This window comes from Drosophila hydei, unplaced genomic scaffold (genome assembly GCF_003285905.1).
Source record: "Drosophila hydei strain 15085-1641.00,03,60 unplaced genomic scaffold, DhydRS2 tig00008134-arrow-pilon, whole genome shotgun sequence".
NCBI lineage: Eukaryota > Metazoa > Arthropoda > Insecta > Diptera > Drosophilidae > Drosophila > Drosophila hydei.
In genome coordinates, this window is record NW_022045843.1 from 1 (window position 1) to 115,176 (window position 115,176).

At 39.4% G+C, this 115,176-nt stretch overlaps 16 protein-coding genes and 3 pseudogenes across 34 annotated transcripts; 8 read left to right on the forward strand and 11 right to left on the reverse strand.

Annotated features, from left to right (window-relative positions):
• Nucleotides 1-4: 4 nt before the first annotated feature.
• LOC115483454 lies at nt 5-1,359 on the forward strand (annotated as a pseudogene).
• Nucleotides 1,360-2,232: 873 nt separating this feature from the next.
• LOC115483451 lies at nt 2,233-9,021 on the reverse strand (annotated as a pseudogene).
• Nucleotides 9,022-9,028: 7 nt separating this feature from the next.
• LOC115483452 lies at nt 9,029-10,290 on the reverse strand. Its single transcript, XM_030225461.1, has 4 exons — nt 10,131-10,290; nt 9,897-10,075; nt 9,652-9,844; nt 9,029-9,579 (listed from the first exon to the last, which is right to left on the reverse strand). Exons 1-4 carry the CDS (start codon nt 10,236-10,238, stop codon nt 9,571-9,573), a joined length of 489 nt encoding a protein of 162 aa, XP_030081321.1. The 5' UTR covers nt 10,239-10,290; the 3' UTR covers nt 9,029-9,570.
• Nucleotides 10,291-10,728: 438 nt separating this feature from the next.
• On the reverse strand, nt 10,729-12,145 carry LOC115483463. Of its 2 annotated transcripts, none has more exons than XM_030225545.1 (3): nt 11,971-12,145; nt 11,583-11,918; nt 10,729-11,517 (listed from the first exon to the last, which is right to left on the reverse strand). In XM_030225545.1, the coding sequence occupies exons 1-3, from the start codon at nt 12,063-12,065 to the stop codon at nt 10,926-10,928; spliced, it is 1,023 nt and encodes a 340-aa protein (XP_030081405.1). In that variant the 5' UTR covers nt 12,066-12,145; the 3' UTR covers nt 10,729-10,925. The 2 variants fall into 2 exon arrangements, with proteins under 2 accessions (XP_030081405.1, XP_030081406.1); XM_030225546.1 differs by having other exon boundaries at nt 10,731-11,517; nt 11,583-11,915; nt 11,971-12,144.
• A 2,763-nt stretch (nt 12,146-14,908) lies between these two features.
• LOC115483466 lies at nt 14,909-22,518 on the reverse strand (annotated as a pseudogene).
• Nucleotides 22,519-23,964: 1,446 nt separating this feature from the next.
• On the forward strand, nt 23,965-25,043 carry LOC115483465 (mRNA turnover protein 4 homolog). The gene is made up of 3 exons (XM_030225548.1): nt 23,965-24,175; nt 24,243-24,490; nt 24,552-25,043. The coding sequence occupies exons 1-3, from the start codon at nt 24,148-24,150 to the stop codon at nt 25,026-25,028; spliced, it is 753 nt and encodes a 250-aa protein (XP_030081408.1). The 5' UTR covers nt 23,965-24,147; the 3' UTR covers nt 25,029-25,043.
• LOC115483464 (SAGA-associated factor 29) lies at nt 24,493-26,279 on the reverse strand. The gene is made up of 5 exons (XM_030225547.1): nt 26,138-26,279; nt 25,844-26,071; nt 25,396-25,783; nt 25,115-25,329; nt 24,493-24,509 (listed from the first exon to the last, which is right to left on the reverse strand). Exons 1-4 carry the CDS (start codon nt 26,174-26,176, stop codon nt 25,115-25,117), a joined length of 870 nt encoding a protein of 289 aa, XP_030081407.1. The 5' UTR covers nt 26,177-26,279; the 3' UTR covers nt 24,493-24,509.
• Nucleotides 26,280-26,433: 154 nt separating this feature from the next.
• LOC115483462 (diphosphomevalonate decarboxylase-like) lies at nt 26,434-27,831 on the forward strand. Its single transcript, XM_030225544.1, has one exon. The coding sequence runs from the start codon at nt 26,546-26,548 to the stop codon at nt 27,716-27,718; it is 1,173 nt and encodes a 390-aa protein (XP_030081404.1). The 5' UTR covers nt 26,434-26,545; the 3' UTR covers nt 27,719-27,831.
• Nucleotides 27,832-29,103: 1,272 nt separating this feature from the next.
• On the reverse strand, nt 29,104-30,382 carry LOC115483446 (transcription factor AP-1-like). 2 transcript variants are annotated; one of them, XM_030225430.1, is made up of 3 exons: nt 30,221-30,382; nt 29,485-30,035; nt 29,104-29,419 (listed from the first exon to the last, which is right to left on the reverse strand). In XM_030225430.1, exons 2-3 carry the CDS (start codon nt 30,026-30,028, stop codon nt 29,106-29,108), a joined length of 858 nt encoding a protein of 285 aa, XP_030081290.1. In that variant the 5' UTR covers nt 30,029-30,035; nt 30,221-30,382; the 3' UTR covers nt 29,104-29,105. The 2 variants fall into 2 exon arrangements, with proteins under 2 accessions (XP_030081290.1, XP_030081289.1); XM_030225429.1 differs by having other exon boundaries at nt 29,485-30,054; nt 30,221-30,381.
• A 287-nt stretch (nt 30,383-30,669) lies between these two features.
• On the forward strand, nt 30,670-31,088 carry LOC115483447 (60S ribosomal protein L29). The gene is made up of 2 exons (XM_030225431.1): nt 30,670-30,818; nt 30,883-31,088. The coding sequence occupies exons 1-2, from the start codon at nt 30,717-30,719 to the stop codon at nt 31,009-31,011; spliced, it is 231 nt and encodes a 76-aa protein (XP_030081291.1). The 5' UTR covers nt 30,670-30,716; the 3' UTR covers nt 31,012-31,088.
• Nucleotides 31,089-31,590: 502 nt separating this feature from the next.
• LOC111593723 (kinase D-interacting substrate of 220 kDa) lies at nt 31,591-53,706 on the forward strand. 6 transcript variants are annotated; one of them, XM_023306694.2, is made up of 12 exons: nt 31,591-32,238; nt 46,752-46,886; nt 46,943-47,140; nt 47,193-48,753; nt 48,820-50,032; nt 50,102-50,280; nt 50,343-50,575; nt 50,638-50,808; nt 50,883-51,089; nt 51,328-51,658; nt 52,947-53,243; nt 53,307-53,706. In XM_023306694.2, exons 2-12 carry the CDS (start codon nt 46,776-46,778, stop codon nt 53,495-53,497), a joined length of 4,692 nt encoding a protein of 1,563 aa, XP_023162462.2. In that variant the 5' UTR covers nt 31,591-32,238; nt 46,752-46,775; the 3' UTR covers nt 53,498-53,706. The 6 variants fall into 6 exon arrangements, with proteins under 6 accessions (XP_023162462.2, XP_030081418.1, XP_030081420.1 ...); XM_030225558.1 differs by lacking the exon at nt 31,591-32,238 and adding an exon at nt 37,358-37,880; XM_030225560.1 differs by lacking the exon at nt 31,591-32,238 and adding an exon at nt 39,379-39,599.
• A 129-nt stretch (nt 53,707-53,835) lies between these two features.
• Nucleotides 53,836-62,900, reverse strand: LOC111593736. Its single transcript, XM_023306729.2, has 3 exons — nt 62,562-62,900; nt 62,146-62,498; nt 53,836-54,065 (listed from the first exon to the last, which is right to left on the reverse strand). The coding sequence occupies exons 1-2, from the start codon at nt 62,658-62,660 to the stop codon at nt 62,253-62,255; spliced, it is 345 nt and encodes a 114-aa protein (XP_023162497.2). The 5' UTR covers nt 62,661-62,900; the 3' UTR covers nt 53,836-54,065; nt 62,146-62,252.
• Nucleotides 54,088-62,152, forward strand: LOC111593735 (glycogen debranching enzyme). 7 transcript variants are annotated; one of them, XM_023306728.2, is made up of 8 exons: nt 54,088-54,162; nt 56,976-57,316; nt 57,375-57,732; nt 57,795-59,198; nt 59,264-60,119; nt 60,186-60,363; nt 60,480-60,649; nt 60,703-62,152. In XM_023306728.2, exons 2-8 carry the CDS (start codon nt 56,985-56,987, stop codon nt 62,019-62,021), a joined length of 4,617 nt encoding a protein of 1,538 aa, XP_023162496.2. In that variant the 5' UTR covers nt 54,088-54,162; nt 56,976-56,984; the 3' UTR covers nt 62,022-62,152. The 7 variants fall into 7 exon arrangements, with proteins under 7 accessions (XP_023162496.2, XP_023162494.2, XP_023162493.2 ...); XM_023306726.2 differs by lacking the exon at nt 54,088-54,162 and adding an exon at nt 54,427-54,510; XM_023306725.2 differs by lacking the exon at nt 54,088-54,162 and adding an exon at nt 54,496-54,568.
• Nucleotides 62,901-63,146: 246 nt separating the features above from the next.
• On the reverse strand, nt 63,147-66,670 carry LOC111596625 (putative sodium-coupled neutral amino acid transporter 10). Its single transcript, XM_023310911.2, has 5 exons — nt 66,383-66,670; nt 65,582-66,290; nt 65,373-65,521; nt 65,177-65,313; nt 63,147-65,110 (listed from the first exon to the last, which is right to left on the reverse strand). The coding sequence occupies exons 2-5, from the start codon at nt 66,193-66,195 to the stop codon at nt 63,305-63,307; spliced, it is 2,706 nt and encodes a 901-aa protein (XP_023166679.2). The 5' UTR covers nt 66,196-66,290; nt 66,383-66,670; the 3' UTR covers nt 63,147-63,304.
• A 276-nt stretch (nt 66,671-66,946) lies between these two features.
• Nucleotides 66,947-67,897, forward strand: LOC111596629 (40S ribosomal protein S15). The gene is made up of 4 exons (XM_023310917.2): nt 66,947-67,021; nt 67,224-67,312; nt 67,388-67,610; nt 67,671-67,897. The coding sequence occupies exons 1-4, from the start codon at nt 67,013-67,015 to the stop codon at nt 67,794-67,796; spliced, it is 447 nt and encodes a 148-aa protein (XP_023166685.1). The 5' UTR covers nt 66,947-67,012; the 3' UTR covers nt 67,797-67,897.
• Nucleotides 67,898-67,955: 58 nt separating this feature from the next.
• On the reverse strand, nt 67,956-73,776 carry LOC111596628 (serine/threonine-protein kinase meng-po). Of its 6 annotated transcripts, XM_030225496.1 has the most exons (9): nt 73,164-73,776; nt 72,622-72,805; nt 70,207-70,468; nt 70,043-70,142; nt 69,744-69,926; nt 69,507-69,678; nt 69,128-69,445; nt 68,723-69,071; nt 67,956-68,218 (listed from the first exon to the last, which is right to left on the reverse strand). In XM_030225496.1, the coding sequence occupies exons 2-9, from the start codon at nt 72,676-72,678 to the stop codon at nt 68,031-68,033; spliced, it is 1,629 nt and encodes a 542-aa protein (XP_030081356.1). In that variant the 5' UTR covers nt 72,679-72,805; nt 73,164-73,776; the 3' UTR covers nt 67,956-68,030. The 6 variants fall into 6 exon arrangements, with proteins under 6 accessions (XP_030081356.1, XP_023166684.2, XP_030081354.1 ...); XM_023310916.2 differs by having other exon boundaries at nt 67,956-69,071; nt 73,594-73,775; XM_030225494.1 differs by having other exon boundaries at nt 67,956-69,071; nt 73,344-73,775.
• A 960-nt stretch (nt 73,777-74,736) lies between these two features.
• Nucleotides 74,737-83,288, forward strand: LOC111596626 (sodium-dependent dopamine transporter). Its single transcript, XM_023310912.2, has 8 exons — nt 74,737-74,882; nt 76,498-76,767; nt 81,168-81,302; nt 81,366-81,520; nt 81,580-81,749; nt 81,834-82,211; nt 82,271-82,508; nt 82,568-83,288. Exons 2-8 carry the CDS (start codon nt 76,587-76,589, stop codon nt 83,189-83,191), a joined length of 1,881 nt encoding a protein of 626 aa, XP_023166680.1. The 5' UTR covers nt 74,737-74,882; nt 76,498-76,586; the 3' UTR covers nt 83,192-83,288.
• A 4,293-nt stretch (nt 83,289-87,581) lies between these two features.
• Nucleotides 87,582-95,193, reverse strand: LOC111596624 (gamma-1-syntrophin). Its single transcript, XM_023310910.2, has 10 exons — nt 94,265-95,193; nt 92,156-92,237; nt 91,910-92,059; nt 91,446-91,731; nt 91,198-91,362; nt 90,936-91,120; nt 90,718-90,876; nt 89,533-89,757; nt 88,170-88,373; nt 87,582-88,053 (listed from the first exon to the last, which is right to left on the reverse strand). Exons 2-10 carry the CDS (start codon nt 92,213-92,215, stop codon nt 87,943-87,945), a joined length of 1,545 nt encoding a protein of 514 aa, XP_023166678.1. The 5' UTR covers nt 92,216-92,237; nt 94,265-95,193; the 3' UTR covers nt 87,582-87,942.
• Nucleotides 95,194-110,130: 14,937 nt separating this feature from the next.
• On the reverse strand, nt 110,131-112,012 carry LOC111596622 (cytosol aminopeptidase). Its single transcript, XM_023310909.2, has one exon. The coding sequence runs from the start codon at nt 111,876-111,878 to the stop codon at nt 110,307-110,309; it is 1,572 nt and encodes a 523-aa protein (XP_023166677.1). The 5' UTR covers nt 111,879-112,012; the 3' UTR covers nt 110,131-110,306.
• Between the last annotated feature and the right edge of the window lie 3,164 nt (nt 112,013-115,176).

The window sequence follows — 115,176 nt, forward strand, 5'->3', positions numbered from 1 at the left end:
AATAGTAATCAATGCAACTGGCCCTTTGAGTGATTCGATAATTCGGCTCGTCGAAGATGCCAATGCGTCGCAGCAGTGCACTCCCACGTGGGCCTCGCACATTGTGCTTCCGCCCTTCTACTGCCCCGAAGAGGTGGGTCTTTTCGATCTTATACAGATAACGGTTCGACAATATTCTTTTTACCCTGGCTGGGGCATACGATAATGGGCACCTCGGCGAAGCACATGAGGTGGTCGAGGGACCACATCCAACAGAACGGGAAGTTCAGTATCTTTTAAATAGTATCAGAAGCTATATTAATCCGAATTTTGATGTGCGCCGGTGCGACGTGCTGGCAGCTTGGGGTGGCTATAAGCCGCTGCCCACTCGGTCAACTGAGTTGGCTCATTCGACCCTGAGGAACCATGTCATTTCTCTCTGGGCCAGGTAACATGGTGTCTATAGTGGGCGGCACATGGACTTCTTTTCGGCTGATTGCCGAGAAGGCAATAGACGCCGCCATTAAGAATGGCGGCCTACAGCCGTTACGAGGCCATTCGATTACAGCGACCTCTTGCAAGCTGGACGGCGCCATTGGTTGGACACCTAACATGTTTATACGTCTAGTGCAGGACTTCGGCTTGGAGCGTGATGTGGCGAAACATTTGTCTGATACGTACGGATCGAATGCGTTCAAGGTGGCCGTTGGTGCCAACTCCAGTGGCGGCCTGTGGCCCATCATAGGTAAACGTCTGCACTCCGACTTTCCCTACATTGAGGCTGAGGTACGGCAGGGTGTTTAAGGACTATGCCTGCACGCTGGTAGACATGGTGGCACGTCGACTACGTGTTGCCTTTCTCAATGTCCAGGCGGCCGAGGATATATTGCCCCGCGTGGCCGCCGAAATGGCGCGCGAACTGAAGTGGAGTAGATCGCGGAAATTGAGGGAAATCAAAGAAGCGCGGCAGTTTTTAAACACTCAGATGGGTCTCTCGCCCGAATTTGACCCACTTCATATGAGCATACCGATTAAGTTGTCAGTGTGTCAGGTGCAAAAGTATGCCGAGTATTTTAGAAACCTGGATGAAACCAACACCGTTTTGTGTCGATTAACAAATGCTGCGCAGCTATGAAGTCGTTCGGCGTCAAGGAGGTACCGGTTGACCTAATGCACGACGTGCTGCGGGACATTGACTGTCACGCTCAGGTAAAGTGAATCTCTACGAATTTCTCTATGCTTATGTCAGCCATCGTGCACGGTGACACGGCATATTTACGTTATGCCAAAATGCATTTGGACCAAACAGTCTCGACAATAAACCGCAAACGGCGCCTGAAAAGTGATAGTCACGTCGAGCGAGCTGGAGGTGGCTTGTGAAGATAAACCGCCCTGTGCAAACTCTGTGTATATTCATGAAACTGTATTCTCTTATACTTTTTTTTTATTACAGCAATGCTACCATATCGTCGTAATCTAAATTTAGCAGTGCTGCCACACTTCATTCCGACAGATCGTTGGCGTTCAAAATTAGAACGCATAGCAACTATAAATCATAAAAATGAAAAAATGAGTTTGATTTTTATTTCAGTTGGATATCGACGCATTTTGCGCTATTTTCTTTAGACTTTGTAATCATTTAACAATTGTTTTCTATATTCTTTTAGCAAAACTCGTTTATGCCCTATGGAGCTTGTATATATAGTTATGTATTTGTAACATTTGAATATAAATATATAAGTATATATATATTTTTTTGCAACAATGACGACAGCATACTAACAGGGTGTTTCAATACAATTAATTTTGTGTGTGCAATATTGCCAGGTAAAACATCTAAGGGCTCTTTTAGTTTTTGTAATTTATGTATTTATGTGCTATAAATATATTCAAAGCGTGAACAAAATCGAAGTATAAACTATAATAAATAATCAATAAGTGAACGAGTGAATAAGGAAAATTGTTTAAAGTAGTTATGACAAAATTATAAATAATCATTGTGGCGGTATAGTTTATACATTTATATATTAAATATATATATCCTGAAATATATGTATAATGTGCATTGTATACATTAGAAATACACTTAGTTGACATGGATTTTTTGAAGTGCACACTTTAACTCTGGGGTAAGGTTGGCTAAATACCAGTAAATATTAGCAGCTAAACTTTGACCTGAGCTGAGAGACATGTTTTTAGTATAAATATGTCGAAAACGTCTATATATAAGTGAAAGAAATCGAAATACAAACTTCGCAACGTTTACGTTTGTTGCAACTGTCAGAGTAGAAGTTTAAATAAGCAATGATGTTTCCTATGTGCACTGGGCATGATAAGTTTTTGTTGTATCGTTCTTTGTTATCTAAGCAACAGCATCTGTGGCGCATTCCTCGTCGACGGTAATGTACATGCCCTCCTCTTCGTAAGCAGAGTCGTGCTTAGCCAGGATTCTCAACAGTGGACGCAGGCGTAGCCACCACTGCTTCTTCGGGATGCGTTGACTGTGAGAAATGGGAAGATATTTAAATCAGATCGAATCGAATTTATAGTGGCATTATTTTCGTGGCACTCACTCAAAGTTGGTGTCGCCAATGAGATCGACCAAGGGCGTGAATCGATACTGTCGGGATACAATGCCCAGCAGGGTTGCTGTGTCGGTCGATTTGCAGTTAACGACACCGTTGCTATCCATGTTTTCCTTGATTTGCTTTGCCAGCCAGTCGACGCACTTGGCGGCCATTTTGGTGCCCATGTTGCGATCGAATGGACTGGGTGAGCCGCCCTGTTGCATGTGACCCAAAATGTTCATGCGGCAAGTGAACAGACCCTTGCCCTCCTCCGAGTACAGTCGATAGATGAAGTCAGTGGTATAGTTCTCACTGGCCTTCTCGTTGCGCAAGATCAGGCCGCGAGAGACACCCTCTGCCATTTTGGATGCCATGTGATAGACGTCCTGCTGCAGTCCTTGATGGAGAACTTCTCCTCAAATATATATGCGGCATCGGCGCCACCGGCCAGGCCAGCCAACGTGGCCAAATAGCCGCTATAGCCACCCATTGTCTCGATGACAAACACTCGACGCTTGGTGCCCTGGGCCGATTGACGAATGCGGTCGCATATTTCGGTGATCTCGTTCAAGCCGGTGTCGCAGCCGAGCGAGAATTCAGTGCCGGGCACATTGTTCGAAATGGTCGCAGGCACAACCACAATGGGTATGCAAAACTCTGGATAATTTTCACGCTGATCGGAGATTTGCCCAGCGGCGTGATAACTCTCAAATCCCCCAATGATCAGCAGACCCTGAATCTTGAACTCCTTAAGACGAGCAGCGATCTCCTTGAACTTGCCCTCGGGCAGAGTGCGCTTGGTGCCTAGATAAGCACCACCTTGACCCACCCAGCCAGATACATCAGACCTGTGGCAAAGTCGAGTGTGTTAGATGTGCAGCTCCAAATGATCATAACCATATCGTATCACACTCACCAGCCCAGCTCGCGCACATTGCCAGCAATGAGACCCTCAACGCCGTCGTTGATGCCGTAGACAAACATCGCCGCGATAAATGGCGTTACGCACAAAGCTGCGCACAGCCGCATTCATGCCGCAAGCCGGCGCTCCAATGTGCATCACGGCCAGCCTATAGCCCTCGATGCCCTTGCCCTGCTCATCGAAGTTCTCCTTTGGTGGCTTCAAGCGAGTCAACATCTTGTAGGTCTCCAGATTGCGTTCAAAGGAACGACCGCGCAGCTTGACAGCATCGGCCCAGCGATGCTCCTTCATGGCCTTGGCCACGGCTTGGGTGCGCTCTCCACGCACTCCATAAGTGGCACGCGAACCGTTTGGTTGCCATCCAACGAGATGACCACTGGCACTGAGTCCGGCGTGGCCTCCATTAAAGCCAAAGTGGCCTCGGCACCCATTCGGCAGGCCTGTTAAATCATGAGAGAAATGATCGATAATCGATAATCGTATATCGGTTATATGTAGCAATATGATTTATCTTCTCTTACCAGGACACGATCGAAGGCGCTGGGGTTACCGCCACGCTGCACGTGGCCCAGCACAGTGATGCGAGCATCGTGCTTGAGACGCGCATCGATCACCTTGCGCACATCTTCAGCGGAAATGGGATTGCCCTCGCGATCGCATGCGCCCTCGGCCACAATCACAATGTTCAGGCGCTGACCAGCGGAACGCTCCTGTTTGACAATGAAAGCGATAACCGTTAGACGGACCACCTCTCTACGCGAGTCTCAAACAACGATTTGGTTAGTAACTTGTGTGGATACATAGAAGCAATAAATAACTTCAAAATATACAAAGTGCTACAAAATTAATTATAGAAGATATTTACTGAGTGATGATGATATATATGTATATATATATATATATATATATATATAAAATATATATATATGTAAATATGTCTTATGTGTAAATAGGTAAAAAAGACGACAAATATGAGGTTATCAACCAGATGTAACTATGAATAAATACAGGTGAGAAAGACAGAGAGTATGTATGGATGTGTGTGTGTGTGTGTGTTTTTCTTTGTATAGCTTAAACGATGAGTGTGAGAAGAAAACAGCAACTGAATATAAGAAGAATACAAAATAAGCAAATTATATAGATATTTACTAATTAAGCTAAGGTACAACAAAATAAACTAAAAACGAAGACGTAATAAAAGCCAATTAAATTGCCCAGCAAAAAGTAGTTGTGTGTGTGTGTGTGAGTGTGTGTGTGTGGCTGCACACTTAACCCAATAAAAACCAATTCAATAGCCAATCAGTTAGTATTTTCTAGAACCAGTTTTGGACAAAAAGCTGCTGCTCTTTGCACATCTTTTAGAAATGTTAAAAAGAGTTTGAAATTAAAGTTTTCTTTTTTTAAATATCTATATTTACAATTTGAATAATTTAGTAGTAAACGCAAAAAACCCATCGCACAGTATTAAAGAATGGAATGAAAAGGGAAAACCTTTATAGAGTTCGCTGACCTGAGCTAGCTTTGTGCACAGAGCATCCTGCCAGTTAACTGGTACGGGCTCTTCGGGTATGAACATAAAATCAGCTTCTGTGGCAATAGCGGCTGAAATTGCCAAATAGCTAAAAACGAGAGTAAATCAAACACGCCGAGGAGAAGACACGTTGTACAGGTGAGTGAATTGTTAATTGATATTTGATTAATTACAATATGCTTAAGATAAGACGTAAGGTAGGTGGTAGCTAGGGCTTATCATACATCCAGTTTTGGCAATCGTCGTCGAATATAAAATAATTGAAACTCATTTCAGATAAGCAAAAATATATACAAAACTCAAAACTCAAAACTGATGCATGATATGTTTTTCTATATGTATATATATATCTGACTAATGCCTGCTAGCAATGTGTGTGTGTCTGTGTCTGTGTGTGTGTTGGTTGGTGGGTGTTTGGGTTGTCGCGTGTGTGTAAAATGCAATGTTTTGCTGCTGTTGTGTCTTGCAACACGAAAAGCAGATGATTCGCGAGATAAAGAGATAGAGAGAGAGAGAGAGAGCAAACACACTGTGAAAAATATTGCGTTTGTCTTTTGTTTTTTGTTTTTTTTTTTGTTTTTGTTTTTGTTTTTAATAAAATATATATAGGTTCACTTCTTGCCTGGGCCAATAGATCGCAAAGCCTATCTGGCCAATCGACTTTCGGCGGCATTTCTGGTATAAATATGAAATCGGCCTCGCAGGCCAGGCCACCAACGAGCGCTAAGTAACTGTAAAAATATATGTGTTGTATTATTTGGTTATACATAAATACATACATATATACAATATATACTATATACTACACTATATAGCATATACAAATGGGAAAAAGGTCAACAAAAGGTGAAGGGGCGCGATCTGAGAGCACATAAGGAAATGTCAAAGAGCTAAAGATATTCCTTGCTGAGATATCAGACTTGACAACATCTCTTTCGACTACTACAACTATATGTAGACCTACTGTAATATCAACTTATATATATAAATGAATTCATCAGTTGCCTGTGTCTTGATTTGTTGTTTTCACATTTACATTTATGGTGCGTAAACATTGAATGCTTGAACACAGATCGATTTGGGTCAGAGAGGGAGATATATATAGGGATATATGTGGAGACATTCAACGATCGCGAGCTGATTGCTTGCCTGGTCCAGCTTGAGGGTCAGTCTGTCGGGCCAATCTTGTGGGGGCGGGTACTCGGGGAGAAAGACATAGTCTGCCTCGGATATAACTCCAGCTACAACTGGCAAATAACTATAAGTATTGAAGGCATTTAGCATTTGATGTCAAATATTTGGCGGAGCTAACAATTTGTATGTCAGTAGTTACGCATCACAGGCAGCCTAGCTATGACAATAACGGTAAACCGATAACAAATAGCTTACCCACAATGACGACCCATGACCTCCATGATGAAGGTGCGCTGATGTGAGTAGGCAGTGCTGGCAATGGCATCGATTGCCTCAATGATGCGATGCAACGCCGTGTCCGTGCCAATGGTCATGTCCGTGCCACAGAAGTCGTTATCAATCGAGCCCACCTGGCCAGGTAAAGAGGGCGTGAGTGGAGAGAGTGCTAGGCAGCTAGATGATTGAGTTCCTGTGACTTACCAATCCAACAATGTGCAGAACGTTGTACTTGTTCTTCTGCTCGCTGGTTATGGTGTTATTCTTCTCCAGCTCATCCAGCAGGCTGGACCACTCCTGACGGAACAAATTGGCGCCAGTGAGCGAGCCATCACCGCCAATCACCACCAGGTTGGTAATGCCACGTTGCACCAAGTTATTGGCAGCCTTCAGGCGTCCAGCACGCTCACGGAAATCCTGGCAACGGGCTGAGCCAATAATGGTGCCGCCACGGTGTATGATCGACGATACCGATGCCCAAGTCGCTTCCTGAATGCAATCGCCGCCATCCACCATGCCCTGATAGCCTTCACGAATGAAGTACGCCTAACGCCAAGGATTATTGAAATACAAAGAACAACAATAAATTAATATACCTAATAAATATATAATACTTCTGAAACAAAATATCAATAACGACATTTCAAGTTTCATGTGACTTTGTTCGGTCAAAACTGTTTCAAAATTGTAATTTTTCTTGCATAATTCTGCCTGAAACTGGATAGTGGAGTTTTCAGCATACATTAAAATTATGTTAAAATCGAATATTGTATACTCTTAATATATTTATAAATATTTATAAAACATAAATATTTGTAAATTTTAATGTAATTTAACCTTTATATATTTTAAATTAAGAAAATATTTATATATCACAAAAAAATAATTATAGTATACAAATTAAATACACAAATTATAAATTAAAATACATATTTAAAACAAATTTAAATTTTAAATCGAAAAGAATAATAAAATCTATATATCTTTTTTTATTAATAATTTAATTAAATATATAATACACAATATATTTGTATATTTAAAATAATCTTAAGTTTTTTTTTATTAATTTATAATTGATATATTTTAAAGGTCTAAAATAATGTTAAGTGTTTAATATTTTTTATAGCTTTTTTTTAATAAATTAAATTAAAAATTATATATTTTTAATATATTTTCGTAATGAAATAAGGAAAACCTAGTCATTTTTAAATTTTTTTTTATCAACATCCGTTTTATTAATCAAAAGAGTTAAACTAAGCATGGCATCTTTTCCAAATACATAAAATAGTTTCATATTGTATGCACTTTAGAACTTATCAGGATTAATACATGATAAAGCTGTTTAAAATAGGTGAATGATTTAATCGAGATTAGTGAAGAATATGATGCCATCATGTGAACAAAGAATAAGAGATTATCTACTATCGATTCAATTTGCTTCAGCTTTTAATTAAAAGAAAATTGCTGCTTGACTTGGGTTTTATATAATGTACCTAGATATAGTCATAATTTCTAAGCACCTCAAGCCAAATAATCGCGCATAAAAATCAAAAGTGAATAAATGAAAATGAAAGTGACTTTGAACGAAACACAAAAAAAAGAAACATCAGCCTTGCGACATTTTATTCATTGCAAAAATCATCATCATCATCACTATCATCATCGTTGAATTTCGAATAATTTATTTCAATTGCAATTATTTGAAATTTCAACTCTTTTGCCCTCACAGAGTGTGATCACAATTTGCCATATTCGCCCCAATCAGCAAATTCACACAGTCGATCAATAAAACCAATAAGCAAATAGTAATTCACTTTTCAAACAATAACCGAATTTTCTCAGATATATCTGCGTGATCGTCTGTAAGTTGCCCGAAAATAAACTCAATGTCAAACGCACACAAACACGATTTTGCCTGTGTGTTGGTGTGTTGGTATCGTCTATGTATTGGTGCTATGAATGTAGTGTGAGGCGCTTTTATTTGAATATGCTTTTGTTTTCCCCCTTGGGTTATCTAACGGCAATTGACACCACCTGCAGAACAAGCTAATTTGTTTTATTTCTATCATCTTTATGATTTAATTGCAAGTTCAGCTAAATATACATCAATTTGCTACATATATATACATATATATGCATAGCAGACTCTCTAGACCATAAGTTCAATGGCTGAACTTGTTCCGGTAACCGATAAGAACATTTTTGTGAACAATATATGTGTGTGTGTGTGGTGTGTGTGTGTGCGTCTGTTTCCAAATTATATATACCAATGCAAAAGCACTTGGCAGAGGTCAAAACTCACCTTGCATCCCACGTAGATGGCCATACGCACACAAGCCCTTACAGCCGCATTCATGCCCTGGAGTCGCCACCGCTGGTGAAGACGGCCAAGCCCTTGTCGCGCTGAGAGCCGCGTGCCAGGAAACGTTGATTAGTCTCACTATTCATATTTGGCTAAGCACTTCTTTTATTCAAAAGTTAAAACAAGTTAATCGATTCAAAAAACAACGGCAACGCACACACACACACACGCAGGGTGAGAGAGTGAGAGTGAGAGTGATACTGACACGGACGCACGTATCGAAGTTTAAGTTGGATGCACCCAACGGCGAATATTTGTGAATGATTCACAGCGAAACTGGAGGAGCTTTGAGGAAGCCGAGTTGTCCAATTGAACTGCGCAAATCTTATGCTGCCCGCAGATGCCGTGGCTATGTGCCTGCGAGACGATTTTCACAAACTGGGCGCGAGAGCGGCGGTCGAGCGCAGAAGTTTCGGTTTTGACGTTTCAAGGTGACCTTTAAACGCAGCAAACGCTTTGCGTTAAGCGCAACTACACGGCAGACTGATGCAATGAACTGGTTGTCTGGCGTTTTTATAGCGCTACAGCGTAATGTATTTTGATTATCTACACTCTGCGCGATTTTTGATAGTATGTTTCATTAATGCAACAAACAGTAACGGTAATGCGGCCAAGATTCTGCTATCAATTTGTCACTATTGTGGGCGAAAATGGGCGATTACCCTATTGGACTTATTTTGTTTACCCCACACATACACAGCGAGTGTCATGTTGACAGCTGAGCAACAGCTGTGCGTACATGGTCAGACAAAAGCTCTATCACACCAGCGAGCTTCTGTATGGCGAATTCAGTAGCTTTTCACCACACCTACGTGAGGTGTAGAGCCGTTAGCTATTTAAACGTTACGCGTTTGCATTTAATTAAGATTCTATTACTCACATATTTACGCTTAAATTTTGGATAGTTAGCAAGCTTTACACCTGCTGGTTTACCATAACCTCTTTCGTCAAACAGTACAGATTCATTATCATCGTAGCCCATAAAACGCACACCGCCTTTTTTTACTGCTGGGTGTTTTAGCTTGGGTCCACCCAGTTGTTGATTCCTCCACACATAAGCTTCCACCATAAGACTTGAAACGGATTAAATGCAGCTGACCACCTGTATCTTGCAATCGGACTTACTTATTAAAAAATATTGAATTCAGTATGAAGCCTCGAGTCAATATTTCATTCATATTCTGTTTTACGTAGAAATACAACTTTTTCGATGGATCTTCACAGTGTTCCATTTGCATTACCAATTTAAAACATGCTAATTTATCAGAACAGACAGCTTGACCACGACACAGATGCTTTTTATGCTGCAAAGCACTTATTAGGAAAATATTTATATTGGAAATTCCACATTGAACTCACTTCAACAACTTGAGCACTCTTTAATTGTAATTCGGAGTGGAACGGCTCGGAAATGTGCAATTTGCTGGGACAGTGTTGGCTCGTAGGCAATACCTGCTCTGTTTCCATTAGGCTATGGGCGATTGCTTACAATTTTGACCATTATGCATTAGCTCGTACATACCGGTTGATAATTTTGAAAATACTCGAAATTTTAATGCATGCATATCAGTTACTAAAGGTAGAAATACATAAAATACATACTCAATTTTGACTACGTTTGAGACAAATAATAATTTAAATTATACGACAACTGTCGAATCAATTTAAAGACTAGCTTACTCGGTTACACTTACAAGGATTAATTTCAACTGATATTTTAAAACTATATGAAATTCTGATTTAATGATATATATGTTATTTGTTTTAATTTGATTTATTTGATTAATTTGAAAATTCAACAAGCGGCTAATTCCTAACCACATAATTTAGATTTTAGGAAAAAATAATATAAAGCAGCTCGTTGAAATCAGAGCCGATTAAGACCGAGTTGGTCTATCGACTTCAATTAGCTTAAAAAAAAATTACAAATTAAAATATTTTCTTTAACAAAGCGATTCTCCTTTCGCTAGAAAGATAATCCAGACGCGATATTTCCAGCATTCCCGTTGGGTGTTTGTCTGTCGTACCTACATATATACTTATCGTATGTTGAAGGTGTCGCATCACAGCATTTGCCCACAGAGGAGTGGATGGCATGAAAATCGCAGAGAAAGGCGAAATCCTTAATTTAGATTTGTAATTGCGATGAGGCGTTCAGTTGGCATCGGATGACGTCGCCTTGTGCTTCAGTTTCTTCAGATAAAGTACATATTTTATCAGTGGCGCTTTGAATTTAGCTCTCTTTATCATCTTCATGTTCAGCAGCAACGGCTTCTTATTCGTCTCTACATTCGTCTCCCCAATCGTCACCATCTCCTTAATTATTTCCTTCACCTGATCCGTCTCCTTCTCCTTAATCCTTTCCTTCACCCGACCCGTCTCCTTCTTCACTTCCGACACCCAATTAATGTCCTTGTCCGTCTTCCCATCCCTCTCCAGAGCCACCTCCTTCTCCTTTTTTCTTTCCCACATTCGATCCATCTCCTTGTCGTTCCTCACCCTCACCCTCACCCGATCCGCCTCCTTCATTTCAAATAGCTGATCCGTCTTTTTCTTCATTTCCCGATCCGTCTCCTTGTCCTTCTTCCCTTTCTTTTTCTGAGTTGTTTCCTTCACCTTTAAAGCGAATCCAATGTCTGTTCGAAAATTTCTCTTTTTTTCGGCATCCATATATTGTCGTATATCATTTGCAGTACGATCGAAACCCAAACTTCTAGTGATGTGCATAAGTCTCTGTATATTTGGGCTTTAGCCATACAAAATTAGGAATCAATATCTATAAATGGATATATGAAAGATAATATTGCTTACGTTTTGATAGAAACTAAGCTCATATCACAGAAATCATCACGCACGCTATCGGCTGCATACATAATAGTCAACACCTCAGCTGTATTGTCGCACAGGTAGCGATAATACAAATTGATATTGTCCTTCATTAGGATCTTTAGGTAATCATACTTCATACCCAGATTTACACAGTTGCCCATTTTGTTTTTGAAGCCTTGCAATTTGTCAATATCGGTGCGACGACTGAAAAGGATCCACTTGAGCTCCGGGGAACTATCGGCAGCTATTCTGCCTCTGCTGGAAAATCGACATGCGGGTAGAAAATTCACCAAGGGAATCCCATTGTCAATGTGCCTGCTGACGACATGTGAGATATTTTTTTCGTTGGAAATATAATTGCTGCACTTACCAAGCTATGCGATTTGTCAATACTTGAAATTTACATTTATGCATTCCTAAAAAAGTCACAAGAATTTTCGTTACAGGTCTGAAAATATAAGGCATACTTTTTTAGGAATCAATAAAAATTTCGTTTTCATTTCATGATCCGAAAGTTGTGCTGGCATGAATAGATTGTCTAAGTGAACCAGTCTATAAAACTAATTGAATGCAGATAATGCATAGATTGCTAAAACTTATCTTATCATACTTACAAACAAGTTTACAAACCAGTTAGAGTACAAATTTCCATTTTCATTTAAACTCGCAACTCAAAATTTTAGCTTCAAAAATCATTTGGCTTGAGAAATAGTTATTTTAATCTTTCTTATGATCAATTTGAATCTGAAACTAGAATGGCTCTGTTATGTTAGATAGCATTAATATAGCTAGCTCTTTTTGCTTAATATTTCTTTCTCTTTCTGTTCTTTAATACCATTTCACATGGTCCAGGCTAAGCATCTTGTATGCTAACTGTCCACCGTTACTGCAAATAGTACTTCTAGCCTACCAAAGAAAGCTTTATCTTAATATGTTCAATATCTTTTCAATGTAAAAACAGTCAGTTATCAATACCTTAATACCCCTCAAAAATTCTTTTACACAATGACTTGTTTTTTTTGTATTTTTATTTTTTTGTTTTTTTTTTTTTTGGTAATTAAGAAACTGTAATTTCAATAAACTTAAATTTTCACATCAATCTTTGCCTCCACACACACATACAATTAATGTGTGCTCAATGTTGTTGTTGTTCAACACATTTTGTATGTTTGTTTTTTGTTCTGTTTTTCTTTTAATGTATGTGTATTATGTATTTGCAGTTTCCATTTTGGTTATTCGACTCGATTTTATTATGTATATTGTAAGCGTAAATTCAATTGCGAAAATATACAGTTATACAGTTTTTATACACATCTGCATAGATAATTTTAATTTCCTGGCGACTGGCGTTTGTTCTTGTTGCTGTTGTTGTCGCCATCTTGGATTAAAATTGCATCTACTCAGCTTTTAAAATAAGTATTTTCTGTTTTATTTGTATTTTGTATTTTGATTAGTTATCAATTTCCTGTTGTTTTGCAATTAAATGCCCTGATAAACCAAACTTAATATCAACAATAAAGCAGAATGTTGAATTAGTTGAGTTTAGCAACAATTGGCATCGTTCGAAAAATAAAATTAGCTTTCAATTTCGATTTAGTTTTTCTTTTGTTATATACTTGCTTCACACACCTGTTTTTTTTTTTAATTTTTCTCATTTTGTTCTTGGACTGGGGGTTTACATTTAAACACATAGATGATAATAAAAATATAAAAAGTAAACACTGAGACATTTAGTTATAACAATTGCACATTGATAATGTTATTGCTGTTGCTTTTGCTTTGCATAATTGCATATAGTAAGTATATATGTATATGTGAGTACGTTATAAATAGTTATCGCATCGATCGTACGATTAATTTTGATTACTTGTTCCAGGATGGCGAATCACTGGTTCATTTAATCTTCAAATCCGATTAACCGATTGATTTACATACGAGGAGAAAGAAAAAAAAGAATTCTTCAAACAGGCACAATAGAACTCATGCCTTCTAAGCTATCCGCGCAACGGAACAAGTTATTTGCACTGATTTAGAGTGAATATCTATATCTGTGTATGTTAATCACAACTTTCTTGACTGCACAACTAAATAACCATTTATTTAATTTGACAACAATTTAGCACACAGTTTACTCTTCTTTTGTTTTATTGATAGCTGCATTATAAATGCAACACTGTGTGTGTGTGTGTGGGAGACAGAGAACGTAAAGAACAAAATCCAAGAGAACATAAATTGGTTGAAAATAAAAGTTTAGGTTTATGTTTTATTTGTTGTATTTTAGAAAAAAAAGATAATTACAAATTAATACATAATTTGTTTCTTTTGGTTCGCATGGGCTTCTTCTTTGACGACGAAAAATAATGGCATTATTGTAATTACATTATTTATATTGTATAACCAATTAGCCTTTCTTTATTATTGTTTTTTTTTATTAAGGAAAGCGGCGCAGCGCATTAACCAAAAATAAAAGACAATAAATTTGTTGTTGACTGTGTCTTGTGTACTGTTTGTTTGTTGTTTGCTGTTTGTATGTTAATATAAAACAGTATGGTAATTATTTATTAAAACATAATTAAAATAAATAATATTACTTTTAGGCATATGTATAGTGTACGCAGTTGGCCAAAACAGCGGAATAGTAATTAACTACACAAAACAAAATTCACATCTTTGCCATACAATACACTGTTCCTGTTTCCTGGTCTTGTTCTTGTTCTGGATAGCTGATAGTTGTTTCATTTTTATATATTTATATATATATATTTATATTTTGTATTTATAAGTTTTGACTCAGATAGTTCCATTTGTGAATATTTGCAAGAGCATTTTACTAACAAAGACAACTTTGAACGGCATGTGAAGCAAATTAAGACATTTGGTTTCATATTACATTTCTTCTCATAGACTTTTCAATCGACTTTACATTTATTGATTTGATTCGTCGAACATCACTTGTTCGCCTGTATACAATATATAAACTGTCTATAAACCAGATTCAATTTCTTTTTCTTCAATCAGTTGCATGACAATAGTCTTCTCACCTAAACTCATCTCAGCCTCTAAACTATCATCACACAGCCACAAGCTGAATCATTATTCTGCTGAATTGTTAATGTTGTAGTGTTTTGTTGTTTTGTATTTTTTTGTGGTGTGTTGTCTGTTGTTTGTTTGTTTGTTTGGATTTGTGTCGATGCTGATGTTGATTTTGATGTTGCTTTTATTATTACATTACTGCTCTGCTGCTTTCGACTTCAAAGATTTGTTTTTATATTTCTTTTGTTTTGTTTGTTTTTGTTTGTTTGGATTACTGAATAATATTTGCATAGTCAAAAAGGAAACATTTTAGTTGTTTGGTTAGTTGTCACCGCCCTCCTGTGGCTCATCGCCATCACCCTGGGTATCGGAGGTCCAAAGAGTCAGGTTATCCCTCAACAATTGCATGATGAGTGTTGAGTCTTTGTATGAGTCCTCGTTGAGTGTTGTCCAGCTCGGCTATCGCGTCATCGAACGCCTATATTGTGTGTACATAAAATATATTTAGTATTTGATACAATAGAATTACAACAATAACAAAGCAAACTGCCGGCAAGGTAAATATGCAAGTACAACTTCTGATTCAGGTGCAAAACGAAAGCATTTCAGTTCAATCAAAACAACTGTTTTAGTATTTGAATATATACCGTTTTGTGATTTTGTTTTTGTTTCATTCAGCAAGTAAGCATAATAATCAAAATTATAAATTTATCTAGCAAAAAATAAGAAACTATTAACTAATATACGATATTGAACTCTGTGACCTAACGGTTAATGCACTTCTCTAACAACCATTAATAATTTCACCAGCAAGATATGGACTGCATTATAAAGGGTTAAAAGCCGCACTTAACAGAGTACATAAGCCAGGCTTTCAATTAATCAATTAAGCAAATTTTCAATTTACGTAACATGCGATGACCGTAGGCGTATGCTTATATCGTACGTTCTTCGGACTTTTGTGGGCGTGTGTGAGGGTTGTTTGTGTCTGTGTATTAGTTAGTTAGCCACATAACAATATTTAAATAATTAATATAAAAACAAATAAAACAATATTTGTGTAGAAAGAGATTGAACCTGTTTAGCTAAATGACAAGGCCCTCGCTGGTGAATTAATAATTTCGTAATAGAAGACGGAAAAGTTGAGTGCAAGACCTAATCTGATTGGATGTGTTGGCTGCATTTTAGTTTTGGCAATATCGAATGCCTCTTGATAAGCTTTTTTCGAGGTCCTCAACGACGGCTTAAATTATTGTACGTTAATATGGGGTACCAAAATAAATGAAAAAAAAAAAGAAAAAAGAACCAAAGTTCACAATTAGTTTTCAATATGATATAGATACTGAATGGAACAATCAACTTAAATATATATATAAAAAAAAGAACAATGTTGTGATTAGATTTGAAATGAGTTTCGTTGCACTATTTGCTTGTTGCTTTTTGTTCGCTTGCCCGACATTTGTTTATTTGTTTGTTTGTTTTTTTTCGTTATTAACCTGTTTAGCCAATTGGCAAGCCTTATCTGGAGAATTCAAAATCTCATAATAGAAGACTGAGAAGTTAAGTGCAAGACCCAAGCGGATGGATGTGTTTGGCTGCATTTTGCCCTTGCTAATGTCAAATGCATCCTGGTAAGCGGTTTGGGAATCGTCAACAACGGCTGCCATCATTGTGAAACACACAAAGAGATAGAGGAGTTTACGTTTACGTTTAGGTTTATGTTTTCGTTTGTAAATTTTATAATCCAATATTAAAAGAGCTTATAGCTCATAGCTTAGAGATTGTAGATACTTACTGTTGCGTGCGCCTCCTGTGGCGACCTCAGCTAAATTACCTGTAATAATCTCCCTTCATCTTCAAATAGAAAACCTTGCTTTCTGGATTGCTGGCTTTTGAATAAGGTATTTGTCCAGAAGTCCCCTGTTGATTAAAAGAACAAGATGATGCCAAAATGTAAATAAGAGAGATCAAACTTGTGTGCATATAAATAAACATTCCTAATTGCTACGCGCACAATAAGCTGTTATTAAGCCAATATTATGCGAGCGAAAGCTGCGCAGCTAATATATTACGCGACTCAACCTGAAATAGCTACAAGCGTATGTATGTCTCTGTGCATGTATGTATGCCAATTTTACAGTCGACTGAGGCACTTCAAAGTATTATCGATTTTCTGTCACCAAAGAAAGAAAAGCTAACAGCCCGTCGCCCAGTCACCCAGCACGTCGCCCAGTCACCCAGCCCCACAATCCCAACCCCCCAATCAGCGAGAACTGTTTATATATATAAATATATATACATATTGGCTTACACATGTAGGTTGTACCGTTTGATTTATTTTTAAGCCCAGTGCCTCTGATGTCTAAAGGTAGTTTACTTAATAGGTCAACGGTTGTGTCAAATGAGTACACGCTTTTAAAATAAGTAGCTCTGACACTGCATCGAAAACTCTAATTAAATTGACATTTATCAAGCCAAGTTCGGCCATTATTGGTTACTGTTGCTATCTAATCTGTATGTTTATTTATATATATATATAGAAAAGTATGTACATTATATAGTGCATGTATGTGTGTGAGTTGTTTGCTGTGTGCAGTTGTAGCAGCAGCATGTCTGGAAAATTTATTATTTTTTAAAAATAGATTATTGATTGTAATACAATTTGCTGCACACACACACGCGCACGCACACACCCATACAAAAGCCTGTACAGTGGGCCCTCCGCTAAGGCGATTGTAATTCAAACTAACGCAGCAATTGGTTTATATAGAGCTGTCTTAGAGTTGTATTTTTACACAAAACTCTGATGCCCAGCCACAGAGATACAGCTACCACCGCCCACTGGCATTTGGGAGCAGGGACTTGCGCAGTGAACAGAAGAAACACATCATAATTTGCTTACTCTATGGTGGGTTTTGAGAGGGGGCTGGAGGCTAACAATATTCATGGTCATGGGCAGGAGAGTACAGTGGAATGGAATGGAATGGAGTGGAGTGGAGCAGAAGTAAAGCAGCTGTACATACCAGAACTTCATAGCAAATTTCTCTAAGCTCCTTCTCCACACGCTCTCTGTACTCGCGGGCGAGCTGTTGTTTTCTGGCGGATGCTTCGGTTTTTTGCTCAATGGAGGAAATAACACGCCACGATGACCTGTTGTTGTATAAATGTATTCAAATATATATATATATAAGTAGGTGTAGAAAGTCTATTTTGCAAGTTGCAATTTACCTGCGCGCTCCAACCACATTTTTGTAGGCAACAGAGAGCAGATTTCTTTCCTCATTTGACAGCTCGACGCCCGTCTCTGTGACTGATTTCATGGCCTGGGCCATGTCATCGTAGCTACATGAAAGTAAATAAAAAAAACAGTTTAAGTTAATTATGGCTCTTTGATCTGTTCATAACTGTGTGCACTCACCGTTCTGATTGCTCGGCCAATTTGCCTTCTGGACCAGTTCTTCCTTATCGACTGTCGACATGTTTGTGGTTTTTTGTTTTAGTTACTTGACCAAACTAATAATATGAATAATTTGTATATGTGTGTTCGTGTGTGTATTGGCCCACGCGCGAACTCTGTTGCAATTGATAGACAGCAGAAAAATTAATTAAGTAGGAGGAATCCACAGCTCAAAGCGTCGCTCACAGTGTGTGAATGGTTATCTTCAATAGAAAGAAAGAAAGAAAGAAGAAATAAATATATATTCATTGATTGCTGCTAAATTTCAATTGAATTTCCCACGCGGCGCATTCCCTTTATTAATTGGCAACCTGTTCAAACGGCCAACAAACAACAGCGTGTATATATATACAATTTCTTATATTGCGAGCCACCACCCACTTCTAATTGAAAGCTACAATTAATTCATTTATTTCTCTCGCCAACTTTCAACACGAATATCCTTTAACACACACACACACATACAGTTCCAAGCACGAATAATTATCTGTCGCTGCCACTGGCGCTGTTGCTGTTGCTGTGTTGCTCTTTCGACCAGGCCCGAAACTCGACTAAACGAGAACTTGTCTCTGTCTCTGACTAAAAACGTTGAGCTGAGGTGCGAAGGAGCAAGGATTGCCGCCGGTGGCAGAACTCGTCGCATGCGAATAGCAGCTGCGCGTTGCAAACTTCTGATGATATTGAAATATGTTGGCGGTGTCAATGGGCGGGCAAAAGGATATCAAAGGATATATATCGCGCTCATCAATATGTATACATGAGACATTAAAAACTGGCTTTGCAACACTTACACGCTCTGAGGCACACGGATGTAATACACATATGTGTGTTGCTGTATTAAAAGATTTCAATTTGCAATTAGCAGCAAATGAGTCAAATTTTAACATCTTTGCTTCATATGCTGCAATTAGCATTAATACAAAACTGAATCATCAAGACCTTGCAATATCAGTATTATATTTCATTTCATTTCATCGACTTTAAATATAAAGTACAGGGTCGAAAAGTTACTTAAACCCACGACGATGATAACTAATAATAATAATAAATACTCGTTTTAATGTCAATCAATTGCGTTTTATGTTAAACAGCTGTGAGTCAGACCTCACGCTAACACTTAGCTTATATATGTACATACATTTGTATGTTCACAACAAAGCATATTGTGATGCTAAAGGGTAACCTGTTGCCTTTAGCTAACGGCTGAATGCTTCCCTCCACAACATGACTGTATTTGCAGGTATTACATAAATATTGATTGATTATTATTTATAAATAAACGCAAGGTGAGGTTGATTGATACATTTTCCATTATCCTTGGGGACAAACATAGAAACATAATAACGACAAAATTATTATCCCCCAAGGCAGCTTTGGTTAGTCCGCTGCTCATAAGGACCTATGGCCCATAATGTGCTTTTGACAGGTAAAAAAGGTGTGGGTGGGCGGGTGGTTGATTTTAGTTGTGTGGGCGTGCTCCAAATTCTGTTTGCACATTGTTAATACAAATTTGTGCTAGTGATTTAAGCTGTTTGCCAATGCTATAAGACATGACATTCGACTTCGTAAGGTACCCCAACTTCCAGATGCACATTGGATACGTACAAAATGGACATGGGAATGGAAATGGGAATGGTAAAAAAGCAATAAGCAGCAGAAGCAACCGACACGACAACCAAATGGAATGAAAGAAAGAAAAAGAAACAGCAACAACAATAATAAAATAAACCAACATACATGCACAGAGAAAAGTTATAAATAAACTATGAATAAAATTGAAAATGAAATAAAAGAGAGAAATCTGTGGCTTGATGGGTGTGTGAGTGTGAGTGTGAATGTGTATGTATCTATATGTGTTTGCGGTACGTGAGTAAGCATATATATATAAATATGTACGAACATATTAGTTGTGTGTATTCAGATGTCAAATATAAATGCACAATAACCCCAATGCACGAATCTTAAAATGGTAGCAAAACTTAAGCAAATATGGTAAACATGTTCAATAAAGGTGATCTTAAATAATACAATATATGTATATGTATATGAATGCACGTGCAAATATGCATATGCAAACACAGTGGCAACCAGCCATCCACCCACTTGTTATCTTCTATTCTAAACGATCGCATCCGACCGTCAAATTGCAAAAACATTGAACCTTAGGCTATATACAAGTGTAGGTAAATCCACATGTACACAATAGATACTAGTATGTATGTATGTATGTATTTTAAGAACAGCAACTTTTGTGCTTTGCTCTTTTTTAGGTCAATTGCCATGTTTTCGTATAGTTATTGACAAATATAAATAAAAGAGATGAGACAAAAACGAAACAGAGCGCAACGGCGGAGTATTGACTATGATTTTAATTTCTAAATTCCGACAAATGTATGTATGCATAGATATATGGGTGCGCATTTATAGCTATACACCCAATCAGCCACTCCCTCCCGTTTCAATAGTGGAGCCAGCAAAATCAGCTCTTAGCAATGAAGTGAATTGTATGCGTCATGGACTGCGTCATTTTTTGGGCATGCCTCACAATGAGGAAATAGTGCGACTGCAAGAGTCAGCCACACACTATTTTTCTTTATATAGAAGTGTGTGTGTGCCCACATACATACATGCATGCGTTCTTTTTTGTGTAATTGTGTGTGTTATAAAAAGAAAAACCCGCTAATAGTAAGCGAAATGTCAGTGCGACAACGACGGCGGCATTGGCTTCGGTCACTGGTACAGATTGAAGATAACGGCAAATAAAATTTGAAACCGTTTGTTGAATTCTGCGATGACGGCAACTTTGACTGCTGCAAACGGCGCTAGCCTATGCGAATACCAGTGTGTGAGTATGTGCGTGTAAGTATGCGAGTGTTGAAAATACACCACACCGAGCGGCAAAGTGTAAATTCACCACACCGGCCCCATGAGGTCGCGACGACAGAGATTCGGCTACACGGCGTTACGGCTACATGCGCAGTACAGACGGAAAAAAATATATAGAGAAATGCAGATAAGCAGAAAATTCCAATACACAACGTTTTCAAAACCAGACACAAGTAATGGGAGCCTTCAACAGTTTTATTGCACCCCTGCCCTGTTTACATTTGGTGGATTTGATGTTAAATTCAACATCTATGTTTTGAGCTTAAAAAGCAACAAATCAAATTACATATGTACACATTATCCAATGTATTTACGCATATGAACGTACATCAGCTAACAAGAAACAAGTGTGTCTGCCTCATAGTGAGGGAGAGGGTTGTGAAGAGCAACGCAACAAAAAGTATAAAAATAATCCCACCGGAGAGCGAGAGAGCACCACAAAGAGAACACACACTTCCAAAGGCAGCAGCGATTGCGAGAGCAGTGCGGTATAAAAGAACACGTAACCGCGTGTGTCGTCCACTTACATACATACATACACATATGTATGTACACTCATATGTATATATCTTCATATATATATATATATTTGTATATATATAAAAGTAATATATATTATTATATCTAAAAAAACAAATTTATATGTAGTAAATTGTAAAAGTAAATCCAATAAAAACCAAGTTAACAATGTACGTGCATAAATGCCCATACATAAGTCTGTGAAAAATAATCCAAATGGATTAGCTTTTTTAAATATACAATGCATAAGATAGAAATTTCATTTTTTACAAAGCAAATATCGCCGCAGCACACTTTTAAATGTGCATATGCGTAATACATTCGGACTGGCGTACATATTTACATACACAGTCACACACACACAGTCATTCGCTCGGACGTTCGTATGCAAGTATTTTAGCTATTGACGACTAAAACGCCTAGCGACCAGAACACACTTAAGCACCACAATTCGCCTTCGCATTAGCCAAGTCAGTTGTTGCCACGGCCGCCAACAATCAACCAAAAGCACTGAAAATATACGAAGCTACAAACGAATCTCACGTCTACATATATATATGTAGAAGTATACATATATATATATTCACACGGACACACACTAATACAAAATATACCAATACTAGCGCACAGCGGGCATTTGTACATATACATGTACAAATGTATGTATTTTTGCACAAATTCACAGTTCTGAACATTTTCGTCTTTTTGCGTAGTATTTTTATCGATCGTTCCATGGAAGCATGTAGAAAATTTTTTCATACATGCGGCGTTTGCACATGTTCTCGGCGAATTGAAAAATGTATTAAAATTGCATAAACTACCGAAATGCACATGTTTATTGCATCGCCTTAAGGCTTAAGGTTTTATAATAAATATATTCATATGTGGGTACATATACATATTTCGCCCCATATTACTAATGCAAATTGGTTACCTTACATTCGATTCACTCGAAACGACAACGACGACTACCAACGAACGGCGAACGACTAAAAGTGACGGCAAATGTTGCACACAGTAAGTGCTGTATCTGTGTGTACGCCTATTTGGTATGTATGCATGTGTTGGTGGATTTCACACATTCATAAATACACACATAAGCGGTAGCGCATGCCGCTACAGCAGATGAGAGAGCGAAAAAGTGTGTGTGAGAGAGAGAGAACAAAGAGAGCAATAGGTAAAAATTAGTGTTGCCAACCTGGCTACAAAAACTAAGTTGCCAGGTGTAACACAAGTGAACTGGATTCGTTGAGTTTCGAATGACCTGTTGTTGTCATGCCTAATCCATCAATTCGAAAAGCAGCTTGTTGATTAAGTTATGTTACTACAGCTGAGCAAATTTGTTAATAATTATACATATGACGTATTGCAGATTTTTACGTTAAGTGCCGTAAGCACATACTAATTTGTTGTTGGCCAATGCAAGCTGCAGTTTTGTACATTGTATGACGCATGCCACAATAATGTTGGGGAGGAGCTTGGCAGCAGCTGCTGCTGCTGTTGCTGTCGTCAATTGTGCGCAATTGTCGTTTAATTGAGTAATTTGAATGAGACGAACGTCCGTATGTTAAATTTTTAAATTCGAATGTTACGCGAGTTGTATTTGTGGCCTTGTACGTGTCTGTTTGTGCGTTGTAAAATTGACCAACAATTACTAATAATTCTAAAAATCTTAATTAAAATGAAAATCCAAAATACATTACGCCTTTCGCTAAGCCCTTGAATTGCGCTCAACGCACAGACGAATTTGTACCTGTTAAAACCTTCTAGCTCTTATCTCTGGCACGCTGATTAAATTTATTTTTTCAACTTCACGGGCTGTGACGGCGCCTTATCAGCAATTATGTGCTTTTGATAAGCTCCAGTAAATTATTGCCTTAATTCTAATGTTGATTTTCATTGAATTGCGCTAAGTATATCCGAGTCGAGGCAGACATTGTGCGACAAACCAACGCTTTTTGAAATTTAACTGATTAAAAAATTTCTTATCGTTGGCAATGCTGCCTCGTTTGACTCGTCTATTCACAAAATTACGTCATCAGCGTCCTACTTGAAACAGTAAATTTTGTTCAGACGCATTTACAAATATATTTTCCTTGATGTTACACCTCATATATCTGATACGCGGTTTCTTGCATTTGTTTCAATATTTAGAATTGGAAATCAATTCAGTTAGCGTTTTAAATCGATACATGTGGAAAATGCGGTCTCTCAATCTCTGGCCGACAACATGGCGCACCAAGTAACACAATTGCGTAGAGTCGAAATATATTACTCACTGCGACTTAACAACAAAAACACAATTTTAGAATGTTGATAGATGACACAGATACACAAGTAGACAGGTTAATATAGTACTTAAGCTTAATTATATTTTCTAAGAATTTTTCTTATAAAATTACTACGTAAACACACCTTTCGTCGGCTATTGCTGCAGTGTGACCGGGTTAAATAAACGTTATAAATCACAATGTGCAATTGGTGTGGCTGCATGGCATACATTAAACGCGTTGGCAGTCCATTAATAATCGATATGATGAAAATCGGTATAGTGTGCATCGATACAGCAATCATCGTAGCGGTCGCACGTGTTTACTTCGGTGTTTAAACTTGAGAAAGAATCAAGCTCGGAATATACCTACATAAGTCAAAATGCCGCGCTCTAAACGTGATAAGAAAGGCAAGGAATAGATCAAATATTCTTTACAGAATGAAATATATTACTTTTATATTGACCTTACTCGCAGTTTCCTTAACTAAGACTGATCGCAAGGGTCTCGCATGGAAGCAACGCATCATCGACGACATTCGATTTTGTGTGGAGAAGTATCCAAATATATTTGTGTTCCAGGTGCAGAATATGCGTAATAATCTGCTTAAGGATCTCCGACAAGAATGGAAACGCAACTCTCGTTTTATTTTTGGCAAAAATCGTATAATGCAAATCGGCTTGGGCCGCACAGAGGCTGAAGAAGTGGAAACTGGAATACATAAGGTACCATTGGAAAGAAATTCTGTAAATTGAAGAAAACAGCTTAAACAAGTATCTCTTGCAGCTATCGAAACGTCTTAATGGTCAGGTGGGTCTGCTATTCACAGAGAAGACCAAGGAAGAAGTACTAAAATGGGCAGAAAACTATTGGGCCGTGGAATATGCGCGTAGCGGGTTTACAGCAACAGAAACGGTTACCTTGCCAGCCGGACCCCTAGAGGAGTTTGCACACTCAATGGAACCGCATTTGCGTTCACTGGGTCTGCCAACCAAACTGGAGAAGGGCATTGTAACCATATACAGCGATTATACAGTTTGTGAAGAGGGCAAAGTGCTGACACCAGAGCAAGCGAGAATTCTTAAATTGTTGGGCAAGCCAATGGCCAAATTTCGCTTGACCATGAAGTGCTCGTGGACCAAGGCTGATGGATTCCAACTGCATGTTGAAGATGATGTGGAGGAGGACGAGAATAAGGCAACAGATAGCCCAATGGAAGAGGAGGAAGGTGACGATGCAGATGAAGATATTGATGAAGAGTAATTAGCTAAGATTTCATTAGAAATTAAGTTTTATGTATATGTATATAATAATTATATATATAGCTATTACAATCCACTGTTGCTTACTTAGGCGGATGAGAGATTTCCACTGCCACTGCCAGCGCTCTTCTTGGTGGTTCGATATGCAATCACATAGCGCTGTGCCACCGGCAACGGCTCTGCGTAGCCATTCAAATAGGATGAATCTTCGAAGAGCACTTCATACTCTTCCGTTGCAGTTTGTGGCAGGCGATGGACAATAGCCTTATAGAAACATGTTGTTTGAGGATACAAAGCCATTACTAGATATTGAAAAAGATAGTTTGGAATAAGGTGAAGTAATTTGAAGGGAATCATAAACTACGCACCGACTGTATCCTTGGGAAAGAGTGCATGCCCGTCTGTTTCTGGATTGGCGCGCATTAAGGGCAAGGGAATAACTTTGCGTTTGCTCAGCACATGTCGATCCTTCTGCTCCTCGTCTATGTCAATGACATCGTATTTGTTTTGCCGATGTAGAAACTGCACAACCTCAGCCAGTATCCAGTTCTCCTCCTCATCTATGCCTTTGGCCAACGCAGCCACATTGTCGCCTACCTTGGCCACATAGCTGCTCTCGGCAGGTATTGCTCCGCATAAAGCTGGCGCACGCTCGCCCGGCTTGCCAACAAAGAGAGGCAATGTCTGAGCCGAGAGCTGCACCATTTTCATGAGGGCACCACGACGGATGGCTTCCTTGTTGCCAGCATTACGAGCCTGTGAATATATAAATATATAAGCATTGAGTACCTTAGCGTTTTAAACTTATTCCCTTACCTGAATACGTCGTTCGTTACGTATGTTTCGTATTTCGTGTATTTTAGCGAGGGCTGCTCTAATTGTTGCTTCTTCCTGTGTTGCCTCGAGAATCTTCGACTGCAGCAGCGTCTTTAGTTTCGGATTTGGATTTTGTTGGGCACGCACAAGACTAGCAATCGAATTTTCAGCGCGACGTCTCTCATTATCCACTTTGTGAATATGTTGTTGAATGTCCTTCAAACGATCCTGTTTTAAATCAAATTTTATAATGAAATGTTTCAGGATGTTAATGTTAATGTAGTTATTACACACCTGAATTTGTTGTGCAGCACTTTCTGCAGTAAGTGGCATTGTATTTTTTTATATCTTTTATTATTTGTTTATATTTTTCTGTACTAAACAAAAAGATGCACTTTTTGTATTGTACGAATATAATGGAATGACAGCTCAGTCATTTTGCTGGTATTTTTAAGTAAACAGAATGCACTAAATTAGGCAGACGGTATTAGTACTACGCGCTCAAATGTAAAAAAGACGGTGTAATTTTATTAGCAAAAAATACTCTTTTTATACCGAAAACGAGTATTTGTCAAGCATCGGACTGTTCGATAACTTAATAAAAACATCTATCGGTTAACTGCCGCACTTCACAGTGAAAGCTGGGGAAAGTCGTTTTTAAACTTAATGTTAGAATATTATTTATTTTAGTGTTAAATCATAATGTTTTCGGCAACGTGCGTCGCGCCTGTTAATATGGCCCTAGTTAAATACTGGGGCAAACGAAACGAGGAACTAATACTGCCGATCAATGATTCCGTAAGCATGACACTAGATGCTAATGAGATGTGCGCAAAGACCACAATAAGCGCATCGGAGAGCTTCAAACAGAATCGAATGTGGCTGAATGGCGATGTTGTGCCCTTCGAGGAGAATGCACGACTGATGCGTTGCCTGGAAGGCGTACACCGTCTGGCCCTGGCCAATGGTGCCCACAAATTTCCATTGTCGTGGAAGGTGCACATAGCATCGTACAACAATTTCCCCACTGCCGCTGGGCTGGCATCGAGTGCAGCTGGATATGCGTGCCTCGTCTATACGCTGGCACGCCTCTACGATTTACCTTTGAACGAGGAACTAACTACAATCGCCCGTCAGGGCAGCGGCTCAGCGTGCCGTAGCTTATACGGCGGCTTTGTGCATTGGCAACGTGGCTCAGCCTCTGACGGCAGCGACTCCATTGCCGTGCAGTTGGCACCCGCTGAACATTGGCCCAATATGCATATGCTTATACTAGTCGTGAACGATGCACGCAAAAAGACCGGCTCGACCAAGGGCATGCAACTGGGCGTTAAGACATCCTCATTGATACAGCATCGAGCTAAAGAGCTTGTGCCGCAGCGCGTTAAGGATCTGATGGCGGCAATTGATGCACGTGACTTTGACACTTTCGCGGAGATCACCATGAAGGAGTCTAATCAATTGCACGCCATCTGCCTGGACACATACCCGCCGTGTGTCTACATGAACGATGTCTCGCATGCAATTGCGAATTTCGTGCACGATTACAACGAGACAATGGGCGCCTTGCAAGCTGCCTACACTTTTGATGCCGGCCCAAATGCCTGCCTCTATGTGCTGGCCGAGAATGTGCCACGTCTTTTGGCTGCCATTCAATTGGCGTTTCCCAATGATTCCTCACAAAGTGTTGAATATCTCAAGGGTATTCCCGTGCCACCGGTTGAGGTCAAGAACGGTCTTAGGGACGCGGCTACAGGACATGTGAATGCCAAGAATATGCTCAAATATATAATCCATACGAAAATAGGAGCAGGTCCTCAGCAGCTAAGTGAAGAGAAGAGCCTGCTAATCGATGGCTATCCACTGACCAAATAGCTTAGTCTCCATAAACTCATACTCTCTATATTCCGGGCTGAACTTAGCTTAATTATTGGTGTTAATTACTAGAACATTTCTAGCTAGGTCTTGGGGAACTTTTCATACAACTCTTAAGGTATACATCACTTATTTATCTTTCTACTTTTTTATTGTTGTTTAGTCATATATAAATATATAATATATATAAATATATATATATATATATATATTATATTATACATTATTTATTGTTTCTTTTACAAATAAATATGATCTTTTCTTTATTTGTTCTCAGTTTTTGTTTAAAGATCCATAACTTAGATACATATATTTACATATTTAACGTGAAACTGCTTTGTTTTGTGATTTTTCTTTGGAATTTTTTTAACATAAATAAACATTGCTTCAGTGTGCATGCAAATTAGAGATGGGAGCGTGATTAGCTCCGCTATGTGCCTTAAAACAGTATCGGATTGAAGCGTGACAAAGAAGGAAAACAAAAACAATAACAAATGGCAAAAGGTGACAATAAACGTCTTCTGACGACATCTATAAACATTTCGAATTTTAAGCAATAAAAAAAAACAAACCATGAAGCAGATGTAAAATTTTGTATTCTAGGCAAAATATAATCAAATTAGAGTTACCATAAGCCCTTCATAGTGTTTTATAAAAAATATATTTATATGTATATGTGAACAAATTAAAATAAATGTTTTTTTTTACGAAAAGCTGATCTTTGTTATTATATGGGTAAAGCAGCTGAGTTTTGACTTCCAAAATAAATTTGTCAATAAATCCCCGAACTTTATAAGCAATAAAAACGTTCCGTGGATTTCAGTAAATTTATATAATATATATATATATATTCTTACAATCAACATATATAGAATACTTCTTCATCTTATAAATAAACATAGGGGTAACCGTATGTATGTAAGTATATGTACATCTATAACTAAATAAAAAGTACTTTTCAAAAGCAATAAAAAAGAATTGCAGCAAATAAGGCATTGCACGTTAGTGTTATTAAAGTTTAGACAGAATTAAATGATTCTATATATATATAAATAGGCACTCCAAGTTAAATGGTTTCCATTAATCAGCCGGTAGACTCACTGCAGTCCGTCAAATGGTCAATTGTTTCGATTACGACATGATTACTTGGTAGTGTGTCTAAATCGAAGGTATTCGATGATGCGTTAAGTAAAAGTTCTAAAGATATCTCCTGCTCCAAGGCCACTGTCGACAGCAGAACAACACCACTCTCCGCATCTACGGCCGTTTCGATGGTGTCCTCCATTTCCTGATCTTCCACCTCCTCTGTCTCTGCTTCTGTATCATTGTCGTCTGATATTAAACTCGACATATACTGCTGGACAGTCTCCTCGGTGTTATCCCTATGTTATTTGCCCGCTAGCAAGCCGGTGCAGCCCGCATCCACATGTTCCATAACCTGTTGCTTCAGCTGCGCTACGTGATCTTTCAGAGTTTTTACAATGCCCGCCAAATCAGTGTTCTCGCCCTTAAGGATTTTGACGCGATCCTCCAGCTTTGATATGCGTTCTAGTTTACGTTTGCGACACTTTGAAGCCGCGACGCGATTCCGTTGACGTTTACGCTCCAGCTTAATCTTTTCTTGATCAGCCATATCAATGGGACTAACTGTCGGGGAAGCCACTGCATTTTGTGGCTCATCCTTAATGACGGGAAAACCATCTATAAATAGGAAATGCCGATTAGACACTGCTAGATTCTGTATTATCAAAGTAAATGGTACTCACCCACGCTGGTGTAGGTGAACCCCCCACTGATACCATTATTCACGGCTGTCATGGTGGCTGGGACAACAGCAGCTGGATTGCTGGCAGCCGTTGGAGCGTTGGTATTGCTGCCCAGAAACGCCTGAGTGTTTTTACTTGTGTGAAGGCTCTGGAGAGCCTCTTCAAAGCCTTTGCCGAAGGCTTCCTGTTCCGAGGTAATGGGACCCACTTTAGTGGGGAATACTGTGCCAGGTTGCGGCGTTTGCAACATGCCACCTGAGAGTAAAATTTTTTCAAGGTCCGGCGTGTTGAGTGTCTTTATAGGTACATCAGGTGAGTCTATAAGCAAAGGTGCCATTGTGCGCTTGTTTTTCTTATTAAGGTCCAGGAAAGCAGGACGTTTGCTGACGTTGGGAGTTGAAGTGCTGTTAGGGGTCTGAAATTCCATTGACTCCTCGGTACCAATTGGATCTGGTTCCGTTTTAGGTACTATCGATGCGGCGGTTGCGTTACTACTGTTTGTATTGCTGGCGAGCGCAGCAGCGGAAGCGGCAGAAATTTTCATTTTTTTCCTTTGAATATGACGTCAGACTGATTACAAAAAGCGAAAACGAAAAAACAAAGCAAATAGTAGTGGGTCGCTGATAACTTGTTTTAGATGATGACTCATCGCTGCCTCTTACCCGCCCGCCCGCATTCTATACAATCACAAATACAAATGTCGTGTGTGACGTATAAGTGTTTTGACCTTACTTACCTATTTCTAACACAATGCAATTTTACCGGCTACTTTATTTAATCTTCTCAATTAATATATGTTTAAGCTTGTATTTCTTAAAAAGAGTTTAAATTTAATTAGAATTTAAACGTAAAGGCAATTGCGTTGTATTTTGTTGGTTTTGCTATTCACAGTGGAGCACTTTTGATATTGCCACATTTATTTAAAATCGGTAACAGCTGTTTTCACCAAATATCGATGACGTTTAAGATATAACTGCAAGTATCGATAGTGGCGCTTCTTCTTCCTCTTCTTTTCCGCTGAGCTGTCAAAAACGTAGGTCGCAAATAAACCAAATAACTATTTTAATTCTACTCAAAAGTGTATTCTTCAATGCCATCGGCAATTGTTTTGTTGATTAATGAAGAAAAGCAGCTATAAATTGTGTACTATAATGGATATTTTTTGTTTTCATGTTATGCCATTAACTGGCTGGTCGCCGACTTCTGCCGTTAAAACAGTTTGATAATTCGCAATGGCCAAGTCCAAGAATCATACAAATCACAACCAGAACAAGAAGGCACATCGCAATGGCATCAAGCGCCCAATGCGCAAACGCCACGAGTCCACCCTGGGCGTAAGTAGAGATCATCAATATGATAGGATCTTAAAAATCTCATATATTTCTTATTGTCCCACAGATGGATGTCAAGTTCTTGATCAACCAGCGATATGCACGCAAGGGTAACCTTTCCCGCGAGGAGGCAGTCAAGCGCTACAAGGAGCGCATTGCTGCTCAGCAGGGCAAGCCCAAGCCCGTTAAATTGTAAATTCCAGGCCGCATTCAATATTGGTTTGAGTGCAAATCGTGTCTTAGAATAAAGGAAAAAAACATTTAACGAACGTACGCAAATTTTATTTATGATTTGTTGCTCATTTCGGTTAGTGACGGGAAGTCCCATTGGCTTATGCAGGTTTGCTAGTGTTTCGGAAAGCAAATAAAGCATGATAATTGTGTTATGGAAGCCATTCAACTTAAATTCAATATACTTGATATTTGGATGTGTTTTAAAATAGAATCAGCGCAGACTTCTTTAATATAAGAAAGGGAATCCACTTCCAACATAGAAACGATTCATGTAAGATTCAACATTTTTACAAAAAAGGTTGAAATTCGTGTCAATGGTTAAAAATTTATAAATTGTTAAAATTGCAGAAATTGGTGCTACAAATGTATTTATTCGTATATCGATAATTGCTACGCGCTTTAGTAATTGCGTTTGGCCATATTGTGCACGTTTTGGCATTTGTCAATCTGGCAACATTTGTTTCGTATCAGACATAGCCAAGCAAACAATTCGGCGACTGGCCAATTGTATGAAAATTCGTAAACGCGTTGCCCATTGTTTGTTGGGTAGCAAACGGCAGCGAACGTAGAACTGTTGTTCGGTCGCCATATATGTAACTTAATTTAATAATAGTACAATTTATAATAGAGTGTGAAGATATTGTTTCATAATTGTATTTAATATACAAATTGATAATTATGTAAACTGTGAATATCTGCTGCTTAAATTCAAATGCAAATAGTGAAAGAATCATTTTTCGCGCAGTGTGCTGCTGCGAATGCTTGGTGCTCGTCTATATGTACGTGAATATGTACATATATAATTTTTATTGTGTGTTCGTGACAGTTTATTTAGATTATTTATAACCGACATATTCAATTTTAACTGTTAAAGTGCTGATGTTATAGAAAATAGTGTAAGAGCCATTGCGGGCGTAATTACAATCAGTTTTTATCGACGTTTCATTGTCGCACATACAAGCTCGCATACAGCGACACACGTGCGTGTATACATACAGACATAGCTACATTCATACATAAGTACATACACACATACACACACAGCAGCGCTCAGCTGTGCTCAGCTGTCGTTTGTTGTCAATGTGTCTGATCCTGCCGGAGTGTTGTTTTTGCGCGGCAAATTTGTATAACGGCATATCGTGCCTACAATAACAACAACAACAACAACAACAATTGTTTGACTTAACCGGTGAGTGACATGATCTGTATATGTAGAAATAGGTAGATATATATAAATCAACTTGTGTTCTTACAGTATCGATGAAAAAATCCAAATTTTAAACAATTTCAAATTCCCTATGCGATTTGATTAAGTAATGCTTAGTAAGACATCAAATCCAAGTAAATATCCGTAGCAAATATTCCTCAGGCACGAATTGTCTGTTTTGTAGAATTTTTGCGCCGTCATAAGTTCGCATTGACTAAAGAGGTGCTAATTTATTTAATAATATTGTCATTTGTGTGAGCAATCAATTTAATGATTTTCTGTAGACTCCAGTTAACAGAATTTCCAAATATATTTATTTTTAAGTATCATGTACAGTAGTGCATAGTCAACAAGCAAAAAGTACGAATATATGTAGGATTGTGAAAATATATTTAAGTTACTTTTATTATTTTTTTTCTAGTCTAAACAAAAGAAAACGGACTTTATTTGTTTGCTTTCGGTTATTTTAAGTTTTACATAATTTCGTTTAGCCTTGTTTTATTTTTGTCATAAGAATTTCGCTTTCTACGTAGCTTATTCAGCAGTCATTCATGGCTAACAAGTATTTAATAGACGGAATTGAAAATGAATTACTTCCGATTGGTGCGTGGGGCACTTCATTACGTCCTCAGAGTATACCTTTGACGCCATTCGTCATAATTGAAATGAATCTATCTTAATGCCAGCGCACTCGAAACTAAGCGCACTTTATCTTTGTTTCTGTGCCAGTTTGTATTTACCCACTGTGCTTATCTATATACAAATGGGACGATAAGAAAGCTAGCTGTGTAGATATGTACAGACAGGCGAGTATATATAGCTTATGTGTACATATATGACACTCTGCTACTATCAATCTGGCGGCGTCTCGTCTTGTCAATGCATTGTTAAGATTGCAAATTCTTTATGATTGATTTGCCTTTGTCAATATTTGGCGTACATATATTAGCTAATATGTATACAAATAATAAATATAAGGTAGCTTGATTTAAAATTAAAGCATAATATATAAGCATGAGATAGCATTTCCACTAAAGGGTGACTTATAGTAATTATTTAGTAATTTTAAAAATATGAAGATAAATATATAAATATTTTTAATATAAGTAAGAACTATGTATATCTTTATATTCAGCAACTTTTCAAACTACCCTTGCGTGACTTCTTATACAAACTGATATGAAAATAGTTCTATGGAGTGCCAAGAAATTTACTTATAAAACAGTTGTAAATAAAGCTTGAAAGGGTTTTCGACTTTATTTGTTATTATGAGAATCGCCTAGAAGAGCTGTGCTTGGCAGTATTTTATTTGTTTATTTGTAATAAAACATTTGTTTGGTTTCGCAAAACTCAAATATTTACAAATATAATCACAAAAATGAGTTGAAATGTTAGTTACATTGTTTCTTACATGTGATGCTGCAAAGAGAATTATGAAAGTTATTGATTAAGTCGAATAAGTTCAACTCTGTTAACCAGATCAGGTTGTGGCAGTATGGAATCAATCTATAGAGTATACTTGATACTCTCTAATACGTGTCTATTTAATATCCTATCAGATTAATACGATCAATACCGTCACAAATTGATGCTAATTTGTTAAAATTAATAAATCAAATCAACTTTTGATAAGCATTGAGCGAAAGCTCTGTCAGTTGCGTTCGACACTCTGAAAGTGGCAGAGATACATTAGATGTACGCGGTCCACTCCCGATATTGACATAGATTTCTAGTGATTTATCAAAATTTATAATGATTGACAATCTGTCAGTTTATTCCATATCACATTTTATGGAATCCCAAGCACTAAGCGAAACGGGCGTCACATTTACCACGCAAGTAAGTTTTCCTCCATGTTATACGAATGACTCAACAGCTGCTCAAAAAACCCATTTATACTTGATACTTAAAACTCGTATATATATCTGTATACATGCGCTTATATATGCATATTATGTGATATGTTGTATAAGCTGCTGATACTGCAACAAACTTTTGTGAACTAGAAACCTCGGCAGAGATCCACTTTTCTAGCCATTGGGACTTTCGGAGTAATAGATGATAGGTGGCAGATGGTAGATAGATGACAGATGATAGATAGATGATAGATGATAGATGATAGATGATAGATGATAGATGATAGATGATAGATGATAGATGATAGATGATAGATGATAGATGATAGATGATAGATGATAGATGATAGATGATAGATGATAGATGATAGATGATAGATGATAGATGATAGATGATAGATGATAGATGATAGATGATAGATGATAGATGATAGATGATAGATGATAGATGATAGATGATAGATGATAGATGATAGATGATAGATGATAGATGATAGATGATAGATAATAGATGATAGATGATAGATGATAGATAATAGATGATAGATGATAGATGATAGATGATAGATGATAGATGATAGATGATAGATGATAGATGATAGATGATAGATGATAGATGATAGATGATAGATGATAGATGATAGATGATAGATGATAGATGATAGATGATAGATGATAGATGATAGATGATAGATGATAGATGATAGATGATAGATGATAGATGATAGATGATAGATGATAGATGATAGATGATAGATGATAGATGATAGATGATAGATGATAGATGATAGATGATAGATGATAGATGATAGATGATAGATGATAGATGATAGATGATAGATGATAGATGATAGATGATAGATGATAGATGATAGATGATAGATGATAGATGATAGATGATATATGATAGATGATAGATGATAGAAGGATATCAGATAGAAAATTGATGATAGATGATATAACATCATTTGTAACTATGTCTGTGCTTCCCTGACGACTAGCTTTCAATAGCGATAAACGGAACTGCTAGAAACAATGACTGTTTCGATTCACCTGTCAACGTTTTCAACTTGCTGTAAGCAATAATAATCTGAAGTTTAATGAACTAAGTTTAATTGTAGTCTGTGATACTACATCATTGTTTCGACTTTGTTCGCTGCTGTTGCTTTTGTTTTTGTCTCTGCTTTGGCTATTCTGGGAATTGTTGATAGACCGATGCCAGACAGGCACAAATTTCACTCACAAATTGCTTGGCAAGTTGTATAAAAATAATTATATATTTGGACACTTACAAATACACATATATCACATATATATCTGCTTTTTTTTGTATTTTCTCTACGCTCTACGCTCGTGTATTTATTTTTATTATAAGTATTGTTGCTCTTACTTAGAATTTCTTCGATTTACATTATGGCATCTTTTTTAATGCAGCAATAAACTTGATGAAGCTGTTAATATAAAATAATTATAGCTGCTGTTTGAAAATTGGCAGAACATCAAGGAAATTGAACATGAACTTTGTAAGATACAATAACTTATATTAATAAAGGTGTGCTGCGTTGATATGGAAACTATTGAAAATAGATTACGTTTTCTTCTAAAATTAAGTTTTAGTAGTTATTAATGAATGGGTATGACTATATATGAAGTTCAATGTGTTTTGCCCCATTCTAGTTCAAAGGAAATCCCACTTTGGTTGCTTACTGTCTCTCATAATATATTTTAAATTAAAGCGCCTCAAAGTATGCACCACTTTTTCATTTGAGTTTGAAGTAAAAAAATGCCGTTAAGAAAGTAGTTTATATGAACAGTTTGTTCAGATAGCTATCTTTGTTAGACTTAACGTGAAGAGCTATCGCCATGATTGATATAATTTCTTTGCTGCTCCAGCTTGACTCCTACTTCATTTAAACATAGTTAATATAAACTATGTTTGCAGTATTAAATTATATTTTACGCTTTATATATTTGTATGTACTATACTTCCATTATAGTATTATCTGCTACATTTTAGATATTTGCTGGTTGAGTGATTTCATGTTGATTGTTATTTAGTATTTGTGTAAAGCACCCATTGAATTGCTCGTTCCCTTGGCAACTATAATAATGATAATAATAGGGCTATGCCCAACTCCAAGTTACTTACATATGCAGATTGATTCAGAAATGGGATGCAGGTAGACGAAGCAATGGTCAGGTAACTTAAATCAGCATTTATAAATAGGATTTTTCATATACCATTTACTTAAATTGACTCTATACATATATAGTTAAGAGTATGTTAACAGCATTTTATCTTACCTAAAATAATACGTGTGAATGTGCAGTCAAATTCTCTTCAATTTCTCTCATACGTTCAAACATAATTGTGTACATATTTAATGTACACTGTGTCAACATAGAATGCTTTCTGCTTTTCTGTGTGCTTTGGGTTGGGAGTAGACAGTCAACTGGGCGCGTTATCAGTCAACGAGATCTGCCTTACTGAACGAATACTATATGCCAGACGACAAGTGAACAAGGGAGAGAGAGCGAGAGAGAGAGAGAGACAGCGAGTCTGAGTATTCACTCACTGTTTGCTGTCTGCGAGAGCTGCTGTGCGTAATTTGGACGTTCCTTTCCGTCGTTCCACTAACAGACAACAGTTATTACGATAGCCAAATACAAGTACAAAAGTATTTAGTAGCCGTTGTGATTGCTCATTTTGGGCGCCAGTAATTGGTCTGTGTGTAAGGGTGTGTGTGTATGTTTTGGTACATTTGTAGTAGTACGAAAGCGCCGTTAATGTTTTTGCTAAATTCTTGTATTTTTATCAAAATGAATAGGTAAGGATGAGCGAAGAGGGAGTGCGCGACTAACAGATTACCTGCAAATGTTAATAATGTTGAAAGTTAATAAATATTTTAGTTTAAATAAAATAATATGCTAAAGAGAAAATCTACAAGACTTATATTTTTACACCCTAACTATCTTTGTTTGTTGCACATGTTTCAATAGATTTGTAATACTGGTTAAAATACATTGAGGAATTACAGGGTATTAAAGGGAGAAGAATGGCATAGAATCAAATACTTTGCCTGTTTCGACAAGTTACAAGAAGTTGTCATACCCAATTATGTCACCTGTTTCCCTTACAGGGTATGCGAAGTGAAGAGAATGCTAGGCGCACATGTGAGCTGCATTATTTGCTGTCGCTGCCTGTCCAGAGCCCCGGGCATTGCCTGCGGTTAGTTTTCCAGCAGTGCGCGCTGCGTGTGCTCGCTCGACAGCTCGAATACAGCGCGACGAGCTTTAAATAAAAATAAAATAAAATAATAAAACGGAATTAGAAATAATATTTAAATCCGTTGAATCTGTGTGCTTACAAAACTGAAAACCTTAATTAGTATCAAAAAGGTTATCAGCGGTAAACATTTGATCGGCGCATGCAAATAATTGCCTCGAACCGACTAAGCTGCGCTAAACGGAAACCATTTCCCATTCAATGTTTCGCAATTTAACTGTTTGTTGTGTATTAAATGTACGCTTAAGTGAATAAACAAAAGAATTAAAAAAAAAAAACAGTGCAAAATGGTTCGTACCCCCAAGTTGCAGCAAGTGGGGCGCGCCTACTCGGAAATGTCGCCCCTAAATCCGCCAACGTCGCCGAACTCCGGCCCCACGACGAGTTCCGGCCGCGAGCGCCACGATTCTGGCGGCTATGGTAGCATATTTCCGTTTGGCTTCTTTCGCAGCTCCTTTGGCCGCAGCAACAACTCCGTTCAGGTGGGTGTTTTCGATACTCTAGCGTCGTCTCGACCATATGTTTTGACTGGCTTAGATAAGCAAAGAGACTTGAGTAAACTAAACCAGCCAGACTGGCAGCAGTCAAATTAAACATATGTTCTAATACACACATATATATACAGCCATATACAATCGTATATATAAGCACAATCGTATGCTGATTAGAATTCTACAAACTGTAAGTCGATAGCGACAGACCTCCGCCATTGACATTTGTATTTAATTTTTTTTGCGCATATATAATTAGGTCTGTAAAACTGTTTCTGTGTGCAAATTTCTTATTTTTTTTAGCTAAAATCTGTTTGTAGTGAATTTTAAATTGCAATGCTATTCAACTGTAGACAGTTATAAATATTATGCTTGCCAGCCCTGTTTGCTGGGTTTTTCTGTGCAGCCAGAAAGTATGCAACAGTTTTAGAGCGAGTGCTAAATTCCGCAAGAGGTCTAATCCCTGCCAGACCCCTAAGGCGACTTAAACGGCAAGGCTTTGCCAGAACGATGGGAATGCTGTAAACTGTCTCCTTTTAATTCCTCATATTGTGACTGTGGATCGGCTCTAATTCCATATATATATACATGTGTTGTTAAGGTACTAAATTTGATTGTACAGGTTCTACACTTCTAATAATAAAATACTAAAAAAATAATATATTGAATTATAGATATAATCTATTGGTATTATCTGTACATATTTATATAGGTAATATGTGATAGTGGTATCTATAGGTAGTATATATAGATAATATATACAAGTAGTGTCTATAGGTATTATCTATTGGAGTCATCTATAGATAGTATCTATAGGTAGCATCTTTACATATTAGCTATAGGTATTAATTATACTTATTATCTATAGGCTTATCTATCTTTAGGTATTATTTATAGTTAATATCTATAGTTAGGCACTACAAATGGCTATTATCTCACCAGAAAAAGCGACTTGTAGACATACTTTTAGAGAAATATGTAAAGTCAATTTACGAATTATGACAGAGAATAGTTTTCAGACTTTTTAAGTAAGTTTGAGAATGTTGATTTGACTAACAGAGCCATAAACACAAGCATAAGTAATGAATCTCTGTTAATTTATAACATCGAATCTTTCCAGCTAGCTGTAAATTACTATTGACACACACTGTTAGCAATAATAAAGTTTGTTATGGACTGTCATAATAGAAGGCAACATTCAAAGCAAGCGCCCTCCACGGGCCGCTTCACTCAAAGTCGCTGTCTTTGGTTCAGTTTTATTTGTTACGCAGTCTGGAATGGATCGTCGCGATGATTCCTGAAGTGTGAAAATAATTACCGAAGAGAAGTGATATCAATCGCAAAGTTTTCCAATTTGCAAATAGGAAATAGAAGTTGTTTCAACACACTTGTTAAATATCCGCTGCTTATCTGTGCGCTTATCGAGCGAGCTCTGATAAATTCATTTGTTTGTTCTATTAATTAAAAGTCAAATGTAAACTGCGTGTCGCTGTGCATTTTCATCCATATATGGAACATGCATGCAGCTTCCAGCGGACAGTTCACTAAGAACGCCACTGGCAAGCGGTCGAGCTAAAGTTTTTAATAGTTTTCTTTTGGCTTTTCTCAATTCACTGGAAGCTGTAAACCACCTTCAAAACGGAACTAAGCGGCGAGAGTTTAACCAAAATGTTTAAGGCCCGTTTGAAAACGCATCCGGGCGAATCCGAGGTGTGTGACGTAATTAATTTCAATTGTAATTAACTAAAATTTTAATTGCGCTAAGGCCGAGAGCTTTTTGTCTTTTATAATCTGTGTTTAATTTATGAGATAAGCTAATGATAACCAAAGGATGAGTGCATTCGCTATATGCATTCTTTGCCTAAGATAAGCTGCAAGATAAGTGCACTAGATATACTAGATATATGGTATAATATAGATGAATGCCATTCTATTGTGACTAGCTTGAGGATTGTGTGTTGATTGGGTGCATTTGAAGCAAAGCTGCAAGTGTGTAACTTCTATATGTATTTGGCTTAACTTTGAACTGAAGCCATAAATTATCAAGATAAACTAAAGGTCTAGCTGCATAGCAGATAGACAAAGAATAACATAAACCTAACAATATTATTTTATTTGATCTCAATATTAGTGAGATCCTTTACAGATAGCGTGCATCTTCTATTTGAAACTATGAACAGCTTAAGAGATGAATCAAATATGAGCTGACTTGGCAGGGACTTGGTTAAAATAAATCAACGAAATTTTACAGCTAAACAGATTAAATATTTGTAAATTTTAATTAACAACAAACTAATTAATAATATGTTTATAGCAATCAGAACAATTCTTTAGCTTGTAATTGCTAAAGTTGCTCAAGCAGCAATTATTTCTCACATTTTGCTCTGAAGTTCTCTATCTCTTAACTATCCATATAAACAGATCTCTAAACAAGACCTTACTCTACTTTACTTTACAAAACTCCAAGATTTTGTTTCCTCTTTGAATGTCATTTCACTTAATGTGTTGAATCAACAATTGATTCTGACTTGATCAATTGAATATGCAGTCAATTAGACGAGGCAAAGCACCGACCGTTCAATTGTTGTTGTTCAATCATAAATGAAAAAGAAAAGCTGCTGCAAATGCAGAATAAACACTAAAGAATGAACATTAATTAAAGTATAAAACATGTCATATGTGAGATGAACATACTTAATAACTAATCAGTTGGCCCAGGCGGCAGCTGCAGCTCTCTTTACATAGCCCGAGGGCCCTCATTTCTGTGTCGACTCATAAAGCAGCGATAAAAATAAAAGACTTGAAACTCGCACAGTGTCAGCGAAAGAAGCAGAACTGAAGAGCGACCATGCAGTCGAATGATAATGCGCCAAAGCTTAAGCAAAAAGCAACAGCGAAGCCATCAACGTCAGCAGCTGACCCGAAGGCGACTGCGGCAGCAGCAGCAAAAGCAGCGACCAGTTCAACAGACTCCAAGCAGCGCACGATTGTGGCTTTGGTGCGTGGCCTACACGATACGGGCATACGTGATCTGCAGTCACTGCATCGACCGCTGCTCGAGTGGGAGGATCGTCGTGTTCTGCCGACCTGCAAATCCACACCAAACACAAGCAACCGCACGTTGCATCGACAATGTGGCACAGAGATGGCGCCGCATGGATCGCTGCCGCGTCTGGTCATCAACATTGAGAGCTCCGATGCAATGCCAGCGGATGTCCTTAGCAGTGGCAATCGCAATACGCTTTCGCCCTCGCCCACGCCAACGCGTTCACTTACGCCGGAGCTGAATGGAGATGCGTGCAGCGGCAGCTGCAGCCATCATCAGGAGCATAGCACGACGCCCAATGCGACGCGACGTTTCAGTCACTTTAATCTGGCATTGCGTCGCTTCTCCCACATCCATGTGAATGTACTCAGTTTTGTTATCTTTTCACCTTTATTTTGCTCTTCCTCTACCCCTTGCTGTTCATTGTTTGTTCTGGCTTCTTGCTTCTAATGCCCTACTCCTCTTCATCTATATAACCCGTCCTGGTTCTATAAATGCAACATCTAAAAATAAACATGCTAAGCAACTTTTTCTTCTTCTTGTTGATGTTGTCGCTGTAGTTGTTGTTGTTGTTGTTGTTTGCTGTTTGCTGTTGTTTGTTGCATTGCTCTCCTCTTCTTCCTATGCTGTCGCCTATGATCCCAACTTGTTTGTTCATTTTAATTTGCCTTGCCATTCAACTTCTTGTCTAACCAAAAATATCAACAAATAATAAAACAATTCAAATATTTAACAGCTGCCTAAACTTGAAACAATTAATACTAAAATATTTATTTTTGGTATTTTTACAACTTTCCTCAAGACGCAGCTTTCAGCTCTGCTAGAGTTAGCGATTATGCAACGTAATGTCTGAGGTGCGTGCTGCCTGAAATAACCTTTAACATATTAAATATACTTAAGCGCGTCATGCGATAAACAAACATTAGTTAAGGCTTACTTACTGTCAGCTCTCTGGCTAATAATAATATAGCCACTTGAAGCAGCTACAAAGTTAACTTCTAATTGGTAATCGGTTATGAAATGTCTCCAAGCTATCTAAAGCTGTCCATCAATGGGCTAATTTTGACACGTGAAATGCTTAGACTATAATTTATTAGCTTAAAGTAAATATAGCTAAAGGTAGGGGGAAATTTTTTGGCATTACAATTCTTATAAATATTACTAGAGTTAATATTGATCATCTTTAAATTTATTATTATTAATATTTTTTATTATAATTCTATTATTATATTATATATATTATTATTATAATATTATTAACATTTTTATTATTTTTATGAATGTTAATATTACTATTATTTATATTATTTTTTATTATTTTTAATATTCAATTATTCATATTATTGCTCTTAGAATTATTATTGATATTATATTAAACTTATTACTTAAATTATAATAATTAATATTAATATTACTACACTTATTATTTTTTTTTAAATTATAATAATTAGTATTAATATTTCTACAATTATTACTTATGTTTTTACTCGGGCCCCACCGACTGCATAATACTCGTTAATTCATTTTTGGTGAGTCTCCACTGTAACTTTGCAGTAACTTACCGGTCCCATTTTGTAGTTCCAAAGAACCATCTCATGCCTCCTTTGGGCAAGGACATATCAGTTTCAAAGATACAAAGGAACTTAAAAATATCTTACACATAAATTTCACTTGATTTCTCACGTATGTACTACATACTTTTCTGGACCTGGGTTATATACTCAAGTAAATATTTACAATTTCAAGTCTCTATCAATTTGAATAACAATGTTTCAGTTACAACATCTGTGGTATATATGATAAGGTTACCAAAGTACCACAGAGTATATGTTCGAAATTGCAAGCCTCTAGCTTCAGTAGCCAATATACTCCTTTAACTGCGTGAACGAGTATAAAAACATACAGTGAGCACTACTTACATTGCACTACCTGCATTGACCTTCAGCATAGACAAAACTCTATTAGCATAAACTAGTCTGGGAATCGAAACCCGATTCTCGCCGCTCGAGCTGTCACTACGCAGCTCACTCATCCAGCGATCAGTGCAAAGGAAAATAAAGTCCTAAAGCTCATTAGCAGCTACAATCATCGATGATCATTGTGGCTTTCACATATGCTTATGCAGGCAAAGATTTGACACTTAATTGCTTTCTGAAATTTTCAAAACATTAATCAAGCTGCATTTATATGCAGTTGACCCAAATCCGAGGTGATTTTTTTACTTGACCAAAGCTAAAGCAAAAAAAAAAAAAGAAAAATCCCCTTCTGCATGCGAACAGCAATGAGCAATACAATAAGTTATTGACTTATGCAGTTTCTTGGTTGAGCTAAAAGAATTTATTGTCTACGTTTATTCAATTTAGCTGAAATGTTTCCTTCAATTAACTAATGGACTAGGCCAACACAGACAGACAAGCAGAAATTGTATTTTTAATTGATTAACAATTAACGAATGCAGTGGAATTATACTAACTAAGGTTGGTCGACTAAGTGCGCGGCTGCAGTCGGCCTTTACAATGCCAAGCCGTAAATTAAAGAGAAACTTTTTCTTATGTCCGACAGTGTAAAGGCAGAGCTGGCTTAAGAGCAGAATTCCAGCTAAACAGCATTGGTCATTGGTCACCTGGTCATTGGTCACATCTCCCGCAACATTTTAGCCAAACATTCAGTTAGCCAGTTGGCCAGTTAGCCAGTCAGTCGGTGGCAGTGCGTGCTTGTGGCAAGAGCGTGCGCGGCAAATGTGCAACAGCTATTGATTGCTCTAGCCAAATTGGCAAACAAGTTTAAGTGCCAAGCGAAACAAGCAGCAAGCAGCAACAGCAAAAACAAACTAAATTACAGCATTTCATAGTGCGCGCGCTTTTTAGCATCCACAGATAGAGATCTCTGTGCACAGTGTCTGCCTACATCTGTAGTTATTTGTAATCAGTGACGAGTTTTGAGAAAGCGCGCGGACCGGGGCCAGTTGTGTTTGGTTGGCTTGATAAGCAACAACGTCATGCGACGCTACCCGACACACGACTAACCAAACCGACGAACCGCCCGACCATCCAATAACAGCAGCAGCTTGCACATGGCTCGCATTCAAAGGCGATTCGTCGTGCCGTGCAGAAGCATTCTTCGAGCGACAGTAAAAATGAGAAAATAAATAAATATTAAAACAATAAGAAACTGCTTAAATATAGACAATAAAAAAGCCATGCAATTTATTACAGTTAATTAAAAAGCTGTCGCCGCTTTTTTGCTGTTGCTTCTGAGTTACGTGTATCTAGTCTTCCCATTGCAAATCATGAGCTGATAAAAAAAGCAGAAAAGCTGAAAAGCAAGAGGAAGCGAAGAGAACTTGTCTAAAATAAATATAAAAACATTTCGTTTACAAATATTTGAGATCAACTAAAACCAAGTTCGTGTTCGTGTGCGCGCTGCAGTGTCGACAAAATGAAATTATCCAAAAGTTTGGATGAGTTAATTTTAAGCGCATCGCGCTTGAGCTTAAATAACTTACGTTCGCCAACAAAGAAAAAGGCCAAAAATGTTCGTATTTATTCACAATTAATTAAACACAGCTAAGCTAATAAAACACAAATTTATATCAATATTTAAACGTGCAATATTTAACTGATTTTCAGCTACTGACGCATACCTAGGTTTACTTTCTACGAAATTCGAATATATAAATATAAATATAATTATTAAGGCAAACAATAAAAAATAGAAATACGTAAAGTAATTTTTAAAAACAAAATATAGAAATAAAAATATTTAAAAAATATAACAAAATAAAAACAAAAAACGTTAACAAAAAAAAAATTTCAAAAATTTTTCAAATATTTTTAATATTTTTGAATGATTACAACAAATATTAAAAATACAATTTTAATAAATCTAAACTAAAATCTTAAGACTTGAGTTATTCAAAAAAAAATATATTTTTAAAATCATAAAATCAATAATTAAAAAAATCTTTAAAAAACTAAAAACGTATATTTAATAATTGAAACTAGTTAGCTTTAAGAAAAATTCAAATACTTAACTATTTTTTATTGTATGTTGTGTGATTGAAAAAAAAAAAAAGAAAGAGCCGCTCGCTTGTGACGCTTTAATGCGTATTAGCACTTAAAGCTATTTAATAACCGTGTCTATAGATGTACTTACACACACATAGCTATTTAAGTATAAAGAAAAAACCTTACACCTTTACTAAGATGAAACCTTAACGCTTCACTGTTTACAAAATATTTATTTATAAAACATTTTCACGTCTCAAAAAAAAAAAATGAGAAAAAAATTGAAGCGAAACCAAAAACAAAATCTATTTGTCCAGACTTCTTCCTTCTGGAGCACCAATTTTTTTTGTCTCAGCTGACAGCTTAATTTGCCTGATTTATACAATATTTAGATACGTCTATGATAGTAGAGCTACTGCAAAACGTGAGTTGATGCCTATTTTAGACTAGCAAATACTCGTAATCTCGAGTTTTTTTTGGCGCCATCATAAAATATGAAGACAAACACTGAATCACATATGTATCTATGTAAATTTACCGAAATCAGAGAAAAACTTCAACATTTTCAAGAGGATGCTTTTCTCATTTCATCCTCATTTCAGCCTTAACAGGGGCTTTATATATGCTTGATCAGAATCAAGTTCAAGGTCTATATACATATATGCTTGATCATAGTCAAGTTCTAGGCATGGCTGTTTGTGTGTGGGGTCTGGGAACAGGTTATCATAGCACAGGTAACAGGTTTATCATAGCACTGTCATAGGACTGTTCGCTTCAAAAATAAGACCTCCTGCATAAAATCTTATCAGTATTGAATGTTTTGAGATAAAAATATTTCAAATAGATCGTTTTTCGTTATTTCAGATATTACGGAATACACTCCTCAGCACATTCCCTCGATCACTTCTAGTGCCTATGCATATAAGGGTATTTTAGCTTCGTGCTGACTTCAGGTCTTTTGTAGGCGCCACTATCAATATATTTCTTAGCTAAGACCAGACATTAACATTTTCGACAGCTCGCTGTCTTCGATCGTTCATGGCAGATGGACATGACATATTTTATTTCAGTTGACAGCTCAAGTTATCTGAACGAAGTGCAAGTTTATCAAGTGAACTTGCAGATCATAAACACACGATACTTGTTTCTTATCAATCTGACATTAAATGAATCGATCTTCATATATTTATTTATTTAGTAATCATTGCTGAGATTCCAGCTATAAATTCCGCTTTAAACGATCAAATCTTACAGTTTAGTTTAAGCGATTGGGTCGAATAAACACTAATAAAAAATATACGGAAAATAACGAATTTTTTTTATATATTTAAAAATGTTTCTCGTTAACCCATGTAAAGCTGTAAATGCCTGACAAACTTTAACATCATTTTGTTTCCCAGTTTAAAGTTATCAAATAACATTCAGTGTTGCTTAACCCGAATATATATATATATATATATATGATATCCTTTATATATACCCTGTACAATATCCTCTACACTTGCTGCACTTAAATTTCTTTGAGTGTAGTTCGTTTGGTTCGTGTTCTGTTTATCAAACGATAGAGTTTTTCTTTCTCTTATTTTAGCATGTGACTTGCGTGTTCACATCTTGTATGTTGATTTATATTTAATTGAAATATGTTTTGCCTACGCAATTAAAAACGAACTCCCGCCCCCAGCCCCCTAATTAACTTAAGCAAACAAAGAACTAAGAAAGCTGCATGGAAATTGATTAATTGATTAATTGTTTAAAGCATTCATCAATTGCTGCTAGATAATGAACTCTACCCTATTTGTCTTCGTCTAGAATATAAATCGATACGGAGATTCCATGGGTTCGCTCGGACATCGCGCGGTTCTGCAATACATCGACAACAATGATATATCCGGTCTCCGCGCTATACTCGACAGTCGACATCTAACCATCGATGATCGCGATGAGGTAAGGGAGCTGTAATATCATGTGAACTCTATCTAATGCCCTAACTTGCCTTAAAGAATTCCACAACTGTGCTTATGGTCGTGGCCGGACGTGGTCTGACTTCGTTCGTGCGTGAGTTTTTGGCCCGCGGAGCCGATGTTCAGGCCGAGGATCTGGATAACTGGACGGCTCTGCTGTGTGCCACGCGCAATGGCCACTTAGATGTGGTGCAACTGCTGCTGGATCATGGCGCCGACATAGAGCATCGCGATATGGTAAGCGACTGCAGCTTCTCAAATACTTAAGATATTCACGAGCTGCTTGCAGGGCGGCTGGACTTCCCTGATGTGGGCTGCGTATCGGGGACACACGGACCTGGTGCGTCTGCTGCTGGACAAGGGAGCGGATGGCAATGCTCATGGCAATTACCATTTGGGTGCATTGCTCTGGGCGGCTGGCCGCGGATTCAAGGACATTGTGGAGCTGCTGGTGCAACGCGGCGCCAAGGTCAATGTGGGCGATAAGTATGGCACTACGGCTCTAGTGTGGGCCTGTCGTCGTGGCAACGTTGAGATTGTGGACACGCTGGTCAAGGCTGGCGCCAATGTGGACACTGCCGGCATGTACTCATGGACGCCACTTCTGGTGGCTGCCGCCGGCGGGCACACGGACTGCGTCAGTTCTCTACTGGAGAAGAAGCCAAATGTCAATGCCCTCGACAAGGATGGCATGACAGCACTGTGCATAGCCAGTCGTGAGGGCTTTCAGGACATCGCAGCTTCACTGATAGCTGCTGGCGCTTACATCAATATTCAGGACCGTGGTGGGGATACGCCGCTGATACACGCAATCAAAGGCGGACATCGTACTGTGGTCGAAGCTTTGCTCAAGAAACACGCCGATGTCGATATACAGGGCAAGGATCGCAAGACGGCAATTTACACGGCCGTGGAGAAGGGTCACACGCAAATTGTCAAATTGCTGCTGCTCACCAATCCCGATCTGGAATCGTCTACCAAAGATGGCGATACGCCGCTTTTGCGAGCTGTACGCAACCGAAATCTGGAGATTGTTCACATGCTGCTCGATCGCAAGGCCAAGGTGACGGCCAGCGACAAGCGTGGCGATACCTGCCTGCACATAGCAATGCGTGCCCGTTCCAAAGCAATTGTGGAGGCGCTGCTGCGCAATCCCAAGCACAGTCAGCTGCTCTACCGCGCCAACAAGGCCGGCGAGACGCCCTACAACATTGACTCGCTTCATCAGAAGACCATATTGGGTCAAGTGTTTGGTGCGCGACGACTCAATACCAACGAAGACTCCGAGGGCATGTTGGGCTATGAGCTCTACTCCTCTGCTCTCGCCGATGTTCTCAGCGAGCCCACTCTAACCACGCCCATTACCGTCGGCCTCTACGCCAAGTGGGGCAGTGGAAAGAGTTTCCTGCTGAACAAACTGCGCGAGGAAATGAACAACTTTGCCAAACAGTGGGCGGAACCCCCGACGAAGACCAGCAGCCTGCTCTTTATCGTTTGCCTGCACATATCGTTGCTGATCGGAACCATTGTGGGCTTGAGCACCTGGTCCGTGCTATGGGGCGCACTAGCTGCTATTGTCTTCTTGGTACTGGCCTATCTAATGCTCGCGGCGGCCAAGTACTTTAACTACCAAATGGACATGTATTGGGCCTACTCTGTGCTACATGCGCTGGAGAAGCGCATGACTCGGCTGCGTCTCATACTGCAGGTCACCTTCTGTCATCCGCCTGGCCCGCAAGCCGACTCTCAGCCCAAGCCCGTGCGTTTCCATTTTGCGGAAGCAAGCAGTGCCTCGCCCACAGGCGATGGCGCCGTGGCGCACATGCTGGCAGCCCTGCTCGACGCCATAGGTGAGTGGCTACTTAGCTAATGATATTGACGTTGGCAAGCTCTACTTTATAATATTTGTTTTCCAGAGTCACATTATGGCTGGCTGTCCACGCGACTGTATCGTGCCTTTCGTCCCAAGTGCCTGAAAATGGACGTGGGCTGGCGCTGGCGTCGCATGTGCTGCTTGCCCATTGTGTTGCTCTTCGAGCTCGGCCTGATCACCCTAGTAGCGGGCGTAGCGCTGATAGTTGCCTACTTCACGCACGCCAATGATGTTGAACGTGAACAGATTCTGGTTGCCGTCTACGTGATAGCTGCGGTGCTAGTGACGCTCATCTGTACGCATTTGCATGTGCTGGCCAAGGTCTGTGGCTCGCTGTTCATATCGCACAAGCGCCAGCTGAAGCGGGCCGTACGCTCCAACGAGAATGCGCCTTTGACTATGCTGGGAGCCGAGGTGGCTGTGCTGACGGATATGGTCAAGTGTCTGGATGCCTTTACTAACCAGCAGAGTCGCTTGGTGGGCGTCATTGATGCGTTGGACTCCTGTGATACGGAACGCATTTTGACACTCTTGAATGCTGTGCAAACGCTGCTCTCCTCGCCCAATCGCCCCTTCGTGTTGCTCATCTCGGTGGATCCGCATGTGATTGCCAAGGCTGCTGAGGCCAATAGCCGACGGCTTTTTACCGAAGGCGGCATTGGTGGTCACGACTTTCTGCGTAACTTGGTGCATCTGCCAGTTTATCTACAAAACTCAGGACTGCGCAAGGTGCAGCGTGCCCAAATGACGGCGCTGTTGTTCAAACGCAGCGGCACTGACTATCAGGTCGAAGATGGACCCACTTTGGGTCATTCGGTTTCGGCACGACGCCTGTCCAATGCCTCTGAGATAATGTCGAGCCAAGAGAAGTTGCGTGCGCCGCACAATACTCAACGCGGTGGAGGTGGCGGTAAAAAGCTGCGTCTATCCGAATCGGTGGCCAGCTCGATTGGCTCGAATCTGCATCGGCTGGGCCAAAATCCGCAAGGTGTGCTTGATCTGTCGCGCATTGTGCTGACCGATGACTACTTCAGCGATGTGAATCCGCGCAGCATGCGCCGCCTCATGAACGTCATCTACATAACCGTGCGTCTCCTCAAAGCATTCCAGATCGACTTCAGCTGGTATCGACTCAGTTCCTGGATAAATCTCACCGAACAATGGCCACTGCGGGCCAGCATGATTGTCTTACATCACGATCAGTTTATGGACACCAATGCCGATGAGAACATCTCGCTGCAGAGTGTCTATGAAAAGTGAGTGAAACTAATAAACAAGAATATCTGTATAGTAATAAGAAATACCTAATAATGCCTAACTTTCAGGGTTCGCCCGAAACTCGCCTGTCTACGTGAGGCGGCGCCACTGCTCGAGCTGGATCGCGATGAGCGTAAGCTGGATGCCTTTCTGCAGCTGCATAAATCTGATTTGTTGGTCGCGGACTTGCGCATCTTCTTGCCCTTTACAATCAATCTTGATCCGTATCTCAGAAAGGTGCTGAAAGGTAAGTAAATTCTAGTTGAAATCGCAAAGGACATTCGTTAATTTCCTTTGCTTCTGCCACAGAGGATCAACAAATCATCGAAGACGAGGGTTCGCTGGTGCTGCAAACACGCCCCAGCATCACGCACAGCATGCGTCCACATCCGCCACCGACAACCTATGTGCCTTCCCCTCAAGTCTATCCGCCATACCATATGCTACAGAACGACTTTGTTCCCAATGAGCTGCGTTCGCGCAATCTGAGCGTGATTGAGCCCACAACACCGCTCATACCATCGCCCAGCGATTCCTTTGGTGTAAGCCTTAAATATAATTTGTATAAAATGATTTTATTATAAGTTGTCAATGATTCACGCAGGATGATATACTGCAAACAAAGCTCACGGACCTCACAGTCGAGGGCGTCATAAGCCTGCTTGAACGCATTGAGGATCTCAAGCCAACGCTGCAGAAACTGGCGCCTGTGCTGCGTGAAAATGCAATTAACGGTCGCGTGCTGAAGCACTGTGAACTGACAGACCTCAAAGCGGTAAATACAGCTTGGATATATTCAATATGCAAATATATATATAATGTAAACTCAATTATTTATTTACCATGCAGGTGCTTGGCCTGAGCTTTGGCCACTGGGAACTGTTTCGACTGCTTATCACCACGCTGCGCGATGTTGACCGACTGCCACGCAAGATTCGGCCACAGGCCGCTATTGCAGAGACGCCAGCTAATGTGCCCGTGATGAGGGAGGTGCCAGATACAATGCCAGTGCCCTCGCTGTCGCGCCGAAACTCTGTTAGTCATATGGAAAAACAGGTTAGTTAGGGAATGGGTTTGATGCACATATAAAGCTCAAAGCAGACAGGATCTCATCTATGTACATAATTGTGTTTATCTTTGTCTCTGTCTAACGCTTACCAAAACTAGTCAAAAATCCATGATTATGAGTATCTACAGGTAATACAACGCCTAGCGCCCATAGACCCCACATTAACTCTAGATTCGACATAAAAGTTCTGGTATACATATATAAAATGCGTCTTTTCTTGTATAGGTTACGCTTGAGGAACAAATGATTTGCGGCGCATTGCAAACATTAAATGAGGAGGCTTTTGAGGATGTGGCCAGCAGTGAAAGGCCCAGTCCGTCTGGTTTGCCCACAGGTGAGATGTTAGCTGCAGCTGCACAGCTGCAATTAGCACCCATTCGCGAGTCGTCCGAGTTTGGTTCGCCATCGGATGAGCAGAAGATTCACAATCTGCTGCAGTATAACATCAACAACAACAACAACAATAACAACGACTACAATCGCAGCGCCAGCTCGCATTCGCTGCAAAGTCTTAACGCTGGTGGAGCTGCCGGCGGTGGGCTCCAAATGCGTATGGGTAATGGCAATAGTAGCGCCGATTTGATAAACGTGGGTGGTGGTGGTGGGGGTGGTGCTGGTAGTATGTTCTATAATCAGCATAGCTTGGCGCACGGTGCGCGTCCAAGTTCAATTGCCGATGAGCTGCTGATCGAACCCATGACGCCCTATACCCAGGTGCCAACGGTGGTGGTGGTGCCCAACTCTGATCAAGTCTACGATGATACAAAATTATAAAATCCCTCTACTAGATGTCTACCATATACTAACAAACATATCTGTATTACAAACGAGCTTCCTAACCAACGAACCTGTAAAAAAACAGTTCGAAAACTAAATTGAAATAATGATATATGCCTGTACTTACATAACATATGTATGTACGTGTGTATGCGTCTAGCAGTAAGAATAATTATAGCATATAGTATCATAGGTATTAAGGAACACGTGTATTTGGTGTACCTTTAGGTCTGGCATAGTTCTTAAGAAAAATTTACTAAACAATTAGTTGGCTAACAATCTACACATACCTATATATTATATATATATACTATATATGTGCCATTAGAGCAAGCATTTCCTACATGTGACTGGGACTTGTTGAAAATTTGAAAACGCTTTTGCAATTTTATTTAAACAATTCTTCAATGGAAACGGCTTTTATACTCTATTTAACGCATTTGAATATGTTTTTTTTCTGCAAATTTTATGTTTACTTTTTGTTAATTTGGCAATAGTTCATAAATAACCTAATCCAAACTCAAAAACCTTGTTGTGCTCAGGTGTTTGATTATTTACAGTATTTTGATTTAGTATTTACAAATTGTATTACAAAAACCGAAGACGACTGCACGATTATTTAAAATTAGTTTTAAGTTGCCATAAAAACAATCACAATTCAAATGAACAACTAACCAAAGCTGCTTCCAAGAGCGAGTTATTAACTTAATGAAATATTTAATAAATAATCATACGAACAACTTCTTACAATTGCATTTTTATATGTTCGCCAATCAAATTGAAACATGGCTTTTGTTGCTTTCGACTCAATTTTGTTGAATAATGCATGCAAAATTTAGCTTAGCTTGTAAATATTATTAACCAAAGGTGTTGGGTAAAAGATACTGAAAAAATACATATACGTAAGATCTATCTATATATATATATACTTCGTGGAAAAGGAGCACTACATTGCCATCAAGTCGTCCATACAGAGCATCATCTGGTTGCTAATTGTGTTTGCTGTGTGTCCTATAGCTAAAATCCCCCTTTTCCTATATCTCTAACTGAATTTTTCAAATTTATAGACCTTGATTTGTCAAGTGCCGGTGCCATGTTTGCTCCAACACTGCTTACCTCTGGCTCACCAATCCAGCAGCGTCGCGACTCTATACTGAAGCAGCAAGGCAGCGTGAAGTCAGAGAAGCGCGTATCGATCAAACAAACGCCCAGCGGCAGCAATTTGGCTAACATCAACAACAACAACAATAATAATAACAGTGCAAAGCTGGCATCAAATGTGGAATACGTCTCGGAGCGTCAAGTGGAACTAGCCAGTGGGCCGGGCAGCAGCAAAGGGCGCCTAACCACCAAGCCGCCAGCAGGTAATGTAATTCAACTAATATTTATATTGCTTATTCATTCAGTTGTATCCTTTATTCCTTTAGGTCCAAGACCGGCTTCACTGATCATTACTAAAAATGATTCGAATTCGCAATTTCAACTGCTGCGCTCCACGTCCATTGAATATGAGGATATCGAGGCACAGCAGCGCGCCTCAATACGTGCTATTAGAACCACACTGCTCGAACAGCAGGAGGATGAGTCGGCGCCTTTGGTGTTTACGGTGCGCAAATGATAGGACTGCAACAACTGCGAGCAGCAGGAACAACAAAAACAAAAACTACAACAGAAGATTCAATATGTGCTTTTTACTTAGTGCCAGTTAAATTAAGTTACAAATAGGCTGTAGTTCGTGTAACGTGTGTCACTGTTCAACGTTGTAATAATTTAATATTGCTAGAGAATGAATTGTTTAAATATATACACTTACTATTATGAATTTAATATGCGCTCTATATGAAAGTATGCATACGACAATTAAGACAAATAAATTTAATAAAAACAAACTTTACAAGCAATAAATAATCCAATTATTTTATTTTCTTTATTTAACGTATGAAATTTAAATGTGTCTTCTGTTACGTATTTTGGCGGCTTTCCGCAAAGCCAATACCGTTATGAATACCAACGTAAACGCAAAATGCTTCCGCGAGCCAAATCATTCAGCTGGTTCAGTTCCGATAACAATTTATCGATATTAAAAGGCACACTTCGGTGTGCTCATCCAATTCTTGTTTACTTCTGAAAATGTTGCAGTTAATTTTGTACCTCTTCTGTGAACTAAAGACATGTGGGCAATTCACCTGTAAAATAAACTATAGTGTTTAAAAATGCGTGATCTATTATTAGTTATTTGATGTTTGTTGAATAACACAGTGTTGGCTAATATATAACCTATAGGTAAGCAGTTGCATATGCAAATATAAATAATGAATAGGAAAAGTGAATGTGAAGGTAACTGTAAATATGTTTGCACTGAAGTAAACATTCGTTCAAGCTTGCTCGAAACGCGTACATGAATATTAATACTAACGCATGAACAGCATACAGTAAACATCCACTCGTGTGTGAATTAAGTAGCCTATTGGGGAGAATGCTACAAAAACAAAACGGTTGCGAGCAGCTGATTTTTGTTTACTAGCAACTGAGGGTGCGAACGTTCTCAAGCCGCAACAGCTGATGCTCGCACGAAAACTTGAAAGGTCACCTTGAGCTCAATAAAAAAAGAATTGAGGAATTTATTGTCTGGTAAAGTGTTATTCGGCCGCAGATCACAGTTATTGTTGGAAAAAATCATAAGAAAATAATTGGTGACTCACAAATTACAAATATTTATTAAAATTATTAGAGAATAAATTCAATATCATCGAGTGCTCGTGCATATTCAGCGTAGCACTAACTGAAATTTCTGCAAACAAATATTATCTAAGTGTTTACAATAAATAATGAATCATATGCATAGTATTAGTATCGTAAATGTGCTCAGAATTTGTTTGGTTTTTTAAATTTAAACAATTGAAAATAGAAAAAGATGATTATTATTCAAATAACTAATTCTAAAGTTTCTGAAAGGTGCTCTAAAGTCTTTACAGAAAGTCTTTAATAGATAACTGTTAAGTATGTACATATGTATGTAGGTCAATGGACGCAGATATATAGATCTATTTATAAAATATTTACACAAAATGTTTATCAAGAATTTGGCTAAAAAAAAAAAAGAAATGTCAAATGACAACATGCGAAATCGGGAATTTAAATAGATAAATAAGGAAGCAAAGTTGAACTATATTAAAAGCTTTTTAGCAGGGTGAAAAGTGCATTATTAGCATCAGATAATATATATGAAAAACAGGGTTATAGCTTATTTTTCTTAGGAACTTCTATTCATGAAATTGTTAACTTTCTTGAAAATAATAGTTTATGGCTTTTTTTAAGTTTACTATTTCTAGAAATCGATTTTCATTGCTAAACCAGACTAAAAACTAATTGCAATGCTTAAAGCCTAAAGTTCCATAAGCGTTAAAAATAACGCTTTTTCTGTTTTCAAAATACTAAGCAACCCACTGTATTTTGCTGTGCTTTGACCCCGGTCTAATAAAATGACTAATGCTTTTAAGACTTTGAATCGATAACGAGCATTAACAGTTATCATGTAAGCTTTGCGTGCTAAGAAATGCATCAAAGGCAATGGATGAAAAGCTCCTGCACAATCTGCTAATCATACCAAAGCTTACGTCTGCTTCTATGTGAGTGTGTGTGTGTGAGACTGTCTGAGTATGTGTGCGTAATTAGTATTCGCACTTGTTAATTTTTTTGTTTTTTTTTTAGTATGTAATCTTTATAATGGTTTATTTAAGATTGCAAGTGGCTTGGCCAACGCCGGCGCTCAGTAGCTTTAATACAGCAGTCGGTAGCGAACTCAAAAAAGAAAAGAACATTTAAAACTTAAGAAACGCTTCACAATTGCAGTTCGAGATAACGTGAACAATGCTAGTCCAGGGCTTGAAATGGCTCTACATGAGCACGCGTCGCAATTTCTATGCACTGATCCAGATCCTAATGGGCTATCAGCTAGTTCGCTGGCTCGTCGATTACTATACACAAGTAACTACGGCGTCGAACACGAATACGATGCAAATACAGCCAGTGCAAGGTTTTGATAAGTTAACGGCACAGGCGAATGTTGATGATGAAGAAGAGGCAGAAGCAGCCGTAGCAATAGCTGCTGAGCCGTCGATCAAGATTAGTGCGAATACACTTAGTGACACGAGAGTTATGGGGAATGCAGGCAGCAGTAGCATCAGCGGCTCCAGCAGCATACGCAACAGATCTGTACAAAAGCGCCACAGTGAGGTATTTACACAATCTCTGATTGTAATTATGTAGTGAATATGCACAGACACAGACACACACACACACACCAACACAGCTGTATACATATGTGTCTATTGTGTATGCATGCTTGTGTGTGTTTGTATGTGTGTGTGTGCTTGTGCATATTTATGTAAGTGTTCCGGGCAAAGCATAGACCAGACTTAATAAAGCAGACGCCCAGCGGCAGTTTCAGTCTGTGCCGTGTGCTCCTCGTGTTCTAGTTACTAAATATATATATTTATATATATATATAAATATTATTTATTTGAAAATCGCCTCTGTAATTCTATAAGCTACTTCCACTGTGGTGTTGTAACTGATTGCCTGTGTGTGAGTGTCTGAGTAATTCTAATCTAGATTACCGTAATCAATCTATCAGCTATAAATAGACAAGCGCCTGCCTCAAATTCAAGTAGAGCTGCAAAACATATAGTCCTGTATATAGTTTACATAAGTAATAGATTTTTCAAAATGTCCTTAAACTAATTAATTCAGGACAACTTTCCTAGTAGTTCTATATATATTGTTACGTCGTAAAGCTAGATCTTTGTTAAATATCCATTATTTAATTGTACTTCATGATGATTCTATTTCAACATTTCAACTCTATCATCATATTTTATTGGGGTGACATTGAAAACGAATTGAATTGAATCGAGTCGAATCAAATTGATTGCCCAATGCACAGTTCTATAAAATGGGCATATCTCTGTGATCATCTATGTACACATACATATACACACGAACACTCACACACATGCACACGCACACGCACACTCACACTCACACACATACAAACATATATACTATATGCAAGCAACCTTGAAAACTCTTCCCAGGTTTTAATAATGAGCAAGGACACGGACTCGCACAGCATACCCATCGCGGAGGGCACAAATGCTGAGCATGTACTTTACCGCTTGAAACGCGGCTCCAAGCTGCGCGTCCACCCAGATGTCGCCCTGCTGGGTCGCAAGATCCTTCTGCACACCAACTACCCAGCCGAGGGCAAGAAGTTTGTGCGCACCGAATACCGCGTGCTCAGCTGGCAGCTTAAAGATGGCCAGCAAATAACCACCGACGGGCATCCGGACGTGCATGTCGTGGACACAGACATCTTTAGTGAGGTGCACCTAAATATGTCGGGCACATTCCGATTCTACTTCAGCTTTGCCGATCTGTGAGTACCACATATAGATTCTATATAAATTTTGGCTAATTTTTCTTGTTGACTTCAGGGAGCGCAAGGCGGACTCTCCGCCGGATGGCGCGTTGTATGTGCAGGTGGAGCCCACGCTTCATGTGGGCCCCGTGGGTGCCCAAAAGGTAATACCCCTCAATTCCGTGCGCTGTCAAACTGTGATGGCCAAGCTGCTGGGTCCGCTGAACACGTGGGAGGCAAAGCTACGCGTGGCCAAGGAGTCTGGCTATAACGTCATCCACTTTACGCCCATTCAGGAGCTGGGCGGCTCGCGGTCCGGCTACTCGCTGCGCGACCAGCTCAGCGTCAACTCGCACTTTGCCGCTAAGAAGGGCGAAAAGGTCACGTTTGAAGATGTGGAAAAAGTGATCAAGAAGTGCCGCCAGGAGTGGGGCGTAAGTGCTTGAGTTGCTTCTATTTGCGGCTGCCAATTATAATGCCTCAATATGATCCTTAGGTAGCTTCTATTTGTGATATCGTATTGAATCACACCGCCAATGAATCCGAGTGGCTGCTCAAGTATCCGGATGCGACATACTCGTGTGCAACATGCCCCTATTTGCGTCCAGCTTTTCTGTTGGACGCTATGCTGGCGCAGTGCGGAGTGGATATAGCGGCGGGCAGCTTGGAGCATGTGGGGGTGCCGGCTGTCATCGATCAGGAGTGCCATTTGGAAGCTTTAAAGTACCAATTGCATAATGTCTACCTACCCAAGGTCAATATACACGAACTGTATCAGTGCGACGTGATGAAGTATGTGACCGACTTCATGTCGCAGGTGCGCACACGTGAGCCACCGAAGAATGTGGCGAACAAGTCACGATTCCAGGAGATTCAATTGATACAGGACCCGGCATATCGTCGCTTGGGTAGCACAATTAATTTTGAGCTGGCATTGGAGATCTTTAATGCTTTTCATGGCGACTGTTTCGATGAGGAGTCGCGCTTCCGCAAATGCGCCGAGACACTGCGCCATCATCTCGATGAGCTCAACGAGCGCATTCGTGCCGAGCTCCAAGGCTACCTCACCTATGCCATCGACAACTGCTTGGCGGGCGTGCGCTATGAGCGCGTCCAGCATGACGGGCCGCGTGTGCGCGAAATCTCGATTAAGCATTCAGTTTTCATGACATACTTTACGCATACCAACACTGAGGGCAAGTCGCTGAAGGAGATCGAGGGGGACATGTACGGCAAAGCGGGCGAATTCTTTATGGCCCACAATGGCTGGGTGATGGGTTCCTCTGACCCTTTGCTGGACTTTGCCGAAGAGCAACCAGGACGTGCAAATGTTTATCTAAAGCGCGAGCTCATCTCCTGGGGCGACAGCGTGAAATTGCGCTTCGGCAAGCGCCCGGAGGACAGTCCCTACCTCTGGAAGCACATGACGGATTATGTGGAGACAACAGCGCGCATTTTCGACGGTGTCCGCCTGGACAACTGTCATTCGACGCCCTTGCATGTGGCCGAGTATTTGCTGGATGCAGCCCGTAAGATCAATCCTGAGCTGTATGTGGTCGCCGAGCTATTTACCAATTCCGATGGCACCGACAATGTCTTCGTCAACCGCCTGGGCATTACGTCGCTGATACGCGAAGCTCTTTCGGCTTGGGACTCGCATGAGCAGGGTCGCTTGGTCTATCGTTACGGTGGCGCGCCGGTAGGCGGCTTCTATGCGAACCCCAATCGTGATGTGGCCTCCAGCGTGGCACACGCACTGTTCATGGATCTAACACACGATAATCCTTCGCCCATTGAGAAGCGAACAGTGTACGATTTGCTGCCCTCCTCGGCGCTGGTGGCAATGGCTTGCTGTGCCACAGGCAGCAACCGCGGCTACGACGAGCTGGTGCCGCATCACGTGAGTTGCGATGTTATCAATATTCCAGTATCTATAATGACTGAGGTATTCCGTATGCTTCACAGATTCACGTGGTGGATGAGGAGCGCCCGTATCAGGAGTGGGGCAAAGCCGTTGACTTTAAAACGGGCATTGTCGCTGCCAAGCGCGCTTTGAATATACTGCACGGCCAGCTGGCAGAGGAGGGCTTCAGCCAGGTGTATGTGGATCAAATGGATCCCAATGTGGTTGCCGTGACGCGTCACTCGCCCATCACGCATCAGACGGTCATCCTGGTGGCTCACACAGCCTTTAGCTATCCTCATCCCAATGCTGGAGCCACTAACGTGAAGCCGTTGCGCTTTGAAGGCGTCTTAGACGAGATCATACTCGAAGCCAACCTGACCATGAAGAGCGACAAGCCTTTTGATCGTCCGGCGCCCTTCAAGAAGGACAACCATGTGCTGAATGGCTTCACCCAGTTTGAGTTGTCGCTGCAGGAGCACATACCGCTCAGCAAGTCGCAGGTGTTCGAAACGAAGCACTACACCGACGGCTCCAATACGCAGCTCAACTTTGCCAATCTGCGCCCGGGCACGGTGGTCGCCATTCGTGTCTCCATGCATCCCAGTGCACGACTCAGCTTCGATTGTCTGCAGCAGGTGACAAATGCGCTGCGCCTTCAGTCGGGTGCCCAGTGTGAGGAACTCAAATCGATTGTTTCCAAATTGGATTTGACTGCATTGAGCCGCGTGCTCTTCAGCTGCGATCAGGAGGAACGCGACATGGGCCTGGGTGGCACCGCTTACGACATACCCAACTTTGGACCCATCGTCTATTGCGGCCTGCAGGGCTTTGTCTCGCTGCTAACGGAGATTTCCCCACGCGATGACCTCGGCCATCCACTTTGCAACAACTTGCGGGACGGCAACTGGATGATGGGTGAGCTATAAACTCCGGCCAAGTTATGTTAAACCCAGAGCTCATATCTCTTGCTGCTCCATACAGATTACATCGCCGATCGCCTCAACAACTTTAATGATCTGAAGCCGCTGTCCGCTTGGCTCAAAGCAACCTTTGAGCCCTTAAAGAATGTGCCACGCTACCTCATACCCTGCTACTTTGATGCTATTGTAAGCGGTGTCTACAATGTTCTGGTCAATCAGGTCAACCAATTGATGCCCAGGTAAGTCTTGAGTCAGCTCAATCGAAATCCTTTTCCATTAGGGCAATGACAATCTCAAATCACTAAAGACTTAAATTAAAACCCGTTGATCTGATATGCATCCAATTGAATTGCAGTTTCATTCGGGATGGTCACAACTTTACCCAATCCTTGGCGGTGTCCACGCTGCAGTTCCTCGCCGTTTGCAATTCGGCCAATCTGCCCGGCTTTAGCCCATCGCTCAGCCCACCAAAGCCGCCCAAGCAGTGCGTCACACTGTCCGCGGGTCTGCCTCACTTCTCCACAGGTAAGCAATGGATTTTTATGTGATTTGTCGGACTTAAACTGTTTTCCTTTTAGGCTATATGCGCTGTTGGGGTCGGGACACGTTCATTGCTCTGCGTGGCACAATGCTGCTCACCGGGCGGTTCGCAGAGGCGCGTTTTATCATTATTGGCTTTGCGTCTGCCATGCGTCATGGCTTGATACCGAATCTGTTGGATAATGGATCTAAGCCCCGCTTCAACTGTCGCGATGCGGTCTGGTGGTGGCTCTACAGCATTGCCCAGTACGTGGAGGAGGCACCGAAGGGCGCTGAAATACTCAATGATAAGGTGTCCCGTATCTTTCCGTACGACGATTCCGAGCATCATGCGCCGGGCGCCTTCGATCAGGTGCTGCAGGATGTCATGCAGGAGGCACTGCAAGTACACTTCCAAGGCTTGCAATATCGTGAACGCAATGCAGGCCATGAAATAGACGCACACATGGTCGATCAGGGCTTCAACAATCATATTGGCGTGCATCCAGAGACAGGCTTTGTGTTTGGCGGCAACAGCGCCAACTGCGGCACCTGGATGGACAAAATGGGCTCGTCCGAGAAGGCGGGCAATCGTGGACGACCCAGCACTCCTCGCGACGGCTCGGCCGTGGAGCTGATTGGGCTGCAGTACGCTTCGCTGCGTTTCATGCAGGGACTTAGTGAGCGCAAGATTATTCCGCACAGCGGTGTGGAGCGTAAGGGACCGTCGGGCGAGGTGACAAAATGGAGCTACAAGGAGTGGGCGGATCGCATACAGAAAAACTTCGATGCGCACTTCTATGTCAAGGACACAGACACCACATCGGTGGCCAACAAGAAGTGCATCTACAAGGATAGTTATGGGGCCACGCAGGACTGGACCGACTTCCAGCTGCGTTGCAATTTCCCCATAACGCTGACGGTGGCACCTGAGCTGTGCAACCCGAAGAACGCCTGGCTGGCTTTGGAGCAGGCGAGAAAGTATCTGTTGGGCCCGTTGGGCATGAAGACCTTGGACCCAGATGACTGGAACTACAGAGCCAATTATGACAACTCGAACGATTCGACAGACTGCACCGTGGCACATGGTGCCAACTATCATCAGGGACCCGAGTGGGTATGGCCCATCGGTTTCTATCTGCGCGCCCGACTCATCTTCGCGAAGAAATGCGGCCACCTGGACGAGACCATTGCAGAGACGTGGGCCATATTGCGAGCACACTTGCGCGAGTTGCAAACATCCCATTGGCGCGGTCTGCCTGAGCTGACCAACGACAATGGCAGCTACTGCCATGACTCCTGCCGCACGCAGGCATGGAGCGTGGGCACCGTGCTGGAGGTGCTGCACGACCTGCACACACTCGGAGCGGACTGCTAGGCAAAAGATCTTAATGCGAACTCAACGAATCTCTCGTTAGCAGAGAAACTATTATTCTAATTGATACAAAAAAAAATTATCCAAATACACACTTAAATGGTAGCTGCTACAAATGATGCATTACCATGAAGTTAATTGTTCAATTTGTTATCCAAGTTGTGGATCATCCATACTCTCTATTAAAGTTATTTTATCTATGCGATAAGTTGCCTTTTGTTTCTATATGCGAGTCTACGAGAAGTAGCTATCCCTGGCCAAGCGCATCATCGAGCTCTTTGGCGGACAAATGGGTCCACAATTCTTGTATGTCAAGTCGAGTTGGGAGATCGCATACTGGGCGTCCAGCAGCTGGCTACTCGGCTTGGGATCCACTTTGTAACGATCTAGAACTTCGGGCGCGTCTGGCTTCTCGTATGCCATCTTCCTATCATCCATCACTTTTGGCATTTTGAACTTTGCGCCTTTCCTTGCGTGTATCTTTCCAAGGCATTTCTGGCTAACACATTTACTACATTTAAAATCAATTTTTGTTCCACTTACGATTCGGCACTTGCTCAGAACCTGAGCGGCGGCGGCGCAGGTCAGCTCGTATGCGCTATACAAGACTATCTTTTGCACAACATCCAAGACTATAGACATGTTTATACCTCTCTCTCTATTTGTATAAAATGCGCGCAATTTTGATTAAAAATTTGGATTATTGCTTAACATTTGAAATAAACAATGGCCAATTATTAAATAGGTTTGCCAACTCTACATCGTACGGCGAACTTATTTAATAAACTCTGTGTATGATATACTGATTTAACATAAATGTTAAGTGTGGAAGGTAACTGTGCGCATATTTCAAAAATTCTATGATTCTTCACAAATTTTCAAATGAATATTTAAGACATTGATGGAATAGAGAATCAAAGCCTACTCAAATATAAAATTTCAAGCCTCAAAGTCGAGTCACATTAGGGAAGGCAGACAAAACTTGTTTTGTTCCGTTCTTATAAGAGAACATACATATATAATCTATTTAAAATTAAGTTTTTCATTGAAACAATCAGTTAGTATAAATAGTTTTCTATATAACTAACTATATATATATTTATATATATTGCTAAGCATATATGCGTCTCTTCTGCTAGACACTAAATTAATACATTTTCTTCAATATAAATAAGTTAATAATATATATGTACATAAAGCTTATTGGCCCGGTGAACATAATTCTGGAGCTGTACATGTGTATGTAATATTTTACATCATGTTTTGATGTACATAGTGCTTGCAGTTCAGTTCAGCGCACTTATTAGCCTTTTATCATCTGTGTCTGTGTCAGTGTCAGTGTCTGTGTTGGGTGTGGAGGTCGGTCTCTCGAGATCGTCATCCTTAACGGACTTCAGTTCACGTCCCATATTTTCCACTTGCAGGCTGAGACCGACCAATGCGCCGCTTTTCACTACGTCCAGTTTTGGCTCGGGGAGACAATTGTCATTGCCATCGGCGTCGCGTTTGACGCGCACCGCAGGCTGTGCCGTTGTCGTTATCTGTTGGTCTTTCAATTGCAGCAGCTCTCGCCTGATGGCTTCCACGTTTTCGGCATCGACTGACTTGTTGGCCGTCAGCTCGGCAGCTAAGGTACTGTTAGTTCGTGTCTTGGTTGAATTGGCCAGCAGCGCCAAAGGCAGTGGTAGACGTTGGGCCAGCAATGGCGCATCGCCACTTGCATTCCTGAGGAGCTCACCCGTTTTGTAAGAGAGTGGCTCAAAGACGCCGGCATGGGCTTCATGCTCCTCTCGCGCATGTGCGTTCTCAGTTAGCATTTCCATTAGTGAAGCCGGCTTGCGTTCCTTTATAGTGTTGTTGACCTCTTTAGTTTGTGGTTGCAATTGGGGTTGTGGTTGCAGTTGGGGTTGCGGTGGTTGCTGTTGGGGTTGTGGTTGTGGTTGCTGCTGCGGCTCTTGTGGTTGGGACTGTGGTTTCAGTTGTGGCTTTTGTTCTTTATTGTTTTTGTCATCTTGCAGTCGATTAGTTTCTTTGACCTGATTCAGTGCTTCAGCCAGTTCATTCACAGCCAAAGGTTTCGGATCGTTGGGGCTTTGATTGGCCAATTGATCGTTTATTTTGTCCACGCTACGTTCCAAAAATTTCATTGTATCTCGACTCTGTGGCTTCTGTTTTGCCAACTCCTCGTTTAGCTTGTCCACGGTGCGACCCAACCGCTCCATTTTCTCTTTAAGCTCTTTTTCTGTTTTAAGCAAATCGTCTGCATTCGCTTTATCCTTTTGCTCCTCAGCCGTAATTTCCTCCTCCTTTTTGATGGCTGCACCATCTATGGTCTGCTGTGCAGCTATTTCCATGGGCTGAGAAACTTCTTGCTTAGCGGGTGCCACATTCACTGCAGCCTCATCTGTTCTAGTCACGTTGTTCTTTACAACTAATTTTGTTTCTTTTGCTGCTGGTTTGGGTTCTTCTTTTGTTAAACTTTCAGACTTTTCTGGTGGCGGTTCGTTTTTCGAATCCACGCCATGGGATTCGTCGACGGGCAGTGGCGGCATCGGTGGATTGTCGGAAACAGCGACCACATTGTTTGGCTTTTCGACAGGCTTTATGCTGTCTGCGCCCCGCTCATGTTTGCTATCTTCCAGTTTTCCTAATACTTCTTTGACTTCAGCCTCGTTGGTTTTCACTAAGTGTTTGATTATTTCGGAATTTTGTAAATTAGGAACCTCAGCGGGTGGTGGGATTTCGTTGGGCAACAAAGGTGTCACTACTTGCACTCCGTCGAATTGCGGCCCAGAGCTCTGAGCATCGATGGCGTTCAGGTTGGCATATGTGCCAAGTATCATCAGGCAAAAGCCGCTGACAAACACAAACTGTGCCAAGGTGCGTTCCGTGGATTCCTTTCTAATGATTTGTCGAAAACTTGACGCCGGGAACATAATGCAAATGGCAACGCCTATAGTGGAGCCGACCAAGCCAATGATTAGCTCCACAGAGGGAATTACGAGCGCCACACAAAACGAGAAGAAAACGATAAAGAGTGTTATCAATCGGAAACGCTGCTCGGGTATATAATTGGTGCTCTCCATGTGTCCCTGTTATGATTGTGTATAATAAAGGTATTGAGTATTCGGTATTTATATATATATTTATTTTCTTACCTTTTTATATAGCAAGGAGTAGATGCTGGCTCTGCATGGAAATATAACCAGAGGAAAGCTGAATGCAATTGAGAGCACGAATCCAATTTTGATCACATCACTGCCGAACGAAGGCGACAGATTTATCAAGATATTGCCTGCAAAGTAATACATTATATATTATCTGTAGGGGCTATCACAAGTGTATAGAATATACCCGAAAAGCTGTGCGTGCAGAAAGCCACATAGCCAAAGAAGCCGACAGCTATGTACACTAGTGTACAAATCCAAGTCGCATTGCGTACAATGCCATTTAGTTTGTCCAAACTTTGGTTGTTTATGCTGCCGAAAACCTCAAAAAGTTGCCTGCAATAAAAGATTTTCTGATTACAATTAGAATTTAAGGTAATTTCGCATTATACTTGCATTTGGCAGGCTAGGGCCATGCTGAAGATGGGCAGGCATTGGAGAATACCCGCTGGCTCCCAGTAGACGACTTTCTCTGGCCAATCGTTGGCAACAATGTGCGACTCGGACTCGAGCACAATCTTTAACATTAGGCAAACATAGAATCCAATGGAGGCAGTGCAGACAGCCGACAAGCTGTCTACGTTGCGCAGCATGCCCAGCGGCACAATGCACAGGACGGTCACCGCAAACATGACCAAGGTGCGCAGATGTTGGTATTCCGCAATCTCCAATGTGAATAGCTTGGCGACAATCTGCGGTCCCAGGTCGCCGACGACAACAAAATACGTTATGCATGTGCCTATCAGATAACCAATGATGCAGAGTTCTGCTAGAAGTTTACCGGATGTGCCGAAAGCGTGAAGACCAAGCATCTCGAAACTTTTGCGACGTGTCAGCAGCGAAGTTTTGATCAGATAGTGACAACAGATGCGTGTGATCCAATTGCTGAGTATCAGTAATACTATTGACAGGATAATGCCGCACTTCTGGAAGCAGAAAGGCATGGCCAAGATGCCGACACCAATAATGCTATTCGCAAGCGTCATAACATGGCCCGAATGCGAGAACATGATGCAATTCGCTTTCACTTCTGTTCGGTAATGAATTGAGCAAAGTTGCTAAATAAATAGATCAGCTACTTTTTGTTAGCTGTGAGACCGGGTATCTGTGTGCGTAGGCAAAAAAAAAGCAAAAAAAAAAAACAGAAACAAAGAGATAGCTTCACATCGCAACTCAGAGGCAAACACATTTACATACCTGGGGCTCGATTGTTATCACAAATAGAAGGCGCCAGTTGTACAAGCAAAGACAAATTGTTGAAATCTAAGGCAGTTGGTGTTTGAGTTGGCTGGTTAACGAATAGTATGACGAAACGCATTAAATACTATTTCATGAAGAAATTTCGCTTCGCAGTTGTGTACATTTTACGTACAATGTGAAATTCGGTAGCGTTTTAAAGCATAATTTTGGTAACGTCAGCATTGTTTGGGTTTCTGCTCGTCCAACTCTGCACAGCTGATGCTGTTGCGGATGTGTACGTGACGATATCTTTTTGAACGAGTCACGTTAATAGTGACACCAATTCGTACAGTATCAGTTAGTTCAGTCGACAATAGAATATATAGTTCAAATTTGATTATTTCATTGAATTCCCTAATACCATACTAACGCATTTTGCTAGTGTATAGATTTATGAAGCATTCTTATTCCTTTTAAGCACTACATTTTACATTTTAGGTTGCGAATAATTGACCGCATCTCTGGATTAAGACAATGTGACCAAACTTACACACAGAAAATACAAAATCTGGCAGCGCCATTATTTTGAGTCTGGTGGCAACGCTGCTTGATATGTTTCTTTCCGTTCCGTAGACTGCAAACGTCAAGATGGCCGATGTAATTTTTGTGCAAAAATCTAAAAAAATATTAGGCATCAGTGTGCAGAACTGCAAAAGTTTTTAATATTTACAATATCCAACGCGTTGCGCATGGTTGCCAATATTATTTTAGAGTTTTGAGTGCTACATTGCATGCAAGATTTGCATCCAAAAACTACTAATATACGTACATTGTTTTTCTTTTTTTTTGACACAAACAGCAAGTTGATGAAACTCTTAAGAAGAAGCGTACCTTCAAGAAGTTCACCTACCGTGGTGTGGACTTGGATCAGCTGTTGGATATGCCCAAGTAAGTAATGGTACTCGGTATCAAGCGGCGTCCCAAAACTAACCTCACTGTTTCTTCTGTACCATTCGTGCGCAGCAACCAGCTGGTGGAGCTGATGCACAGCCGCGCCCGCAGGCGTTTCTCTCGCGGTCTGAAGCGCAAGCCGATGGCCCTGATCAAGAAGCTGCGCAAGGCCAAGAAGGAGGCTCCCCCAAATGAGAAACCAGAGATCGTGAAGACTCATCTGAGAAACATGATCATCGTGCCCGAGATGACCGGCTCCATCATTGGCGTTTACAATGGCAAGGACTTCGGCCAGGTGAGCCATAGCTTAAATATTGACAAATGAGTGAGGAACTAATATCGTTTATTAAAACAGGTCGAAGTTAAGCCTGAAATGATTGGCCACTACTTGGGTGAATTCGCGTTGACCTACAAGCCAGTTAAGCACGGTAGGCCCGGTATTGGTGCCACCCACAGCTCACGTTTTATTCCCCTCAAGTAAGCGACGATTCGTCTGCAAGAGTCATCGGCTGCTTGTGTGGGCTGGGACTGTTTTTGGATTTTTACGCGTAATAAAGGAAACGTAATTTTTTAAGAACGTAATGTTGCCTTTCAATTACCTTTGCTGTGCACAGAGAGAGAGAGTAAACTGCTGGAGTGTTAACAAATTTACGTTTAATATTTATTGGAACTTGCAAATTGTATATATATTGTATGGATTTATGTGTAGTTGAAGCTATCTTCGCTTTCGCGCGCTATTGCTGTTGGTGACCACCACACGGTCGTATGCCGTGTCCTTCATATTTGAATTAGATTCACGTGTGCCGTTGTAAACCATCTGCCGTGGCGCATTATTGTGGGCGTGCAGATGATTTGGTTTCATAGTCTCGTTCACATCGGCCGATCCATAAGCGCTGTCTTTGACTTGAGAATCATTGTGGAAGCGATTAAAATAATTCGATTGCATTGCAGGAGGCAGCGCAGCAGGCGCTACAGGATTAGACAGCACTGGGAGTTGAGCGAGCGATTGGAAGGCATTAGTCAAGCCTGTAAAAGTCACCGTCTTGTTCTGATTAGTTTTGTTACCAATATTGTTATTGCCGCCCATAAAGAAGGCGCTGCCATTTGGCACTTGGCTGCTCTGCAGCGGCTGTAGGGGCTGCAGGCTCTGGTTATTGTTGTTAAAAGCGGTGTAGGAGTTGGCATTGTCAATGGCAGGCATGCTGGTGTACATGGCCGTTTGGAGCGAGTCGGACTTGGAGCGCTGAAGAATACTCTTGGTGGACGCCCGGGTGCCAACGCCAATGGAGTTCTTAGCAGGAGTGGAGGAGTGCACGCCGTGCGGCTCATCGAGCGAGGTTAGTAGGCTGCTGCTCTGTGACTGATTGAAAAAGCCGTCGACTTGGAGAAGTGCTGGCTGACCCTTACCTAGGCGGTTCAGCTCCATTTCCATTGAATTGTAAATGGTCAGATTGCTGGCCAGCATGTCCTGCCTTGAGCCCAGGGTCAGCAAACTGTCCGCGTTGTTGAGCGTCGATGTTGAGGCCAGGTTAACAGACTTGGACGAGTGCATAGCCATGCCCATTTCGCTGGGTCCCTGCTGCAGTGCACCCGTGCGTGGATCAAAGTGCTTTTGCGTGGCATCTTTAAGTGTGCTCTTGATTTCCTTGAGCTTTTCCGGCTGCTGTGGCTGTCGTATGGAGGATATGTGACCGGGCACGGGCTCACGTGAAACTGACGACGATGGCGATGCTGAGTTCGTCTCCTCGTTTTCCTCCTGCAATAGCAAAGTGGGATTATTGTGGGCATGCGGTCGTCGATTGTTGAACTTACTTCGTCTTCTTCTGTGATAATGGACGACTCTATCCAGTCTTTTATCCTATTCTTTTTCTGCAGGCGATCCACATTGGTCTCGATGCCACAGTCAGCCAATGTGTACAGCAGGCGATTCTTCTCGTCTGGACTGCTGTGAAAGGAATACATTGAGGGGCATAGTTCGTCTGTTTCATATTCGGCCATCTCCTTCTCCGCCGTCTTGGCCAGCCAGCGATCATCCATGAACTTGCTCAAGTCACCCAGGCTCTTAGGCCTGTTCCCGCTGCGTGGCTCCAGAAAACGTTTAAACATTCGCTGCGCACGCGATGTCAGCAGCTGGAGAACAGAAGGTATACATATATATAGTAATTAAGGATCACAACTACCTGGAAAGTACCTTAAAAAGTTTGGGTGTTCGTCGCAGTGGCATCATCATTATGCTGCCCTGCCACACCAGATAGCGCACATAGCGCGGATCCTCTGAGGATGCCTTTTGCCAGGGCAGGCAGCCCGTGAGACAGACGAATATAACGATGCCGAACTGCCAAACATCGTGACTGGGATCGGCTCTTGAATGGAAACATATATATATGTATATAGTTATTTATTATCATATATAGAGGAGGCTATTCACTTGTAGGTGCCTTCGGGCTTGACTTCTAATACTTCTGGCGGACTGTAGGGCAGCCATTCGTTGCGCCTCTCCACTACGGTACCAGTTTGATAGGACTCTCCGAAATCACAGAGCTTCACACGTTGAAAATCCGAACGATATATGAGCACATTATCCAGTTTAATATCGCGATGCACAATGTCTCTGTAAGAAAGGAGAGTTAAGAGCTCGATTATTAATATTATAATTACTGATATATATGCAGCTTAAATAATATATGATATCCTGATAGAGCACTCCATCGACTGGCTGCTACTTACTTTGAATGCATGTAATCTATAGCGGAGGCCAGCTGCTTAGCTATGCGCTTGCTGTACACCTCTCCCACACCTGTCTCAGTCACATTTGAAGTCAGATCACCTGGATGGAGAGCACACAGACAGATTTAAATAGACGCCCTTACTTTGACCAGCTGCATACATACCCAGCGGCGCATACTCCTGGGTGAACACATAGAAGCCAGCCGTCTCAAAGGCCACGTCGTATGTGGTCACAATGTGCCGATGGACGCCCAGGTGGAGTCCGTAGTGGAACTCGCGATAGAAGTCGCGCAAGGTGACATAAGGCTTAGGAACTGCCTTGAGCACCATTTCCGTCTGAGATCCACGATGCTCCACTAGCAATATTTTGCCAAACCAGCCTTCGCCAACAATTTGAATGATATCGAACTCATCCACCAGTTGTATCTGAATGCAGCGAGAAAAATATTATTTTGATTATTTTGCTTTGCTCCGAATTTGCTTTGTTTTCATATGTTTTCCATTAGAGCAGATGTTTAGTACCTGCCCCAAATTCTGGCTAACTGCACCTCCATGACACGGTTCGATAATTGCCTAATATATACGATATTTATGTATATATATATATATCGCAGTCGTGAGACCAGACATATTTAATGTTACTCTATTTTTGACATTCTCTGTTTGCTGCCCAATAAAATGAGTTCGCTTTCTTATACTTTGCCTTCTGGCTCGGGCCGCGTTAACTATTAGCTGAGCGAAGAGATTTCTGGCCTTGTGCCAATTGAAACAAAAATTCTAAATCTCTACCCTAACCGAAGTTTGCATGCCCTACATAGCCAAATACATTGCTGAGGAAATAAATCTTGCGATTAAATAACATTTTTATTAAGTTTTTTCTATTAAAAAATGGAATAAATATAGTTATAGAAAATAAATATATAAAATATAAATATATATTTTTATTTTATAATTTCCTATGAAAATCGATAAAAAAATAACTAAGCCCAAACACGTGTCTTTAAACAAACAATAAAGAGCAATAATTATATACAAAATTATATATATATTTGTCAGAAATCCCATTCAAAATATTTTGTATTATTTGAATTACTGAAAATGCAAAATGTTTCTATGTGGCCAATGGATTGAGTCAATACATTTATGTGTTCGCCTGTCTGATTATTCATTTATCAATCTTTCCGTCTGATTATTATGTTTCGCATACGTTTTTTTACGCAATTTTATTGCAGACAAATGAATACATAAGGAAGTTCAAACGCACAATAAGAGGCAATATGGATCTAATAAATTATATATATATACATATATAAATATATACAAATATATGTATATATATATATATATATATATATATATATATATATATATATATATATATATATATATATATATATATATATAATTTTGCTTTCTTTTTATCTGTTAAAGACAATATAAATAAAAATAAACAAATATTTGTTTTAAAATTCAATTTGTGTCTGATTGTTACTATGTATATATATTAAAAATATATAGAAAAAAATTAAAATAAATAAAAAATTTGGATTGTTTTTAAACTTTTAAATAAAATAATAAATATAAATAAACAAATATTGGGTTTAAAATTCAATTTGTGTCTGATATACAAGCTAAGCACATAAACTATATATACATACATATATATATATATATATATATATATATATATATATATATATATATTATATTATGTTATATATAAATGTTATGTGTGATTAATTTCGTTAGTAACAAACAGACACAAATATGTATATTTTTTTGGTTAAAGAATTAAAGTTAATTCCAAAAAGAACTTTCATTTTCATATTAAAAACTCTTTAGTCATGATTCTTAGATGAACTAAGATGATGAAGTGTATAATGTAGGTATGAAATGTTTTATATACATATATTATATCTCATTCATCTGAACTTTTGAAACATTCACGAAGCTAGCCTCAGATGTAACAAAGAGATCTTATATAAAATTATATTTTAAGTCTTTATAGCGATTAGGTTTTGATTAAGAACAAGCTATATTATATGCTCCTAATCCATATAAGTTATATCTAATAAAAGATAAAATGCTATAAAGAGGATAAGTTATATTATATATAAGCCTTCTCACATGGGTTATTATTATAAAATCTAAGTCGTTATAAAGACTTTCATATTTGTATTTATAGTCTATATAGAACATAAGTCTATTTGTAAGCTTTAAAATAATATATTTTGTTACAGAAGTTGAATGTTTTTCACCATGTCAAGAGTCAAGAAAAAAAAAAATATATATATATATATACATATATAATATATAAAATAATAGTAGACATCTATTCAATATATATTACATTGATTAAGCTTTCCTGTCAAATCTCTAATTACCAAAAAACAACCAAAACAATATGAATAAATCCCATTTTAATGACTCTCCAGCTGTTTCTAAATAGCTCATAAATATACATATGTTATCTTTGTGGGGGGTTGCTTGTGCATTATTGGATTTGGAAATGCGTCGAGCAGATTTGAAAGATTTACAACAAGCTTAGCCACATATACAGAGTCTAGGGGGCACGTTACCTTTTCCAGTTCGAATTCACGAATCTTGTGTATGTGCCCTCGGGGTTTCTTCGACATTCTGGCTGCAGTTTGTTCACATGGGTTGTATTAGCTATAGTATTGCGAATGTTTTTGGAGTGTGGCGGTCGGATACAGTTAGTTGACCATTAGTTTCAGCTCAAAGAACTTGTGTTGTAGACGCACACTAGACAGCAAAGTAGAGAAACGATTTTCGAATTAAATTTGTTTTTATTTGTTTTGTTTTCCGTATGAGCAGCAGCAACGCGTTGTAAATATTTATAGCGGCTGCACAAAGGCAATCAGAGTACATATAGACCAGTTCCCATATGTATATATAGATATAGATATGTTATATATACATCTTTGTCGGCCTATTTGTATCTTTATGCATTCGCTGCGCGCGTTTTAAAAAAATGCAAAAGATAAATTTCTGGTGAACCGTTTGGTCTGTATTGTTCTGCACTTCCTGGAAAATGGGCGCCAAATTGCATTTTTTATTAATTAATACATTTAACAATATATTTACTTAAAGCTATATATACCATAAATATATATATATATATATGTTTGCAGCTCACATTAGCTGTCAATCGGCTTAAGTTCAATGTTATTTCGTTGCTGATATATATATAGATATATAGTTTTAGCTGCCGCAGCTATTGTTGCTGTAGTTGTTGTCAAACAAATATTTAATTGAACCGTCTGCACACACACTCACTCACACACATAGCTCTGTCTCATACAGTTGCAAATAGAAATGTATTTTGTTTAGTTGAGACAACGTTTTGCCTAGGATTTTGGTTTTTGTGAAATTCGTCTCGTTTCTTTTCTATTCTTTTGCCTACACATTTGCATATTATCAACAGCGAAATTAAAAATAATGCTCGTTGCCTCTTATATAAAATAACATAAACCGACAGTTGACCAACACACTCAGATATATCTATATCATTCACAAATCGTTTCTTTTACTGCTTTCATTTGTTAACTAGTTTTTGGAACTGCTTGCAGTTCACATTAGATTTTCCACGGATTCTCTCTTGATAATTGTATTAAGTAAGTGCGTTGCACGGATCACAATGCGTTTTTTGGCTTTTTAGTTTTGCATTTTCCGTGGCCGCATTCGATGAAAACCCGTCGCCAACTGCTCTCCGAGTCACGGCTCTCGCGGCTTTTGTCGCTGGCCAGCAAAATGTATTGAAAATGTTTAAAAAAAGACATTTTGTTTACGCCGTTTTCACTTGAGTTCTAGGTGTGTGAGCATTTTCGAAATCATTTTCAGTTTTTCGAAACATTCTTGAGCTTTGCGAGAGCGAACCATCAATAGTTCTGCTTATGCCGCTCATGTCTGTGTTGATCTCTGATCGTTGATCTTGCAAGACTTTTGATCAAAATCGTGCATGTTCTACATAGAGCCAAATATTTGTGTTTGCTTTTGTCAATATTTATAATCTGATTATTTATTTATATATATTTCATTTGAAAACATAAAACTATCTTAAGTCATGCCCAGATATCAGACAAATTTCTCTTAATAATTCAAACATTTCATACTAATGCATTTTCTGTCAGTTAACAGTGGCAGAGCACTACACACGAGCTAGTTAACAGAGCGCTGTTAAGAAAAAGCTCAGCATCTGGCGGGCACAAGCTTCGCGGCTAACATAAAGCATGTTAAACTCACTGTACATATGTACACATGCATACACCAGCACATGCAAGCTTCATGTATACACTCACACTGACACGCACACATGCACACACAGCTGCGTACATACGCACAAAGGCAACTCTAATTGGTCACTTCCGTTTTGAAGACGTTTCCTTGGCGCATGCGACGTTCAACTTCAGCAGTTGCTGCGTTTGACACACTCACACACACGTACACTTGTGGCTATGTGTGTTTGTCTGTGTGAGTGTGGGGAGGGTGCAGGTGCAGCCAACCACTTGTCGCAGGCTATAAAAGTCACTGGCATAGAGCATTTGCCTGCATACGTTTGAATGTTACCGTTAGCGCAACAACTGATTTTATTGGTGTTGCCCAATTCCTAGTTCTGAGAGCTACATCAAATAGGTTACAAGTTCTACGGACAGTGCAAAAATATGTGTACTTATTGAAGTGTGCAAATAACTGGATTGCTATCGGGTGTTCTGAGCCGCTCTTCATTAACATTTTTTGCATAGTTTCTTTGTGAATTTGAGAATTGTTGAAAACTATGGATTGGCTAAAGTGTGTGATTTAAGGTTTTGGAAACTAGCAGGTATGTATGAATAAGGTGTACTCAAGTTAAGAAGTGTAATTAATTTACATAGATAAGTGAATTTATTTTTTTGTTAAGCATGACAAAAGTTCTACTGAATTTTAGATGAATTAATGAAAAATATTTAGTTATTTAATTATAAAATATTTAAGTGCACAAATTAAATATGTTATATATGGCTATAGCTATAAATGTATAAAAATTTACAAATATATATATATATTTTTTTTATTGTTATGTATTATATAATTTTTATATATTTTTCTGTATTACAATTATAATTTTAATTTATATTTAAAATGGCAGTTGAACTCTTGACCGAATTACTTTCATTGAAAGTTAAGAATATATGTATATAATTATATATAAAATAAGAAAAAAATTAATCAAAACATATAAGATTAATTAAAAAAATTAATATATAATTTTATTTTATATTATTTTATATTTAATTAGCAATACAACATAATTTTGACATTTTAATCCGCTATAGAAATTGAAAATTTTTGGACTACATATTTTTTGCAAAAAGAAGTTAAGTAGGGCTTGTTAAATGCAAATAAATTTATATTATCTTAAACAGCTTAAATATCAATGAATTTAGAGTACATGCTCTTTTTTGATCAAGAAATTTATTAACTCATAAAACATTCTACGCAGAAATTTATTGACTTGTCAAAAAATTTACAAGACTTATTATTAAAATTATGAAAAACTAATAAAGTCTTGGCATATAAAAATAAATATCTCACTTTTAATTATTTATAGAAAATCTTATAAATTTCTATAAAAAGCATTTTTGTTATATTTTAATTATATTTGTAATATTCGAAGTAAAAAATGTCCAATATATAAAATCTGATAGAGTGAAGCTTTACATCAAGCCAAATCAAATCAACGTCTTTTACAAAAATAGCCACTGATTTAATATATTTTATATTCAGATTTAAAGTCAGATTCGAGATCTTCAGAGCTGCAGCTGTGCTAATTTTTTTAATTGAATCGTGAGGCTTGCTTGCCTTCAATTGAGCTCGCAGCTCTGGGCATGAAATTAAGCTAATGCGCGAACATTTAATTGGAGCAATTAATTATGTTAAGAGTTGAAAGAGAACACACACATATAATACATATAATACATATATACATGCATATATATATATAGATCAAATATGCTGTGTAACATGCTTGAGCACAATGAAAGTAAACTGAGATTTGTCGATGGGCAAACCGATGCTTTATGTACGATTCGTTTGGTTTTTGTGCTGTAATTGTCAAGTGCTTGTGTATGCGGCCGCCACACGTCGTATGCGTAATATACGAACAAGCACTTGAAGCTCGGGCTAGAGAGCACGTCGCCAAACAGAATTCGAGTGCTATGGACATTTCACCAACACACACTCACACGCACGCACACACAGACAGAGCTCAATTGAGCATCAAGTGTCGGCTTAAACACTTAAGCAGCGCATCGAAATTCTCGTATGCCACAAACATGCGAAATATTTTCAATATATGGCAAAAGGTGAAACATGATTGAGGTTTAATCTAGCGCTTTCAATTAATATGTAATATAACTAATTTTGCCTTAACATTTATTATTCCATTTGCTGCGTAGACTTGGCGTGCGACGGCGGCGGTGACGGCGACGGCAACTAAAACGACGACGACGTTTTGGCCTGGGATTAGGACATCGTCGCAACGGCGATGTCACCGACCGGACAAATAGCAAAGACGCCCACGCCACACGACAACGATAACAATAGCAATAACGATCAGCGTGAAACATGGAGCGGCAAGGTGGATTTTTTATTATCGGTTATTGGATTCGCCGTCGATTTAGCAAACGTCTGGAGATTTCCCTATTTGTGCTACAAAAATGGCGGTGGTAAGTGGTCATAATAGTTAAATCATTTTATCTACTCGACTTCACTTAGCCCAACTGTCCCTGGCCAATGGGCCAATGGGCCAATTAGAGACACAGTTGCATGAACAATGCCACAAAATCATTTATAAGGCTTTACACATCATTGAGCGCCAAGGAACTCACTCGAGCTGCTGCTGCCGTTGCTGCCGTCGCATAACAAGTGACTTGGCCTTGTTAACACTTTGACAAGTGCTGGGAAAATGCGTGCGAAGTGCTGCCATTAAATGCGGGCTACTCGGCTTGGGCGTCGGGCGAGAGGTTGGGGTGCTAAGTGCGTACTTCCTATACGAAATTACCCAGAGTCCAAGGCACACACACACAGAGAAGAAGAGAGAGAGAGAGCGAGGGCATAAGTTGATACATATGCTTAGACTTGTGATCTTCGTTGGCAACGCCATCATTCAAAACAATTTCAAAGTTAAGTGCTTTTGTATGACAACTAAATCTGGCAGTCATAATCGCATTTGGGCTCCTTTACCTCCTTTGCCGCAATCTGACAGCGAGTGACTAAGCATGGGGCAGGACATGCTTTCTAGGCTTTTATTGTTGGCGACACGCACACACACATACATATGTATCAAGCACATCAAACTCATGACATATATATTTATATATATATATATATATATCATAATACGCATTGTTGGAAATTCATGTGCGGCACACGTTTTGACGGCGGCACTTAGGCGTTGAAATGAATTTTCCATTCGTAAATCAGGATATATGTGGTCGCTAGAAGTATGTGTGTGTGTGCGAATGCCTTTGCTGGTTTGCCTTTTCCTTTATAGTTTTATGACTATTTCATATAGTATTTTGTTGTCGTTGCTGCTGCTGCTTCTGCTGTTGCGCTGGCCTTTGCCACAAGCTTTTTTCTCAGCTCTTAAAAAATAAATTGTTATTTCATACGCTTCATTGCACTCAATCAGTGACAGCTTAGTTTTCATTTTCATTTTCATTTTCATTTTATATCATTTTTTGTGTCGTTGCCGTTGCCGTTGCCAGGCTTAACTTGCCGTCGTAGTCGACGTTGCAGCAACAGCAGCAGCCTCGTCCACAGGTTGCGATTATTAGCTTTTAATGCCCTCCCAGCTTAGTGGGCATTTAATGTTTCCTCTCCTTTTCCAGCACAGCCACAGATGAAATACCTCGATTCTGTCTAGTTGGCTATGGCTCTGCCGTACATTAAGTATATATCCAGTGTCATATAATCTGAGTTTAAGTCAAAACTTCTCATTTGTTAAATGTCATCGTTGGTTTTAGTTGTTGAAAGAAAGGAAGTTGTTAAATAAAGGAAAGGGCTTTTTGTGGCTTTTTGCACTTAAATATTGTCATTAGCTATATGATTATTAATTCAATTATTAATATTAGCTGCAGTAAGCAAAGACTCTGCAGCTCTGAGAACGACTCAAACAGGCGAGCAGGTGAAATCATGTAAGCAGATGCTTGACAAATATAACTCTAGCAAAGACTGGTAGTAGTTTGCTTAGAAAAGAGTCAACTTATGTAAGATTTAATTTAAGTTAATTCAATAGCTAAATTTTTGCAGAGATCAGCAGAGCTGTTACCTCTTTCAGCTCTCGCTTTCCTACTGATCCGAGTCCGAAACAATATTAAACTTAAACCTAATTGTGCTTACTATATTCAATGTTAAATTAAGTAGCATATAACAAGGTTTCGGACTGTATTTTGAAGCTACATCCATGAGCAGCGCTGTTAAATAGCAAATGGAAATAGTCTCAACTCTATTTAATCGTTTATATAAAAATGTATCAAATTGTAAGAATTCCTATAGAGTTATGAACATGTTTTATATTTCATGAAGATGCATCTCAAATATAATATAATTTACAATATAATTTTTATCTGCAATAAAACCGATTTTTCATCTGAATGCGTTTCAAATATCTAAACATAGTCAAGTGGCTTACTTAGCAGTTGGAAGGTTTTTGAAAGCAGCTGACTTGAATCATGCAAATATTTATTTAGTGCTTAAATAAGAAATCAAAAGAATCCTATATGACTGGAATTAGATATCGACATTTTATAATTTATCAAGGATATGAAACGTTTTTTTTAATATTGAAGTCATCTTCATAATTGCTGTGAATTGTTGTTAAATAACTTTTATAGTACATCCATCAGTATGATGATGATGCGAAATATCAGTAATCAAATCAAATCAAATCAGAAATCCGTAACATTAAAGGATTAATTAGAATCAATAATTTCCATATAATCAACCTTTAATGAATCAGAATATAACACAAACGAAAATTTATTTAAAAAAGCTGATATTACAAGTGTGATTATAGGATTATACATCAGATCAACTAGATATATTCTTAAGTTTCAGTTTCTGTCAATGAATTTGCAGCTCTTGAAGTGCTGTCAAAATGTTTGCTATCAAACTTCAATTGACTTCTATTTGTATGTTGAAAACGCTCTTTAATTGTAAGTTTATTATGGTAATCAATTTTGTACACTTCTTTGTGCTAAAAATAGCCATGGGAAAGCCGGAAGTGGTGGGCGAGGCGACGGAAATTACAGCTTCAGCGGCAGAGCTGCATTTGATTTTAAGATCCTTATCTTGTGAGGTATTATTTTACGTTTTGTTTTACATTTTCTCCATAATTGACAGCACAGTGTTCAAGCGACTTTTTTCAGCTATACACAGATGTGGGTGTGTGTGGATGGGTGTGTGTGTTTGTGTGTGCGAATATGCATAATGGCCGTTGTTGCCGTAGTCGTAGTTGTCGACGACTTTGTCGCCCACTTTGCCTGCTAATAGACATAATCAAATCATAAAACGCCCCGCTGTCACTCAACAAAGTATCGATGGCACTTTAGCAATTGCCCGAGCAGGCGGAGCAGGAGGCCAACCGACCACGTCGACTGCATGAGACAGCCAAGCCGAGCCGAGCCGGAGCAGACCAGACCAGACCAGACCAGGCCAGGCCAGAACAGAGCAAAGTGGAGTGGTGCCGAAAGGAGAGGCAGCTCTCTGTGTGTGCCCATGTCCTTATACACGGGCGTGTGTGTGTGTGTGTATGCTTGTCCCATTGCCAGCCGGGATGCTGTTAATGTTTTTAAAATGTCCTTAGAGTGGCACTTGTGAAACAATTTGATTTTGTGTGTATCTGTGAGCTGGTGTGTGTCTCTCTGGGTGTGTATAGAGCGACAAAAACAGACACTGACACGGGTCAATCACACACTCATACTCTTTCCTACACACACACACACACACACATAGACTCTTGCAGAAACACCCATCATACATTGTTATTCATAATATTTATAGTGCCTCGGGTGTTGTTAAATATTATAAAACTTGATTGCGCTTTAATCAAAGCGCCACTGCCCAATCCAACTTTGTTGCTGGCAAACTCAGTTTCCTAGCTAATGAATAATTGAACTTAGGAGCGGTCAGAGATTGAAATTTGATATGATAATAAGATTTTTGTTACTATTCAGTTTGCTCTTATTATTATTGTTATTATTATTATTTTTATTATTATTATTATTATTATTAAAGATGCAATTTGATGATGTGATCAAATGTATGTGTGTAGCATATATAGTCTAGATCAGGGCAGTTAGTTTAAGTCGGCCTGTCTATGTATCTTTCTGATTGTGCTGGTGATCAAGCATCTAACATTGTAGTTAAGAAATAATACTATATAGAAGGGAAAGAAGAGAAGCAAATAGATGATCAGTTGAGGTAGGCGAGTGGGTGTGCAGAAGTATGTGCTGGTAATTGTATTAGTAGATACTTGAAACAGCAGAAAGCTGAAATGATCAAGTTTAGAAACCAACTCAGAGAAAGCTAAAAGAGTTGAGCTTCACTTTAAGTGGATCGCGCTCTATATAAAGACTGCCTGCTAACCTCATGCTGGCTCAGGCCTTCTTCGCTTCTTTGGTATGTGGTACATATTTAAATAGTTAATCAGAGTTATAAATACTATATTAAGCAGAGTTGTATTATAATATAATATTTATACTTTTATAAGAATTATCCTAATCATAATAGTCAACACAATCACAGATTAAGCACATTTCTGCCGTCTCTTAAATAACTTTTTGCAGTTCTTTAACAAGTATAGGGTATCAGCGAGTTGAGCACGCCCGAATACTGCAGTCTCAATTTAAATGAATGCATTTCTGAATTAATTATGTGGCAATGTTTTTTGAATAACATATTCAATTGTAATCGAATATGATTCATAACTGAATTTCCGTCAAATTTCGGTCTACTTCAACTAAAAACTGAATAAAAACTAAAGCTTAAGGCCCATCTATAGCTTATGCTATGCACTTTTATGCAATATTCAGCTGATTACCATTATTCATATATATGTTCGCAGGCGCCTTTCTTGTGCCCTATTGCATTATGTTGGTTGTGGGTGGAATACCGCTGTTCTACATGGAGCTGGCCCTGGGACAGCACAATCGTAAGGGCGCCATCACGTGCTGGGGGCGTTTGGTGCCGCTATTCAAGGGTAACTATACGCGATTTAGCATAAACATAGGTCTGCCCGGCTATTCAAAATTGCATCCCCTAGGCATTGGCTACGCGGTTGTGCTAATTGCCTTCTATGTGGACTTCTACTACAACGTGATCATTGCGTGGTCGCTGCGTTTCTTCTTCGCCTCCTTCACCAGTGTGCTGCCATGGACGTCGTGCAACAACGTGTGGAACACGCCCAATTGCAAGCCGGTAAGGTCCATTGAGTATAGCTTCATTTCATATTACTGACTCTGAAGTGTGTGTCGCAGTTCGAGGGCCAGAATACGCGTCCTTTGGTTGGCAATCTGAGCGACTTCTATGCCTTCAACAATCAGAGTCTTTTCTTTGCGAATGAGTCATATACGAATGTTACATTTGCCAGCTTGGCACCCGTTGTGCCCGTGGAGAGATTCCAATCGGCTGCTTCCGAGTACTTCAAGTGAGTGGCACACACACAAAGACACACGCACACACACTCACACACACACATCTGATTACACTCATTCTGCACTTCTATTTTCAGCCGCTACATACTTGAGTTGAATCAAAGTGAGGGCATCCACGATCTGGGCAAGATACGCTGGGACATGGCTCTGTGTCTGCTCATCGTCTATCTGATCTGCTACTTCTCGCTGTGGAAGGGCATAAGCACCTCGGGCAAAGTGGTCTGGTTCACGGCGCTCTTTCCTTATGCCGTGCTACTTATACTGCTGATACGCGGCATCACCTTGCCGGGCTCTGCCATGGGCATTCAGTATTATTTGAGTCCCAACTTTGATGCCATCTACAAGGCCGAGGTGTGGGTCGATGCTGCCACCCAGGTGTTCTTCTCCTTGGGTCCAGGATTTGGCGTGCTTCTCGCCTACGCATCCTATAACAAATATCACAACAACGTTTACAAGTAAGTCTAACTGTCAGGAAGAGTTCAGTCTATGCTTACGTGACCTTTGTGTGTGGTAGAGATGCGCTGCTCACGAGCTTCATCAACTCCGCAACGAGTTTTGTCGCTGGCTTCGTGATATTCTCCGTGCTGGGCTACATGGCGCACACGTCGGGCGTGAGAATTGAGGATGTGGCCACCGAGGGACCAGGCCTGGTGTTTGTCGTCTACCCAGCAGCAATCGCAACGATGCCAGGCAGCATTTTCTGGGCGCTAATCTTTTTCATGATGCTGCTTACGCTCGGCCTGGACAGCTCGGTAAGTATTTAGCTGGCCTCAAAGACAAAGATTAACTTTGGGGCTTACCTTGTTGGCAGTTTGGTGGCTCGGAGGCTATTATCACGGCACTGAGCGATGAGTTTCCCAAGATCCGGAAGAATCGTGAGCTCTTTGTGGCCGGGCTGTTCTCGTTGTACTTTGTTGTCGGCTTGGCCAGCTGCACTCAGGGCGGCTTCTATTTCTTCCATCTGCTGGATCGCTATGCCGCCGGCTACTCCATACTCGTGGCGGTGTTCTTCGAGGCGATTGCTGTCTCCTGGATCTATGGCACCAAGCGCTTCAGCGATGACATACGCGATATGATTGGCTTTCCGCCGGGCATGTATTGGCAGGTGTGCTGGCGCTTCGTGGCGCCCATTTTCTTGCTCTTCATCACTGTCTACGGCCTGCTGGGCTACGAGCCGCTGACCTATGGCGACTATGTCTATCCCAATTGGGCAAATGCCCTGGGCTGGAGTATAGCCGGCTCCTCGGTGACTATGATACCGGCCGTGGCCATCTACAAGCTGATTGTAACACCCGGCAGCTTCAGGCAGCGTCTGCGAACACTCACAACTCCGTGGCGGGACCAGCAGCTGGCGGTCAATGGCGTTGCCACCGAGGTGACTGTCACCCTGGTCCGCTTGGCCGACACCGAGGCAAACGATGCGGCCGATGTCTGAGTTCGACCGATGGCACGTTTTCAAATTTACTACGTGTAGGTTTGATAGTTTCCCAACAACTTCAACATTAGTATTAACCTTACCCTGAGTGTGTGAATCTATGTGTGTATTTTGCAACGGCAACAGCTCGAATTGTTTTATGTTACCTTTTCAGCTTAGCTCTTAGGCAACAGGCACTAGGAATCTAATGCAAATTTCGCATACAACGTACTTACTTAGGTTTCGACACCAAACATGTTGTAGCTCAAAACCATAAGCCTACAGTTAAGACTAGCCAGTAGTTTAATATGGCGCTGTGTTTACAGTGCTGCCAATAAATATATACACTCTACTCACATATACACGCAAACAAATACATAAACATATACATATATTATGCATACGATGTAAAGGTATGCTTGTATATTTACCAAAACGCTGTGTAGATAATACAGAAATATTTAAGTAAACAATTGTAATCGGTTCTTGAGCCATGTTCGCGCGTGGATGTCATTGTAATTGTGTGCATATGCAACAGGGAATTAGAGGTACGATTAGCTCAGCAGACCCGTAACTGGATGTCAGAGTTCGTATATGTACCCACATACACATAAATAGCTTTATTATATAGTATATCTGTGTAGCCGAAGCTTTTTGCCAGACATGTGTTGTGTATAGAAGGCAAAGCAACCAATAGCTTGCCACATAATTGGATAAAACAAACAACAAATACATATATATACATTTATATATATATAGATATATATATAAAACCCTGCCAAATAATTTATACGCTTAAAGGTTGAGCAAAGTCCTTTTCAAACAGCCATAAAAGGATTTTGCTCAGCTTATAGTATTTACATAATATATATTCATTCAGATTGTGGTTTCGTTAAGTCCTGATTGTTTGATTTCCAAATCCATCTTATTCCTAAGTGTTACCTTTGATAATGTTTAAACAAAAGCAAAGTTGGCAGCCATCAACTTTGCTTTGACTTTACTGCTTATGTTGATCCAGGTGATTTTCAATGCATTTTCACGCAGCCATGTGAAAGTGCAATGTGATGAACAAATATCAAATTGCAAACTACCTTTACTCAGTTAACTTCAATTAAATAATTGTATTTTGAGTTGGTATTAAAAAAAATTAAATGTGTTTTATTCTAAAATGGAAATTAGTTGATGTCATGATGAGGTGAGTACCAAAGTTGACTGTTGCTGAGGCTGTCTAACTTCTTGGGTAAATTGGTAGTCATTGATGAATAGATGAAGAGATCTTTATGTATCATATTCATGGACAAACATTTTTACATCAGGCTGAACATGCATTAAATGAAATAGACTCTTTTCACTTAGTGATATGAGGCTCTTCGTAGCTGTATCTTCAGCTTCCAGTCTATTCAGTTCTTCAGTCTGAATTGCTTTTTACTCTGCTATGCAGTCTACGCAGCTACAGTTTCCGCTGCTATGCAATCTACAATTTTACAGCTCTGGCATCTGTCTTTCCATGTTGTGCTGCATTCGTTGTTTATCACAGTCTTATGATAAATTTCTGACTAATTTTTAGCAAATTAAATTAATTGAATATACTATAAAAAGATATATGATACTCCATGTTAATAAGGCCAAATTATTGCTTGCTTTTGCTATTCACTAAAATTAAGTAAAACTCTTTTGCATTTGAAAATCAAGAAGAAATCATTTCATTTGCATATTTAAGGGCATTTTATTATTATTATTATTTCATAATTTATTTATGCTTAGTTTTCTTTTACATTTATAAAGTTATATAATAATTGTTTTTTTTTTTAATATAAAAATTGCAAATCAATTATAAATTTTTATAAGTAACTGAATGTATGACATTTATATAAACGATATATGAGAATTAATGTATTTTTGAATTAAAGCTAATCGGTTTGAATTAATGGAAATGCATCTGATTTGATAAGCAGCATTATTTTGATTTATATTTTGTGCGTAATTTTGAAAAGGGGCAAATTTTATAATTCATAGCCTCAATAAAGTAAGCATCTGTGTATGTGTGTCATGTATTTATGCATGTGTGTTTAGGGTATACAATATATTCGAGGTATAATTATTAGTATTTATTTTGAAATGATCTTATGCCCTTGCAGAGAATTCGGTATTTTTTTATGTTTTATTGAATTTTTGCTTTTGTTTTCTATATATTTTTTAATAATATTATTAATAAAATTTTTAATCAAATTTGACTTCAAATTAATAATCTTTTCAGGTAAACAATATATAAATTTTAACCTAAGTTAATCTTCCATAAGATGTTTCTTTTCTTTGTATATATATACTAGATGCTAAGCATAAAACCATACAAAATAATACATATAAAAAATAATTACACTTGAAGAAATCTGTATATCTCTCTGCAAGGGCATTAAATATTCGAATTGCCGCAAATAAATAATTTTTGTGCTTTTAAAAAATAGTTTGAGATTATTTTTGCATTAAACGGCAAATAATTAAATGTCAGGACAATTATTTATTTATTTCTTTATTTATGTTTTTTGTGCATTTTGTTTTAAATATTTATTTGTAGTGCATATTACGTATTTTGGTCTGTTTTAGGTGCCTTGAGGGGAAATTAGGTACACATTCCACAGGAGTGAACAACGAACTAGAATCTTTGTTTCTTATCATCTTACATATATGTATATATATATGCATACATACACAAATATATAGTACACATATATGTCTGATAGAAACTACGAATTGGAAATGCCTGAAAGTGCTCGATTTATATATGTTTAGCATATATATACATATATATATATATATATATAGATATAGATATTGTTTTGTAACATGGTATACTGTAGTATAATTTGTTCAGTTTATTTTTGTAAATATGCTTGAAGCTTGCTATAATATCTGATCGTTCAGTTAGCGTTTATACAACAGCAATTTTTGTTTTTTTCGTTGGTTTTTCTTATGTTTTGTTTGTAAGTTTGCCTTCTTAAATAACATTGTTTTTTTTTTTAAACTGTATGTATGTATGTTTCATATATATGTATGTAGTTGCATATTAAAATACCAATGCAAAATTAGAGAAGCTCAACACGGACTATTTTTGTGAATCAACTAAAAAAGGCAGCAAAGGACGGACAATGATTTTTATCTTAAAGAGAAACTGGAGTATGCCGCTAGGAGATACCCTATAAAACAGTTCATTACATTTCATAAAACTTCAGACAGCTTTTCTTGTGGAACACTCTAAGTCCTCTAGCTGAATGCTAAATCGAATCTGTTTCTTGACTTTCCTAGGGTATTGCTCCACTGCACATGCCCACACATCTTTAAGAATAGAAAATATATATTGAATCTAAGCACTGGTATATTACGCTTCGGCCAGCCGAAGTCCTCTCGTTTGGATCGTGGCTTTAGAGTATATTGCGAGTAGTCTAATCTGTGTCACATTGTGAGCTTTGTCCTGGTTGGCTATGTGTCCATGTGTGCGCATGTATGTGTGCACAGCTACGTGGGCTTGATAATTGATATTGTTGATATGATTGCGTTGTATGAGTTGTTTACTGGCATATGAGTCCAAGTGTATATATATTTATATATGAGTATACTATATCTATTATAAGTAAGCTGCTTCCGTCTGTCCGTTCTGAGTACATTTTGTGCTGGGCTAAGTATTTTCATAAAACTGATTTGTGTACAGTAAATCAACCATTTGTTCCACTGGAAAAGCTTAATCAATATAATAGCAACAAATTGTTGTTGTGTTTCTTTTGATGTGTGTACAGTGATCGCTCTTTTGAAAGACACATTTGAATTGACATGACATGCTAATGAGTCGTCATATTTACTCGTCTACGCACGAGTTTAAATATTTACAATGGAGTTACTTAGATATATGTTTATAATGAGTATTATGTGAGCTTTACTATATATGACTCGATTAAAAAATCTATTAAAATATGAATTGCGAATTTCGGTGGCTGTTATTTGTGTTCGATTTAAATTAAATGAAATTTGAACATTTTAATGCTTATGAAATACTGGAAAATAAATTAAAAATGATTTGATTTAAAAAGCGCAACATTTATTGAATATATATCTAGTTCTAAGAAGAGCATTTTCATTAAAATTGAAAATTATATTTTCACTATAATGCACATCGTTTCCATTCATTTAAAATGTTCTAGTTGACCAAAAATGAGATTTACTCAATTCGATTTCGAGTTCGATTCAGATGATTTGTGAAGCCTAAGATTGTTAAATCAAATACGTATCTAAATGTAATTGCTAATTGTTCAATATATATGTATATATATAGATAATGTATTCAATCATATTGACAAATTTAACTGATTATAGGAGAGAAGCCTAGAGCACGCTTAAATTTACATATGTTGCACCAAGAGATTTCACATTAAGTTTATCATTCCGTTTCCTTCTACATATTATATTATGTGTGTGTGTGTGTGTGTGTGTGTGTGTGTATGCAAGTTGATGTTTACATTTAAGTAACTATATCAGTATATCAAATCTAACTCAATATTTAAGCTAATTTAACTAATTCCACTTACGTTCGCATAATACATACACGTATATAAATATTTTTATATATATGCATAGTTATAGCTTGCATATATTGTATATCCGATAAATAACTTATGTTCTCATATAATTGATGTGTATTTTTGAAATACAACTTTCAGTTGCTTAGCCTACACAAAGATTACTTTTGATTTTGCGTATCATGATGTGGTATCGAGCCAAGCTTAGGTCTGCTGTATGGAGCTCAGGAATGCCGGATCCACAGATGCCACCTTGGCGGTGAGGAATGCGTGCATGCAAAAGAGCAAGCTCTGCAGTACCTGGCACTCTAATTCCTAAATACGATAATGGCATGACATGGAATGAGAATGAGATAGATTCGTTATATAACTAAGCTCTACTTTGATTTGGGTTAACTAATTGAAATTTGGTATTTATTTATGGGACTTGCCTTCGTTTCTATGGCCCGCGTCTCGTTGTCCTGGAAATGTAGCTTCAACTTTGATTTGCCATCGTCGCTGGAGCCGCGCAGCTGTGAGAACTTGTACTGCCAGACCATGCTGGCATCGGCGCCCTCTGTCAATGAGAAGCCCGCCTGCCAGTCAAGTGTCAGGCCGCCGCTCTTGCCGTGATGTGAAACGGCAAAAGTCTTGCGCTGCAGGTATGAGTGATATATATATATATATAAATAGATGTGAGATGTTTTTATTAGCAGTATATGGTTATGTGAGAGCTGTTTCCCCTTCCGACAGCTGCATTGATTGAAGCTTCTAATAATATTAAGTATACGCCCCGTACGCCACTCGGTGTATGCTGACGCACTTCGAAGATCAATAATAGCCTCTGGCTATATCTATAATAGCTATGGCAAAACAACGGCATACATAGGTTCAATAATCCCTTTATGTCCTGTCTGTGTGCTCGACTAACGCTCCAAATTGCGAACCAAATTCGTATCGATTCGGACGTTGGCCAAAAAGTAAATTTTTTCGCCTTCTTTTTCCAACTTTTTGTGCGTCGCTTATGTCGGTCATTGGCTTTGCTCAGACTTTTCTAAAAGCTAACAAGTGTTGCGTAGACACACAATGTGTCTGTGTGTGTGTCTGTGTGTGTGTCTTTGTGTGTGTGTGAGGCAAAGTTACATTAAACAAAATAACGCAAAACTTTTTGGCAATGTTTGTTTGGAAGCGCACAGCGATTTGTTTTGTTCATTCCTTGGAAAATCAATACGACATCCTTTATAATTTGTGCTTAGCGAAAAGCAATTATAAAGCATTCATTATAAATGAGTATTTTTGCTTTTGTAATTAAAGAAACTACCCGGCGAAAACGCTTAGGGATTTCGGTAATTAGCTATTAATTCCTCGTAACTCTATGTTTATAATAAGTATGGAATAAAATACTCGGCCATAAATCAGCTACAACTACAGTTGGCCCAGTCAGCTTGCTGCATTCGCTTGTTGGTCAAAATGTAATTATATTTCTTTATATAAGCGCGACATTTGAATGCTCGCATATGTCTGTCCGTATTGATTATCCTTGGGGTAAGCAGCCCTGACCTTTAGTTCAAGGCTGATCGGGGGAGGGCGGTATGTTTATAAATTAACAAGCAATTGGCAATCACGATAATCGCCGTTTGCATTGTGCCTAGCCCGGCCGAGGCAGCTAATTACAAACAAACATGCGAAATTATCAACAAGAAGCGAACGTGAACTGGTTATATATATTCCTGGCTATGTAAAGGTCTGTTAATGGAGGTCATGGGGACAGCTGTGTGCATGTGTATCAATTCGTGCGTGAGTGCATCTACTTACCCCCAGCTTTATAACGCTGGTCACTATGGCCGCGTTCCAGCTGTTCTCGATGCGCAGCAGCTCTTGGCGGGTCTCGACGCTCAAATATCGCGGCTCGTGGCCGGAGCTCTGCAACAGGAAGCAATGCTGTCGACTGTCCACGGTCTCCGATTCCTTGACGATGCGAAACATGGTTTGATATACCTTATAGACCACCAGAGCCTTGCTGATGCCAGCCACATTCAACTGCAACACAGACGCATCAGTCATATCAAATTGCGTATGCCAGAAATTTATGAGCCCAAGTAGGGAGCTTAACCAAGTAATACAGTTTAAAGCGCATTAAGTGCTCTGCTATCTCTGCTGGAAATCAGGGGAAAACTGCCGGCGCCAAAAGCAGAGGGCGCGGCATGCCTCAATGCAGCCAAGCATCGCGCATGCCGCGGGCCAACATTTTATGAAAGTTGCATTTACAGTGCAAAGGCTGCTCATTAGAGCAAAAGTACAATTTGTATGCACGTGTGTAGCGCTTTGTGTGTGTGTGTGTGTGTGTGACAGGGGTTGCTGCTTGTGCGAGGGCATGTGGGGGACACCCAACTTGACACATAAAATTAGCGCAGCATAGAGCACAGTTGCTTTGAAGAACTTTGGGCAAATGAACACGGAACAAAGCTGACTGCAAATGCTTCCATATCCAATTACATCTGACTTCATAAAAGCCATGACAATTTCAGCTAAACAAGTGAGTAAATCTCGTATCAGCAAATCAAACAAGACGCGGCTGGCTCACCTAATTAATTAGATTAAAAAGCTTTGTATATTGTGGCTCTTCCTTAAAGAGGTTTTTTTTTAATGAAATTTAAATGAGTTTATGTGTGTAAATAGTTGTTGAATAACTTATATATTGCTGATGGGCATAATATATATGAACAATTATTAAAAATATATATTTGTAGGCTTACATCTTCTCAAACTGCATCAAAGCAAATTATAATGATACTCTAAATTCAGTCAAAATTCAGTAACAGGCAGAAGAAGGCGTGGCAGACACCATTAAGTACATATATACTGCATACACAGAGGCGCCGAAGCAGCTCTTCACAACGTTCAGGGTATCTCGTAGTCAGGCACTTCCTTTTTAGAGCTCTCTTACTTGTTGTCTTTGCAGTCTTTGCAAGTAATTGATAGTTCACGTATTCTACTTACCGGAGGTGTTTCGAATAGCATTACTTCTGTGCCTTTGAGCAATAGAAATCTGGGCTTGTAGCTCTGCCATGAGATATTGTTATTGATAACGCCCTCGTTGACCCAGCCCATGTACTCAATGCGCTCGCCCACAGCAAAGTTGCGATTGTAGAGCTTCATCTGTGGTTGCAATTTGATGATAAATTTAAATACTACGCTTAGTTAGAGTTTGTTATTACCTGCAAATGTGTTAGGCCCACAACATTGTCCGTTATTAGCTTGAGCCACTGGCTGAGTATCGCCAGCTCATCACAGTGTATGACCCCGGTGGTGACGCCGTTCAGGCCGCGCACCTCGAAGGCGTTGGGACGCAGCTTGTCCGTTCCGTAGATGTAGCGCGTGACATAGGCCATCATTAGGGGCACTAGAAGAGAAAATAGCCAGAGACAGAGCGTGAGCGAGGGCAACTTGAGAAGTATCTTTAGCTGGTCTTCTTTCTACCTGCCACCACGTCGGTCCAGCGCTTCTCGGGCTCCGAGCAGATTGACATTGGCCGACTGCAGCTGCGGCTGATGGTGCCGCTGTTCACGGAGGACTTGTAGCCCTCGTCTGCCTTTAGCTCGGCACAGGTGACATCGTTGTCGGAATCGGGCGTATCCTTTGTCACTATATTGATTGAATTGATGTTAATGGAATACGTTATTCATGTGGGGTCAGCCCTTGTCATGTTTCATGTTTCATGTGCTCACGTTGCTTCTGCAGGAACGGAGTTGCGGCGCGGTAGTGCTTCACAGTGAGGACAACAATGTCGCCGGCGTTGCGCAGTATGTTGACTGCATCGTCGTGCGGACAGGCCGTTATATATTCGCCATTCACCTTGATGATGGCATCCCCCACAAACAGTTGACCTGTAATGTCTGCCGCCTGATCCTTGTAGATGCGCGATATTAATATGGGCAACTTATGCTCAGCGCCGCCCTTTATGCTCAGGCCCAAGCCGCCCTGTTTCTGTCTCGTTATTTGCACCATTCGCTCCTGCAAAAAAATTCCAATATACATACATACATACATACATACATACATACATACATACACATATATATATATATTTGTGTATGGGTAAACATTCGAGGATTGTTGAGCATGCTCAAAGAGATTACAGCAACACTTTTGGGATAAGTGCTCTTAATGAAGCCAAAGTTTATTAACATACCTTGGATTCCATTGGCGGCCCATTGTGCTGCGAGCTTGTTGGCGTAACAATTTCCAACTTTTGCAAGGTCAACAATTCCATTGTTAGACTAAGTCGGAGGGGCTCTGGTCTGCTTTTGCCATCGCTGACATGAACCATGCCAGACCTCACCTGTTGCACGTAATTTCAAATTTTGTTTAGGCATGATTAATGGCATTTGTATGTGCTATTATACTATTGTTTTTGTTGTTGTTTTGTTGTTTTTACCTTTAAGTTTTGATCGAGCTTTTCCTCAATCGGTGTCGCCATTGTGTCCGAGAGCTTCATATTTTTTGCTTAACTAAAATTGCTGTGAAAAGGGTTTGAAAACGAAATGTAAAAGGTGTTAAAAGAAATATGTTTAAGCTGCGAAAATACATAACAGAAGTCAGGAATGTATTATATATATTAATGGATTTCCTTTGTGAACATAAAATATTTGTGCTTTAAGCCAACATGCTACAAGCCTAAGCTAAACTATCAAATGAACTTTAATCAAGTTGCTAGAAGAAATAATGGGGCTGACATTGTGGCAAAAGTTGAATTCACATTCATTTGAAATTATTGAAATTATATTTTAACTTTGATATAATCAAATATAATCTATGAAGACAATAACTAAAGAAAACTTTGATATTAGATTCCATAGAACATCGAATATTTTCTATCTTTGATATTGAACTGTATAGAATAGGTATCCGACTATAAGATACCCAACTATACTCAAAGATGTTCAATGTTCCTTATCTTCAAATACATTCCAATATGCCTATGCATATATTCAATTTAATTCAATGTTCCTTATCTGTGATATTTAATTTCAAATGCCTCATCATTCAACTTAAACTACACAGAGTATTCGACTATAAGACACCCAACTATGCTCAATGAAGTTTATTGTTTCTTATCTTTGATATGGATATATGCCTGAATACATGCCTTAGGCAGCTGCCAAGTAGTTATCCAAATGAACTCTACAAAGTCGAGTACGCCCTTTTTTTCATATAAAACTTCATAGAGTATATTTCTATCTAAATTCTGTCATTTAAGCTCGCAGAAATACTTGAATGAACAGCTAAAAATACCTTAACATCATTAAAGGAAAATCTTGCTTGGCCTTAATAGAATTTTCTTGAAACTCTCGAATGTCAATTGGCTAAGCATTGATTACAGTTTTAATTAGCTGCGATGCTCGAATTGCGACTTAGGTAATAAGACACACCCACACACACACTACTAGACGAGCTGTACTATGCCATGACGTCTATAGGTAAGTCGGAGAGTTATGTCTGTGTGGCGTGTGTTTACATATTTAATTTAATTAAATAACGAATTTAATTGCTGTCTACCGTATGGCAGGCACAAATCCGGCAAATGTCACGTTTTATATGTATTTTTATTTTATTTTATTTTATTTTGCGCATTCAATTCACAAACAAGTTTCGGGGCAACCGCAACAGGCCAAACAATTGACAGGGGAATAGTGTAAATACACTGAATATTTGCGGACAGCCAGACGCACGCTATCTAATCAGAAATTACATGAATATTTTAAAAATAATTCCGATATATACAAGTACATATGTTTTCAATTAAAAACGAAAATAAATATGCAACCGGAAAACATTATATTACAAATGACTGAAAAAACACACACACGGTTTAAGTGCTTTGGCGATGCTTCAAGTGTGGCTGCAGCTGCTGAGGGAATGAATAATACAAATAACAAGAAGAAGACGAAGGCGAAGAAGAAGAAGAAGAGGCGTACAAGTGCCGACATAAATACATAAATATATGTATGTACAGGAAGAGCTGTTGATATGTATGACTGCCGTATGGCACAACACTTTCACTACCCTTCCCAAGCACACGCACACACACTCCCACGCACACTCACACTCATATGCGTATTGAGCATGAAAACAGATCCCCTCAATCTATTTGAGTGCTTGTGTTTAAAATTGTTTCTGGGTAAAACAGGTGTTATTCCATACGTTCGCCATTAAGTGAGGAAATAAATAAATGCTGAGAGCGAAAAGAGTGATTTTTCTGATTTTTCAATTCGCGGAAATTTTAATCTATAAACAAATGAGTATATATGTATATAACTATGGTTACCCGGTAAATAAATCGAGTGTAGGCCATGCCTGGCAACCGACTTTAAAAACAAATAAGCCAACTTTCAATGACATCTATGTATGTATTGCTGTTGTTGTTGGGCGGGAAGCGCGGGTCAGAGATGCTAGCCCCGAACACATAAATATTTCATTCGAGCCCGTTCGCTGGCCCCGTAAAAGTTGCAAAGTACCATCGAGATGATACAATTTATGCACTTACCACAGACACACACGTGCGTGCCAGTTGGAGCTGTTGACCTGGGCTACGGCTACGGCGACGGCGATGGCTACGGCTACCTTTGATTATGGCTGTATTACGTGTACTTTGTCGTGTGGCGTGCGTGTCTTGAAACCCGTTACGTTAGCCAGCAGGCGAAACTCACTCACTCACTGACTGGCAGAGTGGTGGGTTGACTGGGGGGAGGGTGGTGCTGCTGCTGTTGGTGCTGGTGGTGCTGGCTCTCTGGCTCAAACCAAACAAGCCAACATGTTCGCTGAAAGCTATGCTGCTCTCGCTTGACAATCAGCTGTGCTGGTTAAAAGAGCAGCCAGCTAGGGTAACTTTTGGGGCTGCTGCTCGACTGAAGTATTACACGCACACACTCGCACTCACTGTCGTACATATTTATGTTCCACTGTAATTGTTGTAGTATGCACTAAACTGCGACAAATGCACACAAGTTGAGCAATTCACATTTCACGTACAGCTATGAAAATTGTTAAATTTTATTGTTGCTCACTGCTCGCGTCGCCTGTCGCAAGTCGCATGTCGCATGAATGCAGAGCAAATGCAAATGCAAATTGCATTTATGGCATTCTATTGCCAGTCAGAGTATATATTACTTTATGTGCACGAAGTATAATCCCGCTTGGAACTGGGTCATATTTTCCGTTGAACTATTTGTGGTTGGGCATTGATTCGTTTTGATATGCGCCAAGCATTCGATTAACTAACGTTCTTCAGTAGTGAGTACTCGAAAAAGTATGCTAACATTTTTAGATTTTCCACTGTTTTCTTTTCTTTTGCTCTGTTCTCCTCTTGCCTCAGCGTTCACTGTGCCTTTGGCTCATGTAGTTTTCCTCTTGGCATCCGCTTCCGTTCATAGCACAACGTTTTGTAAGGCTGTTCGCGAACGCACTAAAATTCAATTCTAAGTGAAGTCAAATGCGTGCCAAGAGAGCAATTCGGGCACAACCTCTCGCTCTCCCACACACACGCACACGCACCCACACTCATAGAGCACATAAACAGAAACACAAACACATGTGAGAGAGCGGCCATGCACATGATAGCTTTGCAGCCTTGCAGCGCACATGATTAAAAGCTGCCAGCGTTGCCATACTCTGACATAACATTTTGAAACATTAAAAACCGTAAATATACTTGAATTCTATAGTAGTTTACTAATGTTATAATTTATTATTAAATCAAATTTAAATAAATTGTATATTTTTCTATGAAAAAGTTCTTTATGTTCTGTTTGCCCGATAAAAGTCCCAAAAGACCTTGTGCTTAAAGCTTCACGTTCTAGAGCTTTGCTGTGTGCTGTGCATGTGCGAGGATTTTCGAAAGCTGGATAAAAGGAAAAGCTTTTAGAATTTGATAAAATTATATTGAATTATACAATAAACCTTTGATATTGCTAAATTATAGAATTTAAGCTTAGTTTATGTATCTACCAACCAGTATTGCTAAGAGCTTTTAGAAATTATTTTAGTGTGACAAAAAAAGTATTTATAGCTGAAAATTATAATATGAAATATATATGAGTAAAAGTATATAAGTATATACATAGAAAATATCTGAATATAACTATGATAGAAACATTTTTATGTATTTAATAAATTAATAATATATAAATTATTATAGTTAATTAATATTCATAATATTTATTGCTTTATAATGAATTATTTATATATTTAATATTCATCCCAGAAATTGTCAACAATATATATTTGTCTTTAGCCGTATTGCCATTTGCTCTGCTTATGCGTTTCTCTAACGGTACAAAAAGTAAAGCTTCTGTGCCAAAATAAAGCTCTGTTGCCTTTGGTAAGCTATTGTAGTTGCCAACTGAGCACACAGATGGCGCTGTTTTATGAATTATTGAGTAGGCTTGCTCAGCCATTGATCTAGGAGGCTAATCAGCATTGTCTATTCTTATAGGAAAGTTGTTGGAATTGATGTTTTGAATGCCGAGTCCAGTACCAAGTCATATGTCTTCATATAGCTGTGCATGTGAAAAGTTAAATGAATTTTTCGTTCAATGTTAATTAAAAGGCGAGCCGCGCCTACTTACCTGTGTGCCGGCAGCTCATTAAAACTTTGGGATTTCGACACTCGGCCCAGTCTTATTATTGTTTTCTTTTTGGTCCCGCTTTCCTTTTGCACAACGGGCACTCGGGGCTCAGTGATAAGCCGAGAATAAATAGCATTCGCAAACAATGGCGGCAAAGTTAATTAATGAGTTAGCACAAGTTGCAAAGATTTGGCATTACAGACACATTTCCATTTACGTGTACAGAGTCAGTGGGCTGGCAAATGGGCTTATGCAAGTGCGAAAGAGCACATGTGAAGAGGTGGTGAAAACTTTTTAATAAACACTCTATTGATGGCAATTGACAATTATGCAAATGGGCAATAAGAATAACATGGAAGAAGCTGACACAAACTTGAAATGATCAATTTTTGATTCGCAATCGCCTTGGCACTTTTGGAGTTGCGACATCTATCTGGCAATCGTGCCCCAGAGCAGAGCAGAGCAGGGCAGGGCCAGGGCCAGGCAACGTGCTGATGAAGTGACAACAAAAACAAGACAGACAAACTTGCAAACACACAAAAATTGCCAAGGGCTAAGGGAATGTGCTGAGAAGTTCACAATGCTGGCAACGACAACACAGAAAAGGTGACACCCAACTTAATAAACTCTGCCAGCAGAAGCAGCAGCAGCAGCAGCAGCAGCAGCAGCCGGGGTAGCTGAAGCATCCGGAATAGCCGAAGTAACCCGCCAGGTGCATGGATCATTTCTAGCTTGTGCTCTTTGTGTTTGCGCCTTTGTCTTGACACCGGCACTCCGAGACTCCGGCTGAGAAAGCAATCGGTTTGGATGGGGGCGTGTTCGGGTGCGGGTTAGAGTTTGGGTTTTGGGTTTTGGGTTTTAGGTTTAAGGCGTCGGCATTATTGACAAAAGTTTTGCGTGTGTTTTTCGAATAGAGATGGAGGCGTTGAGGGGCGTCGGGGCGTCGGGCGCAACACATTTTTGTTAGCTGATTGAAATTAGTTGAAGCATAAAAAAGTTTGTTTGCTAACAATTTTATACAAAAATATTTCGTTGCAAAGTAAAATTATGACTGCTTTGCATATTTTTCGGTTACCAATGTAAAACTTTAGCCTTTCAACTTATTGGCAAATGTTGGAATTTATGGGCCTGTGCCGGGTCCTGAGCCAATGTTGGTTTTATTTTGCCAGCAATGAGCTGCGGTTTAACAAGCCAACGTTATGCCATTTCTCCATTTTGTTCTATTCTCCTTCACTTCACCTCTCTCTCTCTATCTCAGTTAGTGCTGTGCGCCTTTTCCAGGCGGTTTGAGGTCTTCTAATGGCATTAGCAGCCTGTCTGTTGACTTTGTTGAGTCTGTTATTGACTTTGCAAATGCGACGCCCTTAAAGCCAAAAATGATGCACACTCCACTCCCCGCTACAGCTGCCACTCTTCACGCTGCTACAATCTTTTCAGAGGTAACTCCTCTCAGGCATCTAAATAAAATTACGTATACGCCACACATAAACGAGCTGAAACTAAGGCGTCGTGGCGCAAATTGTAAGTGAATAATTATGTTATATTCTGTGGCCCTAATGAACTTAAGAGCGCTAGCTGGCAGCCTAGACATATCGTGTCCTGCTCCTCTATATCCATAGCCCGGCATCTCGCACTCGTCTACCCAGCAGGACCAACAAGCATGAAAAAAGCCTGCACAACAAACTGAATTTTCACGTGGCGTACGTTGATGTTTCTCTTTAAGACTTTTCTCATGTTTATTAACTTTTACGCTGTGCACGCTGCACTCCATGGTAATTGGCTAAAATATTTTATTAAGTATTCAGTTCAGTCTCTACAACTGTTCTTTGTCCTAACGCAAATATTTTCCTTTTTATTATGGCTGACCACATGTGGAAGTTTCCTGCAGGGTGTCCAGCGCAGAGCAGCGTGCGATGGCATGCCCGCGGCTTTTTGGCATTTTCTACTAATTTGGACGCACGACCCTTTATAGAAAATATGCTTGAAGTAACTGGATGAGAATTTAATTAAGCCCGATTCAGTTTTTGAAGCACGCTTCAATGGCTGGCATGAAAATCGAATTAGTCGAGAGACGGCAAATAATTGTGATTTTCAATCGAGTGTGATTGGCATTGGCATTGGTTTTGTGTTAAGCACTAAATAAATTTGCCCAAAATTATATAAACGATGCGATGTTTTGAGGCCAAAGCAAGTGGCACCGCAAAACCGAATGCATGCACATATTTTGATTGTACAACCGCAATCCAGACCTGGCACGTCCTCTTCTCTCCTGTCCAGTCCTGTTCTGTCCTATCACAATATTTGACCAAAACGGGCTCTATGCAAATGCAACAATCATGGGGCATTTGTGAAGTGCCATTGCCCATGTCGAAAAATATGTAATGAGCGGCCGAAGCTCGGTCAGCTGGTGTGGGAGGTGTTGTTTGACCAGACGACATAAATCACGTACAGCCACAAATACACTCCATATATATATATCTGATTCACATTTATATATTTACTATTTATATGTGCGTCTATGCAAACCACATAGATTTGCAAAATGTTTTTGTTAATTCGATGCGGTGTCTTTGCAAATTGAATATAATCTGCAAAGTGAAATGAAACGAGGCGCACAGACACACCTGTATAGCCATACACCTGTAGAGAATTAAGTCTGGCATAAACTGAAACATGCTGAGCATTTGTGAGATATGAGAAAAGTGCAAAACAAGGCAACAAATCAAACGAGCGACAAGCAGAACAAACAACCCAAGGAGCGGCTGTAGTCCAAGTCGAAGTTGAGGCTGCAACCGAGAGTGGCATGCATGTGGCAGCAACAGCGCCTGTGGCACACATGCAAAGCTGGTGACGGCTTTTTATCCGAATCTACGGCACGGAAAATGCATTCAATTTGGCGCGGAGCACGATTCGGGCGAATGCATAGCAATCAAAATGCGGTTAGTTGCGTGTGGCATTGCCGACAACAACAACAGCAACAAGAACAACAGACGCATGAGAAGCAGAAACAACAACCGCGGTAACAACACTGACAACACACGATGCCAACAGCAACAGCAACAGCAACAGCAACAACAACAAGGACAAGCAACAGCAGCAAAAAATGACAATTGTCAACAATTTTAATTTTCATATACACGCCACGGGTAAGAGCAACAATAGCAACAGCAACAACAAGGATAACATTCGCGTTATAACAATGGTCGCAGGCCTTAGCACGCTCTATAGCCTACACACACACACACCTACACACAGAGAGACACATACGCATATATATATGTGTGTGCGTACGCATACATATGCAATATACAAATGGATTCCAGCTAGAGCCTTGGTAATGGAACTTTATGAGCTCATGTTGGTCCGAATCGAACAATACGGCCGTAACTGTAACGGTGTTGCTCAACCCTCTGTCCATCTGTCCATCTGTCCATCTGTCCGCCTGTCGTTTGCCATGTCCGGTCCAGCTGACCGCATTTTGCAGCTGACTGCGGGTAAATAATTTTGCAACTGATTTCTGCACTGCATTTCAACTGCATTCATTGTCAACGGGCAAAAGGCCTCCACGATTTCAGCGGAGATGAAAAACTGTCAATTCCTAGTTTTAGGGAAATAGCTAGCAATGTCTAATCATTGATTTTAATTAAATTCGCTTTACCATTAGAAGCGGACTGAACTCTCTTGTAATCTTTACGCTAAACATCAATATTTCTGATGATTTTTAATAGTAACATTTTGGTATATATTTTTCTATTATAAGCAAAATTTTAGTACTTATATATATTTAAAAATAAATAAAATTAGTAAAATAAATTGAAATTTAAATAATTATAATAAAAACATTAATTTTAAAAATTTTTTAAGCTGGTTTCCAAGAATTTGCCTATATTTAAAATATTTGCATAATTTCTAATGTTAAAAATTAATTAAAATGCATTTTAAATAGCTATTTTATTTCTACCTGACAGAGTAGAGTCATTGATTTTCAATTGGCTCTATTAGCATTAATTTTCATGCAGCCCGTTGACAAAGAGTTTATAAGCAAAAGTCATGCATATATTAAAAATAGATTAAATAATAAAATAAAAATCTTAAACAGGTATTGAATGTTGTCTGTTAAAGTCATATTCATTTTAATTGCAGCTTTTAGTATAAATCTAGTATTAAATTTAACGATTCATTTGATTGGGAGTCTGGTCACACTGGCTGCATTTTAATCACATCCGCACAGCAAACGCCATAATTGCATTTTGGCGGTTTTGTTTCGTTTCCCATTTCATATTTCGTTTCGTTTCGATTCGTTACGTTACGTTTCATTTCGCTTACGTTTTGTATTGGCTGCGACTGCGGTTTGTTAATTATGAATAATGAAAATTTGATGAGTATATTTTTGTGCTGCAGCGCACTTGTCTACCCGCCGCTGTGTGGCTCTTCCTTTGGCCAATGACCAATAGCGAATGGCCCCTGGCGAATGTCCTTTATTGTCCATTTTATGGCTGTTTGCCTGACCGCAGATTTAGTTAATATTTAAAATGCATGCATATTTGAGTGGCTGCACTCAGAGCGGTATTTCAGTGTTCCTCTATGCCATGCATATGCATATTTATTGACTCGCTGAAAATCAAATAAAAATCCCATTCAGAACGCTTTGATTTATGCACTCGCATTTTTAATCCATGCGCAAAATGGCGCATCTGGCGGCCTTTGCTGCTAAGCGTATTAATTAATTAAAAATGAGCATAAATAAGTACATAAATCAATTATCAGATTCAATAAGATGCTACAGCGTTGCTGTAGCTGCTGCGGGCTATACGCTGCAGGCGGCAGGCAGCGGGCAGCAGGATACAGGCTGGCGCTAGCTTTGGCACCGGGCAATTACTTTGCTGAAAGCCCTGCAAGCGACGAGAACGATAAAAACGGCAACATGGCGTTCAAAGTGCACAAAATGGCGGTAATTCACGCTTTGTTGCTGCGCGGCCATAACGAATGAATGAATGAGCGGCCGCAAAAGAAGAAAAAAAAATGCAGCTCAACCAAAAAGGATGCCGCTAATAGAAGTGCGGGCGACGAGGCAAAACAGCAACAGCGAATAGCGAATTGAGAGAATAGGAAAAACGAAGCAAAACTAATCTAAACTATAATGATCGATTTTGTAGATACCTCGTAATTAGAAAATGAGGATTAGAATTTTTAGATTTTTGATGGATCGATGATGAATGGATGATGGATAGATGATGATTGTTTGATGATGATGATTGAATGTTGATTGTTGGATGATGATTGATGAAGGATGGTGGATGTATGATGATTTTTAGATGATGATGATTGGGTGATGTATGCTAGATGATGATTGATGGATGATGGCGGATGTATGATGATTGATGGGTAATGGTTGATGGATGAGGATGGATGTATAATAATGGATGTATGGCGATTAGTTGATGATGATATGTGGATAATGATGATGATGTATGGATGATGATGGATAGGATACGGATGCAGGATGCTGGATGGTTGATGATGGATAAATGAGATGATAAATGTATGGATGATAATGGATGGTTAATGATGGATGGATTATGGTGGAGAGATTATGATTGGTGGATGATGGTAGATGAATACTGATGGATGATGATTGAGCTACTATTGTGTTAATCTGGCTTAGACTTACTAAAATCAAATTCCCCTATTTAAATACAACTTTGACTAAAAAAAATAGTTTATATAATTTATGAAAATATTAATGGAAAACTTTGTTAAAAATTACATTTGTTTAACATATTTTCTGGCTGTGATCAAGCTACCCTTGTTAAATGCCATTATTAAAGGGTGTCAATAACGCTGTCCTGGCCAGAAAAAACTATGCAAGCAGGCTGCACACTTAACTGCTCAGCGAAGAAAAGATATTGTTAGTTTTTTCTTCAGCTTTGTTCAGCTTCATTTCCCGCCGTCCGCCGTCCGCCGTCCGCCGTCCGCCGTTCGCCGTTTGCTTTCAACTGCGTGCTAAACTTTTCCTTTGCGTTGCGCTTTTGCTAGCTGTGAAGCGTGAATTGTTCATAAAATGCGATATTTCTGAGAGTCCTTGGGCCAAAGGCCGGCATGGAGTGGCCATGTCATTAATGATACTCTTTCGTGTGGGTAATGCAATTACGTTTTCCATTTACACATAATTATTAAAGAAATATGCAAGTGCTGGGCAGAGAGAAAGAGAGTGAGAGAGTTACCTTCGCTTGAAATAATCTGCAATTTGTCGCACTTAAATCAAATGCGAACTTGGTAATCAAATCAGGTGCAAGCAACAGTAAGCTCCACCAGTGGCAAAGGTACCAAAACCGAAGACAAATTTTCACATGACAACTTTTCCGAGAGTCAGTCAAGCATATTTGACAAATTCACTTAACGTGTCTACGACCATAAATAATATTCACAAGTGTGCGAGAGTGTGTGCGAGTGTGTGTGTGTGTGTGGGTAACATGTGAGTGATTTTGTTGTGCTTGACTTTCTGCAAATGAAAAACCAACAGGAGAACTTCCTGCAACTGCTGAGTGCATGTTGCATTTTGAATGAGCCAAGTGAAAGTTGATGAATAACCACAACTCAATGTGTGTGCGTGCGTGGGTGTGTGTGTGTGTGGGTGTGGGTGTTAGCATTTGATGATGCGCCAAGCGCATATTTCAATTACACGGCAGCTGTACAAAAACCAACTGCCAACTGCCAACTGGCAACTGGCACATTTTGCGCTTAATTTCATTTCCGTTTAAGTGCCGTTACAAATGGCACCCGGCCCACTGGGCGGACGGTCATCTTTGTGCAAAAGGCACAACAATGGAGCAGTTGGTGCCATTTGAGTATTGAGTTGAGCAGTAAATTTCATTTTAAAAGCATTTCATTTACATTTTGTCCATTTATGTTGCCATTGAAATTTGAGCTAACAACTTTTTGGCCAACAACAGCAGCAGCGACAGCAGCAGCATCTCACGTTGCGCACTGCTAGCCATTTTATTGTTTTACCATTATTTCAGGTGTGTGTGCGCCAACGATTTTTATGACCCGAACGTAGCGTGCCCAGCTTCTGATCCTGTTGCCTGGCCACTAATCCGTCTGTGTTTTTAGTGCCGAAAATTTTAACGACGCGTCTTTGGAATTTGTTTAAGGAATCTATAAGCGAACTCCAAGTCCGAGTGTGCGATTGTGCGAGTGTGTGTGTGTGTGTGTGTGTGTGTGTTGGTGAGTTGCTGTTTCCTTCAGCGATTTTTCACTTTGTCTGGCTCCGGTTTCTTTTGTTGCAGCCGTTGTTTGTTTTTATGCGCGACCATTGGTTGAACGCTTCGCTGCTTTGATTTGCCAGTTCCAGAGCCGGTGCCCTTTGCCCAGCAGTGTCTTTGCCTTTGCCCTGACCCGGGACCTGGGCCATCAACGACTCCGTTTCCAATTCCCGATTACTTGCACAGAGTCAAAGATAGAGCAAGAGAGACAGAGAGAGATAGAGAGGGAGAGAGAGAGCGTGAGATGGAAAGGGCGAGCGAACGCAAGGCGCACTCGTGCGCTCTTCGGTCTACAAAGCAACAAATCGAGTTTGCGAATAAATGAAATTACTTTTCGGTCTAATGACCATCATCTGCTGATTTTATTAGATTTGTTTCCTTTGCTCTGTTTGTTTGCTGCCGCTGTTGCTGCCGCTGTTGCTGTTGCTGTTGCTGTTGCTGTTGCTGTTGCCGTTGCTGCAACTGCTGAGTTCTTGAGCCAGCGACTGTCTGTGGCTGCACCGAACGAACGTGAACGGTAACGCAAACCTGGCCAACTTTAAATGACTTTTGTGCCCAATCGCTGTAAGCAAATGGTTGATAAGGCAACCTCCTGCCCTTCTGGCGTCGCCACTTGGCCACCCGCTTCAAGGGTCAAGCACAGTTGTTGACTGCGTTTAGCATAATTTCTATTAAAATTGAGCAGACTGAGTGACACGAGCTGAATTCAATTTGATTAATTTCTGAGTAAACATGTTAAGCATAATTGAAGAGGCAATAGAACAGAATAAAATACTACAAAATTCAGAACAAAAGGGTAGCTAAACTAGGTCTCAGATTAGTAAGTGGTCTGCATAAATTATATATAAAAGTCTGAGGGTCTGTAATGCTTAGCCCTCAGATTTTTATATATAATTACAATATAAGATACATAATAAAAATAGATAAATTATATATAAGTAGTTATATATATTATTATATGAAAATATTAAAAATATCAGTATAATTGTTATAAATATATATGATATTATATAAAATATAAATTTATAAATAATATTATATAAAAATATTACAAATTTCAGTATAATTGTTTTAGATATATATAAAGTTTTTATTATATTGACAACATTTCCTAAGCTTCAAGTCCTTATTCGCTCATTGTCTCTTCCCTCTCTTCTCTCTCTGATTTTTATATACACATTTTATATATTTTTAAAAAATAATTATATTTTTCAGCTAATGTCATTTATTTCTTTTATTTTGTTACCTTGCTCAATCGCCTTGCCTGTTAGGTAATGCGCTCGGTTCACTTTTGGGCCAACTAGCAATTTAAGGGCGAGCAACATTAAACCAAAAATCCGTGTCGGCAGCTTGTTTTTACTTTATTTGAAATATTTTTGGCTACGGATCTGTTTGCTAATGTGCCAGGACCCCCGCGGCTTCAGCTGGCAGTCACCCTGCCAGGCTCACCTGTTGTGCCAGTTGTGCTGCTGCTGCTGCTGTTGTTGTTGTTGTTCCGCCTTTGCCTCTGACATTTCATTTTTTATGAAACATCTTATTTTTCTAATTTGCAACAGCAGGTGTCGCCATTTTGTGCCATTTTGTTTATAACACGGTCTCTGGCATTGGCAATATGAGAGGCCAAAAGAGCTTGCTGCGTTACCCCCACCCACCTCTCCTACCACCTCCCACCTGCCCCCTTCAATTTCTATGTCCTGGCAATTTTCATGCTGTTTAATAACGCGCTGTATTCCCACTTCTTCTTCTTCTTCTTCTTCTTGTTGCCTGGGTGTAAATTCAGTTTACTGTAAAATTTAATAGAAAGGAAATTTTTCGCACAACTGGCGCATGTGACTTTATATGGCAGCATGTGTGTGTGTATGTGTGAGTGTGTATTTGCTTGCAAATTGGCGTCCTTTGTTTATAGTGTTTCACATGTTTGCATATAAAGTGAAAATTCTTGTTAAGCGTGCTGTAAAAATGCGTTTAATAAGCTGAACGCACAATCAGACGCCTTCTTCTTGCTGCTGCTGTTGCCGTTGCCACTGCTCTCAGGATTACCAAAAACCCATTCCAGCCACTGCCGCACACACACAAACATACATCTGCAAGATTTGGGGGCTTTCGGGCGTCTTTATTAATTCATAAAATGGCGTCGACAGGTGTCGCCGACGATTTGCTATATGTTGGCTTTCCTGTTGCGTTTATGGTCGCGCGAGTGCCCAGATACTTCCTACAACAGCTTGCATGAAAAAGAAGTGAGGAAAAACCAAAGCAAATTGAAATTTTCCTTTGGCAAATGCACGTAGCGGCTGCCCCAGGAAGGGGGTAGGGTGAGGGTGCAGCCCAAGGATCAAGCGGCGACACGGCAAACAAACAAAACAAGCAGGAACAGGCAACAAGGAAACATGCTTCGAGGACCAACTCATACCAGCAATAATTCGTTATCTCTGGGGCGTATCAAAATCACGCTTGATTAACTTTTTCAAGTCATTTAACAAATAAGCAATAAAATCCGTACGATTCTCGCAACGGCTTGAGCCAAGACCCAAACAGCCAATTGCCTGTTACGATTTTAGCCAATTGCGAGCTGCCTGCGAGTATGTTTTTTAATTTGCCCCCATTGATGTCCTTATGCACACCAAATGGCCAATAAAATCCTTCAATTCCAGCCATTCCAAATAAGTATCTATATAAATTATATTAAATATTAACGGCACAAACAGTCGCTCGAGCTGGTTATGCTTGCGAGCGAGCTGCAGTTCCTTAAAATAAGAGCAGTATTAAGCAATGCTAAAAAAGAATGTAAACAACAAGCACGTAATAAATTGTTTTTTTTATAAACTTCACATATTCAAATTGAGCGAAACAATGTATAAAGGCTTATTGTTACTTTTATTTGTTATTACACACATATATTTAGTCAGCTTAGACACTCACTCATTCTGAGCTCTCGATGCGCCAGCAGCTTGTAGCAAGTGACACGACTGACCGCAATCTCATTATAAGACTCAAGTCTCTAACAACTATGAACCTATTGAAGCAGCTAACAACCAGCGCACAAGAATATGTAAAGCCTTCTTAAAACAAAGCTGAGTCAACTGCGGAGTTTGGCCTAGAGATTTAACTTTTAATCTTGGAACTATTGGTCAGCTGTCTAAAGCCTGAGTCTCATCAAGAGTCTCATAAAAATGTATAGACGAGCCTTAGCTGATTCCTTGAAATAGATGAAGGTAATTTATTATATAATTTAGACTTAAAGTTTAAGTTTCAAAAGCTCTCATCTTTATACTTTGAAGTCAAGAGAACAACAAACAGATAGAAGCACTACGATCTAAGCTGATAAAATCTTGTCTTTATCTATGTGTCTTTTCTTCGGCAAAAATCTCATCAACTACAAAAGCTGAGGAAATGAAATCCTGAATAATAATGAAATAACAAATATGGACGAATAAATTAATGTATTAGCCAAATTATATTCTACTTCAATGAAATAAAATTCTGCATTTGGATGTGGCTTTGCAGGCGTAACCAGATAAGGTGGGTAGGTGGCTTCAATATACAATATATAAATATAAATATTTAAAGATAAAGAAATTAATATATATATATATAATATTAATATATATTTATTATATATATAATAATATTAATATATATTTATGCCCAGAGCAGAGTTTTCCCTACTTTTGCTCGTTCGATTCATATCAATAAAGTTAAGCAAATATATAAAAAATGTTAAGAAATTAAAGTTTGTTAAATAAGGAGATAAAATCTGTCTCTTCCAGCGAATCCCTCAATCTATACACTGCCAATGGACATAAAGTAACTGACATCAGGCATATTCAAATGAATATTGTTTGTTTGCTGCAACTAATCCTGATTAGTTTAGAGGTCAGCAGTAGCAAATTGAGTTATTCGGAAACAATAGTCGCATCTGAGCTAGGCATAAATTTGTGGGCTGCTGTTGCACAGCCAGAAACATGTGTAGATATCCTTGTGGCAGTAAATTAAGCACACACAGTTGGCCAGAATACCTAGCCAGACGCAGCCAAGTCCTTTCTGTCTGCGCGTGTGTGTGCAGGCTGTGGCTCTGGTTGCGGCTAATGGCCAAATGGAATTTTCGTAAATTAGCATTAATTAATCAATGTAGCAAATGAATTTGTAAGCCAGATTTGGCCAAGGTGAGCAGCAGCCAAGTCATTAAATAAATAAAAGCCTCAGTTTGTTTTGCCAGCCAGCGCTCTGCGTAGGATGCCCCGCTTCAAAGTGTAATCAAGCAGTTTCTGATTTGACATTTGAAAGCGAGATTAAATTTGATTGTACACAAATGCTAGCAGCCACAGGCACGCACATCCACACACACTGACTGTGAAGCTTGGAATTTTGGTGGCAAGGACAATGTCTTTAGCGCCGGGCTCCAATTGCAACTGCTCCGTTGACTCTGTAAACCTTTGCCAACTGCCAGCTGCCAGCTGCTCGCAGTCAAATACTATGCATCCGCATCTGCATTTGCAAATACAGCTAACAAACATACACACACACTCACAGGCATGTGTGCATTTTGGCAAATTAAATATTGAGCCAGAGCATGTGGCATTTGGGTGCTGCTGCTGCTGTTTGTGCCTCGACTGTGATTAGCCCTAATGTTATGCGGCTGAGTGCGTGCAGCAAAGGCTGAAGGCTTAAGGCAGGTGTGCCGACAAGGCCAGCACAATAAAGGACTTTAAGCTAATTTCATTGACAAAAAAGTCAAACAATTTATGCTCAATAATAACAGCAGCCAACATCAAAGACCAGGCGAACAGGTTCAGGCTGAGTGATTGACTCACTGACTGACGGCCTGGCTTTGGCAGCTTTGGCAAACCTGATGAGCTGCAGGTAGAGGTAAGCTAGCAGTCAAGCACACGCACACATACACACAGCTGCGTGGGGATCAGGCACAGCTTAAGACACTCAATCAAATGTGAAAATCAATTGCTGCCACACGCTAATCAGACAACATTTATACGGCTGCTAGTCGAACGTCAAATCAAAGAGGGAAAAAAAATAAAAATAAAAATAAAAATAAAGATAGAAATGGAGCTGTCAAGCCATACACTCATACACCCACACACGCCACCTACACACACACACTCGCACACACACTCATATATGCTTTGCATACTTTTGCGCGTCGCTGACAGCGTCTTAGCAGCGGAGCTGCGAACGTTTATGGCCGTAAATTCGATTTGCGCTTCAATCAACACCTGCACACATCGTCTTCGTCCTCGTCTTCATCTCCAGCTTCGACTAGGCAAATTGTCTGTTGCGTAATTGAAAATGACAGCACAGACTGTCTGACAGCTGCAGCGTGGTTGACAAGCGCTAAGCAAAACCGAAAAAAAAAACAAATTGTCAATAAGTCAATAAGCTTAAGTAAGCTAGACGAAAATTCTTGAATATATTGCGAAAATGTAGCATAACTCATGGGCTTATACAGGCAAATGAAAACAACTCAATTTTGATTTACAAATGTCTCAAAATTTGACAATCCTCGAAATGTAACACGTGGTGAACGACTAGGAAATACCCTGTAACTCTCGAGTTACAATTGCAATCAATCTGCGCTTCTTTTAAATGCACACAGACAATCATGGATAGACGGCTGAGGCTGGATTGTGCAAAGTATTTTTGCTGCTTATGCTAAAAGATTGATAAAGCTAGGAATTCTGCGACCAGACAAACAATTTGACAGATGGATAGACTGACAAACGGACATGGCTAGATCGACTCAAGAAAATGCATATACTTAAATGAGCTCAGAATATATATATATTTTATGACACCTGCCACATCTCATACTGTCTGTAAAATAAACTTTCACAAAATTCTCACTTTCAATGGGTTCAGGGCATCAATTTAACTGCAGCTTTAATGGATCAGAATTTGTTTGCATAAAAATGTTGGAATGGAAATATTTAATAAATCAATTAAAATTTCACAACTAAACTTCAATTTGTTTGATTTCAATTATAAATAATCTATTTATATTTCTATTTGTATTTCTATTTCCATTTGTATTTCATGTTTCTATTTCTTTTTCTATTCATATTTCTATTCATATTTCTATCCATATTTCTATCCATATTTCTATTCCCATTTCCATACCATTTCTTTTTCCTTTTCAATTTACATTAATTTGCTCATCCATATTTATACTTCTATTTTTTATTTCCATCCCTATTCCTATTTCTTCTCCCATCTCTATTTTGATCCCCATCTCTGCTTCGATCTCTTATTTCTACCTTTCATTTTTACTTCTTTTTCTTTCACATTTCTACTATTAGATTTTCCATACAATTCAGATGCAGCCAAATGTCAAAATAATTTTTTTTAATTGTTCAACGTATTTTTTTTTATTTATCATCCACAGAAATTCCTTTCGACATCCGATAAAGGTGAAAAACAATATACATTACAGCAGTGAATTTTTAAAAGGCAATTTGTGTTTTGTATGGAATCGACGAACAGTTAGTCCAGTTTCAAGGGTTTCATCATTTCTCCATACGCTTCATTTGAATCTCGTTCGTGCTGTCGAACGCAGAGATTCGATTAACTACTGATAGATTTGAATTTAGAGTTTAATTAGGTCACTATCTAGCGCTAACTTGTCCATTTTAAACATGAGCCAACGTACATATGGAAGAAACATATGAAAAACTAATGGAAGTCAGTCCTAGGTTTGAGCGCAAGCTAGCTGATACATAAACTGAATGATCGTGCGAGTGGGACGACCAGTCATACTATCCTTGAGTAGATAGGGTAGAGTATTGATCTTTGTTAGCATGCCGGTGCCGCGAATATCCAGATGCGCCCAGTCCAGACACGGCACCATTGTGTGAAGTATAGCCGCAGCCAGGCAAGATGATGCCGGGCCTCGACCGCAATTGCTCATGTCGTAGGTGGTGTTCTTAGTGACAATGTGTCTGAAGTAGCGGAAGAGGGGCATACGCCAGACTCTATCTCCGGTAATGCCACCCGCCTTGCGGAACTGCTTGGCGACATAGGAAGAGTTGCTCCACAGACCAGTGGCAGAGCCGCCGAGACCGCAGTTAACGCCGTCGCCAATGGAGCCAACGCTAATGATCATCTTTGGCTTGAAGTTGGCCTGGGCGTAAAGCAGTGGATCTGCCAGCATCACAACTGGTGCTTTGTCGACGTTCTTGATGCCAAGTGTAACACCATTCAACAGGGTCACCACATCACCGCATTTGACGGCCATGCCGGATGGCATATGTTCGCAGAGGGGCAAGACAGCCGAGATATTCATGGGTAAAGATAGAGCAGCTGCAGCACGCAGCACACCAACACAGACGGCTGCACCGGACATCGAGCCGCGATACTCATCCATGCCGTCTTTCTTCTTTAGGCACAGGCCGCCGCTGTGGAAGGTCAGGCCTTGGCCAATCATCAATACGGCTTTGTCTTCGGGAGACGTACCGCAGTATGAGCACTCAAGCAGCAGTGGTGGCTCGCAGGAGCCCTTGGCAATCATCAGGAAAGAGTTGAGGCTCATATCCTCGATCCAGTCCATGGAACGGACTTCCACGGTTACACCGCAAGGGCAGAGTGCGTCCACAGTTGCTTGAGCAAAGATAGAAGGCGTCATTTGATTAGCGGGAGTATCCGAGAGTCGACGAGCCAGATTCTGCGACTCTGCCTTGAATAAGCCACGCACCCAAGCATCTTGGTCGCCCTTGCCATACATGTGCAGTTTGGGTGTGGGCAAGCGGTTCTTCTTGCGCTTGTTGGCGTTATAGCGCCACACGGCGAGTGCCGCCCCCTCTGCAGCCTGTTCTGCGAAGTCCATACCATCAACGTGCACCTCGGACATGCGTTGTAGCTGCAACGCCCGTGCGCCAGTTCCAGCGGCAATGCGCGTGTTCTCCATACCCTCGTCCAGTTCCTCGGCTTCGTTATACCCAGCGCCAGACGGACCCATGCCAACGACGGCTACTGTTTGGAACTCACCTTCGAGTCCATTAAACAGTAGCCCTTTTCCGGGCCGCCCGTCCATCCCGCGATCCCGGACCAGGCTCATTATCTTACCGCCGACAGCGTCATCGAGCAGCACACCATTCTCCGAGGACTTAATCGGCTTGTCGCCATCCTTTTGATAGATGCCGACAACAACTCCTTTGGGCTTGTCGCACTTGGTCGAAAATGCACGACATCCCAATGATGCAGACTCATGGCCAAAGAGGCGACGGGCAGAATTAAAAATACGCAATTCACGACAAGCTGGCATTTTGCTTTGTTTTTTGTTTTACGTTTAGAAACGGGGCACACGAATTGTTAATATATATACGTGAATATATGATTAACTGATTAATTTTACTCCACGAAAATTTTTAAAATAAATGAAAAATTTAATGTCCTAATTTATAAATGATAAATATTTTTTTTTTAACGAGCTGTTTCTGTGCTCAATAAGGCAAGTAGCACTAAAGTGAGGATATATAGCCCAGCTGCCTCCGACTCGATTCGAGCTCGAAAATTTTAAGGCAGCGACTACTTTGTTTTCCAAATTTTTCATTTTCTCAATAAGAAAATGAGCTGAACTCGTGTGTCAGGTGTTTGCAGTATCCCGAAACATTTAAGCAGCTTAGCGCAAATGCATTTCATCCTCGTTGAATTTCATTGGCATTTTAATTTGTCGCCGGATGCCGCTGGCCAAGTGCACAAGCCACAACAACAACGATAAGCATAATAATAATAGGTGCACATAATTAATTTTCCAAGCCAGTGAATCAAGCATAATTCGGCTTAATTTTTTGGTGCGAAAACTGCGCTTGAAGCGAGCCATGCCACACAGCAGGCCAAAAGAATATTTAAGCTTGTGCAACGAGACTCTAAAGGGGCTAATCAGCCGCACTTTAAGGCTAACTAAAGCAGCAGCAAAGACAACTTTGGCAAACGTGAGCCAACTGGCATTAAGCTCAACTACTTCTGCAAGCTTCACTCTGTGTTGTGGCAGCTCAGTAAAAATTATCAAGAATTTTATACATTTTTATTTCACACCTATCGTAAAACCCAGCTTATCTTGTTGAAGACTTTTGTTATTGTCAATAAATGCATATTGTGATTGGGCATTAATTAATTGTCACTGCATTTATTCAGTATGGAATGCGCGTGCAATTGTAAAATACAATTTAAGTTTTCATTTAATAAATATTGAAGCTTCAAGCTTTAAATTAATGTGAATAAACAGGTGGCTGGGCCAAGAGCCACAACTCACTTTGAGATTGGAAATTTATGTTTCGACTTTAACACATAAATTTGTCAAATGAAAGTACTTAAAGAATAATTTATAAAATTTATAAAAAAAAAATATATAGAAAATAGAAATATATATAAATATATTAAATATATATATTTCTTTTTTTTTATAAATAAAAATAAATATAAAATATATAATGTGAAAATTATAAAATATAAATAAAATATTTAAAAAATATATATATATATATATATATAAACATTAATTTAAGTTTAAATTTAAATTAAATATATATTTATATTTAATATGTATTAGTATAAAAATTGTATAAGAAATTTTAAATAAAACAAAATGTAATATATAAATATTATAAAACATAAATAAAATATTAAAAAAATAATTTTTAATGATGCTTGCGTTTGTTTTTGTTGTAGAATTTCAATTAATTGGATTTTTAGCTAAATTTTGATTTCTAGACTGCCGATACTGTTTTGGATTCTGACTGGCTGTGAATATTAATTGATTTGTGTATATTTGTTTATATATATATACCTAACAGAAAAGGAATCTTAAAGGAGCAATATATATATATATATATATTCCCAACTATAAAAGGGAGCTCAACAAAGCCTTCCTTAGAGTAGAGTTTGATATATTGTTAAACTGATTTCAATTTGATTATATAATAACATTTACAGTTACTAATTAATGTCTACTTTATCTGTAAGCTGCCATATCGAAACTAACTGCCATTGCTCCGTTCACGTTCACGACGAGTAATAAATTGCTTTAAATTTGCAATTAAAATTTAGCATCGTCTGTATTCACATATTATTTGTGCAGTTTTAATAATGCTTATCGTGCTGGCCATGCACAAATAATTACGATTTGTATTTGTCAAGCAGCAAATGGAATTCAATTTTAGTTCAGCAAAGTTTGGATTTATCTTTGGCAAAATGTTTGAGCACGGCCAACTGCCAACTGCCAACTGAGAGCTGAGAGCTGGCAACTGGCAAGTGCCAGAAGCATAAAAGTGTTCAAATGGAAATACGAATTTGTAGCTCGGTATTTGTCTTGCATGGGCCAAGCAAGTCTGTGTGTTTGGACATATCTGGAACTGGACTTGGTTTAGGGTGTGCAAATTAACCCAATAATCCTGATGCAGCAGCAGCAGCAGCAGCAGCTGAAATGCCCGAAACCAAATTTGAAATTTTGTTATTTCTCACCTTTGCGCTTGACCTGCTCGCTTGATAACACAGACACACGACCAAGACAGATAGATACCAGCAAATGGATGTCCTGCAGCAAAGCACACACACCCACACACACCCACACCCACAAAGAGTAATGCAAACAGAGACAAAGGGACAACAGAGTGGGAGAGACGAAGCTTGTGGCTTAGCTTTTTGGTCCAACTGCTTGCCTCGTAGTACAATCATAAATGTCGCCTTGTTGGATGATAAAATATTTGCTTAAGTTGAATAGTTCAAAGTATTTCATTTTAAATTAACATTTGTTTTTGCGCACTCAGTTGGAATTATGCAATGTGCTCGCCGATAAGCTCATTTCAAGCGATTTGCCCGAGGCGCAATCTTTGCCTTTTGCGCTTTCAGTTTTGCCCAATTCAAATGGAATAGAAATTGTACGTTATTAAATGTGCTTTAAGTCCAGCTTTAAGGCATAGTTGAAGTCAGTTTGGGGCCAGGTAGCATGCGAAATGGCATAAAGCAAAGTTTAAGCCATAATTTAGCTGGCTCGCTCTCAACTTTTGGCCATGCACTTTGTCTAGCTTCAGTTAACACGCTCGCATACAACTCGCACCGAGTGTAACCTCCCTCCTGATCCCTGGCCTGTGACCCATGTGTGTGTGTGTGTGTGTGTGCGATGCTCACGCATGAACACATTTTCGGGTCGCATTTGATGCTGCAGCTGTGCAAAAGGACTTCGCAGTCCTATTAAGCGGCTTACAAGTAAAATGCTGCCAGATTTTAATTGTCTGCACGGAAGAAGTCGAACAGTTTGAGCATAACAGCAGCAACAACAGAAAAGCACGTAGCACACATAGGGGCCACGTTGCGTATGCGCAATGTGACATAGACTGCTGCGGGCTTATTTGGCATAAGCACGTGTGTGCATGTGCGTGTGTGTGAGTGTCTCTTAAGTAAATTTCAGTGTACTACATGGGCCAGGCAAACACTTACGGTCTGTTGCGCATCAGTTGCTTGTCATGGTTTGGCAGCCAACCAAACGAACGAACAATGCTGCGCCACCTGAATTAATTGTACCTGGCTGTAATCGAGGCCTTCGCACACTTCTATTAACTGAT

Coding starts and splice junctions, on each gene's coding strand:
- LOC115483452 (XM_030225461.1), bottom strand. CDS start 10,238: ATGGAAACAGAGCAGGTATTGCCTACGAGCCAACACTGTCCCAGCAAA. Junction 10,076..10,130: donor AGAGTGCTCAAGTTGTTGAA/GTGAGTTCAATG, acceptor AGTGCTTTGCAG/CATAAAAAGCATCTGTGTCG. Junction 9,845..9,896: donor AATTCAATATTTTTTAATAA/GTAAGTCCGATT, acceptor ATCCGTTTCAAG/TCTTATGGTGGAAGCTTATG.
- LOC115483463 (XM_030225545.1), bottom strand. CDS start 12,065: ATGCCTTATATTTTCAGACCTGTAACGAAAATTCTTGTGACTTTTTTA. Junction 11,919..11,970: donor TTGACAAATCGCATAGCTTG/GTAAGTGCAGCA, acceptor ACATGTCGTCAG/CAGGCACATTGACAATGGGA. Junction 11,518..11,582: donor AGCTTAGTTTCTATCAAAAC/GTAAGCAATATT, acceptor GTATGGCTAAAG/CCCAAATATACAGAGACTTA.
- LOC115483465 (XM_030225548.1), top strand. CDS start 24,148: ATGCCGCGCTCTAAACGTGATAAGAAAG. Junction 24,176..24,242: donor CTCTAAACGTGATAAGAAAG/GCAAGGAATAGA, acceptor CCTTACTCGCAG/TTTCCTTAACTAAGACTGAT. Junction 24,491..24,551: donor TGGAAACTGGAATACATAAG/GTACCATTGGAA, acceptor TATCTCTTGCAG/CTATCGAAACGTCTTAATGG.
- LOC115483464 (XM_030225547.1), bottom strand. CDS start 26,176: ATGCCACTTACTGCAGAAAGTGCTGCACAACAAATTCAG. Junction 25,784..25,843: donor GTAACGAACGACGTATTCAG/GTAAGGGAATAA, acceptor ATATATTCACAG/GCTCGTAATGCTGGCAACAA. Junction 25,330..25,395: donor CTTTCCCAAGGATACAGTCG/GTGCGTAGTTTA, acceptor TTCAATATCTAG/TAATGGCTTTGTATCCTCAA.
- LOC115483462 (XM_030225544.1), top strand. CDS start 26,546: ATGTTTTCGGCAACGTGCGTCGCGCCTGTTAATATGGCCCTAGTTAAA.
- LOC115483446 (XM_030225430.1), bottom strand. CDS start 30,028: ATGAAAATTTCTGCCGCTTCCGCTGCTGCGCTCGCCAGCAATACAAAC. Junction 29,420..29,484: donor GTTCACCTACACCAGCGTGG/GTGAGTACCATT, acceptor TCCTATTTATAG/ATGGTTTTCCCGTCATTAAG.
- LOC115483447 (XM_030225431.1), top strand. CDS start 30,717: ATGGCCAAGTCCAAGAATCATACAAATCACAACCAGAACAAGAAGGCA. Junction 30,819..30,882: donor GCCACGAGTCCACCCTGGGC/GTAAGTAGAGAT, acceptor ATTGTCCCACAG/ATGGATGTCAAGTTCTTGAT.
- LOC111593723 (XM_030225557.1), top strand. CDS start 40,738: ATGCAGTCGAATGATAATGCGCCAAAGCTTAAGCAAAAAGCAACAGCG. Junction 47,141..47,192: donor ACATAGAGCATCGCGATATG/GTAAGCGACTGC, acceptor AGCTGCTTGCAG/GGCGGCTGGACTTCCCTGAT. Junction 50,576..50,637: donor CGCCCAGCGATTCCTTTGGT/GTAAGCCTTAAA, acceptor TGATTCACGCAG/GATGATATACTGCAAACAAA.
- LOC111593735 (XM_023306721.2), top strand. CDS start 55,894: ATGCAAATACAGCCAGTGCAAGGTTTTGATAAGTTAACGGCACAGGCG. Junction 60,364..60,479: donor GTCAACCAATTGATGCCCAG/GTAAGTCTTGAG, acceptor ATTGAATTGCAG/TTTCATTCGGGATGGTCACA. Junction 60,650..60,702: donor TCTGCCTCACTTCTCCACAG/GTAAGCAATGGA, acceptor TTTTCCTTTTAG/GCTATATGCGCTGTTGGGGT.
- LOC111593736 (XM_023306729.2), bottom strand. CDS start 62,660: ATGTCTATAGTCTTGGATGTTGTGCAAAAGATAGTCTTGTATAGCGCA. Junction 62,499..62,561: donor TTCTGAGCAAGTGCCGAATC/GTAAGTGGAACA, acceptor TGCCTTGGAAAG/ATACACGCAAGGAAAGGCGC.
- LOC111596625 (XM_023310911.2), bottom strand. CDS start 66,195: ATGTTCTCGCATTCGGGCCATGTTATGACGCTTGCGAATAGCATTATT. Junction 65,522..65,581: donor ATGGCCCTAGCCTGCCAAAT/GCAAGTATAATG, acceptor CTTTTATTGCAG/GCAACTTTTTGAGGTTTTCG. Junction 65,314..65,372: donor CTGCACGCACAGCTTTTCGG/GTATATTCTATA, acceptor ATTACTTTGCAG/GCAATATCTTGATAAATCTG.
- LOC111596629 (XM_023310917.2), top strand. Junction 67,313..67,387: donor CAGCTGTTGGATATGCCCAA/GTAAGTAATGGT, acceptor ATTCGTGCGCAG/CAACCAGCTGGTGGAGCTGA. Junction 67,611..67,670: donor ATGGCAAGGACTTCGGCCAG/GTGAGCCATAGC, acceptor TTATTAAAACAG/GTCGAAGTTAAGCCTGAAAT.
- LOC111596628 (XM_023310916.2), bottom strand. CDS start 72,678: ATGTCGAAGAAACCCCGAGGGCACATACACAAGATTCGTGAATTCGAA. Junction 70,143..70,206: donor CCAGGAGTATGCGCCGCTGG/GTATGTATGCAG, acceptor CTCTCCATCCAG/GTGATCTGACTTCAAATGTG. Junction 69,072..69,127: donor TTATCACAGAAGAAGACGAA/GTAAGTTCAACA, acceptor TTGCTATTGCAG/GAGGAAAACGAGGAGACGAA.
- LOC111596626 (XM_023310912.2), top strand. CDS start 76,587: ATGTCACCGACCGGACAAATAGCAAAGACGCCCACGCCACACGACAAC. Junction 81,750..81,833: donor GCTGCTTCCGAGTACTTCAA/GTGAGTGGCACA, acceptor TTCTATTTTCAG/CCGCTACATACTTGAGTTGA. Junction 82,509..82,567: donor CGCTCGGCCTGGACAGCTCG/GTAAGTATTTAG, acceptor CCTTGTTGGCAG/TTTGGTGGCTCGGAGGCTAT.
- LOC111596624 (XM_023310910.2), bottom strand. CDS start 92,215: ATGAAGCTCTCGGACACAATGGCGACACCGATTGAGGAAAAGCTCGAT. Junction 91,121..91,197: donor CTGGACCGACGTGGTGGCAG/GTAGAAAGAAGA, acceptor TTTCTCTTCTAG/TGCCCCTAATGATGGCCTAT. Junction 90,877..90,935: donor TGGGCCTAACACATTTGCAG/GTAATAACAAAC, acceptor TTGCAACCACAG/ATGAAGCTCTACAATCGCAA.
- LOC111596622 (XM_023310909.2), bottom strand. CDS start 111,878: ATGCCAGCTTGTCGTGAATTGCGTATTTTTAATTCTGCCCGTCGCCTC.